This window comes from Salvia miltiorrhiza, chromosome 7, assembly GCF_028751815.1.
Source record: "Salvia miltiorrhiza cultivar Shanhuang (shh) chromosome 7, IMPLAD_Smil_shh, whole genome shotgun sequence".
In the NCBI taxonomy this organism is placed as follows: Eukaryota; Viridiplantae; Streptophyta; class Magnoliopsida; order Lamiales; family Lamiaceae; genus Salvia; species Salvia miltiorrhiza.
In genome coordinates, this window is record NC_080393.1 from 15,832,813 (window position 1) to 15,969,720 (window position 136,908).

The window sequence follows — 136,908 nt, forward strand, 5'->3', positions numbered from 1 at the left end:
AATCTGTTATCGATTGTTTACTTAAGCCCATGAGTAATTTAATTTATGTTAGAAGCAAGCTCAAATGGATTTTATGCTTCAATAAGAATTAGGCTTATATGTCTTAATGTATTTAAATGAGTTTGGAACCATATAATTAATATATTAATCTCTTAGATATTTTAATTTGAATAATCCTAAGCATGCTGAATCCTAAGCATGCTGAAGAAATTCTTCAGTCATACAAAGTAGCTGAAAAAGAATTTCTATGTTCATACCATTTCCACGCTCCTCATTTTTTCTTTAAAACCACAACCACTTACACCATTCTTCACCCAAACCTCACCACTTCACCATTTCTAAATTCTGCAGTCTCAATTTCACACAGCAAGTTAAGGTAATAGAATGAGGATATTCATCTCTTTCAATTTATTTTTTTCACAACTGACGTTTCTAATCTTAGTGATAAACAAAATCTGCAGAAATAAATATCTTCCACCACACCTATTCAAGGTATTCCCCTTTTATCCAATATATCAGAGAACCACCAACACATACCAATTTCTCATATTCCATTTTTATGTACATATGCAGCCTGTTATAAACAGAATTTACATGTATAAATGGAGGGTTGAAATTACATGAATGAATGTTTAAGTGCAGTACGCTTTATTGAAGTAAATTTACAGTATTTTATTTTTGCTCAAAATCCTATGTGCTAAGTGTTCGACTGAATTTGAGGCTTGAAACCTTTGAAGGGGGGGGCTGACCCTGCCTTGTGTGTGTGAGTCGAGATCAGAGGGAGGCGGCAGCCTTGGTGACTCGTCGTCGCCGGCGGTCAACGGACGGCGACGGAGCCGCGGTGGCTCCGATCTGCCAAAGAGGGGGAAGGGAGATAAGTTTTCAGATTTTAATTTAGAAAAGGGAAAGGATGAGGGAAGGAAAAAGAAAAGGAGAGAAAGGAAATTAGAGTTACCTGTTTTCAGACGGCGGTCAGCGGCGGAGCCTTGGTGGCTCGTCGTCGGCGGCGGCGGCGGTAACGTGACAGCCGTGACGTCGCCGTTGCTCCGATTCAGCCAAATCAAAAGAGAGAGAGAGGAGTTTTCAGTTTTAATCTAAAAAGGAAAGAAGGGGAAAATGAAAAAAAGTTAGGGTTTTACCTGGGCTCTCCGGCGACGGTGGCGGCTCCTGGCCGTCTGTCCACCGGCGAAGGGGAGGACGACGCGGCGGCGCGGCTTTCGCCGTGTCTGCGTGCGTGTGTGTGTGAGTCAGTGAGAAGAGTGAGACCGAGGGAGGAGAAGAGAGGGGGAAGAGTTCAGGGAGAGAGAAGGAGAGGCCGCGCTGCTCGCCGGCGGCGACGGCGCCGTTGAACGGCAGCAGCGGCGGCTGGATCGAGCGAGAGAGAGAGATGTTGAGCAGCATTCGTTTGGTGAGAATTTAGAGAGAGATTCAGTTTTGTTAATTGAGAGAGAGAGAGAGAGTTCTACTTTAATAAAAGAAAAAAAGGGAGAACCGATAATTGAGAGAGAGAGTGTGTTCTGCTTTTAAAAAAAAAAGGGGGAGAGAACCGATAATTAAGAGAGAGAGAGAGTGTTCCTTTCTTTAATAAAGATAGAGAGAGAGAGGAGAATTGTCGGTAGTGAGAGAACCGAGAGTGAAGACTTATGGGGAGAATTTTTGGACTCTTTTATTGGGCCTAATTCATTTTATTTGTTGGGTCGGGGATTAATTCATTGGGCCATCTTTTTATTTCTAACTGGGCCGAAATTATTTAATGTTCTTGGGCTGGAATTTATTTAATTCTATTGGGCCTGTTTCAGATTTGTTTAGTTCAGCCCAGCTGTTAATTCGTCATTTGGGCCGATTAAAGTGTCTATTGGACTACGATTAATTCTTTCCAGTCCACATTAATTATTACTTGGACTCCTATTATTTATTAATAATGAGTCTCGAATTTATATTACTTGGGCTCCTACGATTTAATTGATTAAGTCCAATGAAATTTATTTATTTAACCCAATAAGAATTATTATTTTAGGCTTCTTTATTAATCCTAATTATTTTAATTAGTGATTAATATTAAAATTTACTAATTTTTAAGGGTGATGATGGGCTCACTTATTGGGCTTCATGATTTTATTATCTTGGGCCTCAATATGTTTGGGCCTTATTCAAAGAAAAACATGATAGACTTAATTTATCTAATTAATTTGGGCTTATATCTATTTAAATTATTTGAGCTCTTAATTATTAATTTAAATTGAGCTTGATTAATTTAATTATATATTGACCTTTAAATTAATTATTTAAATGGAGTTCTTTATTTCAAGTATTTATAAATGGATTATAAAATGAAATATTTTGAGTTAAACTCTCATTTAAATTAATTCTTTTCAAATGACTTATTAATATGGATTATTTGAAAATGATTAAATGATTTTTAAATAAGAAATCATGATCTATGATGATATAATTTATCTATGTAATATTATAGGATTTGTTTTTAAATGACGGAATATTTGACTTGATGACATAAATAGAACGAGTTATGATTAATGCGCATGTTGATGTTCGAATAAATAGTTTCGAACCTAAATGATAGTTATGTGATAATGTTTTGAGTTTAAGGTTTTGACGAGATAAGATTAATAATCCGACCTCATAAGACGAGCTTTAATTCCTTAAATAGGATTAGCATCTCATAATTTAATTAAAGGAATATGAGTCATGCATAATCATTTTACGCATCCTCATTTATTGAGATTTTTCGAGAATTAGAATCTTATTTTATTTTCTCGGATTAAAGGTCAAGCACCAGAGTTAGAGCTAAACCGTGAGTCTGCTATTCAGGTGGGCTTTCTATGTATAAACTAAAATTATATATTAGAATTGCTAAGACTTTATGCTTATGAATTTAAATGATATTGTCAATGCCTAAATGCTTTATGTTTTATTATTAATTGCCTATCTGATGTTAATCGAATTCGGATTCTGGATGGGACCGCAAATCCCTTCGGAATTAGTGTACACCCTTGTGATCGTGAGTCATCTAGCGGGTTGGCCGATCATAGTGTCCGTAGAGGGAGGCCTCCCTCTCGGCACGAGTTACTGATATGGTGATTAATGATATAAAATACCTGCGCGGGTTATTGATGAAAGAAATGATATTATGTTTGGTAAATACGAGTCTTTAAAGGAAAACCCTCGTATCTTACTACTATTGAAAGGCTTGACAATAAAATATTATGCATATATGTAAATTTCGGCAAGTGTCCACTAAGTACTTTTGTACTTAGCCCTGCATGTATTTTTAAATGTGCAGGTTGAGCTGTGATCGCGGATGTAGTGTGCAAGCGGAGCTTTTGTCAATTTAGGACGAGAACCTCAGAGTGGAGTATATGTCTTCATACATATACTCAAGTTATTGTTATTCCGCTGCGAACACTGATTATGTTAAGATATTATGTCATTTGTCAAACAATATGTATTATTTAATAATGTACTAAAACCATTGAGTACCCCGTTTTGGGATAATATTATGTACGGTCCCCTTGTGGCCTTCATTGATATCTAGATATTTCGATTGATTTCTTTATACAAGTCGAGTCATCAAGAAAACGAATATGCCCTTTCTAAATCCCGCTCCTAAATTCCCTCCCTTAGTCGCGATTTTCCCGAATTTGCTATCCTTAGCAAGTGCGGTCGTGACAAAATATGATCCCTACTAGAATTTAATAAACCTAATTGTTTGATAATATACTCCCTCCGTCCCAGGCCAATAGGCCCAGTTCTTTTCGGCACGGAGATTAAGAAACTCAACTTTTGGTAGGTAAATGGTGTGGTCCACCAATAATTAAGGTTTTAAGTGTTCCCTTATTTTTTTTAATCTCATTTAATTACTTTGCTCATCTAAACATTCAAGATTAAATCTAAATGCTCAACAATTCAATCTTCTTCAAGATTAAATCTAAACTGCCGAAATTCATTTTCTTCAAGCTTCAACAATTCATTCTTCTTCAAGCTTCAACAATTCAAACAATTCAACAAGCTTCAAGAACCAAACTTTCGGCAACCCATTTCACCATGTACGAAGCTTCAACCAGCTTCAACAATTCAACAAGCTTCAAGAACGGAGCTTCAAGAACGAAAAATCAAGAACGAAAATCAATTGATAATTACCCATTTCACGAAAATCAATTGATAATTCTACGCATTTCTAGTCCTTCTACCCATTTGACAGCAACAAATCAAGAATTTAGAATGAAGCCGGTACAGGCGGTGGAGGCGGTGAACGCGGTGGAGACGGTGGAGGGTAGAGGCGGTGGACGCGGTGAAGGCGGTACAGGCGGTGGAGGAATGAAGTCGCCGGGATCTGGTGACTTGGTGAGGGGAAGCGAGATCTGAGGGGGATGGCGGTGGCGAGGTTGGGCGCTGCTTCGATCGAAGTGGAGGCTCCGTCTGCTGCTAGGGGGAAGCGAGATCTGAGGGGGATGGCGGTGGCGAGGTTGGGCGCTGCTTCGATCGAAGTGGAGGCTCCGTCTGCTGCTAGGGGGAAGCGAGATCTGAGGGGGATGCCGGTAGGCTCCGTCTGCTGCCGCTGTTCGCCGGATTCTAGAGGCGAGGGGAAGTCGAAGAGAGAGAGAGTGTCGCCGGAGCTCTGGTGTCGGCGGCGACGCTCTGGCCGTTGAAGAGGGGAGGGGAAGTCGAAGAGAGAGAGAGTGTCGCCGGAGCTCTGGTGTCGGCGGCGATGCTCTGGCCGTTGAAGAGGGGAGGGGAAGTCGAAGAGAGAGAGAGAGTGTGGGGAGGAATGAAGTTGAGGTGAGAAATGAATATTAGAGTTTTCTATCTTTCCTTAATTAAAAATTAAGAAGATCCTAATTATTTCCAATTTAAGACTGAGCCTATTGGGCTGGGACGTCCCAAAAAGGAAAACGAGCCTATTGGGCTGGGACGGAGGGAGTAATATTTAATACAATTATTTTATCTCTCTCTTGATATTAGTTCTGTTAGTAATTATTTTATCAACATTTTATTAAACATAATTTTTTTTAAATAATACTCTTATCGTACATCGCACGGGATACAACACTAGTTTGTAATAAGATGGAGATAAAACACTTCGAAAAAGAATATAAGTCAAGTCAAATAGGTCTAATTCACTCAATTTTAGGGCTATCTCTATTGGGATCTCGACTATTTTCATTTCAGGTCATTCAAACATTTTTTATTTCGAGCTAACTTTTTTTTTTTATTCTGGCTGGCCCTCATTTATTTGATGTACATCAGTTTTAGGCTAAATAGGCATCTCTATCAAGTCACGCTTCGCTCACTTATTACCCTGGGCCAAACTTTTTTTTTTTTTTGCGCATAAATAAATTTCATTGTTTCAAATAATCCAATAATGAGTCAATTTTATAGAGAGTACACCTAAACACAAAGACTAAGAAATTATTTCAAGAAATTATAAGTTCTAATAATTTATAAGCTTCTTAAAAAATAAATTTATCTACATTAATTTATTATTTTTATCATGTATCCTTCTAAATTTATATTTCATCAATTTCCTCTTTCTTGTTAGGATGTTCTCACTATAAATTATAATTATTTCTCAAATTTTAAGTTTAATTATTTAAATACTTTAATGATTTATAAATTTTTAAAATATTAAATTTTATAAATTATTAGAACTTATAAACTCTCTAAAACAAACTTACTTAAACGCTCCTAGCAGACTACGCTTGTGTAGGCTAAATGAGCTCATGTGTATCTAATATAGGCAAATAGTAGTAAAATATAAACTCATTCTCATAAAAAAAAAATTAAACATATGAACTCATTTTGTTCGCATTAAGCAATAGATAGGCCAACCAATAACTCACTACTTTCGACAGATATTTCGCAGAGATGCATGTTTCGAAAAACTAGCCATCAAAATATGGCTGGAGAAATACCACTATCAATGTGAAAACTTAAAAACGTCACACTTGAGTTGAGCTTTTCCATATGGCTGGAGAAATACCACTATTTTGATATCGTGATCTGCATAAACATTTTGCTAAGGATTTAAGTGAAGAAGCGTTTTCAGCTGTGAGCTTGACAACATTTAAAGTCTGCAGCAGCCTTTTAAGCATGGATTCTTGCATGCCGTCTGATTCATCTTATTCCTACATCTAACGATGGAGCTTTCAGCTCAGCTGATTTGGGCGTGATATATGTGTAGATTAGCAGTTATTGTTTAGTTGTTGTAGCTTGTTTCACACACAGTAGATGCGTGAGGGATAGAGCTCAAAAAACAGAGAATAAGAAAAGGAGAGAAGAGAGTCACTGTGATTGCACGATTGTGCTTGTGTGTTCTTGCCTTTGATTGTATTCTTGTGTTCTTCATTTTGATTCAATAGAACATTTTCAATTGACCCCCGTGGATGTAGGTTCTTTAGGAACTGAACCACGTAAATCTCGAGTGAATTGTGTCTACATTGCTTAGTTAGTGTTTGATTGCGATCCAATTTGCATATCTTGATTTAGATTTACACACTATCAATACCATCTGTCAATAAGGCTGGAGAAATACCACTATCAATACCATCTGTGAAAATATGGCTGGATTAAATACTTGCGTATATTTAAATGCACAGTAAATACACGTTAATTAGGGTTTACATTCTCCATTAAAATTTATTTATCCACAATTATGATTATTAATCTTCTATTATATAATTTAGGGGTAATTGCCTGTAAATTCCTAACGTTTATACGGAATTGGTTTTTGCACCTTTTTTTATTTTTCTACTTTTAAATATCTAACCTTTTGTTTTTGTCTTGAATTTGTCCGATCACCGGTTTTTTCTAACGCCGGCGCCGGAAATGCCACTGTGGCTGCCGGAATAGATGAGATGGCAACCGGAATTGACACTTAAACATAATTTTTACATGTGGCAAAAAAAGTTAAAAAAAAAGAAGAAAATTTCCAACTCATCATCTTCCCCAACCTAATTCACCTCTTCCCCCATGCCCCCACCCGCCGGCGCCGCCCGCTGCCACCATACGCCAGCGCCGGCCACCCCTTTCCCCATTCCCAGACCCATCGGTCTTCTCCCATCTCCAGACCCATCGGCCCCTCCCCAAAATCCCCAGATCCCGTCTGCCCCTCCCCAGTCCCCAACCCGCCACCGCCCATGCCGCCACCATTGCCGGCACCACCCCACACCGTTCTCACTACATTCGCAAGCACAGACGGCAGCGCACAAAGGGCAACAATTCGTGCCCTAGATCCGCAATTCTCCACCAATTCGCGCCGCCCCTTGCTGCGCCACCACCACCATCGCCACCACCAATTCCCCGCGCTTCGCCTCTTCAATTCGGAGAAATTGGAACTGGTGAGATGTGAAGGGAGAGAGGGAAAGTCAGGTGAGAGGGGAAGGGGGCGGCGGAGGTCGGCGGGATCTGGGGATGGGGGAGGGGAAGGTAGTCGCGGTCTGGGGAGTGGGAGACCGACGAGATCTGGGAAGGGGGAGGCCAGCGAGATCTGGGGAGGGTGAGGCCGGAAGTCCGCCACGAAGTGGAGGCTGGTTTGCTGCTCCGCCGCTTGGTCGCGCGCCTTGCTCGTGCACTACCACGAAGTGGAGGCTGGTCTGCTGCTCCGGAGGACGACGGCGGCGATCGACTTCCTCCGCTGCTCCAGGCGGTGGAGCGTTGGTGGTGGTAGCGGTGGGTGGCAGCGCCGGCGGTGGTGGAGGTGGCAGGGGGCGGCGCCGGGTGGGGGGAGGGAGAGTTAGGGTTTGAGGTGGGGGAAGGGAGAAAGGACGATTGGGGGGGGGTGATTTTCATTTTCTTTTCTTTTTTATTTTTATTTTTTTTCCACATGTATTTTTAATTTCAATTTTTTTCAGATTTTTTTGCCACATGTCACAAATGAGCCAAGTGGAGAATTCCGGCTACCACAGTGTGAATTCCGGCTGCCACAGTGGCATTTCCGGCGCCGGCATAAGAAAAAATCGGTGATCGGATAAATTTCAGACAAAAACTAAAGGTTAGGTATTTAAAAGAAGAAAAATAAAAAAGGTGCAAAAACTAATTTCGTGTAAATGTTAGGAATTTATAGGCAATTACCCCTATAATTTATCAGTTACAATTAAATTCTTCATAATTAGGATATGCCATTAAATTCTACATAGGTCTAAACATTTCTCGACATGATTACATGAAATTTTCTCTATTTTTTTAATCTTTTGTTATTTAAATTATTATTTATTCTGTAATGTTCGAATGTGTATTGAAACGTTATCGCGATAATTTATAATAAAATTTTAATTATAAATTAATTCATACTAATAATGTAAATTTTAATTATTATTAATTATAATGTTAGAACTTTGTTTGCAAGAGCATTGACAATTGAAATTATGATTTAATATAATTTTACATTTGATGATGTTATCTCAAGCTCCAGAAGTGATGATATATTAACTCAGTTATGGTCTTTCAAGTTCCAAACGAGATAATGCTTATAAGTCATAGATAGTTTATCAAGCTTCGAACGAGTTGATGCTCAAAACTCAGCTATAGTATTTCAAATTAACTAGTAGGGATGGCAATTTACCCGCGGGTAATGGATACTCGTGAAAACCCCTATTAGGGTGAGTTTGAGAGACATTTAATATCCACGGATAGTTTCTTGGTTGCAATTCACTATCCATTTAGTTCGTGGGTATTTGGATACTTACTATCCATACTTGCGAAACCCGTTTACCAGCAAAAAATATCCGCGAAAATACCCGCCAATTACCCGTGAAATACCCTTCAATTAACCGTTAAATTTGTTATAAATTTATGATTAAATTTTATTTCGTGGGTATCCAATGAATAGTGGGTGGCGGGTATACGACGGATAGTGGGTGGCGGGTATTCGACAGATAGCGAGTGGCGGATACCTGACGGGTAACGGGTTCGCGGATACCTGACGGGTAGTGGGTATCCGCGGGTGGCAGGTTTGGATACCATTTGATATCCATGGATAGTTTCGTGGTTAAAAATCACTTTCCATTTAGTTCGTGGGTATGAGTATGGATAGTCACTATCCGTACCCATCGTACCCGATTGTCATCCCTATTAATTACAGACAAAATGATGCTCACAAGTTAGATATGGCCTTTCAATCTTCATATGATGCTTAGAATTGAGTTCTGACCTTTCAAACTCTAAATATGATTATGCTCAGTAGTCAATTACGATCATTCAAACTCCAGACGAGATTATATCAACAATCAATTTTAATCTCACAAATTCCAAATGATATGATTAACAACGAATACAGTATATCAATCATTCATCATATCTTACATTAAATTTACATATTTTCTTCTTCTTATTTTTCTAACATCTACAATCCACATTGACTTTTTATAAAATTTCAACAAATGAAAATTGATATAACAAAATATTTCTATATTTCAACCAAAAATTAATATTTAATTAATAAAAGCGGTTAAGATTAGTATAACTTGAAATGCACCACCAATTTAATTTGATCAAAAATTAATTTGTATAATAACTATTTTATGTATATTATATATAATAATAAAAATATTAGTATAAAATAATTATAAATCACGACATAAAGTGACATCAACGTATTTTGTCACGACATAATTATAATAATAAAAATACTAGCTAAAAGAGTAAATGAACCAACATATTTTGTCATATTTTAAAGGGGTTTTTGCAAATAAAATCACGAATAATTTTGAATTTGCAATTTTAACGCGACTTTTGAAGTGTAGCGAATTAAATCATAACTTTTTCAATTTTTGCAATTTCGTCCCCTCAATTTTTTCCGGCCACCGGAGTGATGAGTTGGAGCTTATGTGGATTATTTTTTTCCACGTAATTAATTTCTGACTAAGATTAAATTGCTGACTAAGATTAAAATAAAATCAAAACCTAATTCTTTTATTTTTCGTCGAACTTATTTCAGTATCTCCCATTTTCCTTAAACTAGTACACCCTCCCGTGCGATGCACACGGCCACAATATATTTATTTATTTTTAAAATTTGAAATTATGTAAAAATATTATTATTTATGAATCAAATTAATTAATAACAAAAAATATATTAATTTAAATATTAGTATTTGATTTAAAATAGTGTATAGTAATAATTTTATCAACTTAATGAGTAGGAGTATAATATTAAGTTCAATGAGTATTGTATAATAATAATTAAATTTACCGAAAGTTTTTTGTTATTGATTATTATTTTCTATTAAAATTAAAATTAATAAATACTTTTATAATATTGTCTTGATATTTGTTGATAATTGTGCATTATATTTTTCAATTAATATTTTTAATTTAAATATTTTTAAGTATGCTTTGATAAAATAATTCAACAAATAAATATTATATTTTTTTAATCAAAAGATAAGAGAAGATATATAATTTTTGTAGGAGAAAGAGATACAAATAGAAATAATATAATAACAAAATAAGGAGAAAGAGAAAAAAATAAAGAATGTTGTAAAAGAGGTAGGAGAGAGAAAAATAATCACTTTAAAATTTTAAATTATAATAAATTATTTATTTCAAATTCATATTTAATGAATTTTAAATGAAGATCTTGTCATGATCTTTAACTTAAGATACACATCAAATATATTTTTATAAAAGACGAAAAAGAAGTAAAAGAAAAGAATTAGGTTTTGATTTTGTTCTGATCTTAGTCAGCAATTTAATCTTAGTTAGAAATTAATTACATGGAAAAAAATAATCCACATAAGCTCCAACTCATCACTCCGATGGCTGGAAAAAATTGAGGAGACGAAATTGTAAAAAATGAAAAGGTTATGATTTAATTCGTCACACTTCAAAAGTCACGTTACAATTACAAATTTAAAATTGTTCGTGATTTTATTTATAAAAACCCTTATTTTAAAGCAGAGAAGTGCTGCAAATTCCAAATCTGCATTGACTTTTCATGATATATACAATATAAATATGCAGCCGAAACCTGAAAGGTTAATTTTCTTTTGCAGGAAATCCATTCTTTAAGGAAGCATTTATTAGAGGGCGTTAATGAGTGATCATAATTGCCACATCGCACGCTTATGAGAACTCTGCGTCATAAAAAAGTGGAAAATAGCGAGACCACTAAATCACATAAAAATAGTAAAAATACAGGCGAAATTAAATTCAAAACCTCTCACAAGGAAAGGGAGAGTCTTTAGGTGCCATCGCTTTGCCACTTGAACTAGAACTCATTAACAAATTTCTCATTACGATAGTTCTTCCAACCATATATAAGTAAAAAAATTATGTTACAAAATGTAAATAATTAAGTGCTTTAGGATATCTTAAGTTTTCAATTCATCTTAATAAATACTTGAATTATCCTATGGGTAATTACTAAAATTCTCAAATCGTATCATAATTAAACAAAATTAGCTTAAATGATAAAAATCTTTAAGAGTCTTGAAATATCCCAAAATTTCAATTAATCTTAGTAAGCAATGGATTAGCTAGCCTATACTATTTTTATCTAGGTCAATAGTCAAAAGTAATTGTTCCCTTTACTTATTATTTTTGTCTATCTAAAATAATTCTTAATACTCCATCACTCCCTCAATTTTTTACCTATTTGGGATTACATAGGAATTTTAATAAAATGGTTGAGCGCGTGTTATGAGTGAAATAAAGATTTCATTTTTATTTTAGTGTTAAAAGTAAGTAGAGTGGTGTAAGAATTCTATTTTTTTTCTTGAAATTGTGTGAAGAAACTTTATTAGAAGTAAAAATTTGAAGGGGGGACTAAAATAACAAAATGATAAAGAATTGGGGAAGGACAGCGCATTATATGAATCTCCGTGTTGGTAAGTGTGCGTATTTTGGGGTATGGGTTGAAGTAACGATTACTTAATGAGATAGTGGTTTTGTGAAGCTATATTTTTTGGCAACGTGTATGGGTGAATATTGCCTTGCAAGTCTTCCAAGCATAAAGATTATGCACTATTCCTTACAACGTAAGTGATACATACGTGCATAATAGTCACTGTTCTGGTCCTTCTTTACTTTGTGATTATTTCTTCCCATGCTTCCAACATCAATCATGATGTGATTAATTGTTTAAAACTAGCCTATTTAATTTTTGAAGATATATGTTTAATTAGGAAGAACGTTTTAGTCAGTTTGAGTAAAAGTATTATATAATTTGGGCTATTTTTTTTCTTAATAATTATATGTGAGAATAATAATGAAAAGAACTATAGTTTGATTGTGCCTCCAAACATAATCTCATAAAGACAAATTGAATGACCACTTCTCGCATATTTGTTTTTGGAATTGTTTTGTGTTTAGTTTAATTTATAACGTAATTAGAGCAAGAAATAGATTAACTATATATAGTAATAGTTCTATTCCATATATATACTATTGCAAAAACTCTTATACACCCAGTATCTAGTAAGAGATCATAGGTCTGAATCGCGCCCCGCCGCCTTGACCCGCACCCCCTTATCACCCTAAACCCTAATTTTCATTCGTTATTTTCCATCCCCTTTTATCTCTCCCTCTCTCTCTCTCTCGGCTCCTCCATGTCTTTGCCTTCACCAACAACTGCGACAATGAGTACCTTGGTCTGCCCCCTTATATCGCCGCCAATGTGCCCATCCTTTGCCTCATCTAGAAGCAAATCGCCATCCTCTGCTCCGGCTGCTTGGAGGAGCGCGTTGCCACTGCCTCCCTTGTGTTCCTCGCCTGAGACATCGATCGCTACGAAAACTTGACCATCGAGCAGGGTGGCATGCCACTACTGCTGAAGCTACTCAAGGAAGGGCAGGAAAATGCGGCGAGGGCGATCAAATTGTTGGAAATATGGTTTTGAATATGGTTTTGACCATATGTGAATTTAATTATTTAATTAAATATTTGTTATTTAATTGAAATAATTGTTGGATGTTAATCTACGTTTCGAGTAGATGAACGTGGTATACTTGAAGTCTCAAAACCGATTTCCGGTGAGTGAGATATTGTATATCGAAGTTTGGATGTTGAGTAGTGGAATAACACTTGGAAGTGTTGGGCGAACTGGGCTCTTGTTGACCCAATTGAGCTTGTCTCCAGCCCAACCATCGAAGCCCACCAAGGTCAGCCCAGGGCTGCAAAGAGTGGCAATGGCAGTTTCAAAACTGCACAACACTTTGAATGATGAAATTGAAGGAAAATCAATTTGCAGCTTACAATTCAAATAGATTTGAATTGTGTAACATCCATAACAGCTCTTTGCTATTGATTGTGCTTTAATCCTCCATATGTGTGAGAGTTGCCTATAAATAGGCATCTAGAGCAATGCATTAAGTAGAACGAGAGATACTAGAATACACTGCATACTTTCCTCACGTCATTTGCATAAACACTCAGTTCTTAATCCTATTCCGTTCGCCGGAGCTCGTCGGATTGTGGTGCTACATCCAACGAGACGTCGCCGTTTTACCTTTGGGGAAGATTCGCCAACACCGTGAGCACTACCGGGGCGATAATCTTCTTGCGGGAAGAGATTCATCTCGACTCGGCGTTCCCTGTTCACCCTTTCTCATTCCAGTGCAGAGCAGCGAAATCATTCCAAAGCAGAGCAGCGAAGTCACTCCAGAGCAGAACAGTTTCTCAGAGCAGAGAAGTCCCTCCAGAGCAGCGAGTTCCTACAAGCCAGAACAGCGAGTTCCTCCAGGCCAGAGCAGCGAGTTCCTCCTGGCCAGAGCAGCGAGTTCCTCCAGACTTCCAGAGCAGCGAGTTCTCCCAGAGCAGAGAAGTTCTTCCAGAGAGCCGACTCTTTCCAGAGCAGAACTGACTTCCTCCCAGAGCAGCGAGTTCAGATCAGTCCCGTTCCAAACTCCGAGCCCCAGATCGTTAACACAAATTTCTCGGAATTTTGGATTTGATTTATTTTATTCGGTAAATAGCTGAAGATAATTTTGAAATTTAGTGAATGTATCAATTTATGAGATCTATTTATTCAGTTTTAATGCTTGTACTTTTACTTATTTGGTCAAGTAATTATTGTGGTTATAAAAGTAATTATTGATATGAAAAAATGTAACGCTTCAAAATTAGTACATTTTTTCATGAAAATTGTTATTTTTATTTACAAGAACTTGTACTTTTAGTTATTTGGTTATATAATTATTGCCGTAAGAAAAAATAATTATTGATATGAAGAAATATAATGTTTCAAAATTATACATTTCTTCACTATAATTGTTATTTTACTTGTGAGAACTTTTACTTTTAGTTATTTAGTCAAGTAATTATTGTCGTAAGAAAAAATAACCATTAATATGAAGAAATGTAATGTTAAAAAAATAGAATAAATGAAAAAAAATAAAAAAATGCTGAAAAGGGGTAAGGGGTTAATGCCTAAGGTCAAAGGTCTTGGGTTCGAGTCTCCTGTGACATGACCTTTTAATTTCTTTATTTAATATTGTAAATTTATTAAAAAAAAAATGCTGAAAAGAAAAAAAAAATTCTGGAAAGAAAAAGTAAAAAAAAGGGAAAATTGCACCTAAATACACAAACTTTGTCGAAAATCCATATTTGACGTGAAGTTAGGAATTTACATTTTAATACACCAATTTAAGAAGTTGTTCAATTTTGATACATTTTTCAATTCCGGCGACCGGCATTCTGACGTGGACGCCGGAATGCCAATGTCGCAGCCACGTCACACACCCACTCTCTCTCACTCTCTACACGTCACCTCCCCCCTCCCCCCGTCGGACCCTCCCCCTCCCCAGAACCGCGTCGCACCACCGCCGCCGAGCCCAGCCTCCCGCCGTCGCCACTTCCCCCTCCCCAGAACCGCGTCGCACCACCGCCGTCGAGCCCCACAGCCACAAACCCTCCCTCCCGCCGTCAGCCACTTCCCCCTCCCCACAACCGCGGCGCACCCGCCACCTCCACCAACCAAACCAACCGGATTTCCCACCACCACCGTTTTCCCTCACCTCCACCATAACCACCAAAAACGCCATATCCACCGTCACCAAATCTCCACCACCATCGTTTTTTTTGGTTTGCACAGATTTGCAGATCTAGGGTCTGTGCTTGGCCGTGAGCAGCGGCGGCGGCGGCGTGACTCAGGATCGAGGGAGTACAGGCACAGAGGCAGCGAGGATCTGTTGTTGATGTCGGAGGTCAGAGAGAGCGGAGTCGATTTTGGGCTGCGGGTGGTGGGGGAAGTGGCGGCGGGTGCGACGCGGTTCTGGGGAGGGGAGGGTCCGATGGGGGGAGGGAGGGTTTGCGGCTGAGGCCCTGTGGGGCTCGACGGCGGTAGTGCGACGCGGTTCTGGGGAGGGGGAAGTGGCTGACGGCGGGAGGCTGGGCTCGGCGGCGGCGGCGGTGCGATGCAGTTCTGGGGAGGGGGAGGGTCCGACGGGGGGAAGGTGACGTGTATAGAGAGAGAGAGAGTGGGGTGTGAGAGAGAGAGAGTGGAGTGTGTGTGTGTGTGTGTGACGTGGTGATGATGTGGCATTCCGGCGTTCACGTCAGAATGCCGGTCGCCGGAATTGAAAAATGTGTCAAAATTGAACAACTTCTTAAATTGGTGTATTAAAATGTAAATTCCTAACTTCGCGTCAAATATGGATTTTCGGCAAAGTTTGTGTATTTAGGTGCAATTTTCCCTAAAAAAAATGACACATTTAGTGGATATCGAATCTGAGTGATAATTATAAGGTGAAATAGATGCTTAACCATTGCACACAACCTCCCTTTTGTAAGTATTTAGGACAACAGTTAGTATTATATATTTTTCAACCAATCTATGATTTGTAACCTGCCCCTAGCCCCGTCCCGACCCGTCTCTTGGGTGAGAGTGGTTTCATCCAAGACCAACTCATATACTATTAATCATTTCATAGACAATAAATAATGGAAGATGGAATATTTTTTTCCTTTTTCGTTTGAGGAAAGGAAGATGGACACTTAATGCAGCTAAAGATTGTCAAATTTTTTTTGGATAAATTAAATAGGTAAATAAAAAAATTTAAATATCGCGCGACGGAAGATTGGAACCTAAAATCCCAGGTCTTGGACATTAACCTCCTACCACTAGACCAACATACGCACACAAAGATTGTCAAATTTAATTACACTTGCACATCCACTTTCGATAACGAGTCTCACTTAAAAAAAAGGTCGTTGAAATGCTATCTGCATCAAGAAACCTACTAATTGCTTCCAAGATGAATGTCAAGAAACCTACTGATTTTCTCTTCGTGTTGTAAGCTTTCCACCGACCTAATCCAATGCGATTTATCTCTTTTCTGTAGTTTGTATATATTATTGCAAAAAAGAGCATCAATCTACCAAATGTACCTTGATCGATGGTAGCACCGGCGAATTCCTACTACCTAGAAAAAAAAAATGACTCCATCTGTCCTATTATTATTGTCTCACTTATTTATTTTAAATTCTCATTTTCATAAAATTCAATAATACTTTTCAAAAAATATAAATCCTACTACTTTTAATCAATTTACACTTCTTTTTATTCTTTTTAATTCTTATGCGTAGAAGTTATAGACCAATAATAGTGAAACAAAGAGAAAGTATATTATTTTTAGAAAAAGACATATATTTAATATTTACATATGATAGGTATCGGGAATAGTCGGATAACACTTTTGAATTGTGAAAACGACTTTTTTTTTTTTTTGAGAAGGTTGTGACAATGACTTTAATTATAAACAATGTTATATTAATTCAATACTTTTATCTTCCTAGGCAGTGTATAAATAACACGCGCACATACAAAGAGTCTGGATACAACAACCATGGGGAGTTTGTTGTATTTCTTCTTCTCTTTCGTGTCTGTGTGCAGCATCACTTCGGCGGCGACGCTGCCACTCTCGACTGAGTCACGGTGGATAGTCGACGAGTCGGGGCACCGCGTGAAGCTGGCGTGCGTGAACTGGCCGTCGCATCTGGAGGTGGTGGTGGCGGAAGGGCTGAGCAAGAAGGCGGCGGATGAGATATCGTCGGAGATCATAGACATGGGATTCAACTGTGTTAGGTTTACATGGCCACTTTTCTTGTTCACAAATGATACATTAGCTTCCCTTAGCGTGAGGCAGTCTTTCAAGAACCTCGGACTCTTCGAAGCCATCGCAGGTCTCCAGATAAACAATCCCTCCATCATTGATCTCTCTCTCATCAAGGCTTACCAGGTATATAAATTCATACTAATCACTGCTAAGAAAAAGAAAAAAGAAAAAAATTAATTGCTTTGGTTTTTCTTTCTTCATTTCATTTCATGGATTTTGGCTTTTGATTATGGATGGTCATGATTCATTTTTATACTATAAGATAATGTTTTTCTTATTCATGGTAATGCTTTTTTTTTTGAGTGACAGTCATAGGTCACATATATGTATCCTATGCCTGGTTTGTAGTTAAGGATTTTTTATATGATCCTTCCCCTTTATTCATTTCATTCTGTTGCTTTTATGTGTTTGATCGTTTTGACTTTAGTGCTTATGGGGACAACCTTATCATCTCGTAGCAAGAATGAGTGTTAAATAAATTGGCAGCACAAAAAGTGGAGATTGATTGGGAGTTAGCTTCTATTTCAATTTTTACACTCCAAATAGTTATAATTCTTTTCAAGAAAAGGGCATTATATTTCTTCATCAAACCATCTTTTCAAAATCTTTGGTTGGGTTTAAAAGTTTACCCACTATCTTAGGGAAGATCTGTTTTTGGTTTGTTGAATGGGGTAATTAATTCTCTTTAGCTAACTCAACTACTCCATTATTTTAGCATAAAAATTGTAGGGTATACAGTTGATTAATGCACTAAAATTTATTGATGCATTTAAAGTTTTTAGACTGGGTCAGCAAATTCATTTAAAATAGATACTATATTTTTTCTCGTTTGATTAGTGAAGAAGTTCCAATCTTTTAAGGTAGTGCTGATAGTAACCCAATAACAATGCTGAGGGGCATATATGATTATTTTGGATGTTAAAATAGATGTGATTTCACTTTAAATCATAAAAATTATGTAGCTTATATTTATAATTTTAGTACTCCCTCCGTTCTTAAAAATTTGTCCCAATAGGAGCGGCACGAGTTTTAATAAAATTTGGTAAAAAATTATTTGATTGTGGGACAATGTATAAAAATAGTTTTTAAAGGATTGTAATTGTAAGTAGATGGTGGGGTCATATACAAAAATATAAAGTAATGAGATTGAGGTAAACTTTTGGGGAACACGCCAGAAAGGAAATTGAGGCAATTTTTTTGGGGACGAAGGGAGTAGCAACTTTTCAGAAGTTGCAAACCAAGGCACAAACTTTAATTTGTTTTACAATCAGATTCACCCACACTCAAGCGAAAAATGGCAGCGGAGCTCTATGTTTGCAAGCATGTATATCCCAAACAAAATAAAACAACATCGTTTTGTGGGGTAGGTGATTAGAGATTGAAAAGATTTAGGTTGATGCGGTTGTCTGTACTTCTTAAAACATCAGATCTCACCTCTGATAATTATTGCTACTAACCCTAAAAGGTTTAGGACTATCTTCCATCACTTATTCACTCCTTTGTTATATATTCAAATATTTCAGATAAAACAAAAGAATAGTCTCAAGTGACAATGACACTCCATTTCTATGCCATATTTAACACAGGTTTAAAACTTGTGGCAGACAATCTAACATAAGACAATGTACCTATTTTAAAAGGCCAATGATAAAGATTTGATTAAATATTTCAGGCAGTGGTGGCCAGTCTTGCTAAGAAAAATGTAATGATCATCCTAGACAACCACACAAGTAAGCCTGGGTGGTGCTGCAGCAATTTTGATGGAAATGGTTTCTTTGGAGATGTGTATTTCAACCCAGACCTCTGGATCAAGGGCCTAACCAGGGTCGCCACCATCTTCAACTCGACCCGTAACGTCGTCGCCATGAGCTTGAGGAACGAGCTCCGCGGCTCTCGACAAAATGTCAATGATTGGTACAGGTACATGCAGAAAGGAGCAGAGGCAGTGCACGCAGCAAACCCTAATGTTCTCGTCATTCTATCTGGGCTGAACTACGACAGAGACCTCTCGTTTCTTCTCAAGAAGCCGGTCAGCCTGAGTTTCTCAAACAAGCTGGTGTTCGAGTTGCACTGGTATGGCTTCTCAGACGGGCAGGCATGGGAGAATGGCAACCTGAACCAAGTATGTGGGCAAGTGGTGGGCGAGACGATGAGGAAGGCCGGTTTCCTTCTAGAGCAAGGCTACCCCTTGTTCCTGAGCGAGTTCGGTGTCGACATGAGGGGCACTAATGTCAATGACAATAGGTACTTGAACTGCTTTATGGGATGGGCAGCTGAACTAGATGTGGAATGGGCACTCTGGGTTCTCACAGGTAGTTACTACCTCAGAGAAGGGGTAGTTGGACTTGATGAAACTTATGGAGTTTACAACTGGAATTGGTGTGATATCAGAAATCAAACCATTCTTCAAAAGATATCTGCTCTCCAGTATCCCTTTAAAGGTAACATCATATATTCATATTTCCTGTAAATTTCTGAAACTCTTAGTTCTACAAGTCAGTAGCATCACATACCTGCTTAATCCAGCAATCACAACTTGGGTGTTGAAAACCGCAGGGCCGGGCTATTCAGAAACGCGTTCACATAAAGTAATTTTCCATCCTATGACGGGGCTGTGTGTGAAGAGGCTGTCGTTGGTGGAGCCGTTGGTTTTAGGTCCATGCTCTGAGGCCGAAGCATGGACCTATTCTCCCCAGAAAACCTTGACAATAAGAGGAACATATTTCTGCCTTCAAGCAGACAAGTTAGGGCATCCTGCAAAACTCGGGGTAATATGCAGTTCTGCCAGTTCAAAATGGGAAGCCATCTCAGATTCTAAGATGCATCTATCTTCAAAACTTAAAGATGGTACTGATGTTTGCTTGGACATAGACTCGGACAGCAACATAGTCACGAATAACTGCAAATGCTTGGACAAAAACAGTAAGTGTGATCCAGGGAGCCAATGGTTCAAAATCATAGACAGCACAAGATATGGAGCTGATAATAGCTTCCTTGAGATCAGCTCGATTGTGAAGCTTATATCAAAGAATCTTCTAGCTAGTTTTAGCTTATAAACATATGAGAGCCACGTCCATGACACATCCACACATGTTATAGAGATTGCAAACTGACAGGGGAGGATGCTTTGCCCCAAGTAAATCACTGATAATGACAGATATGTTACTTATAGTATGATTGCAAGATTTTAATCACAAATAACTGCTGCTCCACAAGGGCACCTATCAATTATTAACACAACCTTGATTTTTTGTCTTCATTTTACTGATACATCTACTATGGCACATACTCAAAATTTACCAAACTTCATAAGGAGGTTAGTGCAATCAATTAATGATTCTTAACTCAGAAACAAGAGCAACAACCAGTTTGCATACCAGTAAGGTATCATGATATTATCCATCGTATACTTACTGAGACAGAAAGGGAGAGAGAGGGAATAACTGTAAACTGTAGAAATAATAATCTCCAACAAACTGCAACATGGATAAAGTTTTGACCAAAATGAAATTTTAGGGCACTGAGGCTAGACAACAAGGAAACTAGTTAATGAGAAGACCAATAATGTTTCCAGGAACCATGATATATTTCAATCCCACACTCATTCTTCCATAGCATCTCCCCCTTCAATCACTTCAACCAGCTCTTTCAATGGTGTGATCCTTGTCAGCAACACCTCTACAGATATATCGGAAAAAGAAAATAAGAACAGAAATAAAAAAAACAAATAAAAAATTGAAGCAAGCAACTAGCGAAATGAACTTAGGTAAAGTAAGCCATATTGTGGATGTTTGCAGGAAACACGTAATGTATTATATTCTTAAAAGTAATATTTTCCTAATGATACTCACCAGTCTTCTTGGAAAAGGAGTATCCCTTCTCACTGACATACGTACGAGGGTTCGGCAACATATAATTTCTCAAGTACTCTCGCTTCCCCTAAAAGAAAATGCGGTAGGGGTAAGATGAAAACCAGTTTATCACAAGTTCTAAATGATATCTATAAGAAAATAGGAAGAAATTATCAAAAATTTCAAAACAAACCTTTGTTATGACGCAGACATCTACATTGCTTCCACTTCCCAGATCATTGAATATTCCAGAGCAAATTGCTTCAGCCACTAATTTTACTCCTTCATCCCTCTGCAAAAATTCCTTGCAATATCAACTCAAGGAACCTACATATTAAGTGTTGGGATGCTCTACAAAAGACCTAAAGAACTTACAGTGAGCCCTTCACGATATTTTGATTCAAAAACAGCCATTGCAGCAAGGGATCCGGAACCCATAGTTGCAAATGGTAAAGTATCTGTAGAACCATGTGGATAAATCTGGGATAGACTCATTACATGTTAGACCCCCAGAACCAGAACCCAAAAAGAAAAAAAAACCATAGCGACATTCTAAGCCAAAGTAACTCACAGTATGCAAGTGAGGACCCGTCACGTCCACTCCACCAAGCACCAAGGCAGCTGATACGTGTCCTTGATAACTGATTCAGAAATAAATCAATGTACTTCCCATATAAAATACTTTACTTACAAGAATAATGAATCTATAGACTAATCTTGGAATAAAAGGGCACCTAAAAAGATGAGACTTCAGAAGAGTCAGAGCAGTCACGACCCTGGATTCACGACCAGTGTGAAATCGGTGCAGCTTCAGCTGAGAGCTAACCATGTCTAGCTCAAGGTTAAAGCAAAAGGAAAGTAATAAGTTGCTCGTAAACTAAAAACATTACATAGATTCAGATATTTCAGTAAACAAGACAACATGAGATTGGATTAACTTATACCTGTAACAGCTTCAGTATCAGCAGCCGTACCAGCTCCACAACAATAAATATTTGGAGCCATATAGTGGATCTTCTCGCAATTCTTATCAGCAACAATGGGGCCTTCAGTGGCTCGCGTGTCAGCTCCAAGAATGACACCATCCTAAAGCATAGAAATATTGTCAAGGAAAATAAATTTAAGCAAATAACTAACTTATTCCTTAAATTTCATGACCTACTGGCGAACAAGGATCAGCTGAATACATATACACTCATATTTGGTACATGGAAGTAAAATAGGTTACTAAGAAGAATTTAGCTTAGTTTATTCGAAGGTATTATATCATAGGCTACATTAAAGTGCAAGTAAGACTTGCACATTTTCTTAAACAATTCAAAATTTTACGGGGAGTCTAAGGGAAACAAATAGATCACCACTAGGTGATATCAACTTGACTTTACTAATACTTAAAGAAGTCGTTCTGAAGCATTATAACTTCAACTCTACCTCAAATAATAAGGCTATGATGATTCTGTTTGAGGCCAATTTCCTTTTCTTGCAATCTGATATAATTTTGGGAATAATGTTACTCGGAACAAATTTCCATTCACCCAAAATATCAGAAACTTAAAATTCAAAAGTGTTAAAGAAAACTCTAATAAATGAAATAGAAAAGATCTCAGGTAGACTACCAAAAAGCTCCCGAAAACATCAACACATCCATTTCCAACAAAGCGATACATTCCCATAATTTCCATCTCTATTCACTATGAAGCCCTCCAATCACTGGAATCAAAGCCATATATGATCACAGTCTTCCAAGTAATCACGTGTGAAAAGGAAAGGGCAACAAATTCATGAAAATAAGCCAAAACAGAAAATCCGATCGAGCAAGCACAACATTAATTAAGTTCGAACCAACACAAATACCCCAAATCGAAATATGAAGACGGTCCATAAATCAAATGTACCTGAAAAACCAACCCAACAATTGTAGTTCCGGTCTTCAGATACGAGGATGGCTTCAAACCCTTTTGCACAAGCATATCGTTTCTCTTGCATAAATCGAAAGAAAACCCTCCCTTTGGAGGAGCGGATTCCGCGAATCTCGACATCGCAATTTGATATTATTCAAACTAAGCCGGTTTCCAGAGAGAAATAAACAAGGTATTGTGTGGATTCAGAAAATGAGTGCAAGAGTATATGTGAGCTTGGGCCTTGGGGAAGAAGAAAAGGAGAAGAAAGGGAAGCACTCGTATCGGGTCGGGTGATTTCTCTCTCGGGTTTGGGTTTCGACCGGATTCGGATTCAAATGACATAATAGGAAATACCGAAAATGCCATCAAATTCTACCACTTCTTCTTTTTTTTGTTTAGATTCGAATATTTATTTGGTAGAAAACTCAAAACTCGCATCAGTGCGTCATCTTTGGTTGTAAATTTATAATAAAAAAATAAAAAGTAAATAAAATTTATCCTTCGAATTCTTTCTATTATTTCCCTCATTTCCTACAAAATAGAATTTGATCATTCATTTTTACTACAAATGAGTGATAATATTATCACACAGAAAATGGAAGAAGTGTTAACTTATCAGCGATAGCTACGCAAAAACCTCATCAATCACCATATATATAACTATAAAAGTGATTCTATTCACTATAGCCTCTTATGTATTTGTACAATCTATAATAGATTAAGCTTAGATGTTGTTGGGCCTATCCTCAATCGATCTAAAAAGTTTGTTGTATTCTGACCGAAATAATTGAAGAAGTGATTATAACTTAAAGTAGTAAGAGAAAATCAACATCAGTATCCTAAGGATCGAGTAGGAGATCAGTGCAGCTGCTTAACATCAAGACAAGTTCAGAAGTAAAAATAATATATGAGGAATTCGATTTGGACTGAAACCACATGCCTGATACATATTGGCCATGTTGTGAACATAGCAAGTTTGAAGGTTATTTGTTGGGAACTTAATGAAATATTCTAATACTTGTTTTGATGATACCAAAATCAATAGGTTTCTTTTGTAATAGACTAAGACTAGTTGAACTCAAGTGTTAGAGTTATTTTTCTAGTTTAGTTGCTGTTCTGGAAACTGAAGACTGAAGAACGAAAGACTGAAAAGTGAAAACTGAAGTTGCCGACTGAAGCATCAGTCGAAGAATCAATTTTGACTGATTACTTAATACGAGCCACGTGGAATCAGCGGACTGATACTAAAGTCAAGTATCAGTTAAACATTCTTCCTCGGACTGAACCTCCAACGTTCAAAGGAAGCCACGCACTCCAGAAGTACAACCGCATTAAATGCAGAGATCTCAGGATCGTCCTTTCTCTGCAGAGGTCATTCCTCTTTGGTGATTATCTTTTCAGAGATGTCGCATTTCCTGCTCTTCAACATAGCCGTTCTCACCAAATAAGGAACCTCGAAGATTGAAGCCTCACCACAAGTTCAAATTACTCTCTAACGGAAGAAATCTTGAAGACCTTCTCCGCCAACGGATCTATTCAAGACTTCTCCTATAAATAGCGCTAGAAGATCACTTCAATCTTCACCGATTCAACGACATAAGCTGAAACGCTGCCAAAATTATTTCTCAGCTAAAGCCCAGACTCTCCAAAGTTTGAATCGAAGACGAGAATCTCAAAGCCAAAAATCAGTCACTGCTGATTACATATATTCTCTTAGACCTTAGGCAAACCTTGTTTATCCAAAGCCTAGGTCAAACTAACTGCAAAGAACTTGTTCTTTGAAGTTTAGTTGGCAAGTTTTCAAACCTCCCTTCAACCAATTGAATCGAGTGTTTGTGCTAAGGAGTTCAGAAAGGTGTTCTGTCTCCGTGAGATCCTAGTGCCCAGTGCGTGCTAGGAGTGAGAAATCCAACAAGGTGTGTTGGTTCTGAAGATTGAATCTTCGGTTGTTTCGGTTGTGTGCACTCATAAGTACATGTTCAGGTTTGCAGTGCACCGGTAAACACTTGCCCAGTGAAGTTGTTGGTCTGATCAACCGACCGTGGATGTAGGAAGTGTTTTCCAAACCACGTAAAAATCTCTGTGTTATTTACAGCTTTCAGTATTTACTTTCTTACTTGTGCTCTTCCCTTCGTAAACTGAAAACTGATTAATAGCAAAGAGAAACATAAAGACTGACAACGTGCTTAACTAACAAGTTATTGCGAAACAAAAGTTTTCTGTTGTGTGTGTTATCAGTCTAACTGATCTATCTTCTGATAGTCAGTAAGATTCATAACATCTCTTTTTATCAAACTCGACTGAAGCCTTACGTGTATCAGTTAAGGTCTTTGGACTTAACTGATAACTCCTTACTGAAGAGTATTCAGTATCAGTCGTCAACCCTGTTTTGGTCAAAACTCTTTTCAGTAAACAGGTTGTTTGAGTTTGTGTTTGATGTTTCATTTTGATCTCTTGTAAAGATCGAAAATAGCCTATAGGTGTATTCCCCCCCATACACCTATTCGAGACCCTCCGGACCTAACATTCAAGAGACTCCAACGTGTAACCAATTCAGCTAAGTACGACTTACTTATGAACCTGCACATAAATAATTTTGCCCTTGAAAAGTGTGTAGGATTACGGGAAGAAGTCAAAGATACCTCGTTGCTAGATTTCTTGTCTATAAAAATATATGAGCTTTTCCTTTATTGTACGCACGCTATCTCATTTTCAGTGAAATGTAATTTACACTTTCTATATCGTACTTAGCATTCTTCACATTCACATTCTTACTTTCTCCTCACTATTCCCGTTCATAATTCACTGAATTTTCACTATTTTCAAATAATTCACTGAGCTTCTTGGATAATCCTCCCTCAGAGAGGGTAATTGAAATTGAAGAAGAAAATGTGAATTCATTGTTGGCTAAATTGTGGTGCAAAGGTGTCCCAAATAAGGTATCTTTGTTTCTTTGAAAGCCCTTACAGAATAGAGCTCTAACTAAAGATAATTTCAAAAGAATGGGGATTGTTTTAGATAGTCAAGATAAAATATGAATTTTTTGTTCCTATCTCGTATAGTCTATCTTATGATGTTTGATGAAAATGTTTAAGATGTTTCAAGAGCTTATAAGATATAGTTTCTTAAAATCTTATACGTTGTCAAAGTGTTTGGATAATTGAGCTTATAAACTAGGGAGAGAAATTTTAGTTAGAAAGAGAAAATCTTTGTTATAGCTAGAAAATCGAAATAAGATGAAATCAGAATGATATATAATGAAAATAAAAAATCATAATTGAGTTATTTTTGTAAAATGAGTGTTGCTTATAAGATAATAAGAAAATAAGTTGGGGTAGATGAACTTATTTTTTGGGGAGTTTATAAGCTCTTACAACTTATAAGCTGTTTAGGAATTTATTTTACCAAACAACTTTAAAGCTCATAAACAACTTATAAATTGTTTTGAAGAGCTTATAAGCTCAGCCAAACACTCCCTAGATAAGATTGCAGTTGTCCGCAACTCAATATGGTGCGAACGGCTGCGCTAGAGTTTTGTCGAAAATTTATAATGGAGTTGTCTAGATTAGCAATTCATAATCACAAAACAAGTTGATTTTATTAATACCTGATGTAGAAAATGGACAAAATATCAATGTATATGCAGAAACCGAGGCAAGAGTTAGACTCTATCTCCGTAAGACAAAATTGTCCCGCACAGTACACACTGTTGAACAGCAAATGTCCCCAAAATACAACGGTTTATCTATGAGTACGAGGCCTTGTACTAGGAACTCGAACTCCGGGCGAACTACTGAATACTCGGGACTTGAGTATGAAATCTAAAGTTAGAAAGAAGAATGAGTAAATTAATTGTCTGAATTAATTTGGTGTATTTGATCACCATCTGCAGGAGAGTATTTATAGTTTGCAGGGGGTTCCTTGATCCAATGTGACTCTTGGCTGAATAGGCACCCTTCTGGTTCAAAGAGGTGTCTCTTTAATCCGAAGTGGTGCCTTGAACCAATGTGACTCTTGGTTGAATAGACATTAATTACTCATTCAATTCTTAATAGATTTGAACAAGTAAATATACTAAATTAATCTACTCAACATGTAGATTCCAAAAATATCATTTAATTCCATTAATTACCAAAGTAATTATGGTATTAATTAGCTATTTATTCCAATATTTATGTAAACAACCAACATTAGCAAACTCTATACATGTATGTACGCGGCTTACATTTGCTATACAAAGTGGTGAAGAATTCAAAAGAAAATGTGAACTCTGCAATTAACTGTTCCTGTCCTTCCATTATGGCTTACCTAATGTCGTAGCTGGTAATTTTGGACACGATATGAAAATACGATATAAAATTTCTCAAAATTAATAAATTAGAGAAAAATCTTGTCTGATTCGTGTCTTTATCGTGTCAACCCGATAATAACACATGATTTTGTGTCGGATTCGTGTAATCCGTTAGAATTAATATTATTATTTTTATTAAATATTTATTTTAATTCTTATTTTAGAATTAACATTTTTGACCTTTTGGAGACTTTTTTTTTTAAATCCTATCCTTCGTTCTACCCCCAAGCAACACAAAATTCACGAACTTTCTTATTTATTTTAATTCTTATTTTTATCGTATTGTTATCGGGTCTTGTTTAAGCAATTTTTTACTAGATCGTGTTGTTTTCATATCGTGTCAATACGATTCAAATTGTGTTGCTATAGTTTTTGTATTGTGTTCGTTTTTGTATAAATCGTATTGTGTATGTGTTGAGTAATTTTTTGGGGTTTTTGCCCCTAAATATCTAAACTATGACCAAATTCTAGTTTATAATACCACCTTTAGATTCTGCCCCACAATACCTCACCTTTCAAATTCTTCTGAAATCTCCCATGTCAAAATTTGGATATTCGAAAAATTACCCCATTATAAAAATTATTGCACTTGGACCCTTAAAACCTTTGTTTAAAGACATTGTACACCTAAAAGATTGCTTGAATGATATATCGGCTGAAAACTTTCCTCGTGCCCGATAGATTACTTTGTGATCTGGGTCTGGACTGTGAGACAATGTCACGTACTTTTAAGCAAAAAACAGTTTAAAAGATCCTTGTTGAAAATGTGCTAACCTCAATATGGTTGATCTAAAGATGAACCAAGGAGATGAGGTGCCCAAAACTGAGCCTCAAGAAGGAGAACCGTCAAAGAAGGGACCAGCTCAGGAAGATACAAGCCAGTTCCAACGGACTAGACGACGGAGGCCTCGGATGCAGGATACTCCTGTAGGAAAGGTCATCTTAGAACCCATCCATCCATATGGATTGATTCTCAACCTCGACGAAGCCAGTTTCAAAGAATGGGAGGGTCTCATCGACGAATGGGCTTCATCATTGAAAGTCGTGATTGCCACAATAGATTACGACAAAAAAGAATTTGCCAGAATCTTTGAAGCCAGCTTGGCAGGAATGGCAAAACAATACTGGGATAAAATTGAGGTCCCAGCAAGAGAAGAAATGTTTAGTAGCACGTCAATTTATGAAATCATTGAAGTGACTACTAAACAAATTAAAATCCATTTCTTGGGAATGGGTTTTTTCGAAGGATCCGCAGAGGAGAAGCGCAAGAAATATCAACAGGCACTTTACAATCTAAGATTGATGGTGCTAGAGCCAAAAGCTCTCGATGAATTTCTGCGCCTATACACCCTATATGTCCATATGGGGGTGGTTGATGATCAGAAAGCCATGGATCTCTTTTTCCCAAAGTTTCCGAGTCCATGGAGGGAGATGCTCATCAATGAGTATGTATCACCAGGAGGATATCCACTTGATAGCGCTTCAAGGAGGATGTCTTATGTCCACAAGAAGTTGTCCGAATGGTGCCAGAAGGCGGCGGACCAGAGGAATCTCAAAAGATTGAGAAATCTCCATTGATGTGCGACAACATTGATCTTCCAACAGAGATTGGTGCTGAGTTGCTGTATCAACGGAAGAGCAGAAAGAAATATAGGTACCAACCCTATGAAAGAAAGTCCAGAAGAAGTTCTTGGAAGCCAAGAACTATGTGGACTAGGCAGAAGGCGCGCTCTTACAAATCAGGCCAACGGAGCGGACCATCAAGAAACTGATTCTCAAAACAAAAGAGAATCCCGGCAAGAAAAACTTTCAGGCGTACTCAAGCCAAAACAAATGAAAGTTTTAAGGATTGCAACTGCTGGACGTGCGGTGCAAAGGGGCATATTTCCACCAATTGCCCAGACAACGAGAAAAAGATGATAAGGAGATTCGAATCCACACCGGATATCGAAGACGCCATCTACCACCAGGAATTGATACCCGTGTATCAGTTCGAAGATATATCCTCTGATGAGAGTATATACGAGCAGGAAGAAGTCTTTAGTTCTGAAGATTCGGAGATGACCGATGGATCAACCGGAGACGAGTCAGACTAAAGAAGAACACGAGGTCCACCACATCCAGAAGGAGGATCAGAATGGATTCACTAGCCATTTTCTGATTCCACAGGAAGAAGTGGTGAAGAAGCTCGTGAAGAAACTCAATAGGGAAACTGGAGAGGTACAAACATACCAAGGGTTTTCCAATGGAAGATTGAATCGAGTTTTAAATAGCTTGATTCCATCCAAGAGGAAGCATTATGTCTATTTTGGTGTCACAAACCGAGAAATGGCGCTTCCAATTGAGATTACAAGTAATCAAGTAGAGATCCAGCTAGTTCCAGGCGAAGATATTATGCAGGATCTTAAGAAAATGAAGCCAGAAGTCGCAAGCACGATAAAATGGATTCATATTGGAGCAATTCAGTTGGTAATCAAATCGTCCCTCTCCCCAGGGACAGACCAACCAATTGACGTCGCACTTTGCGACAAAAGGATCAGAGATGCTAGAGCATCAGTTCTTGGAGCATTCTCGGGCAATCTCTATGCCAAGAGGATTATAACCGAATTCTACCCACAGATCGCTTATAATCTACAGGACTCATCCTTCAGCCGAGCCCTGACCCTCTATCAGGACTACAAAAAGAAGGAGCTTATGACGGGAGGAAATAGGCCATACTCACTGACTTATCAAGTCTCGTATGCCTTATCAAATTCCCATCACACGGAATTATTTCTGGGAAAAGAATTTATTGAAATCCCAGAAATATTCAAGAAGGTTGCCAAGGCAGTCAATCCAAACCGAGTGGAGATTCCTCATATCGGAGAAATCGACATCGATATTGGAGACAAGCAGGTGCTCAGCCATACCCAGAGCCTCAGATTGGGAGCACCAAGGTTATCATTCCAAGGAAATAGGCTATCTTCAGGGCCTATAACAAGAAGTTTCTCTCATTCGTATGAGAGAAGGGCGATTCAGGAAACACCAGTTTTGGACATGAGAATCAAGCTCAAATGTCCCGAAGGATGGAGACAAGTTTCCACAAGATTTGATACAACAAACAGGGAGAACAAGTTTCCTTGTAGTTCGTTGTATTATTTGGCAAATCCAGGAGACAACCGATACATCGGAACTCTGGAGGTTGGAGGTTTTGAAATCCAGACCGAAGGCTAAGCCGGACAAGAAGCGGATGTCCTGATATTAGGACGAGATTTCCTTGACAAATATAAACCATGGTCATGGAAATCAGGAGGAATGGAGATTACGATTGGACGCCAAAGAGTGATGATCCAATGACGAGTCCATTCTCGATATACATCTCTGTAGGGATGTTGTATGAGAAATTCAAAGCAGAATATTTTGCTGCTTACGTGGATTCAGGAGCAGGAATCTGTACAGCAAAACGAGGAGTCTTTCCAGTAGAAGTGGAAGAAGATCTACCTCGAATTGCAGGAAGGGATTTCTCCAAAAAGATTTTACTTCTATCAAAGGGAGTAAAACAAACGGAAATATTGATCGGCGGAGCAGGACAGACACCTTGGTACAAGGTCAAAACTCCACCAATTTATTTCCATGCTACCGGAGCAGATATATTATTTGGAAATAATTTTCTGCAAAGCTTCAAGCGGTACATACAAGACAATGAAGCCAGGAGGTTAGTGTTCACAACCAATTGTGACCACAAGATCATTGTGCAAAGGCTCAATGGAGCCTTTCATCGATCGATGCCAATCAAATTCCGCAGCAAGCGTGGTGATGATGGAAGACTCCGGAGACCACAAATGAAGGATCAACGGAGATTCGGAGAAGTTTTGCTCAAATGCAGAACAGAGGGATTCCCAGATCTCTCCGAGGAAGAAATTCAAATCCTCAAAGTATCCCTGATATCACACAAAGATATCAAGGAAGAAGAACAGGTGTCCATTGCCGACGTCAAAAGGAGAATCCAGAAATGTTACCACGAGGATCCTTTGGCATGGTGGGACAAGAACCAGCTCAGAGCAACCTTGAAAATTAAAGCTGGAAAGGAGCATGAGTTCGTAAGGTACAGACCTATCCTGATGAACCCTCAAGATCAACAGGATATGATGACTATAATCAAGGAACACCTTGATTTGAAATTAATCGAAGAAGGAAGATCACCCTACAGCAGTCCTGGATTTCTGGTGAGAAATCATGGGGAGATCAAGCGAGGAAAGCCAAGACTGGTCATTAATTACAAAGGGATTAATGACATTCTTGAGTTTGATGGATATTTCATCCCAAGCAGAGAACACCTTATTAACTGCATCAGAAGTGCAAGGGTATTCTCAAAGTTCGACTGCAAGTCAGGGTTTTACCAGATTCGCATGGAGGACGGGAGTAAGAAGTTCACAGCCTTCTCAACTTCACAAGGACATTTTGTCTGGAATGTCATGCCAATGGGGTTAGCCAACGCGCCCCAGATATTCCAAAGGAAGATGGATAATCTCTTCAAAGATTATTCTTCGTTTATGTTTGTTTATATTGATGACATTCTTATTGCATCAAAGAACATTCATGAACATGTCAGGCATCTGGAGATCTTTGCGGATGTTTGTCAACAAGAAGGACTAGTGCTGTCTGAAAAGAAGGCAGTCATAGCCACCCAGAAGATGGAGTTTCTGGGGATTGAGATCGATGAATCTGGGATAATTCTACAAGATCATATTGTGGAAAAAGTCCAGGGATTTCCGGAGGATCTCAAGGAGAAAAAGCAGCTCCAAAGCTTTCTCGGAGTTGTCAATTTTGCAGGGATGTTTATCAAAAACCTTGCAGAACACAGAAAGGTTTTCAATCCACTACTGAAGAAAGATGTTCCATTCATATGGAAGGAGGAGCATCGGGAGGGTATGAAGAAGTTGAAAGAGATTTGCAAAAAACTCTCAAAGCTTTCAATACCACAAGACGAGGATGACTTGGTCCTCTACACTGACGCGAGTGATTTCTGGTGGGCAGCTGTTCTTACAAAGATCACCCCTTATGGAGAAGAACCTTGCAGATACTGTAGCGGTCTTTTCTCCGACAACGAAGCTGTGCGATGGCACATCAACGAGAAGGAATTCTTTGCAGTGCGAAAGGCGTTTAAAAAATGGCCGCTTTTCTTACTTGCTAAAAAATTCGTTTTGAAAGTAGATAACACTAACATTAAAGCTTTCTTAACAAAAAAGATAGAATCTAAACCTGAAAAGGCTAGATTGCTTAGATGGCAAGCAGAATGCCAATATTATGATTATGATATTGTAATCTTGAAATCTGATCAGAATGTTCTTGCAGATTTCCTTACAAGGGATGGAGCTCCCTGAGGTGGAGGCCATCGAGGCAAAACAGGCGCAGCTCTTTGAAAGTTTAGAGTTGCTACAACAAGAGTGGCAAAAGTGTGTTCTACACACCAAACAAGCAGGGAAGATACAAGCGGCTGATGAGGCTCAAGTATCTAACCAAATCGATGCATGCTTCATGAAGATGTTCAATCTTCAAGAAGTAATCAACAAGCCGCTCTTGCACGTTATCCGAGATAATCGGATTAAAGCAATGCTTTCCGTACAGGGCGGATTACCTGTACCAGGGGATTCAAGTACCCCTAGCCCAAGTCCTGAGGCGATGGTTTCACAGCCGGACCCTCGAGGAAAAGATGTTGTTAAGGGGTCACACCCTGAATCAACATGTCAACCCTCCACCTCTGGGGTAAAAGAGGAAGAGATCAATCTTAGGCCTATGACAGGCCAAGTTAAGGTTGATACTGATTTTATTGATATTTCTCCTTCTTGGCAGATGTATCAAGACAGGTGGGAGAAACTCCTCACAAGAAAGGGCATTAATCCGGGAAATTGCCGGGTTGATGTTGCAGGAAAATATCCTCGAGTTTGGACAACCCCAGGAGCCAATCCAAACGACGTCAAGGAATGGTATGAGTTCGGGGCGTTAGCCTCGGTTTATACCACCTCTCCAGCCTTCACCGAGATCAAGGGCCTATCCAAATGGATCCAGAAAATGGTGTTCGATGCATGGGAGAACAATGAGTCCCTCAAAAGGGGAGATGTTCTGGAATTGTACTTTTTCAGTGCAGCACCAGAGCCAGTTGGAAAAGGAATCCGTGAAGCTTTCCACTTCATCAAGCTTCGGAGACCTGACACGGGAGCTCTGAACCGGATCAAAGTTCCCGACTTCTAGGCCGCAATCGTCTCAACATTCAAGGAGGATCAAATCTCCACTAGACGAGCATGGGGTCTATGGGTCTGTCTCACAGAGATGGACAAAATGAAGTCCAGATTCAAGTTCTACCAAAGCTCAGATCTGGAAACGTTCCTGGTTAACACCATGACAGGAACTACGACCCCTTTTGCCGAGAAATCCTTCGAGAATAAAAGGCAAATGTTGTGGGAAAATAAGATAGCGGGGAGCAAGGAGACTCGTCGCAAATTTTGCAATATGGCTCATCTGGGCCATTGGATTGAGAAAGTCTGCGATCAATGTTCATCGCAGAAGGAGCCAGAATTCGGCAAAGGATTCTTCCCGAAGCCTGACAGAAGGAGGTTCCGGTCTGATGAACATGATGAGCATCAGACTCCAAAGGGAATAAACCCTCGGGCACCAAAAAAGTAAGGTGGCCGACAAAGCAAAGTGAATCATGTGATTCACAGCAAGGATCGCACCCACAAAAGAAACGACAAAAGTGGGTGGAAGGACAGGAGGACCACTCACCAAACGCTCCAGGACAAACGTGAGTGGAAGGGAAAAGTAGCCGGCCCCTACCAGCATTATCATAAAACGATAAAGCAAGGGTCCAGCACCATGTGATGACACTAACGGGTGTCGGCAATTTTGGCCGACAAAAGAAGGTGGAGGTCACAATCAAGAGAGCTGGCCACGAAGAAAGAATCCGAGGCCAACAACCAAGCAATAATAGAGGGGATCAAACCTCTATATAAACTCAAACTCTGGAGAGAAGAGGGCATCGGGAAAATCACAACACATTTTCACAAGAACTTTCTCTCTCTAGGAAAAAATTATCTTTGTATTTTTAATTCTAGTTTTTAAAGTTTTTCATTTTAGTTTTAGTTTCCTTTTTATTTTATGTACACAAGTATTAGCTACTATGAGTAGCTAAACAAGTTAGTCTCCGCCCTTGGGGAGTATTTTATGAAATAAATTAATTATTATATAATTCCTCTATAAACGTTTAGTTTTTGTCCAACTATTCCGGTTGAGTAAAAATATTTTCTTGAATTTTCCAACAAAGTATCGAGTCGACACTTAGTGAAGGAGAAGGGTTGCAACCATCTCTTGCGAGTGCGTGGTTGGTGCGTGCCAGGTGGGCAGACGAGCCGTAAAACGCAACGGAACTGACTCCTGAAGAAGACCAGTCGACAAAGGTATAATATTGGTTAAATTAAAGATTTATTTCGAAGTGTTACGGAAGCATGTTGGGCCTGATTACATGTTAAACTGTTTTAAAGTTTATGATTGGGGTATTTTGTCTTGGTATTATAATATGTTGGGGCTATTCTGCAATCTTGATCATTTTGGGGTAGTTTTAGAATTTTCAGAAATTTCCAGGGTGAAATATTAGAAGAATCACAAAGGTGGTATATTATGGAGCAGAATCTAAAGGTGATATTATATTCTAGAAAATCGGGAAAGTTAATATATTTATTGGCAAATACCTCTAATTTTTTAATCGGTTGTTTTAGTGTTTGACCTTATGGTGACACGCACAATTTGATGGGTGACAATACATAGTAGTAGCATTTTTGATAAAATAAATAAGTTAAGTATCAAAGCTCATAAAAAAATAAGTTTTGTAGCACATTTGACCTAAAGTACACAAGTACAAGTCAATAAAGTGAATGATAGTGACATATTAGTTATTTTTGATTTAAAAATAAGGAAAGTAAAACCAAAATCTGATTCTCTCTCTATTCACGTTCGCTCTCTATTCACGTTAAAATGAGGCGTTATTTTATGTGAGAAATTTTGATTCCCATAGGCTGATATCTTGTGTATGATTTATGGGTGATTTTATGAGGGAATTAAAACCATATCACCCGGTTGTTGGGTGCATTTATACCAACTCAAAGTCATACACACTTGTTAAGGAAACAACCTTAAATTTTCGAACTTAATTGGTCCGTACACGGTTGCTGGTAGGTAGTTAATGAAGAATACCAACCAAATGTTCATTCATCACCCATTTGAACAAGAAAGAAGAAGAAAATCCTCTCGAAACACATACACGGTAGTACACGGTTTCTCCGAATTAAAAAAAAAATCATCTAAAGGCTTGTATTACATAAGGTATGTGAAATACATATTTTTTTTTTAAATTTCGGCTATACACGGTTGGTGTTCTTGAGTACACGGTTGTACACGGTTTGAGTTTTAGTGATTTTTTGTTGTTTATTTCAATAATTATGTTATATATATGACTTATTACATGTTTTGGACTAAAAAACGGCATAAAAAAACACTCTGTACGCAAATTACCTTATTTTTGAACCCTTAGTGTTCTGCTGTACACGGTTAGGGTTTCCGTGTACACGGTTGTGTACACGGTTGTACACGGTGGTCGAATTTGTTGTACACGGTTGGGTTGAATATGATTTTGATGTTATTTTTAGCATGTTTGTATATTCAGTTGATGTATTGGGGTACACGGTTTCCTGTTTGTGTATTTAAATGTTGTATTTTTGTCGTTTTGAAGCAGATGTCGTTTCAAGCAATCGTTATACGGCACAGTGGTCAGTGGAAATTAACCGAGTATGAAGGAGGCGATGAGGTTGCCGTGTACATGTCAAAGGAAGACCTTTGTCATGCGAAGTTGATGCAAGAGGTGCACGATCAATTAAACGAGGATGGTCGATCCACTTATATACTTTTCTACACATCGACCACGGACGAAGGGCGAAGAATAAAAGTGGCTTTGAAGACTGATTCGGATTTGAACCGGCTGATTTCCGAGCATAAGAAATATCCCGTTGTTTACGTGATCGAGAAGGGCAAACAATCTGCGGCTCCGGTTCCTCAGACTCAAGAGCGGGTATATTATGAGGGACAGCGGTCTACTGTGTTTCCTATCGAGACGAACGTTGGAAGAAGTATCCCTACACACGATGATAGTAGGGACGATTCATCGTCGCAGGAGGAGGAAGACGAGTCCGAGTATTCGGATGAGGAAGAAGAGGCGACACGACGCAGAGAGATATTGGATTCAGTGTCGACTGAACAGGAAGCGTGGAGACAGACAGGGCCTCAGAATTTCACATCGGATGATCATCCCGATGTCGAGCCTCGTGTTGGAGTTCAGCAGCTTGAGGCACGTGACTGGGGGATTCCAGTCCTCGATTTTGACGATGCGCCGACATTAGGTTGGGAGGATTCTAACGTATTGGAGAGCGGGATATTATCAGTGGGGGCTCTATTCCGGTCGAAGGATGATTTGGCAATCGCTGTTGGCCTGTACCACATGGAGAATCACGTGGAGTACGCCGTGCATCGTTCCAGTACGACCCGTTTGTGGTTTGTTTGCAAGCATGGCAACGGTTGTCCGTTCATGCTGCGAGCCGTTCAGAGTGCATCGATCTGGAGAGTGATCAAGGTGGTGATGGATCATACATGCCACACGGATTTGAATCGCACTGCCCCGAGACAGATTCCGACGAGGGTTGTTGGAAGATATTTTGCACGGAAATTGGTAGGCGAGGGGGTCGTTTTGAAGCCGAAGGAGATGATGTCAGAGATGCAGCGCTTATTCGGTATTGAGATCAATTACAGCTTCGCTCTCCGTGCAAGAAACATCGCGATTGAGATGACGTATGGTGATTTTGGGAACTCGTATCAGATGCTCCCATCGTATTTGTATATGCTGAGAATGAGTAATCCCGGCACATTATACGACCTTGAGATGAAGGATGATGGCAAGTTCCATCATATGTTTGTTTCACTTGGACAGAGCGTGGCTGCCTTTGAGAAGGGTTACTTGAGGCCGGTCATCGTCGTAGACGGGACCCATCTGAAGGGAAGGAACGGCGGCATTTTGTTCATCGCTGTTACAAAGGATGGGAACGAAGCAATATTTCCTCTCGCAGTTGGGCTTGGTCCTATCGAGAACGACGAGTCTTGGACTTGGTTCTTCCACCGACTGCGGACTTGCTTTGGTCAGCCGGATGATCTCTTGATTGTGTCTGATCAGCACAAGAGCATCAGAAATGCTGTGGAGTGTGTCTACCCGAACGTCCCTCACGGGTTGTGCTATTACCATATCCAGAAGAATCTCGCGCATTATGGGCAGCATGTAGCTGCAGTCTTCAAAGCAGCGGCATATTCCTATCGATCAGACGACTTTCAAAGGAATTTTTCTGCGCTTCAAGTACTGAAAGTCAACGCGCACACGCGCCTCGACACTATTGGTGTGGAGAGATGGGCCAGGTCCAAGTGCCCTGTACGACGCACGAGCTTCATGACGTCGAATGCTGCCGAGACAATGAACAGTAGACTGTTGTGGGCACGACGCCTCTCGGTTGCTTCATTGATCGAGACCTATCGAGCCATTATGGAGAAATGGTTCGATAGGCGACGCATCTCGGCTGCATCGAGGTCACATGAGTTGACTGAGGTAGTAGAGGGAAAGTTGCATGTGGCTGTCGAAGCGGGTCGGCAATTGGCCGTTCGAGGGACGACGACGCACATGTTTAGTGTTGAGGATGATCATGCATTCTACATTGTCGATCTCGAGAATCGGACTTGTAGTTGTGCTCAGTTCGACCTGGATGACATTCCGTGTCGTCATGCTTGTGCCTCTATTAGGTACCTCATTTTATTACAAATTTTGCATATTGAATTAATTTTTTGTAAATTTATCTTTTTATCTTTGCATTTTATTAGGCGTGCAGGACTGCAAGTCACGGATTTTGTTGGAGGATATTTCAAACAATCCGTGCTGTTGGCCACATATATGGAGCGTATTGTTCTCGTTCCACATCCTACGTATTGGAATGTGCCCGATGAGATATCAGCCTATGTTGTGAAACCCCCGGATATCACGGTCCATGCGGGACGACCGAAGTTGAGTAGGGCTCGTTCAGCAGTTGAGGGTCCTCCTAATTCGGCTCCTCCTACTTCGGGTACTCCTAATTCTCGACCTCAAGTATGCTCACGTTGCAAGGGTGGAGGTCACAATGCCCGGAGATGCAAAGCGCAAGTGGGACCATTGGACTTGAACGTGCCAGTGGAGGGTGTCGAGCAACCACCCGATGCACGAAGGCGATAAAAGAAGAAATGCGGAATTTGTAGGAGTGGAACACACACTAGGAATGCATGTCCTCAAAATGTTGGGTTGTGAGTGATTCTGGATACAGAGTCAGATTTGGTTTTGATTAAGTGGAACACACACTAGGAATGCATGTCCTCGATTTGATCTTGAAAATGAATTTGGTTGTTTGATTGTTGTTTGAACATTGAATTTGTTGTTGCTACATGTTGATTTGGCTTTAAAATTAAAAAAACAGGTGTTTTTGGGCTGAAAATCGGTGGCCTGCCCTCTGTACACGGTTAGACCCTAACCGTGTACACCTTGGGACAACCGTGTACGCAACCGTGTAGCGATGAACACGCAGCCGTGCAGCCGTGTGCTGTACACGGTTTCGAGTTCTTCCGTGCACGGTTGCGTACACGGTTTCGAGAAACTGTACACGGTTAGGGTCTAACCGTGTACAAAGTCCATTTAGCCCTTGTTCACCCCAAAAACACCAACAAGTCATAAAATCAACCGTATTTTAACAACCAACAACCATGCCAAACACAAAAACAGCAAACCACCAAACATAAGCACAAATAAAAAAACAAAACAACAGCAAATCAAGTGTATTTTAACAGACATTCGTTTTAAACACACAAAAAATGTTCATCAACTGAAATGAATAGGGGGAGGATCCGTACACAACTCCCATATCCTAATAGCTATAATTTGTCGAAACTTTTGTATCTGTGCGGGTGTCCTCAGCTGCTCACGTGTTGGTGCGCCACAAATCAAACGATCCAGATAAGCACATGCAAACACACCACAACTTACACTATCTTCTTGGATGAATTGCTCTCTGATTGGCATAATGACGACATTCATAGGCCTATCTGGAGCGGCAACATACCTCACGGGATTGTGTGCATAATAACCCACAGTGTGCAGCAATTTAGGCATCAGGCGAGTGATTGGCTTCATTGCATTTTGTCGACGCTTTCGTGTACCTTCCACATGTACCAGTGAGTCATACACTCTCTCCTCCCATGCGGAGATAGATATAACCACAGTACACCAATGACTCTTATCGAGATTGCACATAGCAAAAATCTGCAACACAATATGAAAAATATTTAGAAACGTTACGTATTTCAGTTAAAAAATTCCAAAATATGTTTATATTATACTTACCTCTTTCGCTTCCAACCAAGGCCATGTATGGCCTGAATCAGTTCCATGAAACATGGCGATCAGCTTTTCGGGCACCACCCACTCCTCGTATCCGTGTCGATCCTGAATGTTGTCCCAATCTGGCTCATCCGGATGCAACGACCTGAACTCTCTGGAAAGGGTCTCCTACAATCACAGATTCATGATTAATTTATAGGTAGTTGTATATACATAAACAGAAATTATTCTGTCAAAAACTTACATAAAAATCCAGAAAAGCTATCGGCGTTCTCTCCCGTGTCACGCCTGCAACGAGCCTCGTCTCTCCCCGAGCTATCCACTGCTGATTTTGATGGAGCCGTCGGAGAGCCTTCAGATTCCAGAGGTCTAATATCTGCTTAAAAAAATCATGATTAGTTATGTACAATGCAAATCTTAAGAAACACAGTACAATCAAATTATTATACCTCCCCGTCCAACTCCTCACGAGGATTCAGAATCTTGTGGAATAGATCCTGGGATATCACCCAACCCGTCTCGATCACTTGCACATAAGTACCCGGCGGCGATCTCATAAACGCCTTGAAGCCCCGCTTCTTCGCCTTCACCAGGGCCTTACCATACGGCAAGGCCGGGTCAATAACCAATTGAGGCCTCTCTCTAGCACCCGCCTCCTCCTCTGACGACGTCCAGGAAACATTCAGATCATCACTTACATCCCCCGCCTTAGGCGCAGGGGTCTCTGGACTATGGTACCCAGCCGATGGCCCTGGGCGATCACTGTGACGTGAGGCGGATCGCCTCAAAGATGTCTGCCTCTCACCATGATGTGAGGCTGATCGCCTCATAGATGCCTCCCTCTCACTGTGACGTGAGGCAGATCGCCGCTGACTCGCAGGGGGTGGATCCTCTCCACGCTCTGAGCGTCTCTGACTGCCACGAGGCGGATCCATGTCTCCAACTGAGTGCCTATGGCTAACATGATGCGGATCCTCACGCTCTGATCGCCTAGGACTAGGAATGTGAGATGTAGACCGTCTACGACTGGGTATCGGCTGGTTGTACTCCTCACTCCCATGTCTATGACGACTGGCATGGCTGGATGATGATCTATGCCTCCTCGAAGAAGAACGTCTCCCAAAGATGTCCTTCACAGCGGCTATGACCTTCTTCGTAATTTTGGCGACCAGTCCATGCTCAGAGTCGTCGTCTACAAGCTCGCGCCGTATCTCGCGCCGCATCTCTGGGACCACAGTCCGGATTTGCTCCTGTGTGATACGGGCAATCAGGTCATCATCGCGTCGCCTCCAATAATCCTCATCTCGGTCTGCCTGAGGCTCGCGATCATCAAACTCCTCTGACCTGCGCCGCTTCGACGGGCTGCCAGCCGGCTCCTCATACGTCTGCCTATGTCGCTCGACATGGACAGGGACAGGCTGCTTCTCACGAGCCCTCTCTGCTCGTGAGCTACTCCTCGGGACAGGGACAGGCTGCTTCTCACGAGTCCTCTCTGCTCGTGAGATACTCCTCTGCACAGGGGGAGGCCTAACAGGAGGAGGCGGCTCCGGTACAACTGGCTCTGTCAAGCCGGCATATTTCCCTCCAGGATGGTATCGTACAGAAAAAGGCTCTGGATGCCTCAGGGTCTGCAAATACCATGAATCATTCTCCTCCTCGACCGGTTCGAGTGTCCGGAGACACTCGGCCTGCACAAAGATGAATCGATCATTTCTCATTATTCGTTAATCATAACATAATAAAAGGATTGAAACTGTAAAAAACAACAATAATTACCTCATGAGCATCAAAAAAGTGGGTGAAGTCAGAAGCCGACTTCCAAGTCGTCCAGTTCACCAATCGTGGCATCTGCAACCTCGTGTCACGCATCCCACACGCGCGGCCCAACCTCGGAATGGCCTCGTACGACCAAATCTGTAATGCCCATATGGGCCCATAGAAGTGGTACGTCTTCCTATTACCGGTAATCTCGTTGGGATGCTTCTTCAACACACTCATCCCGTGACACAAAATCTGGAATGAGTAAGAGCCCCACGGGAAGTCGGACCATTTCTGATCTTCCTCTACCAGTGCCCACACCCAATCGTGCACGTGTTTATAATCCCGACAGAAGACGAGATCATACGCCACGAGAATATTGCCCACCCTCAAATAATCCTCGGCAATATTGCCCATACTGCGGTTAACGAACCGCTTTCGCAGATCCTTCACTTCCATCTTCTTGCCTTTAAAAACTCGGTGCCATAGACTCTGCTTCCCAACACGGTGATCCACATTAGGATCAAAACGCTGCGGGGATGGCCCGAAACACAACCCCGTCACCAGACAATACTTCACTGCACCGAATCGAATGTCGTGTCCACCAACGTGGAACCACTTCTCCCACGGACCGAATGCTTCGTCATACAACTCCCGTGCAAGAAGATGGTGCAGTGCGGCATTCGCACTATCCTGCCTCTTCAACTGAAGTAAATGCCCAAACGGACCTTCCTTAAATTGTTCAAGACGCTGGTAGTGCGTCAGACAGGTCTCCACTTCCTTCAGTGTCGTGTCCTTTACATAGTGATTGATTCGTCCGGCATAACCTTGCATGCACGGACGTAACCAAACATGCCTCGGAGGCTGCAATTAATTCAAAAAGATGATCAGTATCAAAAAATATCAACCGTGTACAGATTCTAGACCAACCGTGTACAACCGTGTACGATTATAGACCAACCGTGTACAACCGTTTCAGATTATAGACCAACCGTGTACAACCGTGTACAACCGTGTACGGATGAACAAACCGTGTACGGTTGTACACAGTTTGTTCATACACGAAAAATACATCTATACGTTGAAAATACATAATTAGGGCATATTAAATCAATTAATACTAATCGTGTAACATAAATACCTAATCGTGTACAACCGTGTACTGAAGAACCATACACGGTTGTACACGGTTGTTCAAATTACTTTCCAGAATCAAAATTTCGCAAATTACCAACATTATGCCATACATAAACACCTAATAATCAACTATTGTGCACAATTTAACAATACAAAACACATAAATTCAAATTTTAACAAATATAGTTCACGGTTACTTACCGGATTCGGCGTCGGGTATTTTTCCCTCCTCGATGTACTCGGGCGATGGCCTCGTTCTACAGGCTGTTCTTCCTCTCTGGAGTAGTCGGATTCAGTTTCACTCATTGTTAATTGAGAAGATAGAATAATTCACCAAGTTGTTTTTGCTCTATTATGGAGTACACGGCTTTGGGGTTTCAATTTTCAAACCACACACGGTACACACACGGTAGGTAGTTTGTAGAAAATAGTGAGAAGCGTGAAATTGGGTGAAATTTTGCTCTCAAATTGGGTGAAATTTGAGCTTGTACAAGAGAGGGAAATGGTGTGCACACACGGTTTCACTTGGAAATTTTCTTGAGCAAAAGAGTGAGAGGCGTGAAAATTCTGTGCATACACGGGAGGCTAGGGTTCGTGTAGGAAGAGAGAGAAAAAGACAATATAGGACAAAATTGATTTTGATAGAAGATTCGAAAATTGACTTACTTTTTCATTTGAAGTGTTGTGGCCGAGATTTTGTGGGGATGTGGACATTTTTAATAATTTTTTTTATTACATATTGAGAGAGAGAAGTGATATATGTGGGGACCATTAGATATTGAGAGAGAATGTGCTATAAAACTTATTTTTTTATGAGCCTTGATACTTAACTTATTTATTTTATAGAAAGTGCTACATAAAAATCTCACCCATTTGATGGCCATACCTAATCTCATATCCACTCATAGAAAAGCTAGCTATTCACTAATTTTTTTTATGAGATAGAAAGTACATATCATTTATAAATTAGAAGTTAGCTATTTAATTAAAATTGCATACTATGAAATGAATTCATATTACAAGGAAATTCCACAATACAATAGTCAAACTAATAATACAAAGACTAAATAGGAAAAATTACTCAGCCCTTGATGAAAATCGAACAAAAAACATACCATTAAATAGAAATATTTTGGTGCCTCAATTTTAGCACTCGGAATGAACCTCCTCGCCCATCAAATACCTAATTAATTTCATAGTTTGTACACATAGACTGTGTTTATTTTGATGGATAAATTTATCCATGGAAAATGATGGATAACAAAAATTTATGTCTTTAAATGTTTCTTTTCTTTTCCAAGTTCATAAGTTTTCCTTCTTTATTTTTGGAGGGATAATATTATCCATCTTTGAATTGAAAATAAGGAAGGAAAAATGCTTTTGTATCAAATGTTGGAAAAGAAATGAGACATTTAAAGACATAAATTTTTGTTATCCATCTTTTTTCATTGATAAATTTATCCATCAAAGTAAACGCAGCCATAAAGTTAAACTGATTCATCCTCCATCTAATATCCAAAAATATTTCCCTTAATTCCAACAAATCTTCAATATTAATTACTACATGGTTTGGTCAAGGTTTAAAGTTTATGAAAAACAAAAAAATATGTAGTTCGACAAAAAAAAAAGATCTAAAACCAACCTTAGTGAATGACGAACACCCCTAACCTTTTTGCTGTAGTATAAAGTAGAGCGAGCTCATATAAATGGAAATCTCTCGAGCATAACTTGACGAGGTTATACTAAAGATTTGTTGTCTCATTAAAATGAAAATATAAAAGCAAGGTGATATGGGGATTTGTCCTTGTCTTAGAGACAAAACTCTTTTTTCTTCTTTGGCTAATATTCTTCTTATAATTGCTTTACTATGGTTTGTCTTCACCCGTACATCCGAATAACTTAAAGTTTTATTATAATTCTCCTACTTTTAAAATAACAGGATTTTAATTATAAGCAAATTAAAACCTTTTTTCTAACATAACTCATTTCATCTTTCTTTTTTTTTCAATGTCATCTGCAACCTGCAGTCTGCTATACATATATTAACGTGCATTTAATTTTGAGTCGCAACAAATTAGCTCCAAGCCCCCAACTACTCCCCATTAAAAAAAAAAGAAAAAAAGAAGAATTCCAAAATGTCAAATTCAGAAATCATATATAGATATATATATCTGAATTATTGGTTCCATGCAAGTTCATATATTGGGGCATTTGAAGAAGAAGAAGAAGAAGCAAAATGGTGATCTTTTGACAGTGAAGAAAAGGATTAGTGAGAAACAGGAAACGAATTCCAAACCTCCCTACTTAGTTTAGACTTGGTAGGAAGTAAAGAACATGATTCAATCCCACTTTATTCGTCTTTATTTTGTGGAATGCAGAGATCTATATAAGGCGTAGAGAAGTTGGGAGAGTTGAAGCAATACATACATCTCCCTTCTTCCTGCAATGTCAAGCCGGGACGCGGTGCCTTCAATCAGAGGTCTCGCCAAGCCCAAGTCTCCCACTGCACCCGATTTGGGAGGCGACCACAGTTTCAGGCCGAGCCATGACGCTGCCGATTCACGGCTGCAGGGCCGCCACCCCGCCGGCCGTCTGCTGAGAGGGGAACGCGGCGTCTTCTCCTCGGACGACGCCGCCCTCACCAAGCAGATCCTCGCCACTCACGCTCCGGACATCGATGACCTCAACGTCAAGCCACTTCTCTCCATCGTCGAGGACATCCTGCGCATTGCTAAACCTTCCACCACAACTGATCATGCCTCTCTTGTATATATGCTTCATACATACATATGATAGCATATGAGATATGCGCGCATTTCATGATCAATAATCAATTTGATTTCACACAGGCTCAACCACATTTGGAGACATTGGATAGCAGCAAGGCGATACAGAGCTCATCCCACCTCCAAGATAGCAGCAAACTCGTCTACAATCACGAGCACGAGTCGGAGATTGTGAGGCTGCTGGCGTTTCCTATCAGCAAGATCTCTTGTGAGGTATACACCATTCATTTATGTGCAGCTAGAATTCTTGAATGTACAAGTAGGTGATGAGATTGTGTGGAACAGATCATCTGCAAATGCTCTGCTGGTGGGGAGGCGCACTCGGTCACCATGGACCTCCTGAAATCACTCTCCAACTACTCATGGGATGCCAAGGTGGTGATCATCTTCGCGGCCTTCGCCATCAACTACGGCGAGTTCTGGCTAGTTGAGCACCTCCACACCAAGAACATGCTCGCCAAGCACATCGCCACCCTCAAGGATCTGCCCTACGTCATGGAGCACGCCGGGAAGTTGGAGAAGAAGTTCGAAGCAGTTCTTGACCTCTTAAACGGTGTCATGAATGTTATCCACTGCCTCATCGACTTCAAGGAGCTCCCCTCCGTCTACATCAGCCATGACGCCCCAGAGGTGGTGGCTGCCACCGCTCATATCCCCACCGCCGTCTACTGGATCATAAGGAGCCTCCTTGCTTGCGCATCCACGCTCCTCAACCTTATTGGGAGCGGCCACGAGTATATATATATCTCCCTCTCCACTAATTAATTATTACAATTATTCTTCAAACAAACATGTTGCATGCTAAAATATTAATTTTGTTTAGGTACATTACCTCAACTGCTGAATCGTGGGAGATATCGAGTCTGGCTCATAAGCTCTCAGTCATATTGGGCCACCTCCGAGACCAGCTCGCAGTTTGCAAGGACTTAGTTGGTGCGCGTAAATATAAGTAGTATACACCCCCAACCCCAATTAATTAATTAGAAATTAATGTAGTAAAATACTGTGACAGAGAGAAAGAAGGCTGAAGATGCATACATTGCGTTCAAGAGACTGATCGAATCAACTCACATCGACAACATGAAAGTTTTACGGGCAATGATCCGCGCCAGAGACGATCAAAGGCCACTCTACGATGGGTCCAAGAGGATCAACGTGAGTTCATATATATGAAATATATATCGAAGGGAAGCAAAGCTGCGCATTAATGAATTATGATATGGATGTAGGAGCGGCTGGATGTGTTGAGAACCAAGTACGTGCTGCTGCTGATCTCGGACCTGGACATCCCTCACGAGGAGCTGAACGTGCTCCACATGATCTACAACCAGCAAGCGAGGAGGCACGAGTACGAGGTGTTGTGGCTTCCCATTGTCGATCCGAGGACGCCGATGACGGGGGCGGAGAACACGGAGTTCTACCAGCTGCGCAACAACAGCATGCCCTGGTACTCGGTGGATCACCCGGCGCTCATCGAGCCCGTGGCGGTGAGGTACATCCGCGAGGAGCTCAAGTTCCTTCACATGCCCATGCTCATCGTCCTCGACCCCCACGGAAAGCCCTCCAAAGCCGATGCTCTGCCCATGATGTGGATTTGGGGCAGCGATGCCTTCCCCTTCACTAAGGACCAGGAATGGGCTCTCTGGAGGGATAAGACCTGGAACTTAGAACTCTTAGCTGACTCCATCGATCCACGCTTTCAAGATTGGGTACACCATTAACTATTTATTATCTAATTAATTACTAACAATCAATTTGATGGATGTTTGTTGGGGATGGCGCAGATGAGGGGCAATAGGGTGATATGCCTGTACGGCGGCGAGGACATGGAGTGGATCCGCAAGTTCACCCTGGCGGCGCGGGCGGCAGCGACGGCGATGCACGTGCCGCTGGAGATGCTGTACGTGGGGAAGCGGAACCCCCGGGAGCGGGTGCGGCGCTGCCACGAGGCCATCGACCGGGACAAGCTGAGCCACGTGTTCCACCCCACGGAATACTACGACTACGTGTGGTACTTCTGGGTGCGGCTGTGGAGCATGTGGAACTCGAAGAAGCAGGTGGGGATGACCGTGGAGACCGACCACATCATGCAGCAGATCATGGACATCCTCACCTTCGACAGCAGCGAGCAGGGGTGGGCGGTCTTCAGCCGCGGCAACCACGAGATCACCAAGGGGAAGGGCGACGTCGTGCTGTCGGTCATGGAGGATTACGCCGCCTGGGAGTACAAGGTCGACCACCCCGATAAGTTCGTGGGCGTGCTCGACGAGAGGATAAGAGGCTCGCACTCAGACCACCACTGCAACCGCCTCATCCTGCCCGGCCACGCCGGCTACGTGCCCGATCATGTCGTCTGCTCCGAGTGTGGACGCACCATGGATAAGTATGTTATGTACCGCTGCTGCACCGACTGATCATGCAATCTTTTTCTCTTGCCCAAAATAAACTTGTGTCTCTTCTGTTTTAGTTTTCCACGCTTCTCTCTCTTTGCGCGCGTACGCTCTAGTATCGTGTTGTAATACTTGTTTCCGCATTAATCAATAAAATATTGTTGTTCAATTATAATAAAAGTGCATATATTAAAGAACAAGCCCTTATAGCTCAGTGGTAGAGCGTCAGTCTTGTAAACTGAAGGTCCGTAGTTCGATCCTGCGTGAGGGCATTTTCTGGAAGTTTTTTGTCTATTTTGTTACGTTTTTGTTTCTCACTTTTTGTGTCTATATATATATAAGCACAATCACTTTTAAAAATACTAAGTTATATTTCACGTCAAAAATCAACTTACTATTTCTAGAAATAATTTTTTGTTTCTAATTTCTTTTATTCATTTCGTCTACTCTAAATTATACAAATATTTTTTTGTTATAATTTTTTCTATTGATACAATTTATCACATTTTCATAGTTTTTTCAAAAATAAAATGTATGCAATTTAGTAAATTTTAAATAGACGTGCTAATACAAAATTAAACTCTTCAATTTACTTTTATTTTTTATTTTTAAAGAAAATCGATAATGGTTCTCAATTAATGATTTTCCAATAAGTCATTTGATGCTTAATAGATATGTAATTATCAATCTAATATTAAATTTTATTAAGACATAATAATAATAATAATAATAATATAAAATTCATACAAAAACATACTAAAAATTTAATAAATCTAAATCATATTTGAAATTATATTTTTAATATATATATATATATATATATATATATATCTACACATTTATATTTTAAGCTAAAGAGTTCTAAAATGAACAAATATAAGTTTTTACGTTTGTAGTTGCATACTTGTATTAAACTGTTATAATTAAAAATATAAATATAAAAATAATATATAGTGAAAATACAAAAAACAAAATAAAATAAATATGGAAAAATAAACAAATTTTAAAATGTCATGATCCTTGATCATGACAAATTTTAAAATTTCATCTTTGCTAGGTTGTATTTGTTACTATATTTTATCAAAATACATATTTTAAAATTAAAATATATATTCATTTAATGCATAAAAAAAATTTAAAATGTGATGACCTTGATCATCTATTTTAGGAAAATTGTTGCTAGGTTGTATTTGTTATTATTTTATCAAAACATAAATTTAAAAATTAAACTATATATTCATTTAATGCATAAAAAAATTTAAAATCTCATGATCCTTGATCGTCTATTTTAGGATAATTGTTATTCCCTCCGTCCCACGAATCTTGACATATTTCTAAATAAGGTAATAATTATTACATTATCTCTCATTTTTTATTACTTTTATTATCTTCTCTCTCCTATTTTATCACTTTTATTACATTCTTTCTCTTATTTTATCGCTTTTATACTTTATTAACTACACACTTAAAACACTAATCCACAACTCCTTAATTTCCGTGCCGAAACCAAACGTCTCAAGATTCGTGGGCCGGAGGGAGTACTAGATTGTATAATTATTTTATCAAAATATAAATTTTAAAATTAAACTATATATTCATTAAAAATAAAAATAAAAGTATATGAGATATAATATATTAACACACACACACACACACACACACATATATATATATATATATATATATATATATATATTTTAGTACTGCATATATTTCAGAATAAATTTTGATATAATGTGTATATATGTTGGGTCCCGGAGGGTCACTGAACAAGTGTATGGGGGGAGGGGAATACACATGTAGGCTATTTTTCAAAATATTATAAATAACTGAAGTAGTATCGACTGATACTGAAGGAGTTTGACTGATGTGAGCAGCTTCAGTTAAAGGGAGTTGTAGACTGATACTGAAATAACTTTAGTATTTTGATTTCAGTTAAGCGTCAAGCTTTAACTGATATCCACGTAATGCTTCAGTCTAAATTTCGTAAGCAGAAGAGTGTTATGAATCTTACTGATTATCCGAAGATTTATTAGTTAGACTAATAACACTAGCAGCGGAAAAATTAAACTTCAGAAATAGCCGGTGTGATTATCAAGTCGTAAAAATAAAGTTTCACTTTGCAATTAATCGGTTTCAGTTAAGAAAGCGTTTGTGCACAGATAAGAACAGTAAAACTGAAAGCGATAAACAACAAAGATTTTTTACGTGGTTCGGAATAGATTCCTACGTCCACGGTCAGTTAAACACACTGACAATCACTCTGGGCTTGTGCTTGCGGGTGCACAACAAACCTTCAACTGAAACAAGGTTTTAGTGTCAATACACTAGATTGAACTTCTTGTCTCCTTCTTAACTCGCAAATGCAAAGACTGAACTTCGTCTTGCGTGCAGGGGTTAAGAACTCTTGAGTTCAGACCACTGTCTCGAACTCTCTCTCAAACTCTATTTTCATTCAGTTGAAAAGGGTTTGAATTACCAACTAGATTACACAGAGCCTGTCTGTAATCGCGGACTTAGGCTTTGGATATTACAAAGGATATGCCTAAGAAACTAAAAGAATGTATGAAATCAGTAAACTGATTTTGGCTTTGAGTATTCTCTTCTTCGATTCAAACTTTTAAGGCAGTGAAAGGCTGAGTTGCAATTTTGACAGAGGTCCAGCTTGTGCGTTTGAATCGGTGAAGATTGCAGTGTTCCTTGAGCTCTATTTATTGCCGAAGTCTTGAATAGATCCGTTGGCAAGATGGTCTTCAAAAAATTATCCGTTGTGAGAGTAATTTGAATTTGGCTGAGGGTTCAATCTTCGAGGTTCCTTATTTGGTGAAGAACGGCGTCTCAGGTACAGAGGTAAGACGCCTCTGAAAAGTTTGCACCAAAAAGGAATGATCTGCAGAAAAATGACGATCTTCAAAATATCTGCATTTAATGCGGCTGTACTTGGATGTACGTGGCTTCCTTTTAACTTAGAATCTTCAGTCCGAGGAAGAATGTCAACTGATACTTGACTTGAGTATCAGTCCGCTAAATTCACGTGGCCAACATTAATAAATCAGTCATAAATGATTCTTCAGTGAGATCCTCGTTCAGTAAATATACCAGTATTTGACTTGGTCTTTTCACAGCTATCTTCAGTTGAGAGATCTTCAATCTTCAGTCCTCCGGTCTTCAGTCTTCAGGACAACAGCTAAACTAGAAAACATAAACTCTAACACTTGAATTCGAAAAATTCTAGTCTATTAAAAGAGAATCTAAGAGTTTTGGTATCATCAAAACTAGGGCTAGGATATTTCATTAAATTCCCAACAATATATTATATCATCCTTAATATAATGTGTATATATTATAATATCATCTTTAATTTTGTCATGTATGTTTTGATTTGGACGAAATTAAAACTCAGAATAAATTACGGAATGGACTAAAGTTTATGTATTTATATCATAATTTTATATAGTTGAAAAAAAATACCAAAATTCACTAATAGTTTTGTTGGGTCCCGGAAGGTCTAGAATAGGTGTATGGGGTGGGGGGAATACACCTAACAGCAGTTTTTCAAAATCAAACATTATACAACCTTTAGCAGTTAACTGATACTGAAAAGTATGATTGATGAACTAGTTAACGAAAGGTTGAAGACTGATACTAAAAAATACTTCAGTAAAGATATCAATTAAAGTCAAGACTTTAACTGATACACTCGTAGAGCTTTAGTCTTGGATTGAACAGAGAAGTGTTATAAATCTTACTGACTATCCGAAAAATTATCAATTAGACTAATAACACACCCAGCGATAAAATTTATCTTTTGAAAAAGCCTTTTAGAAACACGTTGTCACGTTATGTTTCACTTTGCGATTAGTCAGTTTCAGTTAAGAACGTTTGTGCACAGATAAGAAAGTAAAACTGAATGCGATAAACGATAAAGAGATTTTTACGTGGTTCGGAATTCAATTCCTACATCCACGATCAGTAGATCACATTGAAAAACACTCTGGGCTTATGCTTACGGGTGCACATCAAACCTTGAACTGAAAACACACGTTTCAGCACCAACACACAGGGTTGGATTTCTCAAACACACTTAGCGCGCACTGGGAACTAGGATCTCTTTGGAGTCAGAACACTGGTCTGAACTCCACACAACTCAAACACTCTTTTCGCTCAGTTGAAATGAGGTTCGAAAACTACCAACTAGATCACAGAGAACATGCTCTCTGTAATCAGTAACTTAGGCTTTGGATAAACAATATTTTCCTAAGGTTCTAAGAGAATATATGTAATCAGCAATGGACTGATTTTGGCTTTGTGATTCTCTTCTTCGATTCAAACTTTGGAAGGCTTTGATTGGCTGAGTTGCAATTTCGGCAGCGTTTCAGTTTGTGTATTTGAATCGGTGAAGATTGAAGTGATCCTCGAGCTCTATTTATATGAGAGGTCTTGAATAGATCCGTTAGCGGAGATGGTCTTTAAGAATTCATCCGTTGGAGAGTAATTCGAATTTTGCTTAGGCTTCAATCTTCGAGGTTCCTTGTTTGGTGAGAAACGACTACTCAGGTACATGAGGTAAGGCGCCCCTAAAAAGGTAATTACAAAAAAGGAATGCTCTACAGAGAAAGGACGATCCTCTGTATCTCTGCATTTAATGCAGCTGTACTTTGATTGCGTGGCTTCCTTTTAACGTTGGAGTTTCAGTCCGAGGAAGAATGTCAACTGATACTTGACTTTAGTATCAGTCCGCTGATTCCATGTAGCCAGCATTAGATGAATCAGTCATAACTGATTCTTCAGTTGAGAGACTCGTTCTAGTCAAATATTAGTATTTGACTCTGCCTTTAATCGCGAACATCAGTCGAGTTCTTCAATCTTCAGTCCTTCGTTCTTCATTCCTCAGGTCTTTAGTCTTCAGAACACTAGCTAAACTAGAAAAAGAACTCCAACACTTGAGTTCAAAAAGTTCTAGTCCATTACAAACAAAACTTAAGGATTTTGGTATCATCAAAACTAGGGTTAGGATATTTCATTAAGTTCCCAACAAGTTTGTGGATTTATAGTCAATTAACGCCTCAAAAAAATATTTTGCGAAATCCAAACCTGTAAAAGGTAATTAAAAGTTCCAAAAACCCTTTCAAGACTAACAGAAAATTTGAAAGAAAAATATCTAGATATTTTGATGAAAATTTTAAATAGATAATAATAATCATTAGATAAAAAGGTTTTATCAGGATCTTAGTCATTTATTTGATAAGCCTCCAACTATAAAATAGTTTCATTTTAATGCTACTATCTTTATTAGAACTATTTTATATAATAATATAAGTAACTTTTATAATTTTCTTTTTCGAATATAATATTCTAAAAAATATAATTTTTTTTACTATTTTAATTTAATAGGTATCACCGTGCATTGTACGAGAGTAATACTAGTTATACATAAATCTAAGAAGATTAAACTCAAAACTTTTTATATAGTAGTATATGTGTTGAAAGAGTTTGAAAACATAAGAAATATGTTGAGCTAAAAGGATAGAAATCTCTCATTTATTTCTTATTGCAAAAGTCACACAACAAACTCAGCTAACACACCTTATATAATAGCAAGCATAAGGCAAAAGCAAATGAGCGAGAGTCACCTGGCTCATGAAAGGTAACAAACAAGAAAACAATAAAAGGATAACATGCATGCAGCATGCAAGCATGCATGCGTAGAACCAACTCTATAAATCCTTTACCCCCGCAAGCTGGACGTGGTGAAGATCCACCATGCCAAGCTTGGACAGCAACAAACGAAAATGAGGACCATCGAGTGTTTTGATAAAGAGATCAGCCAGCTGCACCGTGGTAGAAATGTGAAGATGAGTGAGGAAACCGGCACGAAACTTGTCACAGACGAAGTGACAATCTATCTCCATATGTTTAGTACGCTCATGAAAGACTTGATTCTTGGTAATGTGGATAGCCGCTTGATTGTCACAGTAGAGAGGTAATGGAATAGGCAAACTAATGTGGAATTCAGTACATAGATGAGACAACCAAACCATTTCCCGGACCGTGGAACTGAGAGCTCGGTACTCAGCTCCAGTAGATGAAATAGAGACGATGACTTGTTTCTTGCAACGCCAAAAAATAAGTGATCCTCTCAAAAAAATGCAGTATCCAGTAAGAGAACGACGTGTATCGGGACAAGTGCCCCAATCAACATCACTGTAAGAAGTAAGAGTCAAGTCTCCACTCCCAGCAATGGGATAAAACAGCCAAAGGGAAGGACAACCCTTGAGATATTTAAGAACATGTAGAACAGCCTCCCAATGCAGTGCAGTCAGAGAATAAACAAATTGGCTCAACTGCTGCACTGCATAGCTGATGTTGGGACGTGTGAGATTGAGATAGAGCAATCGCCCTATCAAACACTGATAAGTATTGGGTTGAGAAAGAGCAGCTGAATCACTTGAAGACAAACGACAATTCAATGGTAATGGAGTAGAAACAGCCATACAACCAAGAAAACCCGCAGAGTCTATGAGGTCTAGAATGTATTTTCGTTGGTTGAGACATGTACCAGAATGGCAGAATCCCCATGGGCTATCTCCATCCCCAAGAAATATTTGGCTACACCCAAGTCCTTAATGGTAAACACCAAATGGAGAAAAGCCTTTAACTCTGTGATGAGAGTAATATTAGGACTGGCAATCAAGACATCATCCACGTAGACAAGTAAGCAAATAAATGAGTCACCTTCACCTTTGACAAACAGATAGTGATCGGCATTCGATTGAGTGAAACCATAGTTGAATAGATGCTTACAAAACTCAACATTCCATTCGCGCGAAACCTGCTTGAGCTTATACAAACTCTTGACCAATTTACACACCTCCCTAGGTCGTGCTTTAGTGTATTCTTGTGGCGGCCGCATATATATATCATCGTGTAAGAATCCATGCAAAAAAACATTATTCACATCTATTTGATGCAGATGCCAATTGTGTTGAGTAGCCATGGCAAGAAAAAATCTCACCGAAACTAGTTTAGCAACAGGGGAAAATACGTCGGTGTAATTGATTGCATACTCTTTATTATACCCTTTAGCCACCAAGCGTGCTTTATAACACTCTACACTTCCATCAGCATGGAGTTTAACTTTATAAACCTACTTAGACCCAATGGCTCGCTTTCCTTGATGCAAGGGAGTGAATGTCCAAGTATGATTATGCTCAAGAGCCTCTAACTCGGCCGCTATGACATCTCTCCATTCAACAAACCGACTAGCTTCATGATATGTTGTGGGCTCACGAAGAGCTTGTATATTAACAAGGAACACAATATACTGAGGTGTGAGAATAGGTGAGGTAATATAAGGAAAAATGTAAGGTGTGAAGGTATCAGTGATGATGGGTATGGAATTAGAAGGAACAACTATTTGACCAACATAATCTTGCATCCAAATAGGTGGTTTGCGGGTACGAGTACTGACTCTCACTAGATCGGGTGGAGCAGTTGGAGAAGGTAGAGATGAGATGTGTGTATCAAGTGAGGAAGTAGAGATAATATCTGTGGAAGAAGGTAGTGTGGTAGGAGATTGTGGTATATCTGGTTCAGGATAAGGACAAGATATGGTGTCCTGAGGCAGAATAGAAACAGGAGAGTCCATAGAAAATAAAGGTGTATCATAGGTAGGTGTGGTGGAAGAAAGTAGAGTAGGATAGATAACAAGGATAAATCTTACATCACGTCATGTTATTATCTTCCCCTCATTGATATCATAGAGCAGATACCCTTTATTGTTCATAGCATACCCCAGAAAAATACAGGAAACTCCTCTTGGGTCAAATTTCTTGCAGCCTGGTGTGAGATCCACTGCATATGCGAGATACCCAAAAGGCTGCAAAATATCCATGTCAGGTTCTTTATGAAATAACACTGAATATGGTGTCTTCCAATCAAGAACTTTGCTAGGCACTCTATTAATCAACCAAGTTGCTGTAAGCAAAGAGAAAGACCAGAACATAGAAGGTACTTTGCTGTCAAACATGAGAGCTCTAACAACTTGCAAAAGTGTTATGTGTTTACGCTCCACTACTCCATTATGCTGTGGAGTGTAAGCACATGATCGTTGATGATGAAAACTAAATTCTGATAACATAGCAATCGTGTCTTTAATTACAAACTCAGTTCCATTATCACTACGCACATTTAGAATATTCTTCCCAAACTGTGTCTTCACCATCAAAATAAACTTTCTTAATGTGGAACAGACTAAGCCCTTAGAGCTCAACAAGTAAATCCAGGTCACACGGTTGTGATCCTCAACAACAGTGAGCATAAACCTCACGTTACTTATGTTTGCATCATTATATGGACCCCAAATATCCACATGCACGATTTCAAATAAAATCTCTGACCTTTTATGCAATATAAGGAAGGATGATCTAGTTTGCTTAGATTGAATACATACTTGACAATCATTTATCCGTGAAATCTCCCCGTCAGTCACTATCTCTGCTAGCATGGGCATATATTCCATAACACCAACAGAGGGATGTCCCAACTCAGCATGCCACCTTGCTAAGCTTTTTTACCGGACTCGAGGAACTGACAAGGCAGATGTTGTCTCAACTCCTTCTAGGACATAGAGATTTTCGCACAACTTGCCCACAGCCATAACATGATCTGTTTGCTCCTTTTGAATAATGCAGTGTGTTTGTAAAAACACACATCGTGCTCCATTATCCTTTGTTAGTTGGGGTATAGAGATCAAATTATGTGTAAAGCTTGGAGCAAACAACACTTCTTTGAGCACCAGCTGATTAGCTAACCTTGCATCTCCTATGTGAGTTACTTCCTTAATAGTTCCATCAGGAAGGTGCACAGCTTGTGATCTATCCAACTGTTGTATGATGCTCATAAGTTGCAAATTGCAACAGATGTGTGTACTAGCTCCAGAATCTAATATCCACACATTCTGAGATGTTTTATTTAGAACACTAAAAGCAAAATGTCCCTCAAATTATGTTCCAGAATGCATAACCCCTTGCACCATATTGGCATCATTCTTTTGCACTCCACTGTTTCCTCCTTGTGAAACCAAATATCCAACGCACTTACTGATCTCATTTTGAATCATTTGTTGTAGAGAGGGGCTAGCATCAGCCGGTGACTTAGATTGGTGTCCTGCTTCGCCTTCAAATTTGACTTCAGCATAGTTCACCTTAGCATTGGCCTTTCCTTCTTTGAATCGTTTGTACCATTCTGGAAATCCATGTAATTTGAAGCATTCACTCTCCTCATGCCCATGTCTATCACAGTGATGACAATAGAGTCTCTGTCATTCCTCCTTGGTTTTTCTGCCTTTACCAGATTGTTGTCCTCCATAGTTAGCCAGCTCATTCCCTTTCGTGGATGTTTGTCTGCCCACAGCAACTGCTTGCATAGCATGTGAATCATTGAAGCTCTCTGTAGTAAGCTTCTGATCTTCAATTTGCAATACCATAGAGTAGGCTCGGTTAACACTTAGTAGTGGATCGAGGAATAGAATTTAACTCCTCGTCATTCAAACCAAGTAAAAACTGGATCAACCTTTGATTTTCTTCTCTACTTTCTCCAGCCTCTCTAGTTCCACAAACATAACCCAGCGGTGGCAGTAGAATATCTAGTTCATACCAAAGTGCTATCAAATTATTGAAATACACAAGTGCAGTTTGATTTCCTTGTGTATAACTACTTATCTCACGCTGCAATTTATAGATCTTCGGTCCATTACTACGACCAAAACATAGACACAAAGCATCCCACAATTTCTTAGAATTTTCGATATGAACAAAAGCATTAACTAATTCCTTCGAAATCAAATTGATAATCCACAAGGAAACCATATAATCAGCTTTGATCCATGCCTAATAAGGTGAAGAAACTATTGGTTCAGCAAGAGTTCCAACAATTCAAGTTTACTCTTAGCTCCGAGAGCACGTTTAACAGATCTACTCCAGTTGAGAAAATTAGTACCTGTTAACTGCGTTGCAACCAACTGCATACCAGGATGATCGAAATTATGGAATTGTAGAACCTCTTCGATCTTTTTGGGGCATTCAGTACATTTTAGATATTTTTTTATTAAAAGACAAGTATAATAATAATAATAATGAATAATATTCTCATAAATTATGTAATTTTAAATAACACGATTAACCTTAAATTAAATCTATATGAGAGAATATAAGGAATATATATATATATATATATATATATATATATATATATATAGGGTTAGCTTATATTGAGATTTTAAATATTTTGAGATTTTGAGATAAATGAACATATCAATAAATTCTTTGAACATAACCAATATAACTGATGAACATATGAATCTATTTAATTTATTTAAAAAACACGCCACTTGTAGGGATTGAACCCTAGACCAACGCGCGTTCATAAAAATTAATTGACAAGTTCATCAAAATGTACTTATATGTTCATTTATCTCAAAATCTCAAAATATATATAAATCTCAATTGAACCAATTCCTATATATATATATATATATATATATATATATATATATATATATATATTCAAAATTTGGGAGGGGCCCTGGATCCGCCCATGCTACTACATAGGTTACAAAAATCGGATCTTGATGAATCCCGAATTATTTGGCTCGACAGTGTGAGGAAGAAAAAGAAGAAAAAAAATGAAAAAGAACAAGTTGCAAAAATCGGATCTCGATGAATCCCGAATTATTTGGCTTGACATTGTGAAGAAGAAAAGGAAGAAAAAAATGAAAAAGAACAAGCTGAAGAAGCTGTGAAAACTTGACGTTTCATATGAAAGGCTTTTCTTCTTAAAATATGTTTTTCCCCTAAAATTTCACGTTTTTTTTCCTCATCGTATTACCTGAGTTCGAAAAGGCCTAAATTGCATTTGCTTGTGGTCATCCGGTTGCAACTTTGTTTCTGGAATTAGATATGATTTTGCAGACTTTCTTTATCCACTTATTTTCCAGTTCGATGAAATGCTACTGAAACGAAACGCAAAGAAGTGCAGCTAATTCAATGAAATAAATAAAGCTTTAAGTTTTCTTTAATTATTGTGCTTAGATCATTTGTCTTTTTTTTTTATGAATGTAGATGGAAAATACAAGTTGTTAACCTTCAAACTAGGAGATAATTATGCATTATTATGAGTTGATGCTTCAATTGTTCATATTTTTAATGATCATATTCAGTTCTCATTTTGTATATGTTGTTTAACACTGATATCAGGATGTACAAAAAAGTAGACATTTATAACATTACACTGATATATTGTATTTGTGCTGTAATATTACATGAGTTATGTTCCTATGTATAATGTCCATGTTGTAACTTGATGAGTGAATAATAGGAACCCTGTGGCCCGTATTCTAGAAGTTGAGTATGCGATCCTTTCTCCACAACCTTGCCATTCATGATCACCGCGATGCAATCCGCCTTCTGTATAGTTGATAGGCGGTGAGCCACAACCACGCAGGTCCTGCCAACCATCATTCTCTCCAGCGCTTCTTGGACTAGGTTCTCCGACACGCTGTCCAGGGCGCTTGTTGCCTCGTCCAGGAGAAGTATTGATGGATTCTTGAGAATTGCACGAGCAAGGGCAATCCGCTGCTTCTGTCCTCCTGAGAGCTGAGCTCCTCTTTCTCCACAGTAAGTTTGGTATCCATTTTTCAGTGAACTGCATAACATGATAGGGATGAGCATTTTAAAATGTTTCTAAATGACAACAGCAGGTCGTAGCATCATACCTTATGAATTCATGAGCATTAGCAGTCATTGCAGCTTTCCTGATTTCAGATTCTGTTGCATCATTGTTTCCATATACTATGTTTTCATGTATCGTTCCTGCAAAGAGTGTTGGCTCCTGACTCACTAGTGCAATGTGAGATCTTAGGTTTCTCAAGTTGTAGCTCTTGACATCTTTGTCGTCTATAAGAAGTGTTCCTTTTATTGGATCGTAGAACCTTTCTATCAACCCGATGATGGTTGATTTGCCTGAACCACTTTGTCCGACTATAGCCATTGTTTTTCCAGCATCAATCTTGAGAGTTAGGCCCTGGAATATCATCTGCTCCGGTCTAGACGGATAGGAAAAGTAGACACGATTTAGTTCAATATGCCCTTTTAAGCCTTTCTTCGCCTTGAAACCATCAGGGTCGTCTGGCTTTATCTCACTTTTCCTATCCAAAATCGAGAAAACAGATTTGACAGCGTTGCTGCCTCTAGCCAAATCAGATGACATGCTTCCAGCGTCTGCAATGCTCTTGCCGGTGCTCATCAAGATGAAGAAAACTTGAAACAGATGCTTCGAGCTCACCTGTCCCTTGTTCATGAGCCGCCCTCCGTACCAAAACGTCAAAGCTATAGCAGCTGTGGTTAGAAACTGAGAAATGAACAAGCCTATTCCCGAAAGCCACGACTGCTTTATGCTCTCTTTGTGTGGCCTTTTCAACGTCGCTGCAAAGAGGCTGAGGATCTTCGTCTGAGAAGAGAACGCGGTGACAGTCCTGTGGTTCACCACTGCTTCACTTGCTAGTTGGCTTCCTTCGTTCTGTGCCTTTTGGGCCATCACGGACATCCGTTTCATCATAATGCTTTTGGAGTAGAAGCTGGCAATGATCAAAGGTTGTATGGATATCACCACGATGGAGACCCTCCATGTCAAAACCAGTGCCAGAATGAAAGCGACGGAGGCACTTGTGAAGACCTGAACCAGCAACGACGCCCGGTCTCCTACTAGGCATCGCACCACATTGGCCTCTGTCGCCAGCCTGGCACAGATTGCAGCGCTCGTGTTCTCGTCCAGATCAAACCACCCTATCTCCAAGGTCAGTATACTTTCGAGAACCTTTTCTCTAATCCTCTTGGTTAGCCTCTCTCCCATAACCGCAAAATTGTAGTGTTGCAGCAGATTGGCGAAGAAGCTCACCACAGCTATGCTCATGAAGATGATGCAGTAAAATGAGGCTTCTGATTTTATCTTTGATCTGTCGTTGTTGAAGAATACGGAGACAACTGACCCCAAGCAGTAGGCGTTTAGCGGCTGCACTGCTCCGAAGGTGCAAGCTCCGACACACCCTAGCAAGGCTCTCTTCCACTCCGGCGCGTTCATCCGGATCAGCCGCCATTGTGACAGCCTCGGAGTGGAGGTAGCAGCAACATCTACCGTCTCATCATCACTGCCGTTGTATGAGATCATGTTGATCGACGGCACCAAGCTCATGGATAAAGCTGGGCTGAAGGGCGACCCGTGGCTTGAGACGACACTGTAAGGCGACCTCGGATTGCTCGTATATGTTGGATTCTTGTAGTTTCTTCCCTCGGGACGAGATGGAGCCTCATGTTGTGGTGCTGATTGCTGCATTCTTACCATCTTAGAGTATGCTCCGTTAGTTTTCTGCATCAGTCTGTCGTGTGAACCGGATTCCACGACCCTCCCCGACTCCATCACCATGATCGAATTAGAAGCACGCACCGTGCTGAGGCGATGAGCTATGACAATGGTGGTTCTTCCTCGCGAAGCCTGGTCGATTGCATCCTGCACAACTCTCTCTGACTGCGTATCGAGAGCGCTCGTAGCTTCATCGAGCAACAGAATCCTTGGCTCCTTGAGCAACGCCCTTGCTATCGCAATTCTCTGCTTCTGACCACCTGATAGTTGGAATCCAAACTGCCCCACCTGATGTGTCCATAACAAAACCTCAGAAACACAGACCATAACAGCAATGTGTTAAAAATATCGATGTTGCACGTACCTGAGCTTCATATCCTCCTGGTAGCTTGATGATGAAGTCGTGCGCGTTGGCGGCCTTGGCAGCTTCTAGAATCTGTTCCATCGAAGCATCCTCCTTTCCAAACAAGATGTTCTCCTTGATGGATGTGGCGAAGAGAATCGGCTCTTGATTGACAAGCCCCATTTGTGATCTTAGCCATTTGAGCTTCAGTTTCTTGATTCTGTATCCGTCGAGTAGTATGTCTCCTTTGACGGGATCATAAAACCTTTCGAGCAAAGAGATGACAGTGGATTTTCCAGAACCGCTTCCTCCCACGAGGCCAACGGTGTTCCCGGGTTTCACTTTCAGATTGAATCCTTGAAGAATTGGTGTGTCCATCCTTGATGGATAGCTAAAATATACCTCCTTGAACTCGATTTCTCCATGTACATAGGCTAAAACTTTCCCTCTATCATCTTGAGAGTCTATTGCAGGAACAAGGTCGATCATCTCAAAGATTCGCGTAGCAGCTGCTGAAGCCTCCACAATGAATGAGAGATTAGGAAGCACACTCATACATGACCTGCAAGTACAAAGTAAGTTGCAATTTTGATTGATTGCAAAGAGGTGGATGATGAAGAAGAAGGGGCTCACAATCCTCCAAGGACGACACAGACAGCTGCTATGAAAACGCGGCCGCCACTTTCGCCTCTTTCGACTACAAGAACGCTCCCAGCCCAAGATTCAAATGCCCAAGTTGCAAAGACTGTCCCCATGCTTCCTATCATAAGCCCCTTGGCGAAGCCTTGCTTTATACCAAGCTTCGTGCTTTCTTCAAGAGCACTGCTGAATCTTTCGAGTGTCTGGGATTCGCCTACGTAGGAGTAAACAGTTCGGATTGATGATACACATTGTTCGATTATTCCACCTGCAACGTTGTATGCATCTTTACTCTTGGCTCCCAGGTCCATCATCAGCTTCCCGAATCCCACTCCGGGGGCAATAAAACATATTGCGCACGGGAGAGAAGCCAATGCTAGGCGCCACGAGAGAAGGAAGGCGACGAGCAGGCCGAATGTGAATGCAGACAGATCAACCAGACAGTTTGGTATCTGAATCAACAGAGGCAAGAGTTTTTTACTAAGGGAAAAACATAAAGCAAAAACATTCGGAAGAATATAAACCAAACCTTCTCAGCTATGACATCTTGGATCAAATGTGCATCTGCAGAGATGCTTGAAACCACTTTGAAGGTGGTGGACGAAGCGCCTTGGTTGTCAAAGAAACCGACTTCCTGCCTTAGCACTGATCTCAGGTACTCCATCCGTATGCGCGACGTTTGCCTCTCTGCAGTTCTCGTCCAACACAATCCTTCTGCAAGAGCAATCAATGGGAGCATATATCATAGGTGTGTTTGACTAGTAACAGCAAGAATTCAAGAACAGAAAGCATACCGAGAAACGCAGAGATTCCAACTCCAAGAGCAACGTAGAGCAGCCTCAGGGAATACTGCACAAAATGATCAAAGGGAAAAGCTTTGTAAGCACGATTGTGGTGAGAGGAGATTGAGAATCCTTGTGATAGGTACAATGCTGCAAGTGAATCCAGACCTTATCGACCACCTCGTTTGTGATGGAGTGGTTAGCAATGGCGTACTCGTCTATGACGCCGCTCAGAATGAACATGTTGAGTGGAGACATTAGACCGTCTCCGATGCTTCCCAAGGTTCCGATCAGCATGAGCAGCTTGTCAACGCCATCGGCGTACCTGAAGAGCCCTCCTTTTCTACCCATTTTCAGTTACTAGAATACTCAAATTGCTCTTTTCTAACTATACCAAAAATTTCCTCATGTATGATCTAACACAAGGTTATCTATGCAATTTGACTGCTAGCCGGCGTCTTGATTTCAAGAATTTGGTTTGGTCACACTTGGTGGCTTTTTCGACTGCTTCAAGGTGTCCCCTTTTGCATCTTTTGTTGCTTTCTTTAGTGTATTTTGGTATATGAAATAGCGACAGATACTATTAGTTTTTATCTAAAAAGGTGGAATCTTTGTGACATAACAAATTCAAGTTTCTTGTATGATGATAGAATATCGCCTGTTTGTCTTTAGCTGTGAAGATAAAGGCATCTTCTACGCCTGCTGGAAATAGGAGCAAGAATGCTTTGTGTTTTTGTGTAATCTACAATGTTGCTTTGTTTATACTCAGGTGATGACGTGTCATTTCATAGTGATGGATGGAAAGTGCTATGAAATTTAAAATACTACACACATAGAATTGTAAAGATTACAAAAATGATAGTATTATAAAATTACACCAACGACAGTCACTAAAACCCAACAGATTACATAACATAACAAATTCTGAAGCATATTTAAGTCGTCTTGTTGTGCTTGTCTTCACTTCTTGTTGATCATCCTATTGAAGTATGAACGTCGGGCATTAAGACATTATTGTCACCTCATATTGATTTATTTGTTCTAGATTTATGATTCTTCAGATTCTATTTTTTGTTGAGTTGGAAGTTAATAATGTTTCTTCATTTCTGTTCCTTTGAAAAGTAGAGATATCTTCGTTCGATTTTCTTTTCAATTTAGATATATATTCTTTTTCTGCTGCAAAATAGAGCATATTGATTTGGAAAAAAACAAGTTGATGAGTGGATGTGATTATAGTTGGAAGAAATGAAAAATTAGTAGAGATGGGTTTGTATTTTGTGGATTGTTTTTATGTCTTAGATGGAAACTCGAATATACTTTTTTAGATACTCCCTCCGTTTTTTTATAAGTGTCCCATTTAGCTCATTTTTTTGTTTCTCAATAAGTTTTCCATTTCAAAATTTGAGAGTATAGTTATGACATTTTTCATATTTATCCTTATTTAATACTTGTATGAATATAATAATTAGTTGTATATATGCATTTATTATGATAATTACTAAGATTACAAATGTAAAGTATCTTATTTTATTGGTATGTGTATTTTGACGGTTGTGGATACTTAATAAAAAATGGAGTGAGGACAAGATTTATATCAAGTCATGAAAATCATATATTATATTTAATGAATTAACTAAATAATAATTAAATATTTAAATAAAATATAATTCACACGTGTTTGGTGGGATATATTAATGGCTTTATGTAAGTAAGATATTCGAATTATTTGATAGAAAGTTTGTATTTGTTGTTGTCGCTAGTATGCTCAATAATTTCGTTGAGAAGGGGTAGTATTCAGCTGCCGGCTGAGAGGAAGACCATGCGTCATCCAATCATATTTGAATTACTTAGTTTTATAAATATAATTGGATTCTTCTAATAAACATTCTTGTAATATCTCCAATTTAGTCAGAAGCTTCACAAAGATAATAATATAATCGATAAATAACTCGTCTAAGATTTTTATACATCGAAATAAATCATTCTTCAATTCGTCGAACACTTTGATGTTTCACACAAATCTATCTATACATATATAAAAGCTGGTCCATCTAGGCATAAAATTTTTCCGCCTTTTTACTCAATTTATATTTGAAAGGTTTGACTAACTTATAGAATGACTTATATATATAGTATAATTCTTACTCTTAATTAAATTTACATTTAATTAAACGGCATTTATTCCTATATATGGAATGAAATTTATATGTAAAAACTTGTAGATCACCAATTTCAATCTTTAGTGAAAAATAGTCGCCCAATAAATACAATTCATAATATAAATACATACAAATTGCATGGGAACAAATTTGATAAATTAAAATGTACATGATTTATAAAAAATCTTAATGGGGTGAGATATGTATACAACCTCCTGTTCCACGTGGAAATAAACTAGGGGGTGGAGACTCTTTTTTCAAAATCTTAATGGGATAAAAATCATTCTTTTATAGTCATAATATAGTATAATTACATGTATTTAAACAAAAAATCTATAATATTCCGATTATCCTAATTAGCGGCATTTAAATTAAGGAAAAAATTATCTAAGGAGTAATGAATGTTTCGTGAAATGAGTAATTTGACAACATTCCATATATATCTAAAAAAAATGCAGCAATTATTTATTCTCATTAGATCAAAATTAATCTCCATTGTCAAAGCATCTCATTTAATACAATATATTAAATATATAAGTTTCATATATTTCTCCCATGAAACGTGCATCCCCGTGACCTATATAAACTAAGTTTTGTGTGAAAATTTTACTCACGCTCACTTCTTCTTTTGATATTCATAATTGATAATCACAATCATGTCGATCATGTGGTCTTTAGTAAAAAATCTGCAATCAAATAATGCCAGATTCACAATGAAAGTAAGACTCGTGCGTGCATATAGCCGTTCATCGCAAAGCACCTTAATGTTTTCAGCTATGAGTGTATTTTTCATGATCGTGAGTTAAAAATTCTCTATTCACTAAACTATTACGTATTTAGATATTCTTACAACATTATTCCGTTTTTCTAATTTAGTTGTATTTTTCATATAGGGTGACTGCATCCATGCTACACTTGATCGCACGTTGATCCCCAAATTCAAACATATTTTGAAAGAAGATAGTGTTTATGCGATAAAAAAAATTTCGGTGATGCATGATAGAAACAAAAGTATAGAACAACGACAAATGTCTATTGTATTAAATTTGTTAATAGTAGTCATATAACTGAAATATATGAAGAAGATTTTTCACGCCAACTATTCAACTTTAAAAGATTTGAAGAAGTGGCCTCCATTAATATTTTCAATGAACAAGCAAGTCAAGTACTATAAAATAGCCTCATATTAAAAAAAAAAGCCATCATCCGAGCTATTTAGAAACTCTTTATAAAATCATCAATTTAGCTATTATCTGAAATGATAGCCAATATATATTTTGTATTATGGACTAAGTTATGGTAAAAAAAAAAAAAAGAGAACGATTGGACAAATTTGGCTATGAAATAGTGAAGCACGACTGCTCAATATTTTCATAAGTTGACTTTGCCCCATTACCCAACAAATCACACAAATTCGGAAATATCGGATGCATCTGAATACACAACTTAATTAGATTTTAGTAAATCTTCATTGTATTTTGTTAAAAAATAGATGCACAATCACACAAAAAGAGGATGAGTAATAGACATTTATGTGGCACCTAAGATGCATTGAAACGATTTTCAAAGTCCGAAAAGAAAAGTTTAATAAAAGTTTCAATATTTATGCAGTTAAATTCGACAGTTATAAATATGAATCATGATAATTTTGGTGTCAATAGTTATCAAAATTCATAGTATAATTCATATATTATTGTATTATTTGATTTTGGAAGTTTTAGTTTTTCGTGGTTTTTAGTGATTGATGAGGACTGAAATATGCATCAGCGCTGTGTTAAACATAACGGGAATATTTCTAGTTATGACTATTATTATTATTATTATTATTATTATTATTATTATTATTATTATTATTATTATTATTATTATTGTTATTGTGGTTATTTCTGATATTTGATACATGATTGCCCTGACTTTCGGCTTGGCTCAGCTCGGCTCCGCTTTCCAGCTCTGATGGCTCAATTTCAAGATGTAGATTAGAATAACGGGGCTTGGGCTTAATTCATTGGGCTAATGGGCTTTAAGGGTCTAATGGGCCTAAGGGCCTTAAGTTTATGTTCATGCTTATAAATAGGGGCTTGGGGCATAGATTAGAGGATCATCTCATTATTCATTCATCTCTTGTAAAATGTAATTCTCTCGGAGTATAGTGAAAAAACCCTCCAACACCCCGTGGACGTAGGTCTTCTCGACCAAACCACGTAAATCCGGTGTCGTTTATTGCTTTCTAGATTAGGTGTTGGTTTCTCGTTTCACCAGTGATTTAGGATGAGGTATGCTCTTTGTTTAATTAGATTTGATAGAGATTATAACTTGTGTGATTAAATTATTTGAAGATCCAATAAAGGACATCGTTTTAAGTACTTATTCGTTCGATGCCAACATTCATGACCTTTCTTATTTCAGAGATCGAGCAATACTTGCTCTTACTTTGGATGTAGTAGAACTCATAAATCAATACATAGTGTCTCTAATTCTTCGGGGGAGCGAAGATATCTCAGTTCAGATAGCATATGCAAATCAGACTCAAGCAGTGACTTAACACTCCTGAGTTCTTGAATACATTAAAGTGTAGTGACCTAACACTCCTGAGTTCTTGAATACATTAAAGTATTCTGGCATTCCAAATCATGAATTAGTTTTGAAGGTTGGCATTCCTGTTATATTGATGAGAAACATAGATCATTCCAATGAATTGTGCAATGGTACAAAATTGATCATTACAAGAATCGGTACGCATGTTTTGGAAAAGACCATAATGCAAGACATCAAGTATTTATACTAAGGATGACATACACTGACACCAGTTGATCCAATACTACCGTTCAAGTTTCAACGGTGACAGTTTCCTATTATTGTTTATTATGCAATGACTATAAACAAAAGTCAAGGTCAATCACTCTCTCATATGGGTTTGTTTTTTAAGAGACATGTTTTTAGTCACAGTCAGTTTTATGTAGCTATTTCTAGAGTTACAAGTCGAAGGAGTCTGAAAAATGTTGTATATAAAAAAGTGTTCCAAAATTTATAATAATAAGATTACAAGTTCGCAATTGTCTTTTCATGTATTATTATTTTCATATTTATTTTCAAGTAATTTAAAATGTTAGTCTTAAATATATTTTAGCAGTAATATAATTGGTATAACAGTTGTATGATAAAATATTTTAGTATATTTATTTTAAAGATTATACAAAATTGTCCTTTAAAATGTTACAATAAAATACCTATATTGTTCGATGCCTGAGTATAGATATCCTATGATCTTTTATGTAAAAATGGATGTATTTTAAAATAAGTTATGATATTTTTTTATTATTTTATACTTTTATTTTAATTTTAATAACTTTCAACAAAAATATACTCATATTTCTTTTAAATAATTAATTAAACATATAAAATTTTAACAATATATGTAACCATGTGCATAGCACGGGTAAAACACTAGTTAACTGTTGAAATCGTGTCCGTAAGACTTTTTTTGCGTGTGTTAGGCTATGCTTTTAGAGCATCGTTAACGCCTTACACGATCCAGCCTACTCGTGTAAGGCTGAGATCGTATAAGGCGTTACAGCCCCCCCTACTCGTGTATTACACGATCTATCGTGTATACACGATGTGCCTTTAAAATCGGCGCGTGTTCTACAGCCCCCCATTTCTCCTTTAAAAAATCATGTATGCTATCATGTAATTCCAATGCGGCATCCTTACTCAATGTGCCCTCCCCCCCCCCTCTCATAAAATAAGCTATCATGTAGGCTATCATGTAACCCCATTGCGGATGCTCTTAAAGAGCTTATGAGATGTTTTAAGAGCTTAAAAAATGTAGTAATTTAAGAGTTTATAAATTATTAAAGTATTTGGATAATTGAACTTATAAGATAAAAAGAAAATTTTTAATTGAAGAGAAATAATCTTTGGTAGAGAGAAGGGAGATGAATTTGAGAGGATATATGATAAAAATAACTAAGTACAGTTGAATAATATTTATAAAATAATTGTTACATATAAGATTATGAAAAAAATAAGTTAAAGTAGAATAACTTATTTTTTGTTGTTTTTAGGAGCTTATTTTGTGAAACACTTTGAAGAGTTTATAAGCTCCTATTATAAGTTGTTTTAAGAAATTTATAAGCTCTTCAAAACAGCTTATAAGCTCATTCAAAGTGTTTGGTAAAATAAGCTCCTAAATAGCTTATAAGCTCCAAAAATAAGTTCAAAGAGCTTATAAGCTCCCCAAAAAATAAGTTCATCTACCCCAAAAAAATCTCTCTCTAACTTATAAGCTCAATTATCCAAACACTTAGACAACTTATAAGCTCTTAAAAATTACATCTTATAAGCTCTTAAAACACTTTATAAGCTCCCAGAGCTTATAAGCTCTTTAAAATAAGCTTAGCCAAACACCCTCTCATGTTCATGATCAATTTCCTCCTAGTTTGTCAATAGAGATGACTTTTACACATAAAAATAGTAAAGAGAAAAACTTATCATTTTATATAGAGTTAATAGTCAATGATACTAGAAGTATACTAAAATTTTAATTTTTAACTAATACTCTTGCTATCCCAATTTTTAGTATTCATTTTAGAGTGACACGGATTATAATAAAGTGGTTGAGTGTTTTGTGAGTGAATAAGAGTCTCATCTTTTAATCTTTTATGCTAGTGTTAAAGAAATTAAAATGAAGTAAGGATCTCACATAATTTTACTAAAACTAGAATCGAATACCAAAAAATGAGATAGACTAAAATTGAAATATGGACATTAAATATTGAAACAGAAGAAGTATTAATTTTTAAATAAAAAAATATATAAATTTTTAAGTTTTTAAAATTTGACTCGAATTAGAATTTTGACCACACTTAATTATGCATGAAAGGCATAAATTAATTATGTGAGATCAGTTTTACCGAATAAATCTATTATTTTTTTGGTCAGGAAAGGGAATTATCATTAAAAAGGAGGAAAACTTGGTACCAGAGGTACCAAGAGGGAGGAAAAAACGAAAGTACAAAGAAGAAACAAAAAGAGAGCAACAGGTAAAAGAGACCTCAGATCACTCCTAGCAAAAAAGGGAAGCTCGATTACTCCAAAATGTGATTGTTAAGGAGCCAAGATCTGATATCTCCTGCTGAAATCTCCAAAGAATATGCTGTCCTCCAAGTCCAAAGTCTTGTCTTTATCTCTCGGACTGTTTTCTCCTCGTTCCACTGACCCTTGTTGAATTTACACTCGTTTCGACCGTTCCAAATGCACCAAACAGTACATAGCCAGCAGCTCCGAAGGAAATTGCCATTATTCTTAAGGCCAAGATTCTTGAAGGCAAAGAAGTGGTCTTTCGTTGCAGTGTGGAGCACCGATTGAAGGCCAAGCCAAGAAAGAATCTCATACCAGACATTGGTGGTTCTTTGGCAAGCAAAGAAGATGTGGTTGGTGTCTTCGGTCTGTGATTTACAGAATACGCATTGTGCTTCCGAGCTGGGGATATCCACCTGTCTTTTGAGAAGATTGTCGCAAGTGGGCATCCGGTCTTTCATGATTCTCCACGCCACGACTTTGGCCTTATAGGGTGCTGCAGCTTTCCAAATGCTTCGATAAACAGGAGCTGGCTCGCATGATGTTGGAGCTTGAGAGATGGCTTTGTAAGCTGTCTTAACTGAGAAGATCCCATTCTCTGCCTGCTTCCAAATCCAGCTGTCTAAAACTCCTGCTTTCAAGGAGACATTGTCAAGTAAAGAAAGAAGGTCAGAAGCTTGCTGAACATCTCTTCCCCTCAAAGTTCGACTCCAACCCAGCCTCCATTCCCAGGCACCCGCATTCCAGACCCCTGAATTTTTAATGAGACCCCCTTCATTGTTAGTCAGCCGGAAGAGCCTTGGAAATCGGTCTTTCAAACTCAGGTTCCCAATCCATCGGTGATGCCAAAAGAGTGTTGAGTCTCCCTCTCCAAGATGGATCTCAAGGTTTTCTCTCAACCATTTTCCGTCCTCTCCCCAGCTCATCCTTAGCACCTTATTCCACCAACTCGAGCCTGCCACTCTATTTCTTTTAAGCCGAAAGCCCCCCTCATCCCGTTCAATCTCTCCATTACAAGCTTTAATCACCTTGACCCACAGCGAATCTTTCTCTGTAAGGAATCTCCAAAGCCATTTAGCCATTAAAGCCTTATTGAATTTTTCAGGATCTAAAATGTCTAGACCCCCTTCCCTTTTTTCTGTACACAAAGCTTCCCAACTTACCCAATGGATTTTCTTGTCATCCTCTCCTTTCCTCCCTCCACAAAGAAAATTGCTCAACCTTTTTCGGATATCCGATAGGACTTTCTTTGGAATGATAGAGAACGACAGATGATAAATCGGGATGGAAGCAAGGACTGAGCGAACCAAAGTGATCCTCCCTGCCATCGAAATGTGCCTGTTATTCCACGAACTGATTCTCTTTCGAATTTTTTCTTCGAGAAATCTCCAATCTGCGACCTTGTTCAGTTTAGCGCCCAACGAAATACCAAGGTATTTTGTTGGTAGGGAGCCAACCCTACAGCTAAGAAAAGAGGCCAACTGAGAGCAGATTGGGCTTGGGATACCAACCCCAAAGAGATTACTTTTTTCGAAGTTGACTCTAAGGCCCGAGAGAACTTCGAAGATTTTGAGCAGGCATTTGAAAGCCCAAGCGTTTCTTTCCTTCCCCGAAGCAACGAACACAGTGTCGTCCGCATATTGCAAGTGTGAGATTTTGACCCGGTTGGTCCCAATTTCTGCTGGTTCCAGGAGGTTCTGTTGGATTGCTCTTTCAGTAAGAAGATTGAGTCCTTCCGCCACTAGAAGGTAAAGGAATGGTGAGAGAGGGTCGCCTTGTCTAAGGCCCATTTTTAACTGGAATTCACCCGAAGGGCTACCGTTGACAAGCACATTGGCCGTAGCAGAGCTGAGGCATCCCGAGATCCAATTTCTCCATGTCCGACTGAAGTTCATCATTTCCATCATAAGATCCAAAAAGCTCCAATCAACAGTGTCATAGGCTTTAGCAAAGTCTACTTTAAAGATAAGCAGTCCTTTCTTCATTCTTTTGGCCTCTTCGATCACTTCATTCAACACAACCACCTCGTCCAAGATAAATCTCCCTTCGATGAAGGCGCTCTGACAGTCGGAGATAAGATGGTTAATCACCTGTTTGAGTCGAGCTGCTAGAACTTTAGCAATGACTTTGTAGAGGCAATTGATGAGAGAGATTGGCCGAAAATCTTTCAGGGTCGAAGCTGCCTCCTTTTTCGGAATAAGGGCGATGAAAGAAGGATTGCAACCTCTCGATAAAGTGGCGTGAGAGTGGAATTCCTCCAAAACCTTCAGAACATCTTGTTTGATGATTCTCCAACACGTTTTCATGAAGTGAAAGTTGAATCCGTCGGGGCCGGGACTTTTGCTTCCGTCACAATTCCAAACTGCCGCCTTGACCTCTTCCTCGGTGAAAGGTGAATCTAACCACTGTCTCATTTCATCTGTAATTTTCCTGTAGACGAAGTCTGGCGGGAGGGAGGGCTTAACTCCGTGTTCTTGGTGGAATTGTGTTTCAAAGTGTTCTCGAATTTCTTTCTTGACTTCCACTGGATCATCCATCCACCTATCTTCAACTTGGAGCCCTGCAAGATTGTTTTTAGATCTTCTTCCTTTGATTGCTTTGTGAAAAAATTCGCTGTTGATGTCGCCCTCCCTCAACCATCGAATTCCAGCCTTTTGTGCTAATAAGCTATCCCTTTTTTCAACTGGAGAAGAAGTGAAGCCATCGTTTCATTTCTCTAGAGAATTTCCTCCTCTATCAGACCAGCGTTGTCATCTAAATTATCCCACTCTTTGAGGTCGGCTTTGAGCTTTGAGATATTCTCTTCCATCGATCCAAAACTGACTTTGTTCCACACTTTGAGATCCAATTTCAGTCGTTTCAGTTTTTCTTTGAAAATGAAGCTTCCCCACCCCGAGATCCCAGGTTTTTGCCAAGATTCTTCCACAATCTTCTCAAAGTCAGGATGAGATGTCCAAGCATTGATGAATCTGAAGGGTTTCGGCCCCCAATCCACCAATTTTGTATCCAACAGAATGGGACAGTGATCCGAAACCGTCCTCAGAAGGCCTCTAGCGCTGGATTGTGGCCACGTCGACTCCCACGTCTCGTTAACAAGAAACCTATCAAGTTTTGTCTTGCAATTTCCCTGTGGTTGATACCAAGTGTATTTCTTTCCTTGGAGGCGGATTTCAGTCAGATCGTTTCCTCGGATAAACGAGTCGAAAACTTGAATATCTCTTGTTGAAAAAGTTGAACCCCTCCCTGCTCTTTCAGCAATTGATCTGATTGAGTTGAAATCACCTCCAACACAGATGCACACATCTTTATTTTGCTCAATAACTAATCCGATTTGATCCCAAAGGCATTCTCTTTCTGTTAGGCTCTGTGGAGCATAAACATTGATCATACAGCAATCAAGATTACCTGGATTCCACCTTCCGTTGACAAAAAGGGCCCCCTGTACGTCCCAATGGCTTGTGCAGGAAAAGGTGTTTGAGTTCCATAAGGAGAGGATCCCCCCACTTCTTCCATCAGCTTTTCGAAAAGCTTGCCCTGGGTTCTGCCCCCACATTGCTTTGAAATCTGCATATCCAAAGCATTCCAATTTAGTTTCTTGAATCATACAAAAATCGATGTCCTGACTTTGTACAATCTCTCGGATCTCCCTTTTTTTGATTTTGCTCCCAAGCCCTCGGATGTTATAAGAAATGACCTTCATTGAGAAACCTTGTCCTTCTCCTCCCCAAAGCCCTTTTTCCCTTCACGATCTTCAAATTGGATTTCCATAGCTCGATCCCCCTGAACACAGGTGAGCCCAATTGATTTCCCAAAGTCCCAGATCTTAATGCCTTCTTCGAAGCTTTTTTGTCGACTTTCCTGAGAAGGTTCCTTCGTTCTGAAGCTTTGAGATGTCTGCCGATTTGAAGGGATCTCTCCAACACCATTGCTCAGAAGGGAGGCATCAATGTCCATATTCGATTTCCTGGTCGCCATCTTTGAAGAGCTTTTTTTGTTTTTTTTCCGAATGAAGCGATTAATCCCTAATTTGAGAGAAGAATCTGCTCCTATTCTTTTCTTGTGTGCTTCGTGATGTCTGCCAGAGAAATTCTGAGAATGGACAGTAAGGGAGTTTAAGGAAGTGGGCTTACTTGTGCCTAGCGAAGAGGGCCCAATCGGTTCTGAGTTTGGGGCCTTCTGTTGAACAGAATTTTGATGCTCCTGAACAGGCCCGCTGCTGTGATTTGGGCTGAGAGTATTCCGGCCCACTTCTCTTATACTCAGATCCGTCTCCTCGTTAGGGTTAAAAGGCGTGTCTTCCACGGCCTCTTCAGCGCGCGTTTTCTCGATTTTATGAGGCTACCCTGCTGTAACCGTTTTTTGGGAACAAAGTCCCAATGATTGTGTCTCAGCAACTCGCGTGCAATCTTTTTGGGAAGACGAACCGTCAAAAGATTCAATTGGGGGACTCCTGGGATTCCACAGAACCGAAGATGAACCGGATTTGTCTCTATTCTTGGACCCGGAGCGGTCCGCCGCCTGCGCCTTTGCCGGAAGAAACAGGGAGTCGGCTTCTTCTTTTTCGTCCTCCGTAAAAAATACTTCTTCTTCTGACTCTGAACTCTCTGGTGGGTTCTGTGTTTCCTCTGGAATTTCCTTATCTGAAATCTCCTCGATTGTAAATTTGAAAAGAGCGCCATTGATATTGCATTCAATAATTCTGTTCAACTGAAAAATCCATGTTGACATTTGAATGAAAGCTGCATCAAGACGTGCTCTGGACTTTGTGGATTCATGGATCTTGAGAACCATTCCCAACCGAGCTCCCACCATTTCGAAGAACCTAGGGTTCCAAGCATGAAGAGGTACCCCAACCCATTTCGTCCAGACCATTCTGTGGGTACACACGTCGACATACGACCAAGGGCGCGTCCATTCGAACCAGAACTTCACCCACTCGTCGAGTTCGCTGATGATGTCTTTGACTGGATTTTGATTGACGCTTTGAATAAGAACAAGATTACCACCAAGGGAGGAGACTTTGAGGGTTGAGGCGCATTCACAATTGATTTCGTCATTAAAATCTTCCCAAGGAAACTCCGTCTTAACAAAGCCAGTAAAAGAATTCTCCAGCCATTTCATGTCTTCTTCAGATGCCTGGTAAGTGAAGATTTCGTCTGCCGGGGGGTTTTTTTCCTCGTTTTTCCCACCCAAGACTTCCGCAAAGGAAATGCCACGCCTCCTCGAGCATGTTGGGATACTGAATCCTTTCTTTAGTTGGTTATCTGGAGCTTGTTTCTCCAAAGAGTTTTGCTTGGCTCCTTCTTCTTTGCGGTTCTTTGTCTCTTCCAGCGGGGTTCTTTCATACCTTGGGTAGTAAGCTCTCAACTTATAGCTACCGATCCAAATGTTGTTTAGTTCATTCAAAATCCACTCTTTGACGTGTCCTTTTTCAAAGCGGAAACAGCCAAAGGGCTTGCCCCTAAGGTCTGTCTTCTTAGGGCAAAAGAGGTCTGTCACTCTCCCAATCTCACTGAATCTTCTCTCCAGGTATTCGCAGCTGGTTCCTTCCGGGAAGTTGTTGAAGAAGAAAGTGTCTTCTTCTTTTCCTTGACTGCTAGTCCGAAAGCGGTTTCCAGTGGTTGGTTGAACGTGAGATCTCACCGGAAAAAACTTGGGATGGGATGATCCACCTCTTCTTCTTCTCACCTCTCTCCACTCTCCCCCTGCCTCTCTTCGCTCCATATATACTTCCCATTATGACATGCAAATTTAAAGGAAGTTATAATTTCCAAATTACTGCTTAATTAGTTTTTTATTTTCATGTGGTATTAAGTGTGGCGAAAATTCTAATTGATGTCAAGTTCTACAAAAGTAAAAGTGAATGTACTTTTTTTTATCAAGAAAGTTGTGTCAGCTAAAAACTAAAATTTGAATATATTTAATGTATTTATTAGGCAATTTGAATATATTTAATGTATTTATTAGGCAATGAACTCTTTTGTATCAATGGTTAGCAACATTTATTTTTTTATTCTAACTAGTTTTATATTTTCTCCCGTAAACTAAAACTACCAGAAAAGTTGATTATGAAATAAATTAATATGAAATAATTTTTTTTCAGGGGAAATATGAAAGAAGTAATTGAGATGAATGAATATACAAAAAAGCTGCTGCATTCCTTTTTTTTTAATAAATTATACAAGTATATATATATATAAAAAAAAAAGAATAAACTCAAATCCAAAATCTAAAATTTTGGGCATTAACCAAGACACGCATCAAAGTTGCTGCATTCTACAACTAAACACGCGAGGTCAAGAGCGTGTGTTATTTTACGTAAAGCCCAACACTTGGGCAGTTCTTGCATATAATAATTTAAGCCTGAGCCCAAGATTAAGATGGGCCCATTGCCCGAAACCATTCCAACACAACCATTTGTGCCGGATTTTGTCAATTTTTCTTAATTTCTCTCTCTTTTATATCGCCTTTCGCTTTCAATTGGATTGATTGATTAACCATTATCCATAAAAACACAAATTCACCTAAATTTATTAAGTGCACTCTCGAGTAATATAAGTGAATTTTGCCAACGACACCTAACTCAAGTGATAATGTTGAGGTACTCAAGACTTGTTTGTGAGAGGTTTTGAATTTCATTTTTTGGCATACAGTTTATCATTTTTGTGTTGATGGTGGTCCCGCCTGCGTACGGATAATTTTTTCATATTTGTGTAATGTAGAGATTCCGCTTGCACTTATTTTAATTATATTAATAGATATCTCTTGTACTCCCTCCGTCCCATAATTTTTTTTTGATCGAGAAAAACATTCATTTCATTAGAAGAGGTACCAGAGGTACCCAAAAAGATCTTACAAAACCTTTTTGATCAGCTCATTAGAGCACCAGCAAGAAAGATCCATCTCCTTTCCAACTATCCCGAAGATCTTATTCCAACACCACGTTCTAATTTTGATCTCCGTGACGATGTTCTTTGACTCCCATTCCATACGTTCAAACCGTTTCTCATTCCTTTTCTTCCAAAGAATCCAAACGCAACAAACCCAAATAGCAGACAATAGCTTTGTAATCTTTTTTTCTTTCCCGAAGCAAGAAAACGTACCAAAGTGACTTTCAACCCTTTGGGGACGCACCATTTCCACTCCCAGCCACTTCTGGAGCTCGTTCCAAACTTCCTCTGTCTTGGGGCACCTAAGAAACAGATGATTTGTCGATTCTGGAAGGAGTTTGCATTCGCTGCACTTGGATTCTTCTTCTCCCAAATCAATACTTCTCTTCCTCAAGTTATCGCAAGTTGGGAGCCTATTTCGCATCAATCTCCATGCTGTGACAATCGCTTTTTGGGGGGCCGGCGCCTTCCAAATTGCTGCACGCCATTTCTCTTCATCGTTCGTCCTCCACTCCACAATCCGGTTTGCTTTTATTGTTAAGTACGCCGATTTTGTGGAGTAATTACCGTCTGGTGACGCCTTCCAGACCCAGCTGTCGTCTCGACCTGCAACCGGAACAAAATGAGAGATAGAGTGTTTAAGTTGTTCAACTGCCTCCTTTTCTCTCTCGAGCAAATCTCGCCTCCACTTCAACTCCCAAATCCAAGAACCCTCCGTCCCATAATAAGTGGCCACATTTCCTTTTTCGTCTGTCCCACTATAAGTGGTTGCTTTCTAAAAATGACAAAAGTTTACTTTAATTAAGTCAACAATTACTCATTAATTTGGTCAACAATTGTAGGCCACTTTCTAAAAATGTCAAAATTACTTTAATTAAGTCAACAATTACTCACTAATTTGGTCAACAATTGTAGGCCACACTCTATTAAAATATATAACACTCAATTTCTTAATCTCCGTGCCGAAAAGAATGTGGCCACTTATTATGGGACGGAGGGAGTAATTAAAAAAAAAATATATCTGTGAATATTCAATGTCACCAAAAAAAATCATACAAACGTACGAGTATTAATTTAAATATTACAATAAGCTAAGCTGTAATTTACCAGGCGCAAGATTTGTAGGACCTGTTTTTGGCACTTCTTGTATCAGTGTGTTTTTAAAGTAATCAAACGCCTCCCAATTACTCTCTACTATAACTCCAACAATTACTCAACTATTACTCCAACCAACACTGTTACACTGATGGCCACATATATATAAACTATGTTGCATGCAGACAATAATTAATGAGCATCATATCAATATTCGAAAGAAAAAAAAATGATTACCATATCCATCGAAAATATATTACTACTACCTAGTAGCTAGACTAGATATAAATCACCGAACAGTCACGTTGAGAGAGAGAGAGAGTAGCGTGAAGTAGTGAGACGATTATTTAAAGAAGGGAAAGAGAAGTCAGTAAATGTGATGATAGCTTTTCTGCCAGCTCATCTTTACTATACACACATGCAAATTCTCTTCTCCATTTTGGCGGCTCATCACAATCAATTACATGCATTTTCTAGTAGTAGTACATTAATTAATTAATTTATTTGATGGATGGCATGGCATGGTGATGGTGGAGGAGGAGGCATGGCTTTTGACAGCCACAGACAAGAAACCAGAGCTACTACTATACTTGTATCACACGAAAAAGAAAAATATCAGAGTATGTTTTATGTTTATGTATCCACCGCATTAATTCTTGTTTTTCTTTCCCAATGAATAGTTAGTATTTAATTAATAGAACTGGTGTTTGATTGCATGCACGGTTAATAATAAATACTACCAACAATTCTACAGTTTTTATTTTTTGTTAATAAAAAAAAAAGAGCATACTCATCGTATAGCTAGATTCAAACTCAAATACGTTCAACCACCTCACTTGGATATATAGTTTACAATAATGCTATTTGAACAAAATTTGTCCGAACAAAATATAGTTAAATACTTTATAAAATAAATTTATTTAAAAGTTTTGATTCAAAATAAAATAGGATTTAGTTAGTTTTATTGTTTTCTTTATATTGTAATTTTTTTGTAATTTTTTAATAACCTTTTTAATTATTATTATTTTTAAAGTACACAAACTACAAATAAAATAACAAAAAATAAAAAAAAATGTTAAAAAATTATGAAAAAATTACAATATAGAAAAAACAATAAAACTAATTAAATCCTTTCAAACTTGAATCAAAATTTATAAATAAATTGATTTTTTTAAAAAAATTAACCTTATTTTTGTCCGGACAAATTTTGTCCAAATAGCACTATCAATAATTAAAAAAATTAACCTTATTATAGTTTAACTATCAATATTGCTATTTACCTATGCTTTTTGAGGAGTGGGGATAAAAGAGTTTATTGCAGAAAAAGTTGCACCAATTTATTTCCAAATTTAAATTTTCATTTGTTGCTCCTAAAATCAATACATAATTCAGAAATCCATGCAAATCGAGTTAGTATTTACGCAATTAAAAATTGAAGTTTAAACTAACTAAATTGATTGGTTGAAATCAACGAGGCCTTGCTTCTATACAGAGCTGAGGCATTCAAAAAATTTTATTCAATAATGTTATTTGAACAAAATTTGTCCCAACAAAATATAGTTAAATACTTTATAAAATAAATTTATTTAAAAGTTTTGGTTCAAAATAAAATAGGATTTAACTAGTTTTATTGTTTTCTTTATATTGTAATTTTTTAATAACCTTTTTAATTATTATTATTTTTAAAGTACACAAACTACAAATAAAATAACAAAAAATAGAAAAAATTATTAAAAAATATAAAAAAATTACAATATAGAGAAAACAATAAAACTAACTAAATCCTTTTAAACTTGAATCAAAATTTATAAATAAATTGATTTTTAAAAAATTTTAACCTTGTTTTTGTCCGGACAAATTTTGTTCAAATAGCACTACTCAAATTTATTTATGAGAAATTTTGGATTTAATTCTATCAGCATATTATAATATTTTTTATTATTGTATGATATTGAGGTTCTCTTCGCTGAGTTGTATAATTAATTATATTCAGTTGTATTGATATATTAAAATGTAATGATAAAAAAAATTGAGTGGATTCGGTCAAGATTTAATTAATCCATGCATGTATGGAAGCACAAGAACAAGAAAAAGGAGTCCGAGAGAATCTTGGCTCTTCTCCCCACGGGTGGACATTAGTTGAAGACAACGAGGTTTTGTTATAATATTACTATTACTATATACCTTGGAACTACTTTTCTTAATTATAAATAATTTAAATTAATTAATCATATCATATCTCCTCATTCCTAAAGGTATTATATAATGAGGATTAATACATTAATTAATATTCTATCAGCTTATGTGCCTTTTGAAGCTAGCTATTTCAATGTTCACTAACCAATTTGATCCACCAATTATAAATTCTATCGGTAAAATTTAAAATTTCGTCGGTAATTAGGGATATCAACAGATTTCGTATGACGTCAAAATAAATTTCAGTAAATAAATTACGGACAAATTTTTTCGTCCGTTTGTGATCACCTTCGCCGAAGGCTATTCCCTTGTTTTGCTATTGACGTTATGCGTTTATCCATAGAAAAAAAAATACCCTAATTTTCGTTTTCAATTTTTAAATGACTATTATATTGTTAATATTCAAAACAAATTATATCAAGCCAGCATTCAAATCAACCGATCATTCAGTATAAACAAATACAAATATTCAATCTATTAAAATGTGTCAATTACATGAAGCAATCTACAGGAAATAGATCAATTCAAACTATTCAATTTCTTGATCTATTTTTTCTCAATCTAACTTAATTTGGAAGCAAAATCATAAGCATCTTGTTCCCAACTTCTTGCACATCTGGGTAGGGATGTCAATGCAGCCCGAAATCCGTGGGCCGGCCCGAATAACCCGACAAAATTAGAGGGTTAGGGTTGAAAAATCGTAACCCGAAAAAACCTTCAGTCTGATTAGCCCGCACCCGACTAACCCGAAACCCGATAGGGCTAGCCCGAAAACCCGATGGGCTGGCCCGGTGGGCTGACGGAATTGTGACTGATGCATCCAGTTACAACTGCTATGTTTAGATCTATGGTATTTGCTAAAATATATATATGTAGCCTCATTAAAAAAAGTGAAATTAATTAGTTAGAATATATGTGTGTGTGTGTGTGTGTGCAATCTCATTAAAAAAAAAGTGAATTTAATTACGGATTTTTTGTAGAAATTGATTATTAGTATCTCATTAGTTAGAAATTAATTATTAGTATCTCATTTTAAAGTGATACAATTTTTTTTTTTTTTATCAATGAGACGTGCATGGCAAATCCATTAATTATTCAGTAATAATCCAGATTGATTCTAGTGCATTGATACATGTTAAATTTTACTATCTCATTTTAATATAATTTTGTTTATGTAATCTTGAATATCTTATATTTTTGCATTTCATGCTTTGCTATATAATTTATATCTTTAATATCTATGTATATTTTATACATTATACATTAGATCATTAGGAATAATAAAATACAAATGATAATTTTATTTTTACGCCTTTAACCTGATTAGTCCGATGGGCTAGCCCGAAACCCGAAAGTTTAGGGTTAGGGTTGAAGATTTACAACCCGAAAAAATCTCCAACCCGATTAGCCCGCACCCGACTAACCCGGAATCCGATAGGGCTAGCCCGAAAACCCGATGGGCTGGCCCGATTGACACCCTACATCTGGGTCGTTTCTATTCAACGATACTTGCACCGTGGCGATCCGAATAAAAGGTGTAGAAGATTGGTGGTCTTCAAACTCCAAATCATACATGCACGCTACTGCATCAATAATTTGCAAACTGATACACTCATCTTTTTTTAAATGATTTTTTTGTCTTCTGAAGAGACTTTCCGAGGAATGCTTTTGTTTTCCTTAGCATTCATGCCGCTGAAAATGAAAAAAAAAAAAAAAAGAAAAAGAAAAAAGAAGAAGAATAAAGAATTGCAAAAAGTTTACTCTTATGAAATGAAACAGTCCTATCAAAGAAGATTTAGAGGGTGTTTGGCTGAGATTATAAGCACTTTAAAATATCTTCTAAAATGTTTAGAAGCTTTATAAATTTTTTCAAAGTATTTGGTAAAATAAACTTCTAAAGAGCTTATAAGTTGTAAAAATAAGCTCTAAGATCTTATAAACTCTTCAAAAAAATAAGTTCCACTACTCCAACTTATTTTTTATTTTATTTTATAAGTAACATTTATTTTGTAAAAATAAATTAATTATAATTTTTTATTTTCATCATATATCATTCTAGTTTCATCTATTTTTTATTTTTTTCTCTAACTTATAAGCTCAATTATCTAAACACTTTAACAACTTATAAACTCTTAAAATATTAAATCTTATAAATTTTTAAACATTTTATAAATCCTATTTAAAATAAGCTTAGTCAAACCCTCGAACTCAAAGTCTCATGAGAAGAAAACTTCGAAGAGAGATAAAAGTTCCCAAGAAAGATAAGAACTCCAGTACCAAAACTTTGTATTAATGGGTCCAACTTATCAGATTATTTGTGTGGGCCCAATAAATCAACCTTAATACATATCGCTAGTCGGATTTAGAGGGTGTTTGGCTGAGTTTATAAGCTCTTCAAAACAGCTTATAAGCTGTTTATGAGCTTATAATAATCTCCTTCAAAGTGTTTGGCAAAATAAGTTCTCAAATAGCTTATAAGCTCCAAAAATAAGTTCCAAAAGCTTATAAGCTCCCCAAAAAATAAGTTCCTTTACCCCAACTTATTTTTTTTATAATCTCACATGCAACAATCATTTTACAAATATTTTTCAACTATAATTTATTATTTTCATTATATATCATTCAAGTTCATTTTTCTTCGATTTTCTCTCTCTAAAAAAATATTTTCTCTCTCTAACAAAAAATTCTCTCTCTAGCTTATGAGCTCAATTATCCAAACACTTTGACAACTAATAAGCTCTTAAAAATTACTCCCTCCGTCCACCAATCAACTACCCATTTGATGGTCAGCACGGAAACTAAGAAAGCTGAAAAATGTGGTGTAAAAGTGGTGTAAATGACTAAAAGGGTAGTGTTAATATATTTTGATTACTTTTACTAATCTTTAATTAGAACATTATTTTAATGCCTTGACTTATTAAAGTGTTCCTTTTTTTTTTATAAACTATTTCTTTCTTTCTTTTTTTATTCTTTAATTAAATAAACTGAAAACTGGAAAATAAATAAACTGAAAATTCGAAAATAAATAAATAAATAAACTGAAAATTCAGAAAATAAATAATCTGGAAATTAATAAACTGAAATTTCGAAAATAAATAAATTAAAAACTGGAAAATAATTTTTTTAGAAAATAAATAAACTTAAAGTTCAAAAATAAATAAATAAACTGAAAATTCAGAAAATAAATAAATAAATAAACTGAAAATTCAGAAAATAAATAAACTGGAATTAAATAAATAAATAAACTGAAAAATTCGAAAATAAATAAATAAATTAAAATCTGAAAATTTATTTTTTTAGAAAATAAATAAACTGGAATTAAATAAATAAACTGAAAATTCGAAAATAAATAAATAAATTAATTAAAATCTGAAAAATTATTTTTTTTAGAAAATAAATAAGCTTAAAGTTCAAAAATAAACTAAAACTTCGAAAATAAATAAACTGGAAATAAATAAATAAATAAACTGAAAATTTGAAAATAAATAAAAAATAAATAAACTAGAAATAAATAAATGAATAAATAGACTGGAATTAAATGTTTTAGAAGATAGATAAATAAATAAACTGAAAACTGAAAAATAAATAAATAAACTGAATATTTTAAAATAAATAAACTGAAATTCAGAAAATAAATAAATGAATAAATAAACTGGAATTAAAATTTTCAGAAAATAAATAAATAAATAAACTGATAACGGAAAAATAAATAAACTGGAAATAAATAAATAAACTGAAAATTCAAAAATAAATAAATTGAAAATTTAGAAAATAAATAAACTGGAAATATAAATGAATAAATAAACTGAAAATTGAAAAATAAATAAACTGGAATTAAAATTTTCAGAAAATAAATAAATAAATCAACTGAAAACTGGAAAATAAATATTTTAGAAAATAAATAAACTGAAAATTCAAAAATAAATAAATAAATATACTGAAAATTATGAAAATAAATAAATTGGAAATAAAATTTTCAGGGCATAAATAAACTGGAAATTTAAAATATCCTACTCCATTTAATTAACATCAAAATTGGATTAAGTAGACAAGTAATGGTAGTGTGTGGTGGGTTCAATTGGTAAAGTGTAGTAATTTAAAAAGTAAGAGAGGGTATATATGTCCAAAAAGCAGAGTAGGTAGTTAATTGATGGACAAAATTTTAGAGGCAAATGGGTAGTTGATTGGTGGACGGAGGGAGTACATCTTATAAGCTTTTGAAACATCTTATAAGTTCCAAGAGCTTTATAAGCTCTTTAAAATAAGCTTAGCCAAACACCCTCTTAGTCCGCATTCAAAGCATAACTGCGTTAAGTACTAAAATAAATAAATAAAAAGAAAAAAGGGGCATCAACAAGATAAAAAGGAAAATTTACCAAACAAGTGCTAATTAAATAGAGGCACCCTTCCATGCAAATAGTTTTTGAATGACACTACTTCAACATACAAATGACACTTGAAGATCTTCAAGTATAATTTGTATGTTGAAATAGTGTCATTCGGAAATGTTCAAGTGTCATTTTCTGAATGAACATGTATGAAAACAAAAATGTTTAACAACAAAAGATCTAGATCTAGTTTGCAACATCTCCATCAACATGCAAATCGAAGAGGCGTAGTCCAAGCGATAAATTAAGTTGAGTCACTAAAGACTCTCTTTTATAAGAGGTTGTTGGTTGGTTGCAACGTGTGGATTGTATTTTGTTTAGATATTAGATTGTAATTTATTTGAATATTTGATATAATCTGTAATAGCATGATTGTTCTTAATTTGTTAATGTAATATGTGATGATATGTTTTTATTCTAAAAAAAAAGCATTCACGTTTAAAAATATATAAACGGATCAATATCTAAATATCTAAAAATAGTGTACACAAATCTTAGCATGCTATTGAGTTGGGTTTAATTGTCAATAGTGATTTAATGAAAAAAAGGAGAATCAAATTGAGAAGATGAGAAGAAATTTAACTTGAAATATAAATATCTCCCGTCCACATTTTGCGATCAACGCTGGGATGACGCGGATCCGACGTGTTGGCTTTTAATCCTGCTGTCAATTTTTAAAATAGTGATTTTTACTGTGAAGGCTCCTCGAGGATCACCGCTCCAACTCAGCTTCGCAATTTCATGTGGCAAAAAAAATTCCTATAACTCATCAATGCCCCACATTTTATTATCATCAAGAAGGTCCACAACCCTCATATCCGAAGCCATGGATCTGTGAAAGCTTTAACTTTACGCCCATCGCCAATCTTGCCAAAGGAGCCCTCTCTCAAAGTATTGACCGTCATATGTAAGATTCATTTTGTTTTGGGCGAGCAGTATAGTATCGAGCTTTGAACACTTGAGCCACAAGAGAGTCAGGTTAAGTGACTAAACGCCAAGCCTGTTTTGCAACAAGATCTTGGTTGAACCCCTTGAGATAACGGAACCCCATACCACCCCAGTCCTTAGGGGTGCACATCGCCTTCCATTTCCTCCAATGCAGTCGTCTCTTATCCCCCACCAAAAATCAGTGCTAACTCAATTGATATCATCACATATACAGTCCGACAGCCAAAAACATTGCATCACATAAGTCGGAATAGCTTGAATAACCACCTTTATAAGATCTCTTTCCCACCTCCCAAAAACTCGCGATGATTCCAGCTAAGCAACTTTTTTCTGAATTTTCAAAACACAAGTCTATACTTTGATCACAAAATATAGATTATGTATTTATCGTTATTACATATTTAATTTTAAAAATAGTTATATAAATTATTATATATGTACAAGTATCTATTAATTTATTAGATATTAAAATAATACAAAAATATATTAATTAATTATATTATCTTATCCGAATTCTATTTTATATATATCTGAAAGTCTTTTTAGAAACTCAAAAAAGATAAATATCTTTAAAAATAACAATAATTCACTATTACTTCATTCGTCTCATCTATCTTGAGACAAAAATTTTGGGCTTGAGATTTAAGAAATTAGCGTTTAGTGTATTAAGTGTGATAGTTGAAAAAGTGAATAAAAGGTAAAACTTTGCCAAATAAAAAAATGTCTCAAGATAGGTCGGACGACTCAAAAAAGAAAAATGTCTCAGCGTAGATTTTAATTTTTTAAATGATATGGTATGAAACGACGTCGTTTTATGCCATTTCATTTATATATATATATATAAATTACACTGTGGCATCCGGCAAGCCACGCCACGCCACGTGTCTGGTGATAGGAAAATGGACGCGGGCTATTTTTTCTACGAACTTAATAGTTTGGGGTTTTAGACAATATTTCTTATAATTCAGGGTATTTGTGATAAAACGGGTATGATTCAGGGTCTAATATGATATTTACCCTATAATAAAAATACTAAAGTTTGATTCGCTTAACAAACAAACATCATAAAAAAAAATTGAATAAGTGTTTATCGAATCGAAATCTAAATAATTTGATTTAGTTCATAGCATACTTTAGACTAGCATTTACATCCGTACAATGCACGAGAACGTTTTTATATTTTTATATTAATATAAAATTGCTATCAATTCAATTATCATATTTACTAATATAATCTAACATTAATTTTAACTGAATATATTTGAGTTGAATATTAAAAAAAAAGAAGGAAGAATTCACAATAATAAAAATTGATATTATGAAAAGGGTGATTTATGCTTAATTTACTCTATTTTTAAGGGTTTGAATGTGCGTGTTTTAAGATAATCTTGTGGAAATTGGTGCGTTTATGGTATATTTTATGCTTTGCAGGAGATTTAGGCTTTCGAGATGGAAAAATGCAATTTTGGAGAATTTTGGATGCATTTGGCGTTTTCTAGGTGTTCTGGTCTCTGGAGTCAGAGAGATCACCGTTCCCCTGGAATCAGAGAAATCAAAGTCCAGCGCCAGAGAAATCAAAGTCTAGTGCAGCGAAATCACCATTTCTCTGGCGTCAAAGAAACCAATCTCCATAGTAGCGAAGACACCAGAGCAGAGGAACCGGCATCTCAAGAGCAGAGAAATCACCATTCCTCTGGAGTCAGAGAAATCGAAGACCAGAGCAGCGGAATCAAGTCTCCAGTGCAGCAGAATCAATCGCCAGATAAATCACCATTTCTCTGGAGTCAGCGAAATCAAGAAGCCAGTGTAGCGAAGTCATCCCCAGAGGAGTCAATAGTCAGAGCAGAGGGGAGAGAGTCCATTACAGCGGAATCGAGAAGCCAGAGAAATCACCGTTCCTCTGGCGATAGCAGAGAAATCATCATTCCGCTGGCAACCCATTCCGCTGGCGACCCATTCCGATGTGCGAGGTCAGAGAAATCATTCATTCCTCTGGTGTGATCCGTTACCCTGGTGACATCCGTTCCTCTGGCGAGAATTGCGAATTCGGCGAGAGTAGGAGTATTTTCCGGAGCGCCCATCCAGCTGGAGAGTTGCCTTATTTCACACGATTCTATTACCTTTAGAATTCTACTTTGCATGTCAACTTCCATGGTGATCCGAAGGAAATCTGAAATCTATAAATAGGTCCTCTTTTGACCTATTGACACACCTGAGACACCCGAACCCTAGCATTCATACTTTAGTTTTTCTAGCTTTAGAATTTTATTACTTTTCAGTTTTCAAGGCTTGGATCAAGATTGAAGATTCAAGTCGCTACTTCAGTTTTTATTCGGTTTTTATATAATTCGTTTTTACAATTGCGTTCTTTTTAATTATGTTGATGTTTTATTTTGCTATGTCTAGCTAGTTTCCTTTAGCTGATTCTAGGGTTTGTAAATAGTTGATTGAATTTATGTGATTTATTTGTTAATACCTTTGTATCTTCCAGTTTATTATTCATAATTCCTGGTGCTTATTTTCTTGTGAATTATTTGGCCAATAGTTTGCATGTTTAGCTATTCGGTTTGAGACCTAGCGGAGATAACTGTTTAGCGGATTCAGGAATGTATGATATGATTTTAACCTTGAGACCTAGCGGAGATAGGTGGATCATAGGGAGCTATTCTTAGGAGCTATTGGGAGTTAGTAGATTTTCTTGAGACCTAACGGAGATAGATAATTTACTAATCTACGATCGTTGCTGCTCTAGCGAGAGTGATTGATTAATTAAGTGATCTCTCATCATAACTGGATTAAATTGGTACATAGGATTAATAGATTAATTGCGTAGATTTAGTTAATGAATTTACTACCCTAGGATCAGTTGTCTTTCATATTTGATTTTTCTTACGTGATTTTATTTATTATTTGCGTTTTAGTTAATCAATCAAATCTCTACGTTCTATTGCCTGTCTACTACTTAAGTTTGTTTAGGAGATAGCTAAAGTAATTTCGTTGTGTCAGTCCCTGTGGATACGATACTCGGTTACTTATAATTTGTGCTACAATTGCACCGTGTTAGTTGCGGTAATTTGTTGCTAAGAATTTAGTGATCAAAGGGTAAAAAAAAAAAGAAAAAGAGAGAGAGTAGATTTATTCAAAAAAAAATGAGAGTGGAAAGAGAATACTTTTAAATTTTAATCTTTAAATAAATGTAACTTTTACATTTTACATCAAATTTATACATAAAATATCATATTAAAGTTTTTATTGTTTTTATTGTGATCTTTAATTTGATATGAATATTAAATATTTTATAATTAGTCGAATTTCACAATTTTAGAACGTAATAAAATAGAAATAGAAATATAAGAAGGTAAATAAAAGAAAAAAAAACTTACAAATAAATCATCAATTTTATTATAATTACAAAATTATTATTTAATTTTCAAATTAACTTTAAATTAAAATTACCTTTTTAATATGTCATAGATTTAACTCTATTTTGCTTGAATTACCTTTTCACTTGATAATAAGAAAATTAGATTCACACAGCAACTTCATATTCGACCTGTAACTATGCAAAATATACAATGCAAGATCACCATCAGTGATAGCATGTTGAATTACGTACGTTCAACATTTTCACGACTTTCACAATGTAATCATTAACATGGAGAACGACTTTTCCTTGTTTGCAGCAATAGAGCATTTAGTTGAATAATTAATAAAATAGCATTGATTATTTCATATTGGATGCATCGATTAATTTTGAATTAATTTTATCATTGAATCCTTTAAATGAGTTGATAAATTAGTTAATTGGTGGGCGAATTCGGGAAGATGGTTTATGGACAACATAAGAAGACGAAGGATTGGGAATGAGAATCAAACAAAATTCTGGGAACACAAATGGGCGGGATCGACACCTCTTAGAATGACTTTTCCTAGACTTTTCCAACTTGCTACTGATAAAGAGACATCAGTGGGTGAATGGGGAAAATGGGTAGACGGGGAATGGACTTGGGAGTTCAAATGGCGGAGGGAGATAAGGGCGAGTGAACAGGAGATGGTGGATAGGCTTACTAATTTTATTTCTCAGTGTGTTCCTTGTGCAGATAGAGAAGATTGCTGGACTTGGTTGGCCTCGCCGGACGGAAAATTTTCCACAAAGTCGGCATATTCAATACTCAAAGCTTACAGTAATGATCTGCCAAGACCGAATGCAGATGCAGATTTTCTTAACTTGATTTGAAAGGCAAAAACTCCTCACATAGCAACAATGACAGCGTGGAGAATGTTGAAAAACCGACTTCCGACGTGCGAAAACTTGAGGAAAAGGAAGATTTTGATGACCGATGAAGCGACCAAATGCTGTGAATGCGGGATGCAGGAAGAATCGACCAACCATTTCTTTCTTCTTTGCCCGAAGACGGATGAGGTGTGGAATGAACTGTAGAAGTGGCTGGGATTTGTAACTGCACGCCCAAATCACTTCGGAAAACACTTCGGTATGTTCATTCCTTTGGAAAAGAAAAGAAGATTAGAAACCTTCTCTTGGCTATTTGGGTGGGCTGCATTTGGATCCTGTGGAAGAAAAGAAATGAGAGAAGATTTGATGGTAAACTGTGGGATAGCAAAAACTTTGTTTTGGAGATCAAGATTAGACTTTGGTCTTGAAATAGGATTTTTGAGATAGTTGAGGATGCGATGGATTTGGATGCGTGGTGCTCCAATGACTTGATTTGTAAACTGCTTTAAGGCTTCTGCCTTGGTACCTCTGGTACCGTTTTAATCTAATTTCATTTTTCTGATAAAATATATATATATATATATATATATATATATATATATATATATATATATAGTGACATTATGCTGCAGAGAGTGCTAAAGTGGAAACAATCACACGTGAAAGATTATTTCGCAAACCAATATTTTCTTGAATAGAAGGATAAAATAATCAATTCAATAATTATTGTATGAAAAATAATAAAGTAGTGAAAAAGTAAAATACGCATAATAAATTAATTTTATACTGTAATATTAATTAATTGTAATTATAATTTTATTATAAAAAATTCTTTTATAATAAAAAATATATATATGCAAGTAAATTTTTGAAGCTAGACTTTTATAATGAAGCTAATCTATAGATCACGAACATATAAACCAATCACCTAATCCTAACACACGAGTCTCCTATTCAAACTTATTGGTCCTACGATTTCAACACTTGTATTTGCATTGTATGGACTAGTGCCGAATGCAGTAGCCTCCGCCATTTTCTATAGATGCAATGTATGCTTGGTAAGCAATAATATAAAGGCTGGAAATGTTCCCTTCTTTATAATATCTGAAAACATGAGATATTAATTCTCTTTAAATCATTTAATGAAGAAGATAAAAGGATTTATTCGAAAAGAATAAATAATTACTAGAGTTATAAATTTAACTCTAACAACACAAACATAAATAAATAAAATTAGCAAAGCTCCGTGGATATGTGTTTGATGAGGAGTAAAATATGCGTAAGGCAAATTGGTAAGAGCTGACGATTACAGCCCTGCAACCAAAAGAGAGAAGAGGAACTTGAATAGTATCCTTTGCGGAAAGCTCGAAGGATAAAAGCTTTAGGGCCATTTCGAGAGGATCCTGCCACTTAAGGAGCCAGGGCTGACATGATCAGAAAGGAAGAAATAAGAAGAAATGATAGATTTGGAATAAAACAGCAAAGAAGTAACTTGCGGGCTTGGGCAGGACTGACGTATCTAGGAAGAAAATTTCAGAGCTGGCGGACCCGGGCAGCGCAGGGAAAGACTGAAGGCATGTCTGCGACTGACAACTTTTACTAAAGATTCTTCCTAACTACAAGGATCATTATCAGATGTAAAATTACCAACTTATCCCCATTGTAAACACCTATAAATAGGGAATGCGGCCACAGTTGTAACACACGCTATTCGGAATATACAATACAACTCTTTTCTCTCTTACCTTAACGATTTTCCCATTTTCTCGATTCATTGCACACCATAGGTGAATCACTTTCTCCGTGAATAAAGGGGCGTAATTATTGAATTCATCAGTGTTGTTTAAGAATTTGTAGAGTTGTTGTGAGGACCTCATCGAAATGATCAAATTGAGATTTTGGTTTTGGATGTTAAACATATGTTCTAGCATCGCTAGTTTTAGTTTAAGTGATTAGATTTTGTAATCCATCATGTTGCCTTGAGTTATGAGTCTTCATTGTTTTTATAATTGTTGAATGTTGTATTTCCTTATGCACCCTCGTGTGTGATTGAAAGTTTTTATTTACCAAAAAAAAAAAAAAAAAACACACACACACACACACACACACACAAATTTGATAACTTAATACAATGATAACACACCTACGTCTGAGAACCACGCACAGAGAAAACATTATACCCTACCTGAAATTCTTTAGACAACCAAACTTCACCTTATTGTGCAAGTAACTTTTTGAAATTCCATAAACGACAGACTGCTAGATGTGTGTGCACCACAAACAACTTGGACGCACTCACCATCCAACCCCTCAATAAAGAAAAGTCTACAACTCTTTTACAATATATATATATATGCTTATTTAAACTCACAAACCCTATAATATTAATATTTCAACTCGTATCAGGAAAACACACAAACTAATATCACTTTTCAAAAATATAAAGAATATAAATGGGGCGAAGATAATATTAGTTGCTCTATCTTTTTTGAATGTGAGATGGTCTTTAAATACTCTTCAAACCCTAGATCTTGACTTGTGGGTAGGATAAGATACATTCTTTGCATAAACAAAATGTTCAATAAAAAATTAGTTATCTTTATGGAAAAAAATCTAGTCTAAAAAGAAACTGCAATATATATTAGACATTGTGTCGTGGATCTCATGAAGAAACAAAAACTTTTTCTACATACAATAACAAATTTCAACTTAATGTATAATTAAGCATACACTAATATAAGCGTTTAGTTTTGAAGATTATTATTGATAAATATATATAAATAGTAAGATTAATTTCTTGTTTCTTAGAATGATTTAAATTTTGAAATATCACAATACTTTAGATTATTTCTATCATTTGAGCTAGTTTTATTTGATCCATATTTCATTCTTTTTAAGATCATTAATTCATATCTCATTGAAATGATAGAATTAATATGAAAATCATATTCTTAGGGATAAAATAAAATTGTTCAATCATTAATAATGCAAAACAATCCCCAAACTTTTTTTTTTTTGAGGGGATCCCCAAACTATTTAAATAATTTAATCACATGTATTAGCAATCTTACCCAAATTAAATGCTTTCTTAACCGACCATATTGAATAATAGGCTAGTTATATCCTAATCGTCCTACTAACCCCTATTAAAGAAAAAGAAACAAAATCGACACCATTTTGATGCGTTGGCATATTATTATTATTATTATTATTATTATTATTATTATTATTATTATTATTATTATTATTATTATTATTATTATTATTATTATTATTTATTTTTTATTATTATTATTTTTTTAAAATCGTTGGCATACAATTTTCTTTTTCTTCTTTTCATAACAAATTTCATGTGAAAAATCCGGCATGCGGGATTAGCATTTAGTCCATGTTTGGTTGGGTATTTTTGGAGGTTAGAAAGGGATTCAATTAATTGAATCCATTATTTGTTGTTTGATTTAGGTAATGAGTTAATCATTAACATTACTTGAAGGTAACTCAATCACCCAAATTGTTACCCCTCAAAATAGAGGGCAAACAAAAGTAGTGATTCATTTCTATTGTTAAATCAAACACTCACTAAAAGTAATGATTATTGTTACCATTCCACTTCTTTATTTGATTTCATTCCAGTTCCATTTCTCTAATTGAACCAAACAAGCACTTAATATTTATTGACATGGTACATACATACAATTATCCTAAGTAGCCTTAATAAAGAAGAAATTAATTAATATAATACGTTGTATTGCTGAGTTTGCAATGCAACTCTTTTTGTTTCAATTTTTTCCTTTTCTCTATTAATTGCTGTAAAGAATCCCCATATGAGATTTCATTTTCATTTCGTCTCATTAGCATGCAATGCAAGGCCGAGGTCACAATTTTTGTACTCGATATGGTCTCATAGTTATTGACATCAAATTTATTGGCATGAAGAATCGATGGAACAAACTAAATTAAAACGAGTAATTAATCCAATAAAAGATGCAAGGAGGCATCATTGAAAGTCGAACTTTTAATCAATTTTTTATTAATCCCAAATGTTAAATAACCCTGGAAAAACAAAACAAAATACTACTAGAAAATACGAACATGCGAATTCACTCAACTCACCCTTGAAAACAGAAAAATAAAATAAAACTGAAAACAGCAAGCAATTGTGTCTCTACTAAACTCCATATCTATCTCGCTACAGACTGAAGGAAAAGACGAAAACGATGAGATACAAAAAACCCAGAAGCTATAAGCCCTAATTCCTATTTCGCTAAAATTCTAAGTAAATTTATGATACAAAAGACACGCCTTAGGCTCACTCTCCGATCCTATAAGTAGCTTATCTGGGTTAAGGCTCTCCCTCTCTTTCTCACACACACACACACATTATGCATGGCCATAACCCAGAGGGCTCGAAGCTCCACAACAATGCCCATTGCCACTAGTAGTAGCTTTCACACATCGGTGTCGTCATAACTGCAACCACCACCGTGGCCACCCTCGTCGTGGTCGTAGTCGTCACCATCATAAATGTGGTGGCCGTTGAGTCCGTCACTGTGTGGCTCCGACTGATTTGCCTTGGAGCTGGTCGTGGAAGACGAGAGCGGGCTCTCCACGGTGCAGCAGCCAGTTATCGGGACAGGATCAGTGAGCATCCGGCCATCCCGGGGCGGGGAGAACACCACCGGCATGTACTCCTCGGCGTCGCTCGGGAACTTGGAGTTCTTGAAGTGCTCTCTTAAAGCATCCAGTCCCTTTCGTCATTAATTATTATTCACGTCATTAATTAATTAATTATACAAACATAATAGTATATGAAATACATATAGATAAATATACCTGCAATCTTGCATAAGTGACTTGGCAGATCTTCCTAGAGTTAAAAACTTCCCAGCTTTGGTGGTGGAAGGCTTTGTAGAGTCTCAATGTTGCCTCTGGAGAAGTCATGTTCACGAACCCATACCCCACATTGCACTTGTTGCTAATATCAATCATCAAACATTATAATCAACACATTGACCCAAATTGTCACATCTACTTATAAAATATTAGTAAGGAGTACTAATTACTAATTAATTAAACCAAAGGGGGTGAGAGAGAGAGAGAAGCACATGAAATCAATGGGGAGGTAGACGAAGTCGTAAGAGGACAAGGGCTGGTCATCGCCGCCGGTCATCTGCTCGTTGCAGTGGATGCAGTGGTTGTCCAGCATGTTCAGCAACAGCTTCTGACTGTACAATACCCATTAGCATTTTAATTAAAAACAAATATTGCAAAGTCAAATCACAAACACGACCATACTCACAAGGGTTAAAAAACAAAGCTCCTTTGTCAAAGTAAGCAAAAAGAAACTCCTCAATTAATTTCATTCAGAATATGTTGTGAGAGGAAGGAAGCAATAATACCTATACTTGTTAGGGATGTTCTTGATCATGACAGTGGTTCTTGAATCCCTGCAATTGGATTCCACTATGGTGTCTTCATTTATGAGAAACCGGGGATCATGCTCCTTTCCCCGCCGACCAGCTCCTCCTCCTTTCCACGGCCTGCCTCCATGGCTCGACTGCTTCGAATCCCCAGCACTACTAGACGGAGCTCCGTTGCCTTTTCTAGAAGCAGTCTTTTTAATGCGCCTATTACTATTATTAGAGCATTCCTCAAATCCAGTAATGCAGAGATTGGAGAGCGATCCATGAAGCGACGATCCGCTGCTGGAGCTCTTGCTCCCATCGCTGCCACTAGGGTTTCCTCTCCAGCCGGCCCGCGGCGTCGGCGGTAGAGGGCGCGAGCATCTGTTTGAATTTCTGGGAGAATAAGCAGTGATGGGATTGAGATTTCTGGAAGGAGCAGGTCCGTTCCAGAAAGTCCTGCATTGGCCACCGGGGCGGCTGAATTCGATGACGGCGTTTTTGCCCAAGATTTGGGTGGCGTTCAAGGCGGCCATGGCCTTGGCGGAATCTCGAACATCATACAACTCCACGAATCTTTGGGACCTTTTGTGTGGTGTCTCCCTCAATTCCTTCACGGGGCCTGTTGCAAATTCAACGGAAAACGCATTTAAAACCAACTACCAAGAATATGAGTTACAAAAGACAAGGTTTTTCTTTCACATAAATATGGTCAAGAAAGCGACCCTTCAATATACCACAAGGTTTCAAAGCCCCCTACAAAATCTCACTAGATCTCATGAACCTTCATTATTGCACCCTGAAACACACATCTCTACCTGCGCTGCGCATACAAGGAATACATACAGCCAAAATTGTGTATTGCCGGACCACCATCATTCACGTGGCCTGTGAGAGATGGGGAGAGAAAGAGAAAGAGAGAGAGAGAGTTGATAATCATAAGCATACCGAATTCTTCGAAAATTGATTTGAGGTAAGAAGCGGAAAAGCCTGGCCGCAAATTGAAAATAACGAGGGTTCCTTGATTGTTCCCATCGGGGAGGCCAGAGGTGACCGGAGTCACAAACTGGGCCCACACGACCCGCCCCGAGATGAGTCCTACAGCGCTCTGCGGTGGGAGAGGCGGCGCCACCGCCATCATCGGCGACGCCAGGACGGCCTCGTAGTGGCGCCCGAGGCGGAACTGCTGCTGCATGTGCTGGTCCTGGATCGCCACAAGCGCCGCCTGCGACGCCCGCACGTCGTAGAAGTGCACCGTCACCAAACCCTCGCGCCGCCGCTCCATCTGCACGGACCGCACGTCGCCGAACACCTCCAATTCGCGGCGGACCGTCGACTCGCTCACGGAGGCCGGCACCATGCTGAGGAGCAGCGTCCGGGAGGGCGTGGGCGACGGCGGAGGGACGGAGACCGGAAGCGGCGGAGGGGGCTCTATCGCGTACGGAGGGAAGTGTGGCGGCCGTGGGTACACCATGCTGTCGTAGACCGGCGACGGTGGGTAGGTGTAGTAAATTTGGGGTGAGGCGTTGGGGAAGAACTCCTCAGCGGCGGGGTCGAGGTGGCGAACCGGCATCAGAGGGAAACCGGGATCGGTCATCGTCGGAAATCGATGATGAGGGGTTTTTTGGTCTTTAAAATAGCGCAGGACGGTTCGTGATCTTGTTATATTTCGTTTCAGTACATATCTCTTGCTTCTTCCTTTCTCTCTCTAGACTTTCTTTCATTCTTTGGCTGTACTGTACGACCACAATCTGTTTCTCTCTCTAGGCTCTACTTGAATCTTCGGCCTATGAATAGTAGAGGACTAGTGTCTCTGTAATCTGTATGTTGTGTGTGTGAGAGAGAGAAAGAGAAAGAGAAAGAGAGAGAGAGAGAGAGTGACGAGAATGGTAGAGGTAGAGGTAGTGAGTAGTGAGTGATATAGAGAACAAAGAAGTTGCGACTTTCTCCTTTCACACAGGAAAAAAGTTTGCCAAATATTACTCCTCAATAATTTCACAAATGAATTTAAGGTTGATGTTCGCTAGCCTACTCGGATATAATCTTCTATTCACAGCCAAAAAAATTCTAACCACACTATATTTTGAATTTCATTTCCAAAAAATATTTTTTTTATTATTTGATTAATTATAAAGGTTATTATATAATTATTTTTTTTAAAAAATACCTTATTCGGTGGAGGCTCTATATATGTATGTCCGTCAGTGTTTATTACTTTGTAGAATGATATTAACATATGATAAATAATAATACTATTATGGATATAGAATTTAAAGTATATAAATATATACTCCCTCCGTCCCAATATTCAAGTCCCGTATTCCTTTTTGGGCCGTCCCATGTAACAAGTCCCCTTTCCTTTTTTGGCATTAATTAGGACTCAATTAAGCATTTAATTAAGTCTCTCTCCTCCCACAACCAACCCACCTGCTTTTCTCTCTCTCTCTCTCTCGTCTCAACCCCCACCTGCCTCTCTCTATCTCCCCCATCTCACCGCCTTCTACTGCCTCGCACCTCCGCCGCCTCCACCGCCTCCACCGCCATCCTCTTCCACCGCTTCCCAGCTCTCCACCTTCACCGCCTCTACAACCATTTTCTTCGGCCGAACAAACAGAGCCACCGTTCCTCTCCTGCACCACCTTCCACCGCCTCCAACACCTCCTGCTCCGCCTCGCGTCTCCGCCGCCAACGCAACTCGCGCCGCCTCGCGATTCCGTCTTCACCGACTCCAACGCCACCGCCGCTTCGCGCCTCCTCGTGCGCCGCCTTCCACCGCGGGCAGATCTGCTCAAATAATTTAGGGATTTGCAGGTAGTTAGGGTGGTGCGGTTGTCGCCGGAGTCAGGGAGAGAATAGGGAAGGAAGAGGGCGCTGGTGGTGGCGGCGGACAGATCTCTAGCCATGGTGGTTCTCTGCCCATGCGCCGGACTCAATTTTGTGATTTTGATTTTGAAGTTAGGATTATTGAATTATGATTTCGTCTATTAGAGTTGATTTTTGATTTTGATTTATGGAAGAGGGAGAAGAGATTTTGCTAGATCTGGGAAATGATGTAGGTATTGCTATGGGTGTGTGTTCGTGTGTTTTGTGAGACCGCCGGAGAGGCCACCGGAGAGAGACCACCGGACTCCAGTTTTTTAATTTTGCAGTTTTTTAATTTTGCTATATTCCTTGTTAATTTCCATTTTTTTTTTAATTTTGCTATATTCCTTGTTGTATTATTCAATTGAATTAGTAAATAAAATAACATTAAATAAAACACTAATTATGTGGTCCCTACTACTTTTACATTCACTTTAACTCTCCTAAATACCCGTGCCCAAAAGAAAGGGGACTTCATTAACGGGACGGAGGGAGTATATTTTAACATGAACCAATCTTATCCGCACAAATACAGGCTATGTTATTGTTATCTATTTATGTCGTGTATATCATAAAATTATAGATGAAATTAGAATCAGAATTTAAAAATACGCATGTTGTGTGTTGGTGATAGTAAACGTATAATTGTTGTAGAGGAATCGATTGAGCATTTTGAATTACTCTATCCGTCCTAGGGATGGCAGTGGATCTTGGACCCGGTCTAAATTCGTGGATCCAGATCCGTTTTTACGGATCTGGATCTCAATTTTTTGGACCCGACGGATCTGGATCTGGATCTGGATCTCAGTTTTGAAAACGGATCTGGATCTGGATCTTGAAATTATAGATCCGGATCCGGCCCAGATCCGACCCGTGGATCCGTTTTATTTTATATATATATATATATATATATATATATATATATATATATATATATATATATATATATTTTATATTTATATTTAGTTTACTAATAATATTAACTAAATTAAAAATAATAAATAAATTATATTCAAAAGAATAAAAACTAAAAGTAATTAGATAAAAGTATTTTGTGTTATATTTTTCATGATGGAAATTAGATATTGTTGATTTTGTGAATTTTTTTTAATTTAATTTAAAAATAGTAGATCCATGGATCTGGACCCGTGGACCCGCGGATCTGACGGATCTGGATCTGGATCCAAAATTTTCAGATCCACGGATTTGGATCTGGATCTAGATCTAGTATATGAAAACGGATCTGAATCTGGTATTGACCAGACCCGGTCCAGATCCGGCCCGTTGCCATCCCTAATCCGTCCCATGAAACATGATTCAATTTTTTTTAACACAAAAATTAAAAAATTAATATTTTATGTATTAAATATGGTAGGTAAAAAAGTGAAAAAATGAATAAAGAGTAAATTTTTTTATTATTTTTAGCAACAAGTCAAGCTTCGTAGGATGGAGGGAGTACAATTTTTCAAAAAAAAAATACTAATAAAATACATATTATATGATAAATTTACATATAATAGGGCAAAGGTGCAAATTAATCCCTGAACTCGACCCCCCTAGAGCGTTGACCCCCCACCCCGGACGCAAAAACCTCCCCCATAGTCAATAAAAAATGTGCAACTAAACTCTCGCGTTAAACGGCCTTCTAACACCGTTTAACTATTTTTTTTTCAAGTGGGCCCCACCCCAACATTAGCTCTCTCTCTCTCCCCATTTCTTCCTCCCACCGATAACCTCATCCTCCGCCGCCGCCTCCTTCTCCCCAAAAATTGTCAAAACCCTAAGCACTCATCATTGCGGCGGCGTTTTGGGCGTTGGCTTCCTGCTCAGCGAAGACGGACTCGAGGAAGGGTTTGGCCAAGGTGGTGAATAGCGCGGAGGCCAGATGCGACGTGAGGGAGAGGGCGGCCGCGTGGGCAGAGGAGTCTAGGTTGTGGAGGCGACGGGCCACAGCGGAAAGGATTTTCGAGAGATGTGGCGAGAGGGCGTTGCCCTGGGATGCAGTGGCAGCGTGGCCCGCCGCCTCCGCGACCCGAACTCCTTCGTCCGCGCGGCGATGGACTCGAGGAGTCGATGGCGGCTACAGGGAGAGAGAAAGAATACCGGCTCAGCGGTAATGGACTCGAGAAGTCGGTGGCGGCTACGAGGAAAGAGAAAGAATACTGTTTGAGCCGGGCATTATAAGCGAGGGCGCGGCGCTTAGGGGTGAGCAAAAAATCCGAAACAGAATAACCGAACCGATCCAAATCGAAATTTTAAAATATGGTTCGGTTTTTTCGATTTTTCGGTTCGGTTCGATTTTTTTTTTTCATAAAATTTCGGTTTTTCGGTTCGGTTCGGTTCGGATTTTTTAAAACCGAACAAAACCGAAAAACCGAATTATATTTATAATGCATATATATATATATATATATAATATTTTAATTATAATTTTATAATATCTAACTTCTAATATTTTTTTTTTGGAATTTTCGGTTTTTTTTCAAAAATTTCGGGTTTTTCATTTTTTTTTCAAAAATTTCGATTTTCTTCGGATTAATTCGGTTTTTCGGTTCGGTTTTAATTATAAAAAATTCGGTTAATTCGGTTCGGTTCGGTTTTTTTTAAAAACCGAACTAAAATATGGTTTGGTTTGGTTTTAGCAAAACCGAACCATATAACCGAAGGCTCACCCCTAGCGGCGCTGCTGAACAGCGAGGAATCTACGGAGCAACCCTAGAATTGTTTTGTTGTTGGTGTTGATTTTTGAGCATATTTCTTGTTTTTCTTCAGCTTGAATCTCCATATTTTCTTCTCAAAATCCTCCATTCTCTCAATCAGTTTTTGCAAATTTCTGCTACTACCATCGTTTGTTCGGCAATAGCGGCAATGAATGAGATGAAGGGAGGGCGTCGGCGGGGAGGCTGCGGGCGATGGACTCGAGCTCCGACGCGGCGGCGGCGGCGACGTGGGTGTCCCTGTCGGATAGCTTGTGGAGGCACGTGAGCACGACAACCTCAAAAATAGAAAAAAACATTTTTTTTTAAGAGAACGGTGTTAGAAGGCCGTTTAACGCGAGGGTTTAGTTGCACATTTTTTATTGACTATGGGGGAGGTTTTTGCGTCTGGATCGAATGTGAGGGGATCGAATTTAGAGACTAATCTTCTCCTTTACCCAATATAATATGATAAATTAATCAAAGAAATACAAATAAGCCCATAATCAAACTAAATAGATGAAAATACAACTCATGAAAACAACGCAAGCTATATTGATAGGACTTTATTGAATATTGTAAGTGAACTACAAATGTTAACTTTTTTGCAAAAGCAAATTAGTACTCCACAAAATTTCCTTTGAAAAGTAACGATTAAATGAATATTATCCCTGTCTCATTTATATTGAGACAAAATGCTTGGGAGCCAAATTTAAGAAATTACTAGTATTTAATATGTGAAATATGATAAATGAAAAGGTAAAAATGTGAATAAAGAATATAACTTTAACAAGTAAGAAAATGTTTCAAGAAAAGAAAAATGTCTCAAGATAGATGAGACGTATGCAATATTTTATTTTATATTAATAAATGTGCACCTATTTCAAAATCGATGAGATGGAGAGAATAAATTAGCAAATCGAGCCGGGGATTGTCTTGCTCAGTTTGCTCGGAATTTGGACCACCCTGCATGTTGGACTACGATTTTTCCGGATTAACTTATATGTATTACAAACTCTGATTATGAATGAATATAAGAGGATGTTTGGCTAAGCTTATTTTAAAGAGCTTATAAGCTTTTGGAGCTTATAAGATATAATTTTTAAGAGCTTATAAGTTGTCAAAGCATTTGGATAATTGAGCTTATAAGCTAGAGAGAGAACATCGAAGAAAAATGAACTTGAATGATATTTGTAAAATGATTGTTGCATATGAGATTATAAAAAGATAAGTTGGGGTAGAGAAACTTTTTTTTGGGGAGCTTATAAGATCTTGGAACTTATTTTTAGAACTTATAAACTGTTTAGGAGCTTATTTTACCATACACTTTAAATGAGCTTATAAACTCCTAAACAGCTTATTAATGCTTTAAAGAGCTTATAAGCTCAGCCAACCACCCTCTAAGCCCAGATTCCGTCTCAGAAAAAAATAAATATTCACCCCACACATCAACCTTGTTGTCATCGTGAGAAAAATATTTGTTACACAATATTTTATCAATGATCTTGTCAACCTAATTCTTTTATAAAAAAAATATTTCTTTCTTTTACATATATATTATAAATTCTTGGGTTAATTGCATCAAAATCCCTGACCTTTTCTCAAAATTTGGTTTTTTGACAATCTTTTTAATTTTAGCAAAAATTTCAACGAGCTTTCAATTTATTGCAATGTCCATCCGGAGAAAATTTCTGGCCAAATTAAATCTGAGTTGGCATTTCTAATGCCAACGTGGCATCAGAAATGCCAAATCACACCCTCTCCCCCTCCCTCGTCACCCCCACGAGCTCTGCCCTGGCCTCCAAGCTTTCTCTGCTCTGGGTGCGAGAGAGAAAGGAATCGAGCGGCGGCGGCGAGTTCGCCTCAGCCAAGAGATCCCCTCTCTCTCACTTCCTCCACCACCCTCACTGCGTACACTCCGCCGCCGGAAAACCTCGTGCGGTGGAGGTCCCAGAAAAGGTCGGTCCTCGCTCGCCGGCAGTGGGGGATGGAGGAAAGGGAAACGAGCAGACGGAGGACGGAGGTCCCAGAAAAGGGGATCTAAGGTTTCGTAGGAGGAATGAGGATGAAGTCTGCGGTGATTTTGGGTGTTTGTCGTTGAGTCAGAGAGAGGCCGAGAGAGAGAAGCAATAGAGGTTGGCTTCACTCGACCACTGTAGTCGCCGGATTTTAGATTGCAGCGGCGAGAGAGGTTGTGTCTGGGCGAGAAGTTCTTACTGTGTGTGTGCTGTGAGATGGTGAGATGTGGAGAGAGATGAGGCGGAGAAAGATGGTGGCGGTGGTTGCTGCCGCCGAGAGAGATGGGGGAAGTGAGAGAGAGAGAGGGCGATGTGGGGGTGACGTGGGAGGGGGAGGGGGTGTGATTTGGCATTTTTGATGCCACGTTGGCATTCCGGCTGCCAACTCAGATTTAATTTGGCCGAAAATTTTCCCTGGACGGACATTGCAATAAATTGAAAGCTCGTTGAAATTTTTGTTTTAATTAAAAAGATTGTGAAAAAACCAAATTTTGGAAAAATGTCAGGTATTTTGATGCAATTAACCCTAAATTCTAATATTAAGTTCTATACCTTTTATACTCTATCGATAATCCAATTCAATCTAAATATTTTTTCTTTTTAATTATTTATTGTATTATTTTTTAATATCAAAATGCCAAACTGACAATTTTTTTTTTTCATTTAATTAAGTAGATTATTGTAGAGGTTGGTCTGCACTTTCCAATAACAATCGATTATCACTTTAAAATATTTTATTTTTTTTATTCAAATTCTTTTGTCTTATTGTCATAAATGATTATTTGGATTATAGGTAAATGTAGCCTTAGAGTGATAATATTAGTAATGGTCAGCAATTCAAAATTTAAAGAAAAATAGTCCAACTTTTGTAAATATGTGAATTACTCAATGAACACCAAAGATAGAAGTCACTGAACGACACATCACTAAAAAATAAAGTATGTATTTGTATATAGGATATTTGATCGATTTTTTAATTGCACGTGATATTTAATTTTATTACGATAATATTTCTTAATTTTGAACATGAATATTCAGGAAAATAAGATTATAATGTAAAAGTGTGTAAAAATGTGCGTGACCATATTATTTATAGTGTAAAATCATTACTTAAAATAAAAAACAGACCAATATTAATGGGACCCCCCAAATAGGAAAACAGGTCAATAATTATGGGATGGTGGAAGTATTATTTTATCATAAAATTAGTATTCTCAAATTTAAATTCACTTCAAAGTCAATCAAAGTTAAAATTCATGATTTTGAAAAAAAAAATTGAAGAAATAAACTAAATCACTACACAAATTCAAGTTTAAACAATGAGAAAAACGATTTTTTTTTATTTTTTATTTTTGTAAATTTGAGAATTTTAGATTTATTATAAAATCATACTCCCTCCGTCCACGAAAAAGTGCCCCATTTGGGTGCTGGCACGGGTACTAAGAAAGCTGATAAAGTTGTTTTGAGTGGGGTAAAAATTACAATAGGGGTAGTTCTAATGACATTGATTAGTTTGTTAATATTTTCTTGTCTTTTCGTTGTTTAGAGTTTAAACAATCCTACTCTTTGTTGAGTTCGATTTTAATGTTAAAGACTAGTATTTAATTTTTATGCTTATTTTAATTCTTGTGTTTTTTTTAACATATTCATTCTTGTTTTTTTATGCCTATTTTAATGTTAAAGACTATTTAATTCTTATTTTATTGTATAATTGTAGAGAAATCAATTGATTAGTTGGCACTAATATATAAAAATTAAATTAAATTTACTTTAATTTGTCAAAATATATATATAAAAATTATTATCCACACATATATTATGTGTGGTTTAAAAAAATTAATAGAGGTGCACACCAAATATAAAAATAAACTTCATCATTAAATAAAATAAAACTTAAAAAAGAATTACCGCCATATAATAAGTGTTACAAATAAATTTTCTGCTACACATTTTAAATGTCAATAACTAATTGAAAGTTTCAAATTGTTTCACCTACACATTTTTTAAAATATGTGTGGGTAATTATGTGTGGGTAAAACATCAATTAAGATTTGCATAAAAAATTAATTAAAGCCAAAATATAAATGTAGCTAAAAATATTTTCCCACGTTTCTTACATGTCAAGAATAAATAATGATAAAAATTCATTACCCACACATAGATAATTTAAAATTATGTGTGGTTAATAACTTTTATTAGTTTGACACGTTGGCGCAACAAATTTAAAAATAAATTTTATTATACATAAATAAAACTTAAAAATAACCGTAAAATAATAAATGTCACGAAAATATTTTTGCCACACATTTTAAATGTCAATAACTAATGAATTTTTTTTTTGTGTGAATTACCTACACATTTTGAAATTATGTGTGTGGCTAAACTACCACCCATTATTATGTGTGGGTAATTATGTATGGGTAAAAACTCAATTTCTTGTAGTGCGGAATTCACACGTGAAGTGGAGTTAATTTTCAGAACATATTTATTATTCCATTGAGCTAATCAACAAACACACATAGCCCAAAAGCCATTAAATCGGGTTGTAGATACAATTGGAGATACAATTTGGAGGGTTTGTGTGTATTTCTTCCACTTGTTTGAGTTCAAAGAAAGAGTAATTTAATTTTGGGGGAAATGGGATTGATTAGGCATGGGGGAGTTGGTTTAGTAGTTTTAATTAGTGAGTTAATTGTGTAAGTTAATTGCATAGATTAAATAAAAGTGTGAATTTATTAATGACATAAGTTGTAAATAAATTGAAAAGTAAAAGGTATGAATGTACAAAAAGGTAAACAAGACACTTTTTCGTGGACAAAAAAAAAGGGGTAAGTAGGGCACTTTTTCGTGGACAGAGGAAGTAACAAATTCAAAGTTAATATATTATCATATTAAAATTAAAATTCACGTGCACTTTAAAAATTAACTAAAATTTTGTGTATCTATATCTCAATATCCCTTGTATCATGTATCTATGATTCAACAAATTAGGTTATTATGAGAATGAGATAGGATTGCGATAAAATATTAGTTACAAAGAATAATCTAATACTTTATCCGTCCCATTATAAGTGAGACCTTTTTTTCGGTGTGAGAATTAAGAAATGTATATTTTGTGTGTCGATGAAAGAATGAAAATGTGTTTAAAGGATAAAACTTTTACCTAAAAAGGAAATAGTTTCACTTATGATGGGACACCCATAATAGAAAGAGTCTCACTTATAGTGGGACGGAGGAAATATTACTCTGCCTTTTATTTTTTATTTTTTTGAAGCAATATTACTCTACCTTTTATGTCCATGATTGGTAGATCTTAAAAATTATTTTAGGATTCTTATTAATTAAGTAATTAACTTCGTGAGAAGGGGCAGTCAAACCCTGGCCGTCCACGTGTTGAGATACTGTGACGGTACAATATCTCAAATGCCAGATATATCTGAATTGATTTTTATTTTTTTTCTCGAAAATAATAATTGTTGCTGAGCTGAGTAGTACTACTCTTTTTCATTTCATGTGGGTTGGGCATTTTGACCATTCCTCATACTTTATTTTATTTGTACATATTGGAACTCTTGTGACTGTCTTCTTCCTTTCTTTCTTTCCACTTTTTTCTTCTCCCTCCAAAAATCAAAATCCTTTACATGGATATATATAAGAGAGAGAGTTATATCTATATATATGCAGACGAGTTGTGCTGTAACTGCAAATAGCATTTGTCTGTATCTAAATATTTATTGCAATGGACAAAAATTACAAGTATGAAGTTTTAATTTGATGTAAGTGAATTGTGCAAATCTCACCAGATTGTGAAAATCTGTCTTGGCATCACACACACATTTGTGTATATGTGTGTAGGATAATCTCAAACAATATACTCACTTCCTCCCACAAAAAGTGTGTATATTTTGTTATTTTCTTGTCTATTCTATAAAATTGTGAAAGTTTTATTTTTTGAACATATCCCTTATCTTCTAATCTTATTAATTTCGATTTATTTATGTTAAATATAAATTGTGAACCTCTTGTTTCAGTCACAATATTATAAATGATGTGAACTCATTTATTCGTTCAAAATAGTCCACTAACATTTTAAACTCTTATGGTGCGATTATTTTAATTGTAAAATTTTCATTGGAAAATGATGGATAAAAAAAGATTAGAAGATATTTTTTTTTCTTTTCATTATATGCTTATAGGAAATGAAAAGATGAGAAAATATTGAAAAAAAAATTCGCACATGTACCCTATAATAATATTATTCAATATTAAAGAGAAAATAAATGGAAAAGAGTTGTCCAAAAAAATATTTCACCTCCAAATTTTTTTCTATTATATTCCCTTCGTCCCTGAAAATTGTGACATTTTCTTATTTAGAAATGATCTCACAAACTTTCCCTCTCATTATTTATAAAAAGATGTGGAATCCAATCTCCATTCATACACAATTATTACACTTATTTTTTAAACTCGTATCATCTCTTTTGAATTATAATTTTTAGGAAGAGAGGGAGTACTAAATATATGAAAATAATAAAAAATTAAAAAAATTAAAGTATATTTTTTCTTTCATTTTCTATGGAATAAACTCATCGTTAAGGAAAAAAAAGTGAAACCACCCTTTCAAGACGAATTAAATGAGTATTTCTAATGTGATTCCAAATGGTATCCCATTTTTATATAAGTAGGGGTGCTTTCAATGCACATTAACATTTAATGTGGAAAATCTATGTATGTCTGCCCACCTATTTACTGATTCCAGATCTGTCATAGCTATTGATTGAGGAAATTAACTCATGACATCAGAGATACTAGGAGTCCGATAATACAAAAGATGTGATTATCACTCGACCTTCTTTTTTTTTTTTTTTTCTACTTAAGAGGACATCAAGCAGTGCGATTTTCTATGTGTGAACAGTGAGATTTCGAATTCAAACTTCACTGCTCCCATTTCCCAACTTCCCCAAATCAAAATATCACTCGACCTTTTTTATTAGTCTTAGGTGTCTTTGTTTGAGGTATAAGAAAATGATAAACTACATTAATTACTTTATACCCTATTTATTTTAATGTATGAAAAAGTTTGTATAAATTATACTCCCTCCGTCCACGAAATGAGTACCCATATTTCCTTTTTCGTCCGTCCACGAAATGAGTACCCATTTCCCTTTTTGGCAAGTGTACCTCACACATCGCTTTAATTAATATACTAAAAAAGTGGGACCCTTAAACTATTCACACTACACTCCATACATTTCTTAAAACCCGTGCCGTCCACAAATGGGTACTCATTTCGTGGACGGAGGGAGTATAATTTTTTGAGCAGCACTTTATTTCTTGAAAAAGAGATAATTTAATATCTAAGAGAAAATGATATTATTTTATATCACCTTTTAAGGAGTGGATATATATATTATTCTTCAAATCAAATCAAATATAAAAAATGTGATCCCCACTTTAAGTGAAAAATTTATAAAATGGTATTAGGTACACTCGTATTGACCCGTACCCAAATCCTGACCCGCATCCTGACTCAAATCGTGTAAATGACACTATTCAGTTATAAAAATGACACTGCATGTAATTGACACTATTATATTATACAAATAACACTGCGTATAAATGACACTATAACATTGTAAATGCCACTATTTAGAAATATAAATGACACTTCCTGTAATTGACACTATAAGATTTCAAATCACACTATAATGTTTTAAATAACACTATTCAGAAATATAAATGACTCTTCATATAATTGACACTATAAGATTTTAAATAACACTATTCATAAATAGAAATGACACTTCCTGTAATTGACACAATAAGATTTCAAATGACACTATAATATTTTAAATAACACTATTCAGAAATATAAATGACACTTCATGTAATTGACACTATAAGATTTCAAATGACACTATAAGATTTTAAATAACACTATAAGATTGAAAATAACACTATAACATTTTAAATGTTATAATGTTATAAAAATGACAATGCATGTAATTGATATTTTAAATGTTATAGTGTTATAAAAATAACACTGCATGTAATTGACACTATTCTGTTATATAAATGACACTGCGTATAAATGACACTATAACATTGTAAATGACACTGTGTATAATTGACACTATTCACAAATATAAATGACGCTTCCTGTAATTGACACTATAAGATTTCAAATGACACTATTCAGAAATATAAATGACACTTCATGTAATTGACACTATAAGATTTCAAATGATACTATAATATTTTAAATAAGGGAAAAGATGCAGATGGGCCATTTAAGTTGTAGCCCTTATAGCGTAAAGCCCCCCTTACTCACTGTGTGTGTAACTAAACCCGAACTAAAAAAAAAAACCGTGCAATTAGGCCCCTCTGACCAAACGGTGGATAACCACCGTTAGTCAACCATTTATTTATTTATTTATTTATTTATAATTTAAGCTTTCTCTCACCCCTCTCTCTCTCTCATCTTCATATGCGCAGCTATGGTTCTCAGAGACCACCGCAGATATCACTAACGGAGCAGCTCCGGTGGTGGTCGCCGCCGCCCCAGAAAAGCATGAGGCCAGTTCCGATGGGGCTCGAGGCCAAATCTTGCTGTTGTGTTTCCTGCATACACAAACATAAATTGAAGAAATCTTCTTCAAATGTAAAAATGGATGATGCAACAGTAACAATAAGAATCACCTATGCTTGTCTAGGATCTTCATTTTCTCTTTGTAAGGCTTCACGAGCACCCGGGCGTCGCAGACGAAATGAGGGTTGCCCTTGGTGAGAATGAGCTTTACAGTCTCCGGGAAGTCGAAGGTGACGAACCCAAACATCCTCTAATGCTGATATGGGATCCTTACATCTTGAACCGGTCTAAAATTACTATACAAGGCAATACCCCAATTACCAACGCAGCAGAAGAAGAAGAAGAAGAAGAAGAAGAAGAAGAAGAAGAAGAAGAAGAAATGCCATATCGAGATAGAGAGAGAGTGCACCTAAAATAAGTGGACACATCCTCCTCCTTAAAGGTGCTATCAGCAAGGAATGTCAAGTAAATCTGCCTCAACCCAGGATTATTCATCCCAAAATGCCCCTTGCCTGAATTTGTGCATTCCATCACTCATCATCAGAGATCTAAGCCATGCCATAAATAAGTAAAGAAATAATTAACAGTAAAAATCTTGAATTAAAGTTAAAAAATAAAAATAAAAATCAAACCTTGAGCTATCAGGTGGAAGCTGCTGGAGGAAATTCATGCATTTGTTAGCTGGCAGTGGAGAGTAAGGGAAATTCATGTGAGTTGACTTTGTTCTCATCAGCTCCTGGCACTGCTCCATCATCTCAAACTTACTGGACAACCCCACCGCGGCGGCGCCGCCCTCGCCCTCGCCGTGAAGGAACCGGCAGCTCGTCCCGTTCTTGCAGAAGCTTCTAGCCTAGAACAAGCAGGGCTTCCACCCGAAACCTCCCGCTCAAATCATCAGGTCCCAAGCAGATATCAGTATATCACTGACGGAGCAGCTCCAGCGGTGGCCGCCGCCGCCCCAGAAGTGCATGGGGTTGGTTCCGGTGGGGCTCCAACAACGCGGTGGTCTCTGAGAACCACAGCTGCATTGATGGAGATGAGAGAGAGAGAAAAAAAAAAAAGAGGTGAGAGAAAGCTTAAATTATAAAAAGAAAAATAATGGTTGACCACCGTTTAGTCAGAGGAGCCTAATTGCACGGTTTTTTTGAGTTTGAGGGTTTAATTGCACACACAGTGAGTAAGGGGAATTATACGCTATAAGGGTTTCAACTTAAAAGGGTCTATCTGCACCTTTTCCCTTTAAATAACATTATAAGATTGAAAATAACATTATAATATTTTAAATGTTATAGTGATATAAAAATAACACTGCATGTGGGTCAGAATAGTGTCATTTATATAATTGAATAGTGTCAATTATAAGTAGTGTTATTTGTATAATTGAATAGTGTCATTTTTACGATTTGGGTCAGGATACGAGTTCGATTTAGCATGCGGGTCAGAATTTGGGTACGGGTCAATTCGAGTGTACGGTACACCCAAGTGTACAAGAGATTTTGTGTAAATTTATACCTCATTATATTATCTCTCCATTTAAAGGGATAAAAAACAAACACACCCTTATTTTATTAATTTATTGAGTTGGGGAGGAGGACGAGTGACTTGGTCATTACATATTTGGGAAATTTATTATTCACTTTATCTTTTTCCCATAAATTCTATGTTATTTGTTCTATTTTTTTTGAGACGTTATTATTTGAATGGATGACGTATCACAAGATTTAGAGATGTAAAATTGGCCGTGCATTATGTTTTTCCTTCTAGTTTTTTTTTTTTTTTGTTATACATAAAATGCACATATACTTATTTTTTGATAAATTATATAAGTAAATAAAAAAATTAAAGACCGCGCGACGGATGACTCAAATCCAGAACTTCAGGTCATCGCATTAATCTCCTACCGTTAGACCGATACACGCACAGAAATGCACATATACTTTCAACCTATATCAGCAAAATTCACGGAGTTCAAAATTTTTGTAGGCCACTAACTTAAGCCATGCTGCAAAATTAGGCCACATTTTTTTTCGGGCTTGCAAATTTGGGCCATATATTATTAATTTTGGCCCGATAGGGCTATTTTGCATCTGAGATGTGCATGACTTCACAGCTACAGCTCGAACGCTGATGTGGATTTTTTATTTGTCTTTTAATTATGTATTATTTTATGATTTATTTTTTTTGTGTATAAATATGTCAAATAAAAAAATGAAATAGAATTCCACATCAGGGTTCAGGCTGCACCTGTGAAGTCACGCACGTCCCATGTGCAAAATAGCCCGATCGGATCCAGATATGGCTTAATTACACCAAAATTAATAATAAATGGCCCAAATTTACAAGCCCGAAAAAATGTGGCATAATTTTGCAAAGTGCTATAATTTAGTGGCCTACAAAATTTTTGAAACTCAAATTCACGTGCACTCGAATTATATCAATGTGTTACCATACAATAATATTTTTTTTTAAATTAGGGATCAAGCGATTGGGATTCATACCCGATCACTTAACTTTTTAAAAAAGGAATACCAATAAGCTATATATGTTCGAGTATTAGATATTTAATTCAATTATTCAAATTATATAGCCATCGATTTACTAACGAAACATGTCTATTATTTATAATATGAATTGCATTTGTTTTTTTGTTTTTTAATGTGATAAAAATAAGAATGGTGGATATTAAGTTCTTGATTTCATCCTTTACACATATGAGCGACAAGCTTGAACTGTAATATAAATTCCAATGTTTAAATAACACATCTCGCAATTTAGCCCTATAACTATAAGTTTTTTGTAGAATCAGTTAAGTTTGGTCCACATAGTCTGATGAGGACAGGAAGTGGATGGTTAAACCTTTTAGCAAAGAGGATATTAAGGAAGCCGTTTGGAGTTGCGAAGGGAACAAGAGTCCGGAGCCAGATGGTTTCAATATTAAGTTTTGGAAATCATCTTGGAAAGTTATTAAGGAAGATTTTTTTCAAGTGATGACTGATTTTCACAAGCATGGGAAAATCCCGAGGGGATGCAACAGCTCCTTCATTGTTTTGATCCCCAAGAAGGAGGAGGCGGAGGCCTTGGGGGAGTTTCTCCCTATTTCTTTAATCTGCAGCCTTTATTAGATTATAGCGAAGATTCTTGCAGGCAGAATTATCTCGGAAAACCAAAGCGCCTTCATTGGTGATAGATTTATTTTGGATGGAGTGGTGATCCTCAATGAGGTGGTTGCCGAAGCCAAGAGAAAGAGGAAGGGAAGATTCATCTTCAAAATCGACTTTGCAAAGGCTTACGATTCGGTGGAGTGGGATTACCTTGACATTATGTTGGATAGATTCAATTTTGATCCTACTTGGTGTCAATGGATTAGAGGGTGCCTACAGTCCGCTACGACAAATGTGCTTATTAATGGATCTACTTCGGGAGAATTTCGCCTTGAAAGAGGTCTTCGGCAAGGGGGCCCGCTGTCCCCCTTTCTCTTTCTCGTCGCAGCTGAAGGTCTACACTCCCTTATTGATAGAGCTGTCGAGAAAAAGTTGGTGTTCCCTGCAGAGATTGGAAAAGATCGAATAAAAATCTCTCATCTACAATATGCGGATGACACCATTTTCATCTTAGATGACAAGGAATGCAATGCAGCAGCTTTGAAGCACATTCTGAAATTATTTCAGCTCCTGTCGGGACTTGCCGTGAATTTTCAACAAAAGTAGCCTGATTGGGGTTGAAGTGGAGGAAAGGAAAGTTGAAAGAATGGCTGCCGAGCTCAATTGCATAGTTGGCTCAAGCCCATTTACTTACCTTGGTCTGAAAATTGGCGGAGGATGCAACAAAGTGGTGAAATGGAGTTACCTCGTTGATAGAGTTAAGAAGAGAATCGACGGTTGGAGGAAGAGGAAGCTCTCTTTGGCTGGGTGTATTACTCTGGTAAAGTCAGTCTTGATGACCATTCCAGTTTATCAACTCTCCTACTCTCTTATTCCAAAGGCAACTTTAAATTCCATTAACTCTATTTTTTGCAAATTCTTGTGGGGTGGGAGTGTGGATGTGGGGTCGATTTCTTGGGTGAAGTGGAAAGATTTATGCGCGGATTACAAAGAAGGGGGGGCTGGGTTTCACGGATTTAGAATGGTTTAACTTGGCTTTGGTGATGAAATGGATTTGGAGATACTTAACCGGAAAGGGGAAATTGTGGACAAGGACAATGAGGTCCATTTATGGGGAGATTCAATGGGGGGGAAGAGGGGTTAGGTATTCCAAGGTTGGGGAGAAATAGCAGAGGATGGTGGCCTAAAGTCTTAGGTATTGGAGACAAACATTCGGAGAAATGGTTCAGTAATAATATTAGGAGGAAGTTGGGAAATGGTAAAGATATTATTTTTTTGGAGCACACGTGGGTAGGATCGAGACCACTTAAGGTTGAATTCCCTAGATTGTTTCAACTTAGCGAGAGTGAGGTTGCAAACGTCAGTGACTTTGGGAAGTGAGTGGAGGGCAGATGGGTTTGGGAGCCGAAATGGAGACGAGATCTTTTTGAAAAGGAAAGAGAGATGACTAACGATCTTCTTGCTACCATTTCCACTGTTGTACCTACTGCAGGAATCAAAGACACATGGCTTTGGAATGCAACCAAGGATGGAGTTTTTACAACGAAGTCAGCCTACCGCATTATCAAAGAGTCAAGAAGCACCGTGCCACATGCAAGCTCAAACAAAGAAACGATTCAGAAAATGTGGGACACCCCGGCTCCTCAGAAGGCAAGAGTCATAAATTGGAGAATTCTTAGGAATAGATTGCCAACATGTGACAACTTAAGGAGACGAAACATCTCTATCGAAGAAGTGGAGAGTTTGTGCAATGGATGTTGCAATCAACAGGAAACAACAAATCATGTCCTCATTAGCTGCCCAAAAATCGAAGAGGTCTGGAATGGAGTGCAAAGATGGTTGGGCGTTCAAGCTCCAAGACCACAAGGTATTTTTGAACATTTCCAAGCTTTTACTAATATGGGAAAGAAGAAGAGTTCGAAGTTATTGAAGGCCTTATGGATGTGTACAACTTGGATTTTATGGAAGAATCGTAACGAGAGTAGATTTGATGGAAAGACTTGGGAGGCACAAAGGTTGATTAGGGAGATCAAAGCAAGGATGTGGAGTTGGAATACAATTTTTAAATTCATTAGTGAGGAGATTTGTTTTTCCTCTTGAATGTGTGAGTAGGGGTGAGCATTCGGGCGGGTTGGGTTGAAACCGAACCGAAATACCCAACCCGAAACCCAAACCGCCTAAAAAATTTCGAACCAAACCAAACCGTTTAACTGGTCAAAACCGAACCAAACCGAACCGTAAATTTTCGGTTCGGTTTGGCCAAAACCATTTTTTTTTTAAGCTATAAGCAAAAATTAAAGTACTATGAATAAGCAAAAATTACCACATCTAGATAAATCCATTTACTTCTACAATCAAGAGTTTGTAAAAATTAAAGAACAAGCACAGAATAAAAATCTTATGTACTTTTGAATTTAATGTAAAGTGTAAAATTCTAAATTTATTTTTTAAATATTTATTAATTAATTATTTAAAAATAAATATTTATTAATTATATTTAAATCGGGCGGGTTCGGTTTATAAACCAAACCGTTTTTCTCAAACCGAACCCGAACCGTTTTCTAGCGGTTTGAAAGTTTTCAAACTAAACCGAACCGTTTTCTCTACATAAACCGAACCAAACCGCCCGGTTTGGTTTGGTTTGGCGGTTCCGGTTTGGTTTTGCTCAGCCCTATGTGTGAGACCTTATCTCCTTTTGTTATGTAATCTTTTCGGTACTCATTGTACCATGGTTCTTCTAATATATTCTATTTTCTGATTAAAAAAAAAAGGCTTATTTGGCTAAATCACACACCCTTGCCTTTCCTATATTCAACAAATCTTGCCATTTATTTTAATGGGGGTTATTAAACGTTGAATTAATTTACACTCTTGTAGAGTGGATATGCTCTTAGTAATAAATAAATTGTTATATTCCTCGCATCTAGCTAGCTAGGATATCAATCTGGTATGAGACTGATCGGTTAGCTTCAATTTTTTTTTTTTTTTTTGAGAAGATCGGTTAGCTTCAATTAATATATTAAAAAGAAGGAAGGTTAGTAAAATTCCAATTAAGAAAAAAAAAAAACAGCGTAAATATATAGTTCAAATTAATAATAGCTCAAGTCGGATAGGGTTGGTCGAAAAATGAGTGATTTTCTCTTATTAACATAAATTTTTCTTGTTATTGATCAAAAAAAAATTCTCGTTATTTAATTTTGAAAATTCCATTGTTTTACTTTTGAATTTGATACTATGTCTTGTTTTAGATGTTTGTACAATGAATTTTAGTTTTCTATTCAAAAGTTGTACTTGTGTAATCAATTCTCAGTCTTTTTTATTTAGTGAAATACTATGTGTGTTGGTCAAGCGGTAAGAGATTAATGTCTAAGGTCAAAAGTCTTGGATTCGATTTAATACTATTAAGTTATCAAAAATAAAATAAAATAGTGGAATACTTTCTTTAGGTGAAAATAAAAAATAAATAATCATTTAGGATAAATGCATGTTCAATCTCCATCTCTATTTGTTACTGCGTCGCTGGAGAGGAGACGACGGAACATCTGTTTCTTCATTGCCCGAAAGCTGCGGCGGTGTGGGACCAAATCTTCCAATGGTTACACATCAAAACGGCAAATCCTAGAGGTACTCTCCATCATTACAATTCCTTCATCTCTGCTGCCAAAAAGAAGAAAGGAAGAAGATTGCTAAATGCGTTATGGGTGGGAACGGTTTGGACACTATGGGAAAAAAGAAACGAGAGTCGTTTTCAAGGAAAGATCTGGGATATTGAGAGACTTGTTTTACAGATCAAGGGTAGACTTTGGAGTTGGAATGAGGTCTATAAAGTTTTGGAGTTGAGAATCCCTTTCACCATGTGGTGCTCAAAGGGTTTCAATCTTTCCTTCTTGTTTTGATTGGCATCCCTGGTGCCTTGCTTTTTATCTTAATAAAATTTTAATTTTACCGATCAAAAAAAAAAAAAAACTTGTTATAGAAGTTGAGATTAAAATGACAGTCATTTTTGCATAAAATACCAAATCAAGTGTTTTGATTGATAAAGTAAAATTTATTTTTTATTACAAGAATATAATTATTAAGAAAAATTATACATACTATTTTTTTTTCGTAAATATTCTAATCTGATGGGCTAATCTTAAATCAAAGATTCAAAATTATGGTTAAATAAAAAAGAGTTAATTGCATCAAAATACCTGACATTTTCCCAAAATTTGGTTATTTGACAAACTTTTTAATTGTAGCAAAAATTTTAGTTACGTTTCAATTTATTGCAATGTCCGTCCCGCGTATATTTTCGGCCAAATCCATGCTGAGGTGGACCTCCGTAAAGCTTAGGTGGCATGTCGTGTCGGGTAATGAAGCATTGTCGTCTCAAATCCATTGCAATAAATTGAAACGTAGCTAAAAATTTTGCTACAATTAAAAAGTTTGTCAAAAAATTTTACTACAATTAAAAAGTTTGTCAAATTTTGAGAAAATGTCAGGTATTTTGATGCAATTAACCCAATAAAAAATTAGTGCCGAAATCGAAAGGTTTGGTCACGATTGAATTCACATCCTTCATTTGCATAACAAAAAAAATCTGCCAATCAAAAATAAATACGACATGCACCGAGCATTGTAATTTAGTGATATTTTTTGTCTTTATAATAGTGAATGATCATCAAGATACAAAAATATATCAACCCCGGTGCCCAATTCAGAAAAGAAAAATACCAAATTATACCTTTTTCAACAAAGCTTTAAAACAAGACAGCTAAATTACTATATACTCCATATCATAGGTAAGCATGAGAGGCTTCACATACGATACGACATAGTTTGATTACATGTATAATGCTTTTCGCTTAGAAGAACACCAAGGATAATAGTTAAATTCGAAAAACTATGATCTTGTACATAGCAATGTTCGGAATTGTTTGACATCATTTATGAGAATCAAATTTGATGTTATTTTTCTGGAGCCTCAAGTCCAAGATACAAACTGAAGCAGTTATCTTTTTATAGCTTTTTGTCATCTCATTTGTCACTCCTGCTACTGATCATTTAAAGAAAGTGTGTAGAGAGAGAGAGAGAGAGACTGTCAAACCAAGAATTTACAGCATATTTCCCACATACAAAATTGGGTCAGATGTGCCAGCATTAAGTGACGGGACAATACATGCAATATAATTGACCTTTTTAGTTTATTTTCTTTCTGTTTTTCTGTATAAATGAGCAAAAGATATACCCCAAATCAGTTGTTTAGAATTAATTCATAGTCCAAAAAATAAGAGGAGGTGGATTCGCTAATTTCAAAAAATATGTAAAACCCGACCTTTCTTCTATTGAGACAAAATTACAAACAATGGCATGCATGTTTCGAAAATTGAACATAAAAATTACTCCCTCCGTCCCGCGAAGCGTGACCCACTTTCCTTTTTGAGTTGTCCCATGAAGCTTGACCTGTTTCTAAAAATAGCAAAAAATTTACCCTTTATTCACCTTTTCACTTTTTCACCTACCACACTTAACACACAAAATACTAATTTCTTAATTCCCGTGCCCAAAAGAAATGGATCACGCTTCATGGGACAGAGGGAGTATCACTAGAGGGTTGCTTTTTGGGAAAAAAATTAATGTACCATAAAACATACTAATTCACTAGTTTTTTTTTTGAGGAATTGTGGGTACGTTCATTTTTCTACGATTACATAATTGAGGATGTTGTGTAAAAGTTCTAAAGAAGATTGTTTTACTCTCTTTTTTGTTATTTTTAAATTTTAGTTTTGCATTTATAGTCCTTGACTTATAGTGGTGAAATACCTTGAGCATCATGGGTATATTAATTTAAGATCTAATATAAATAACAGTATTGAAAATTGAATGTTTTTGATGGATCAAAGTAATTCTTTCCTTGTCGCTGACACTTGTCTCTTCAGTGTCAAAACAATTTTGTTATTTCCTTGCAACTCCAAGAAACCAACAAGAAACATACGTATCCAAATAGTATTTTTTACAGAGTTTTAGTATATCAACAAAAAATCCCTTGACTCGATAACCTAACACATATCTTGCTTCTAATAACATGTAAAGTCGATTTTTGATGCCATAAATAGTTCATGACACTTTGTCACATTTCCAGTTGTAGTTTGTTTTCAACGTGAATCCCCTTTCCCCTTTTGGGCAAGCTTACTTTTAAAAGATTTTCCCCCAAAAATATATTAAATCAGAACATAAAAGCATACTTTAATTCAACGGAGAAAATAAAATAGTCATACTGACCAGTCTGACAAACACTGGCAGAAAATTAGATTAGCTGATTAATTTAATTGCGTTAAACTGATATCATATAAGTGTAGTAATTAAATAGTGGCGCACGTGCACCGGAGATTATATTGACCACAGAGACCAAACATGAGGTTTCCGATGCATATGCAATTATGCATATCTAATTAATTATTCTATAATTTAATTAAAACCAAATTCCAAGTTTGTCTTTGCTGCTTTGCATGCTCTTGTCGTCCAACTTATGTCCTTCCTTATAACGCATACTTCTTTAACTTAATTTAAAAAAAATAAATATCGATATATATATATATATATATATATATATATATATATATATAGGAAGAGGTTCTAATAAAAACATCTGTTAAAATGAGAACTAGGAACCTAATCTTGACCTTTTAAATATTAGATCTAATGGTTAGGATTTAGTCAACAAAAGAAACTGTGCATCTATTATATTTTACTGTGCAATTAAAAAATATGCAATTTATGCAATTGAAACCAACAATGCAAAATACTCAAGCAAATCGAAATTGTGCATCTATGCAATTGAAACTGTGCATCTATGCAATCGAAATTGTGCATCTGTAGTTTAATCTCAGCCCTCTATTTTATTTAAATCAATGGTTTTAAATTGGTTCCTAGTTTTCATCTCAAGAGGGGTTTTTATATTAACAATAAATCTATGCAGCCACATTGTGGCCACCCACAATTTAGTTTAATAGGAAAATTTTCAATTTGTTTAATTTATTTTTTAAAATAAAAATAGGATTTAATTATTTTATTTTATTCTCTACATTATAGTTATTTTTTTGTAATTTTTTTTGCAACTTTTATTTTTAATTTATTTTTTAATAAAAATAAAAAAGTTACAAAAAAATTATAAAAAAATAACTATAATGTAGAGAATACAATAAAATAACTAAATCTTATTTTTATTTTAAAAAATAAGTTAAATAAATTATTTTCTTTTCTATTAAAGTGAATTGTGGGTGGCCACAATGTGGCTATTTAGCATTACTCTTATATTAACCCTACCCTATATATATATATATATATATATATATATATATATATATATAAAAGTTAGTATAGTTGTATTGATCAATTCGGTTGATCTTTTTAATGAGAAAAGATTCAGGTTCGAGGCCCTAAAATATGAGGTTATGTTCTATTGAGCTCTTTAATTAATTTTATTGTCACATTGAGTTAATGTACTTCTGTTATGTTGTATTGATCAATTCGGTTGATCGTTTTCATAATTGTTAGTGCATTTATGATTTTCACACACTACTTGCTTATTCTATTTTATTAACGTTAAGATTGAAATGAACTAAGTTATTATCTACTCGTATTTTGGTTATTAAAATTTTTGAAGGAAAAAAAGCACCCTAGATAACATTACCTGCTCAAATTTTAACTTGACACTATTTTCCTTGTTTGCTCGTGAATAAATTCGTAAATAACATGGTTAGCTAGACCGAAATTATAACATTACTAACTTTATATTAATCTTATAATCCATACTTTAATTAGTGAAAAATATAGTAATTATACCATGAACTTAATTGGTTATAACAATATACTAAAAATGAGAAGATGGTTTCCCTTCTGAGAAGGTCATTTATTATTATTTCTCTCTTTTCTAATATCTTGCAAATTCAAAATACAACTATCAAATTTGAACGGAAGATAGAAAGTAAATAGTTGTAAAGAGCAATAAGAAGTTAATTGCGACGAAGAAGGAATATTAAAAACGTTGGAAGAAAAAATATCACTGACGATCAAATTTGTCACACTTTCTCGAGGAGATGTCAAATTGTTAATGCTTTGATTTACGAAACCAATTTTGAAGGTGTCGTCCCGCAAGACGACAAATAAGTCATTATCATCATGAACACGTGGCCAACGTTTATTGGCTCTCGGTGAAATTCTTTAACTAAATTTCGTTAAAATGATATTTTCTGAAGATATGATGTCATATACGTAAATATCTGAATTGACAAAATTACTCCAAATTGAAGCATATCAAAATACAGTTTTTTTCGCTTAGCTTAGATTAAACTATAAGAGGCGCGATTCTCATTGTATTTGAACAATCTAAAAAAAACATGTACACAGTTTATGAATTAGAAATGAATACAAGAGCAAGTTTGGTGTTTTAAGTTCAAAAATTCTTCCCCAAAGTTCATCATCTCCTTCGGTTTCCCTATCGGTCTTCATCATCAAATAACGTTAATAATCTCATGAGCTTGTGGTTGCGAAGATATGCAAAAAATCTTCAATTCCTCCATATCAGTTGACATTAACAGATTTTGATCAAACTTCATTTATATTATTCTACTTTTCAAATTGACAACTATGCCCACACACAACACTTTTACATGCTTAAAATTAGATCGAAAGGCCGTCAAATCGTCAACAGGTTGTATCATAAAGTTTAAGGTCTAAGAATGCAACGGAAATTAAAGTCACTTTAAAATAGAAGCATAGAGCAACGCTTAATAGTCCAATTTTGTTTGGTTTGGTAAATGCATCTATACCCAAATTTTGGTTTTTAACCACATCTATTTTTTTTGTCAGAAAAATATATAAATTTTTATTTTTTTGGAATTTGAAATGAGTCCAAAGTTCGTTGGTTAATAACTTGATTATCTGTATTCTGATGGGCAAGCCGAAGGTACCATTGGAAAGTTTTTGATGTTAACTTTATAATGATACTTATATTGTTGGATTTTGCTCACCGAAAGTGGTGAAGAAATGGCATGAAAGCCGACGAGTGAAACTCTATATTTTTTCTTTTTTTCGACAACATTTGGTGACCAAAATCTAATAATACAGGTGTCATCAGAGAGCTATTGTCAAAATATTTTCAACGGTATCTTTGAATTGTCCGTCTGATTTCAAACAATCAAGTTATTGGCCAACGAACTTCAAGAGTCGGGTCAAAATTTCAAAAATAAAAAAATTATGTACTCCCTCCGTCCACGAAATGAGTACTAATATTTCCTTTTTCGTCCGTCCACGAAATGAGTACCCATTTCCCTTTTTGGCAAGTGTACCCCACACATCTCTTTAATTAATACACTCAAAAAGTGGGACCCTTAAACTATTCACACTACACTCCATACATTTCTTAAAACCCGTGCCGTCCACAAATGGGTACTCATTTCGTGGACGGAGGGAGTATTTTTTTGATCAAAAAATTAGATCTGGTTAAAAATTAAAATTTGGTTATAATTTATGTATTTATAGATAATTAATCTAAGACTTAAATGTATTTTTATTTTCAACAATTTACATGAGGAATTTGTACTTTTTCAATATATTTTCAACGACATGAATTCAATAACTTAGACCATGACTTTGCAATTCCAGATGTATTGGTGATTTGGTGAATATGATATTAGAGGCCACATGTCCGTTTGTCTATCTTAATGATATTGTATTCGAATAATTTTTATATAAATGAGGAGATACAAATTTGTACGGTGCATGGTATGGCCAATTAAAATTTAAGGGCATACTCAGTGGGGAGGAGAGGTTTTGTCATAGAAGATGAGGTGGTGAGTGATACAGAAGAGATAACGGATGATAGTCGAAAAATATGCGAAGTTTGTTCATTTTCAGGTTTAAATCATCACTTTCTAATTTATTAATAAATATATTAATTTATAATTTATTCATATAATTGTTCTACGACGAGGGCTGCCGGTGAAATTCAAACTGATGCGTCAATTTCTTAGACGAAACGACATCGTTTCATTAAAAATTTAAAATAAATTATTTAATTAAGAACAAAATACAAATTGAAAACCTTAACTGGGCTTGGTCGAAGAACTAGAGGAGGTCAATCGGGATGGAGCTTCAAACGGCCGCGACTAGAGTCACCAGAGAGTCTACTCGTGTGGGTTGCCTTGCTGTTACAGCAGAATTTCAATCTTGTTGTGTGTCGCCTGAGCCCGTGGAATGAATTTAGGGGATTGGTTCGTGTGGTGGCGGGTTGTTGGTGCGACTGTTGTTGATCTATGGAGAGAGGGACCGACGGTGACCAATGCCTGAGGGCTCCTGTTGCCCGTCGATCGAGGGAGAGAGGGCACAATGTTGTTGTAAGTCGGAGATGAAGGTCGTGCTGCTGAGACTTCCACTGTCGTTGGTTGAAGCAGGGGAGGAAAGAGAAGACAACGAATTTCGCTGAAATTGAAGAGAAAGACAGCGATGCCACTGTTGTCATCGATGATGGTGGCAGATGGCGTAAGTAGTAGGGTTGATGTAAAGGCAATCGACGAAGCAGCCGCGCTAGAGAAATAGTGGTGGCAGGGTAGGGGGACTGTCTGACGTGTGTGTGTGTGAGAAAGAGAAGTGTGTGTGCGTGTGGGTGTGTGATTTGGCGATTCCGACTGCCACATCAAATTTGATATATTTGGGCGAACTTGCAATTGTGAGATAATTACAAATAAATTATAAATTGATGTATTGCTTACTTCAAGTTTTGAAGTGGACCCAAATTTATTTTTAATTTATCACAAATTCTTTTTAGGAACTATTTAGGGTTATTGGCGCTTAAATATACTCCCTCCATCCCACTTCAATTGGCATTTTTGAGTTGGGCACGGAGATTAAGAATAAAGGGTTAAGAGTGTAAAGTAGGTAGAGTCCATTAATTTTATGTGAGTAGAGAAAGTAGGGACCACATACTATTTTAGGCAAGTGTCAATTGAAGTGAAACAAACAAAAAAGGTAAGTGTGTCAATTGAAGTGGGACGGAGGGGGTATGAACTTTGGGTCCATTTCGATTTTTCCCCCAAACTTTAAAAGTTGTCAAAAAATACGCGAATTTTGACTTATTTTATTTTTTTCCACGAACTTTGAGAATTATAAAAAAATACACAAACTTTGGCTCATTTTATTTTTTTTCCATAAAATATATTGTTATAAAAAATTATCCAAATAATTCTTTTATAATTTAATTTAATTATTGATGAGGATGGCTTTTGAACCTATTTATTTTTTTGTAATTAAGGTTCAAATAAAAACTGAAGTAAATAAAGAAATTTAAAAATCGCACGATATTAAGCCCCTGTAGTAGGACGACACACATTGTATCTCTCTCTTTTTATTAATTATTATTGGCAGTCTAGTAGTGATGTTATTGACGTTGTAATTGTGTTAAATGGTTACAATATTTAATGTAGGTCCATAGGTTTATGTTCCCCGTTTGATTCACAAATGATAATGGGCCAAATATTGAAAAGAAGTAAACAAAGAGTATTTATATATACTGACGAGTTGAAAAAGTAAGTGAAAGGGATGTCTGCTCTATTCCCTTACCCCTGTCTTAACATTGTTACAATGTTAGGTTTGAAGCACACAACAAAATATCTCTATATCATATGCCTACCCAATAACACATAGCCTTGCCTTTTTCACTACCACCCCTACTCTCTCTATATCTCTATCTCCATCTATATCTATATATCTCTACACCATAATCTACTTAATATTCCACTATCAACAACGTTTCTTGTACTATTACTATTTTAAGGTCAAAAATGTGCAATTCGTCCTTTCTACTAGTACAACTACACACATGTTATAAAAGTGGGTACTTTAAATTCCGACCCTAATGTTATTCTGCAGAATGTATTTTTTTTTGGTTAAATATCATGGAAGTTTATTGTTTGTTGCTACTTTTGATGAGCATTTTATTAAATTTTTACTATAGTGTCAAATAGTCTGCAAATCATATAGAATGTATAATTTTCATTTGTGTTGATGTGGAATACTATTCTAAAGAATGTGTTTGCTCAAATTCCTCGGTAATATTCTTGTAGGCGTGCACATCACTTCTAAAGTTTGTTTGGGGGCAAATATGTATGGTCTTATAAAATAAAATAAAATAAATATTGGTACCAAGTGTTTCTGAGTTGCATTTTCTTCTATGATGATGTCGGTTACTTGTTAGGCATATAACGTAATTTCATTAATGAATATTATTTTTTAAGTAATTAACGAATATTATTAGACATATGTAGAATATGGAGTATATATTGACGTAGTAAATATTTTTAAAATTTATAATGAAGTTTATATGTTTTGGCATATTTGTGCATAACTTTAACATATAGTACATAATTTTTTTTAGTCGAACTCTCACATTATGAATTTTTCAATATTTCTTATATTTATTTTAAATTTACTCAAAATATCAGAACATATAATATATTCACCACGCATCGTATGAGTAACATACTAGTTATCATAATATCACGATCTTTACACCATATATTGTTGATTTTCAACGAGACTTTAAAATGTATTGCCAACAATATAAACTTAACATTTTGCCGACTTCTTGCCATCGAAACCCTTTAATTCATGTCATTTTAAGATCTTCTCATGGACGTACGATTAGATTTCCAACACTATTTAGGTTTCGATCTCCTATATTTTGAATGAAATGGTTTAAAATAATACCCCAAACTCGAGTTTGAGACACGTATAAAACTAACATATAATCGAGCCTAAATAAGTTTTCAAATATATTTTAAATCATAATATATACATAATTTCCTTTAATAACATTCGAAAAAATATTTATACTATATGCTAAATCAATTATTTTCTTATAAAGGGTAAGGTAAATTGGATAATTAGTATGTGCACTAATTAAAGTATATAAGATAAGTTGACAAAGCAACACAACTCAATTGTTAAGACGCTTCTACTCTAACTATTACATTTGAGGGTTCGGGTCATCACGAAGAAAAATTAATAGACAACACTTATTTATTCTCTTTAAAAAAATTATAAAGTAAGTTGATAATTTTATATTTGTTGACTTGCTAAAACGAGTCAATTTTTATCAGCTCAAACTTGAGTTACATATGTTAACGTGTCTTAAATCTTAATAACAAACTTTCATCAAACCAAGATTGGAGTCGTTAGAGCTTAGCTAGACTATAAATTTACAATCATAATTTCAGGATATTAGAAAATAATCTGATTTCGTTGTTTGCATCAAGCCAGACTTTAGGCGTGATAGTAAACCTTACACTAGAACTTCACAAGTTCAATATTTATTTTTATATTATCATAACTATTGGATTGTTGTCCATGTCATGTGTATTTTGAAAAATTCTATACTTTTTGGTAATTATTTTGAGTGTGAAGTTATGGAACTTTTAAACTATACATGGCGAAACTTCAAAAATTAATTAAAATTAAAAATTAAATAAAATTTGAAAAGAAAAATCCAATGCTGTTAAATGTTGCTACGAATTTCAATAGAAGTCCTAAAAAGTACTCCATCAAATGAGAATGTTGCCCAATTAATTCACTAGACATAAGCATATATTTGGGCATGCACTTGTTTTTATGCAATGACTAGCTAGCCCTCATTTAGGGGCCGTTTGATTTGCAGTTTAGGATTGATTAGGATTAAAATTATCTTGAGAAATTAGTGTTGATTAGTGTGGATTTATATTATTTCATGGGTGTTTGATATCATGGCTACTTAATCCTATATTATGTTTGATATCCATAGGATTATGTTGGATTATATTATCTAATACCAAAACTATCCTCACATAATTTTAAAAATATCATGTGTGCCCACCATTACTTGAGCATTTGCATCGATATGCGTGAGGAAGGGTAGCAGAATTTTTATCCAACTTCTCAGTATTAAATTTATCCGAGGGGGGGTGGGCGGATTATTAGTATGGATTAATCCCACAAAATAGCATGGAGAAGTAGGATTAAGTAGGAGTTGACCATATTAACTGCATATGATATCAAACATCACACTAATCTATATTAATTTAATTTATTCTATCTATAAACCCATATCAAACAGGCCTTAGGATAATTAAGATCAAGAATGGCAACCAGTCTTTAATGAGGATTTACATGGAACTATTCTTATCAAATATTCGCATGCACTTGATGAAATGAAACTGGCAAACAAGTTTTGTTCCTTTTTTTTTTATCTTGCTTTTCAGTTTTCGCTAGTATTCACAATCACAGATTTATGTTTAAATTCTGAATTAAGGATGATGTTTAAATTCTGAATTAAGGATGAAAATCATTGTCATATATACACGTATCTGATCTTCACGCCAACAATATTATATTTCAAAAAAAGATAAATTATTGAATACCTAACAATGCAATGGCCTCGTGTGCGAACATTCGTTTAATTAAACTAGAGATAAAAATACCTAGTTTTAGCATGTGTAAGATGAATTTAAAGGAGCCCACAATCATATCTTCTTCTTCTTTTTAAGGAAAAAAAACAGTAGTCCCATTTTAGCCCATAACTCAAACTAATGCATTAGCAACAAAACCCAATGAAAAAGATATATAAAAAACCAAAACAACCATCCTTGTTTGCCTCCCATGTTACCGGGGATGCTGCCACCACCACCATCACCACCGCCAACTGGCCAATTTTCCGGTGGAAATGGAGGCTGCTGCCACCACGCTTAGACCTCTCCACTAGGGTTGGGTCAACTGAATCTCGGGACTCATGTCGTGTCGAATCGTGTACAAACATGCTTGTATTTTTAGAATAGTTTTGAGGATTCAAGGTTGGTTTTTTTAAATTAATGTTTTTTTTTTTTGTTATAATTATTTACTACTTCACCGTGGCCAAGAATGTTCATGCATAAAATTTTAATTAATTTTTCTTTTGAGGGCTAAACCCGATGCGGTCATACCTACTTTTCTTACTTCCGAGATTATTAAACAATTCTGCTTTAATGTTTGGTGTCGTTTTGGGTTTAACCAATTTAGGCGATTGACAAATCATATACTATGTGTATGGTCGAACTAGGATTTATGCCAATAAACTTGCAAGTTTCGATGGTTTGGTTTTATATATTATTAAGAGTTAAGACCACTCTTGAAATTATTGATTCCAATTTTCATGCTCAGTGAAACAATGAATCGTGATGCTCGTACAAGCCAAATCATCCAAGTTGGCTACATAAAATAAAAACCATATCTAAACTTATTTGAAGAAGACGAAAAAAACTTGCGTGCTGATGTCCGTACTGCGCAAATGCCCACAAATCTTAACAAGTAAGATTTGTTTATTTACAATTAGAATTTGATCAAATTCTAATTAGAGTTAAATATGTAGCCGCATGGTGCAGTCGTCCACATCAAAAGATCCTCACTTTGAAGATACATATTCAAAGAAAACCAAAAAAACATTTACGACCAAATTACTCGGGTAACGATATATTGTTTCATTAAGAAAGATAGGAACCACACATAAACACAAGCCACAGTAAAGTAATATTGACAAGGAACTTCATTCATGACTTGTTTATCTATAAAAAAAAAAAACTAGTAACATTTTCCATTGTTTTCAATAATATTCTTGATAGAGATTAGATTAGCCATTTATAACAACTTAGGCAGCTAGCACCCCAAAAATGTATGCAGCATATGTACATATATAGACAGTTAGACACACATATAAGAATATGTTTAGATAAATCAAAATTTATAATATGGCTGGAGTTGGCATCATTGTGCAGGCATTCGGAAGTAAGAGTTGTAACGCTGCGCGAGTCCAAACATTCCAAGTGTCCCTCCGGTGTGCAGCATCGCGATTTTGGTGTCTTGTTCCTCATTCTGGCTGAGCTGAGTTGCAAGATCCCAAGCAGCCAGAGTGTATATCGGATCCACAAGGATACCGGTCTCTTGTGCTATTCTTCGACATTCCTCAACTTCCCCTTTTAGTATATTTCCAAACCTGCAATGCTTCAATAATTTTCAAGACCAGAAAGTCGACATGTGCAATGACACAACCTTAATGATCAACTTATCATTTACTTTCTAGGTATTCGGCGCTCTACCCATTGCACGATTCCGCCAATTCCTTCACATGGAGCCAGGGGCGGAGCCAGACTTCCGATTCAGGGGGGTCCAAATGTTTTTATAAAATAAAATTAATAATTAAATTAAAAAATAAAAATAAATTAAAATAATCATTAATACGATTATAATACCATTTAAATTTTAAAAAAATACACTTTATACATATTTTCAAGTTCATACAAAATAACTTCAAAAAATTAAAATGGATGAAATTTGGGTTTTCGGCAAATAAAATCATGAACTATTTCGAATTAACAATTTTAACGTAACTTTTGAAATGTGGCGAAGTAAATCACCATCTTTTCAATTTTAGCAATTTCGTCTCCCCAATTTTTTTCGATCATCGGATTGTTAACTTGGAGTTTATGTGGATTAGTTATCCACGTAATATTCATGTTACGATGTATTTTGCAATAAAATTACTAAATATTGAAAATTATGTTGCAAATACAGGATACAATCTCTTTCTATAATTTGAAGTTTTTTTAATTGAAATTGTAGGAAACGACGTCGTTTAGGCCTCACAAAAACGACGTCATCTTTTTACTAATCCACGTAAGCTCTAAATTCAACACTCAAAAGTCACGTTAAAATTGTAAATTCGAAATAGTTCGTGATTTTATTTGCCAAAATCCCATTAAATTTTGTAAGACAAAATAACTTTCAATATCCAATTCAAAAAATAAATTTATAGAATTCAATCCAAGCATGATATGCATAGATTAATTATGTGTTCACTTCTTAACTCTAAAGTTTACATATCAATTATAGTATAAAATAGCTCAATATGATAATGATGTAGATAAAATTATATTTTTTTCATTATTTAATATAAAATTACGAAAATACCCCTAGTATTTTTTTAAATCCCAGGGGGGCCCAGTGACCCCCCTGCCCCACCCCTAGCTCCGCCCCTGCATGGAGCTATCACCTCAGGAGATGATGTATAAATTCTAAGGAACTCAGATATCAAATTCTTCTCCTTTCTTTTGTAGCCCTCGATTTTGTCAGCCAGCATCACGGCAGTCACCTCCCACGGAAGCCTGATTTTGCAAGTTGTTTCGAGAGAGAAAGTCAAAGAAATGCTTGGATTAGTAGAAATAACAGAAACTGCACACGTATAGACATCAGATCATGATGAAGAAGATCAAAAACACAAAGTATATATCACCCTAAAGATAGAGCCCCAAGAGCCAAACCAACAGCTGTTGTCCCGGTGCCAGCATCTACAACGATTTTCATGGCCTGCTCTTTCCCAAACAAATGCTTCTGGGATAAGTATTTTATCAGTCGCATAACACCTATCAGACGAACATGTTAATCACTTCTCAGTGACACATCTGATATACATAAGAAAGTATAAATGGATCTTCTCTAACACTAGCAAATACGGGGATGCAAATTTGGAACTGTTCTTTACACATTGCTAAGATAGAGGATATCTTGACAAGTTTTCTGCAAGGCCAAAGCCAATCGATACAGTTAAAAGACAGAGTGAAACCCTTCATACACGCATGTCCTGATCGTTGATACAGTAAAGGATTTCGTAATAAGAAACTTCAAAGAATATATGGGATTTACTACAGAAAATTAAATAAAAGAACAAAAAAGGATCACATTTCGGCATCACCTAATATATTGGAAGAAAACTCCTAGATTTGGCTTGAATATGTTTTCTTCTCTGTTACTTTATAGAAACAAAAATATTACATACTTCCTCTACGCAACACGATGTTGACAGGTTATGGGCCTGAAACCTAATTATAAACCTTAACAGCACAGTAACATGCAAGCTTTCTAACATGGAGAAGAAAAGTAGCTTCTGTTATTTTCTAAAAAGAACGGAATCACAGTATCAACTGCAGGGATTTCCATACCTAACAAGGCTACTGCGTCTCCTGCACCTTCATTTATAATAGCAACTTTCTCAGGTTTTTTGTGACAGTTAACGAGATCTGCTTCTGGAAAGTTCTGTACCGTGGATTCATGATGTTTGACAGAAGCCTCCACAACATCATTAAGCCATAAAATAGATCCATCAGCGCCTACAATCGACTCCGCATGCTTTGCAAGCATTTCTTCTCTTTTGGCATACACAGATCTTGGAACATAAACCACATCCCCATACAGTTTAGAAACAAGATTGTAACCAGTTAGAGTTTCAGGTTCTTCTCCTCGAAGAAGTATGTGCGCCTTCAATCCCCTTTCAGCACAAGACACGGCTGCAATACATGGGAAAAACGGTTAGAACTGCACTATATCCGCATTGAACTACCTAGAAAGGATCTGACTTAGAAGACAACAACTTTCTCTTCTGAAACATACCAACTGCAGCAGCATGTGCACTTTGGCAGCCTCCACAGGTAACCTAGAAACATTCCGATATATTACAGGTATGCATAGATAGGAATTTTCAGGGCGGCTCCAGCTTATGTTTACATGTAACAACTCTTAGCTAATATACAATGACCATTTGACAGAAGTTCCAAGATCAAAATGGACAGCCAACGGAGGGAAAACACAACTCCTCATGCATTGCATGCAACTTTCGTGGGATCGTGTTAATTCTTTAATGTAATTATGATTGCAAAACAATAATCATAAGTAATTATACAAAACTAATAAATTTAACAGTGAATTTTATCATCTAGGATACGGTGAAACAGAGAGCTGAAACAAGCTCACCACTCCAGTCACAGCATTATCTTCAAGAACAGGAAGCAATGCATCTAATTTCCTCGACTTGTTACCATTTACCAGAGGATGCAACAAATCATCCCTCACCACATAGAATGATGAAAAATTCTTCTTATTCCCAATCATGCCTTCACCAAGGCATGGTAGGGTGATGTTTCGATATGAACTGGTTCCCTCGCGAACTGATCCGCCTCCCTTGCGGTTTGAAATCATTATCTGATTGATTTTGGCATCAGGGCAGCTCAATGCCCACCTTCTGTCAAATAATTTTAACACTGATTCATCATTTACCAGATAATGCTTCAAGACATCCTGATATGATGAAGTCAAAAGTGATAAAGATTAGGTTACAAAAACTAATCAACACATATTTCCACGTATTCAAAGCTTAAAAATAGCTGAAGGCATGGGATTAAACGTTCAAAGCTTGAATCTTGCAACTCAGCTGGTGCTCTCTTCGCTTATTCCCCTCCCCCCTCACCCACCCACCCACCCACACACACACACACACAGACATTATTGAGTTATTTCAGTTTCTTAACTGAGTTTCACAAGGAACACAAATTGCTCAGAAAGGTCTCAAACATAAAGAAAAGGTTTCAGATATCATAGTGGTTTTTCTCTATTATTCTCTTATCAAAAGATATATACTGAACAACCACACATATCACATTTCGATAAAATTGAGAATCAAGCTTCACAAAATTACATTAACATATGACAAGATAAACAGATATGCACTGAAGAAGGGGGGAGATTAAGAGAAAGACCTGGTAGGTATTGGGGAAGTACCCGTTTTTGACAGTTGAAATTGCAGAATTTCGGGCCAATATTTGAAGTCCCATGTTTTCGCTTCAAAACACGAAGATGGCGGAGTGTCTTTGTAGATATTCCAACTTCTCAAGAAATATCTCAACTTTTTCAACGATTCTAGGTGCATTTTAACGTAGGAGTATTTTATTTTCGTGAAATAGGAGCGAGTGCATTAACAACATGTCTCAAAATTTTACTCCTAAAGTCTTTCTCAAATTAAATTTAACCCCTACTAGCGTCTAGCCCGTCGAAATTCGACGGGAATTATTTTAGAAACAATAGGGCCGAATGGCCCTATTCAACATATAACATCAAATTTTGTCCACCATTTGAAAAAAACATAAATTTTGGCAATTTTTTGTATATCATGACTATTCTACCCTTCTCTCTCTCTCCTCTCTCTTTCTCATCTCCCTCTCTCTCTCCAGCAGCTCCTCTCTCTTTCTCATCTCCCTCTCTCTGCTCCAGCGGCTCCTCTCTCTTTCTCATCTCCCTCTCTCTCTCTCTCCAGCGGCTGCGCGGTAGCGGCGCCGAGCTTGGAGAATTCGTCAGAGCTCTCGCGACGGTGGTGGAGGAGATCCTCCCTTTCTTTTTCTCTCTCTCTCCAGCGGCTGCCGCTCTCTCCTCTCTCTTTCTCATCTCCCTCTCTCTCTCTCTCCAGCGCGCCGCCTGGGCCGAATTCGTCGGAGTAGAGGATAAGGCGGCGGCGGCAGATCTGGTCTGATGAGGCGGCGGCGGCGGTGGATCTGATCTGATCGTTGCGCCGCCTCCTCCATCGGCAGATCTGATCTCCGCCTCCTTCGATTTCAGCTATGGCAGATCTGATCTGATCTGTGTGCTGCACGTATGGTACTTATGGCACTATTAGTGCCATAAGTGCACACTTCCCCCCTAGGATTTAGATATTCCATTTAGGGTTTAGATTATCCATTTGAGGTTTAGATGTTCCATTTAGGGTTTAAATGATGTTGTTGTTTCTGTATTTGTGCTGCACGTATGGCACTTATGGCACTATTAGTACCATAAGTGCCCAAAATGATTATTTTACTTGGTTTTATTTTGAATTTCCGCTGTCACTTATGGCACTAATAGTGCCATAAGTGACAACGAAAATTCAAAATAAAACCAAAGTAAAATCTTGGCACTAATAGTGCCATAAGTGCCTAACCCGACCCGGCACGCGACCCGCGTGCCTGATCCTACCCGGTCTGCCTCATTAAGGGTAAAAACATCCAAATCAATAAAAATGGCCAAAATTTGTGTTTTTTCAATGTGTGACCATAAATTGTGTTTTATGCTTCATTTTGGCTACTTCAAAATTTTACTCATTATTTTATGTCATCATTTATAATTATTTTATGTTATTTTTTATTTCTATAGCATATGAAATAGTTTATATATAAATTATATCTTTAATTAATTTGATATGATCAAATTAAATTAGTAATACAATATTTGAAATAATATTAATCTTAATCACTTTCGTCAATTAAATGTAGGTTGTGATAATAGAAATACATTTTTATATAAATATTCATTTGATGAAGTTTATAAAAAGTTGATGTGGGATTGGAGATTTTAGAAGAAAAAAATATGTAAATTTAAAGTATGATATGATGCATGTGTCGCATCTGCTGTTAATCGTATATCGATAATATTTACTCTCTCCGTCCCTCAAACATTTTCCTTTTTTTTTTTTGGTTCGTCCCCAAAACATCTTCCTAGCCTATTTTTGGAAACAATTTCACTAATTATTATTCTTACAATTTCACTTTTTGTGGGACTCGTTCTCCACTTTCACTAACTATCACTCTTATAATTTCACTTTTTGTGGGACCCATTCTCCACTTAACAAATACATAACTAACTTTTATTAAAATCCGTGTCATCCTCTCTTAGGAAGATGTTTGGGGGACGGATGAAGTATTAAGTTTGTTCAAATTCTTTAAATTTGACGGATAAGAAATAATTTAACTAAACATATGTCATCTGAGTATCATCTTATATGGACCTAATAAGACCAGATAATCATATGAAGCTCTAAATACCACATATGACATTTGAATGTCAAAATTTTGAAAATCATATTCTTTGGAGTTTGAAATACCACATCTGAATTTTGAGCATCATCTTATATGGAGTTTGAAGATTATAACTTACTTGTGAGTATCATTTTGTCTAGAATTTGTGAAACTATAATTAAGTTATGAGAATACTCTCGTCTCAAACTTTAAACAACATCGTCAAATTTGAAGTCATATTCAATCATATATATATATATATATATATATATATATATATGAAGAGGTTCTAATAAAAACCTCTGTTAAAATGAGAACTATGAACCTAATCTTGACCTTTTAAATATTAGATCTAATGGTTAGGATTTAGTCAACAAAAGAAACTGTGCATCTATTATATTTTACTGTGCACTTAAAAAATATGCAATTTATGCAATTGAAACCAACAATGCAAAATACTCAAGCAAATCGAAATTGTGCATCTATGCAATTGAAACTGTGCATCTATGCAATCGAAATTGTGCATCTGTAGCTTAATCTCAGCCCTCTATTTTATTTAAATCAATGACTTTAAATTGGTTCCTAGTTTTCATCTTAAGAGGGGTTTTTATATTAACCCTACCATATATATATATATATATATATATATATATATATATATATATATATAGTTAATTATTTAAATAAATACATCTATATATAAACGCATTATATATATACATATTAATTTGTGAATATGATGTGATAAACTTAAACTATTATATAATAAAATAAAATACAAATATAAATCTTTTTTAGATATGAAAATTGATTAAAAATTTAGAAAAAAATAAGAATGAATGAAAATTGAAGAAAATTAAAATAGAGTGATTATACGGCGCCACGTAGGATAGGATTTATTTTGCTATTATATATATATAGATAGATTGGGCATAGGCATGTATTTTATTTATTTATCACATTTAGTTGAAGAATATCTTTTCTAAAAAATGAATTGACATTTGAATTGATTGTTTTTCGTGGATTAATTTATTGGTATACTTTATTTAAGTTTTAGTCACACTTGGAACAATCTCAATTAAGTGGGTATAAGGATTCCTATTCTGGATGCCATCATTTTATTAAGTTAAATTTTTCGGGTAAAAAAAAAGTGGATTGTGAGGCATGATGAGTTCTTGTTGGTCATTGAGTTTAAATATATAAGAAAAGTTGGTATAGGATTGGGAGGAATTTCAGGAGTTTGAAAACAGACGAATGGACCATCGAAGTGCTAATGTATTTTAATTTGGTTGGGTTCCGATAATCAAATGGATATGTAGGATTTATAATTAAATGAATATGTTGGATTTATTTAATAGTTTTATACGATTATTTAATAGTAAGGATTCCTATTCTGGATGCCATCATTTTATTAAGTTAAATTTTTCGGGTGAAAAAAATGTGGATTGTGAGGCATGATGAGTTCTTGTTGGTCATTGAGTTTATATATATAAGAAAAGTAGGTATAAGGTTGAGAGGGATTTCAGGCGTTTGAAAACAGACGAATGGACCCTCGAAGTGCTAATGTGTTTTAATTTAGTTGGGTCCCGATAATCAAATGGATATGTAGGATTTATATTTAAATGGATATGTTGGATTTATCTAATAGTTTTATACAATTATTTAATAGTTTTATACGATTATTTAATAGTATATATAGAATTTATCTATAAATTTATATGATTATTTAATAGTTTTAAATGTAAAAATTGATTAGAAATGTATAAATAAATAAGAATGAATGAGAATTGAGGAAATTTAGAATGAAGTTATTATACGATGCCACGTAAGATATGATTTATTTTGCTATAATGTAAAAATTGATTAGAAATATATAAATAAATAAGAATTGAGGAAAATTAGAATGGAGTGATTATACGATGCCACATAGGATAAGATTTATTTTGCTATTATATATATATATATATAGATTTTACAAATACACACAGCAGCTCTCATATTTTTCATTATCTATTTTATAAATTTAGGATTACATTTAAGGGGATGTAAATTTAGAATTAAATTTGAGGGGTGTAAATTTTTTTGTGGGCCCAACTTAATATAGGTGATCTGTTGGATGATCATTTTATCTCACTTTTTATTATTTTAACTCAAATTTAAAGTTATGATTACTTTTGAGAGATCTGATGTGGATGCTCTAATAAACGATTAATATAGGAGTTGCTCGGTCCCACTTCATTTGACTTTTTTTTAATCGTTTTATTTAATTTAAATATTTTTTGAATAATAAATTTTTACCATAATAAATATGGATTCACATAATTTACCCTATTTTATACTGTAATTTTACTCTCATTTTACACTCATTGATAACCGTACCGAAAATAATTATGCAAAATGAAATGAAATTAAAAAAAGTACCTTTTATTTATTATTGATAATTAAGTCTTAATATAATATTTTATTTTGCAAGGGATTTGAAAGTTTTGTGAACTACTATAAAAAAATTAATATATATATATATATATAGAAAGGTTAAACAGAGAATGATAAGTATTTTGAGAAAAGAGAATTAATCTGAAGCATTCAATCTTATTAATCCAATGGCCAGATTTGTATACCTTTATTTCCCTTAATTATATCCGAAAAGGACAA

General features: G+C 36.7%; 8 protein-coding genes and 1 non-coding gene across 12 annotated transcripts; 4 read left to right on the forward strand and 5 right to left on the reverse strand.

Moving 5' to 3' along the window:
- Positions 1-16,752: 16,752 nt before the first annotated feature.
- Positions 16,753-20,328, forward strand: LOC130995523 (glycosyl hydrolase 5 family protein-like). The gene is made up of 3 exons (XM_057920839.1): positions 16,753-17,192; positions 18,742-19,510; positions 19,626-20,328. Exons 1-3 carry the CDS (start codon positions 16,800-16,802, stop codon positions 20,123-20,125), a joined length of 1,662 nt encoding a protein of 553 aa, XP_057776822.1. The 5' UTR covers positions 16,753-16,799; the 3' UTR covers positions 20,126-20,328.
- Positions 20,329-20,423: 95 nt separating this feature from the next.
- Positions 20,424-23,154, reverse strand: LOC130995524 (proteasome subunit beta type-7-A). Its single transcript, XM_057920840.1, has 8 exons — positions 22,816-23,154; positions 21,865-22,006; positions 21,655-21,751; positions 21,492-21,561; positions 21,296-21,400; positions 21,114-21,212; positions 20,921-21,008; positions 20,424-20,747 (listed from the first exon to the last, which is right to left on the reverse strand). The coding sequence occupies exons 1-8, from the start codon at positions 22,957-22,959 to the stop codon at positions 20,671-20,673; spliced, it is 822 nt and encodes a 273-aa protein (XP_057776823.1). The 5' UTR covers positions 22,960-23,154; the 3' UTR covers positions 20,424-20,670.
- Positions 23,155-35,936: 12,782 nt separating this feature from the next.
- On the forward strand, positions 35,937-38,498 carry LOC130993884 (uncharacterized). Its single transcript, XM_057918920.1, has 2 exons — positions 35,937-38,035; positions 38,114-38,498. The coding sequence occupies exons 1-2, from the start codon at positions 35,937-35,939 to the stop codon at positions 38,496-38,498; spliced, it is 2,484 nt and encodes an 827-aa protein (XP_057774903.1).
- Positions 38,499-40,096: 1,598 nt separating this feature from the next.
- Positions 40,097-43,341, reverse strand: LOC130993885 (uncharacterized). Its single transcript, XM_057918921.1, has 3 exons — positions 42,750-43,341; positions 41,430-42,275; positions 40,097-41,341 (listed from the first exon to the last, which is right to left on the reverse strand). Exons 1-3 carry the CDS (start codon positions 42,852-42,854, stop codon positions 40,097-40,099), a joined length of 2,196 nt encoding a protein of 731 aa, XP_057774904.1. The 5' UTR covers positions 42,855-43,341.
- Positions 43,342-44,948: 1,607 nt separating this feature from the next.
- Positions 44,949-47,904, forward strand: LOC130995525 (protein SIEVE ELEMENT OCCLUSION B-like). The gene is made up of 7 exons (XM_057920841.1): positions 44,949-45,314; positions 45,398-45,547; positions 45,620-46,068; positions 46,158-46,267; positions 46,347-46,489; positions 46,564-47,043; positions 47,119-47,904. The coding sequence occupies exons 1-7, from the start codon at positions 44,994-44,996 to the stop codon at positions 47,746-47,748; spliced, it is 2,283 nt and encodes a 760-aa protein (XP_057776824.1). The 5' UTR covers positions 44,949-44,993; the 3' UTR covers positions 47,749-47,904.
- Positions 47,905-47,924: 20 nt separating this feature from the next.
- TRNAT-UGU (transfer RNA threonine (anticodon UGU)) lies at positions 47,925-47,996 on the forward strand. Its single transcript has one exon. It is a non-coding gene; the product is annotated as a tRNA-Thr (tRNA).
- Positions 47,997-59,019: 11,023 nt separating this feature from the next.
- Positions 59,020-63,434, reverse strand: LOC130995526 (ABC transporter B family member 15-like). The gene is made up of 7 exons (XM_057920843.1): positions 63,073-63,434; positions 62,917-62,971; positions 62,652-62,836; positions 62,117-62,574; positions 61,505-62,045; positions 59,498-61,428; positions 59,020-59,427 (listed from the first exon to the last, which is right to left on the reverse strand). Exons 1-7 carry the CDS (start codon positions 63,253-63,255, stop codon positions 59,058-59,060), a joined length of 3,723 nt encoding a protein of 1,240 aa, XP_057776826.1. The 5' UTR covers positions 63,256-63,434; the 3' UTR covers positions 59,020-59,057.
- A 30,600-nt stretch (positions 63,435-94,034) lies between these two features.
- LOC130995527 (protein terminal ear1-like) lies at positions 94,035-97,210 on the reverse strand. The gene is made up of 5 exons (XM_057920844.1): positions 96,244-97,210; positions 95,293-95,917; positions 94,999-95,118; positions 94,727-94,868; positions 94,035-94,641 (listed from the first exon to the last, which is right to left on the reverse strand). Exons 1-5 carry the CDS (start codon positions 96,890-96,892, stop codon positions 94,342-94,344), a joined length of 1,836 nt encoding a protein of 611 aa, XP_057776827.1. The 5' UTR covers positions 96,893-97,210; the 3' UTR covers positions 94,035-94,341.
- A 30,939-nt stretch (positions 97,211-128,149) lies between these two features.
- On the reverse strand, positions 128,150-132,327 carry LOC130995528 (D-cysteine desulfhydrase 2, mitochondrial). Of its 4 annotated transcripts, none has more exons than XM_057920847.1 (8): positions 132,212-132,327; positions 131,408-131,731; positions 131,048-131,090; positions 130,600-130,944; positions 129,894-130,023; positions 129,640-129,765; positions 128,678-128,728; positions 128,150-128,597 (listed from the first exon to the last, which is right to left on the reverse strand). In XM_057920847.1, the coding sequence occupies exons 2-8, from the start codon at positions 131,630-131,632 to the stop codon at positions 128,369-128,371; spliced, it is 1,149 nt and encodes a 382-aa protein (XP_057776830.1). In that variant the 5' UTR covers positions 131,633-131,731; positions 132,212-132,327; the 3' UTR covers positions 128,150-128,368. The 4 variants fall into 4 exon arrangements, with proteins under 4 accessions (XP_057776830.1, XP_057776828.1, XP_057776831.1 ...); XM_057920845.1 differs by having other exon boundaries at positions 132,190-132,327; XM_057920848.1 differs by having other exon boundaries at positions 131,408-131,675; positions 132,190-132,317.
- Positions 132,328-136,908: the final 4,581 nt, after the last annotated feature.

Coding starts and splice junctions, on each gene's coding strand:
- LOC130995524 (XM_057920840.1), bottom strand. CDS start 22,959: ATGTCGAGATTCGCGGAATCCGCTCCTCCAAAGGGAGGGTTTTCTTTC. Junction 22,007..22,815: donor TTGTTGGGTTGGTTTTTCAG/GTACATTTGATT, acceptor TCTATGCTTTAG/GATGGTGTCATTCTTGGAGC. Junction 21,562..21,654: donor CTGAAGTCTCATCTTTTTAG/GTGCCCTTTTAT, acceptor TTTCTGAATCAG/TTATCAAGGACACGTATCAG.
- LOC130993885 (XM_057918921.1), bottom strand. CDS start 42,854: ATGAGTGAAACTGAATCCGACTACTCCAGAGAGGAAGAACAGCCTGTA. Junction 42,276..42,749: donor AATACCCGACGCCGAATCCG/GTAAGTAACCGT, acceptor AATTAATTGCAG/CCTCCGAGGCATGTTTGGTT. Junction 41,342..41,429: donor ACTTTTTTGATGCTCATGAG/GTAATTATTGTT, acceptor ATCTTTGTGCAG/GCCGAGTGTCTCCGGACACT.
- LOC130993884 (XM_057918920.1), top strand. CDS start 35,937: ATGTCGTTTCAAGCAATCGTTATACGGCACAGTGGTCAGTGGAAATTA. Junction 38,036..38,113: donor CATGCTTGTGCCTCTATTAG/GTACCTCATTTT, acceptor GCATTTTATTAG/GCGTGCAGGACTGCAAGTCA.
- LOC130995526 (XM_057920843.1), bottom strand. CDS start 63,255: ATGGGTAGAAAAGGAGGGCTCTTCAGGTACGCCGATGGCGTTGACAAG. Junction 62,575..62,651: donor AAGATGTCATAGCTGAGAAG/GTTTGGTTTATA, acceptor CTGTTGATTCAG/ATACCAAACTGTCTGGTTGA. Junction 61,429..61,504: donor CAGGAGGATATGAAGCTCAG/GTACGTGCAACA, acceptor TGGACACATCAG/GTGGGGCAGTTTGGATTCCA.
- LOC130995523 (XM_057920839.1), top strand. CDS start 16,800: ATGGGGAGTTTGTTGTATTTCTTCTTCTCTTTCGTGTCTGTGTGCAGC. Junction 17,193..18,741: donor CTCTCATCAAGGCTTACCAG/GTATATAAATTC, acceptor TAAATATTTCAG/GCAGTGGTGGCCAGTCTTGC. Junction 19,511..19,625: donor TCTCCAGTATCCCTTTAAAG/GTAACATCATAT, acceptor TGAAAACCGCAG/GGCCGGGCTATTCAGAAACG.
- LOC130995525 (XM_057920841.1), top strand. CDS start 44,994: ATGTCAAGCCGGGACGCGGTGCCTTCAATCAGAGGTCTCGCCAAGCCC. Junction 45,315..45,397: donor CAACTGATCATGCCTCTCTT/GTATATATGCTT, acceptor GATTTCACACAG/GCTCAACCACATTTGGAGAC. Junction 47,044..47,118: donor ATCCACGCTTTCAAGATTGG/GTACACCATTAA, acceptor GGGATGGCGCAG/ATGAGGGGCAATAGGGTGAT.
- LOC130995528 (XM_057920845.1), bottom strand. CDS start 132,264: ATGGGACTTCAAATATTGGCCCGAAATTCTGCAATTTCAACTGTCAAA. Junction 131,732..132,189: donor ACTTCCCCAATACCTACCAG/GTCTTTCTCTTA, acceptor TCATCATATCAG/GATGTCTTGAAGCATTATCT. Junction 128,598..128,677: donor GAGCGCCGAATACCTAGAAA/GTAAATGATAAG, acceptor GAAGCATTGCAG/GTTTGGAAATATACTAAAAG.
- LOC130995527 (XM_057920844.1), bottom strand. CDS start 96,892: ATGACCGATCCCGGTTTCCCTCTGATGCCGGTTCGCCACCTCGACCCC. Junction 94,869..94,998: donor TACCTCCCCATTGATTTCAT/GTGCTTCTCTCT, acceptor GATTGATATTAG/CAACAAGTGCAATGTGGGGT. Junction 94,642..94,726: donor TCACTTATGCAAGATTGCAG/GTATATTTATCT, acceptor TAATGACGAAAG/GGACTGGATGCTTTAAGAGA.